General features: G+C 35.0%; 1 protein-coding gene and 1 long non-coding RNA gene across 4 annotated transcripts; both read left to right on the top strand.

Annotated features, from left to right (window-relative positions):
* Nucleotides 1-6408: 6408 nt before the first annotated feature.
* On the top strand, nt 6409-72470 carry LOC140709910 (uncharacterized). Its single transcript, XR_012090691.1, has 3 exons — nt 6409-6600; nt 40516-40712; nt 72395-72470. It is a non-coding gene; the product is annotated as an uncharacterized lncRNA (long non-coding RNA).
* A 5111-nt stretch (nt 72471-77581) lies between these two features.
* Nucleotides 77582-138281, top strand: GABRA1 (gamma-aminobutyric acid type A receptor subunit alpha1). 3 transcript variants are annotated; one of them, XM_073010541.1, is made up of 11 exons: nt 77582-82327; nt 83110-83341; nt 85716-85804; nt 89061-89173; nt 102657-102724; nt 110387-110607; nt 112844-112926; nt 120221-120364; nt 129567-129719; nt 133976-134178; nt 135417-138281. In XM_073010541.1, exons 3-11 carry the CDS (start codon nt 85731-85733, stop codon nt 135726-135728), a joined length of 1371 nt encoding a protein of 456 aa, XP_072866642.1. In that variant the 5' UTR covers nt 77582-82327; nt 83110-83341; nt 85716-85730; the 3' UTR covers nt 135729-138281. The 3 variants fall into 3 exon arrangements, with proteins under 3 accessions (XP_072866642.1, XP_072866643.1, XP_008013409.3); XM_073010542.1 differs by lacking the exon at nt 77582-82327 and having other exon boundaries at nt 82994-83341; XM_008015218.3 differs by lacking the exons at nt 77582-82327; nt 83110-83341 and adding an exon at nt 83486-83542.
* The last annotated feature ends 617 nt before the right edge of the window (nt 138282-138898 follow it).

The following is a 138898-nucleotide window of genomic DNA, read 5'->3' as shown; positions in this document are numbered from 1 at the left end:
AAGCCATTCACGACTTTTTCCTTGTAGATGAATAAATCTCCACGCCAATAGGGGTTTTCCTTAGGACAAAACTTTGATCGAAAGGTGATAGAAACTGAGGCATAGATAATATATAGAGTCAGAAACAGAACTTCCTGGTTCACCTTTTATTAGGACAGATAAAAAATATGTTGATTGTTGATTATGGTATGGGAGGTTCAAGGAAATAAACTAGATTATGGGTCTATCTTGAGGGTCCCCTGAAAGAGGTTTCAACTTCTGATTTTATCAATTTCAGAGTCTGGTCATAGAAACAAGAATGTTAGAATTCCAGGGTAGATTGGGAACACAGGGGCAAAAACCCATGTAATCCAGGTGAGTACTGGAGCAGTTTCCCCCAGCCCACTGTAATACAGAAAAATGTTTCCACAGGTCCACAGAGGATTAGGGTTATAGCCGAGACGTTGATTTAGAAGCAAGTCATGGCACACCCTCTGGTGTTGATACTCACAGAGGAATGGTTGGGCTGACACAGACTGCAACAGAGGCAGTCATGGAAAGATCATGACCCCCCCGACTCTCTGATCATTAAGTGAACCAGGAAAATCTTAAGTCCAAATCTGGTAAAAACTTGGAGATTTATCCCTTAATTAACTGAGATTTCAATTTCTCTATATGGAAAAATGAGAACTCTAACTAGAAATGAAGAAGAGGAGGAAAACAAAGTTACTGTCATCATATTCTTTATATCACACAACGAGTAGCTGAGTTTCCCAGAAAGCTTTTCGTGATGTGTTCTGAAATGTATCCTTTTATATAGTCCTCTTTCATATTGAACCTGGACTGGACTGGTTACTCATTTTAGCCAATGAAATGGGACACAGATGACCCCATCTCAGTTCAAGGTCTGAATCCAAAACAGTCTGAAAGTATCTGCTTTAGTAATCTTGGCAGCCTTGAGCTACTATGTAAGAATTCTGGCTACGCTGCTGGGGGATGACATGCAAGGCATGGGGAGAGCAGAGTCTGTGAGGACACATGGAGGTGGACCAGGAAACCCAGTAGATAGGAAGAATCAAGGCCTCAGACGTATGACCTCAGTGAGGTGTCTCCAGCTGGCTCTTGGTTGTTTGAGTGATTCTTGCTAAGGTTCCAGAGGTGTGAATGAAAAACCTATCTTGTCCTCATCGTCAACACGTGGAATACACTAAGCAGTCTCTGATAAGCCCTGTCTGAAGTTTCAACCCAGGAATCATCAGAATAATGAAATTGTGGTTGTTTTAAGTCAATACACTTTGTGGTAGTTTGTTGCACAGGAATACACACCTAAAGAAACATGTTGATATTAAAACATTGTAATCGAGAAGAGTGGGTGGAATTGATAGTTAATAATATCTTCTCTCCTGTCACCTGTGCTACTGTTGCCTGTGGACCAGTATTAACTGTAAAACAGTATTAAAGCTAAGGATAAAAGTAAGTTTGTCTGTAGGTAATCCGGGCCAAAATACTCAGCAAACACGATTGCAATCTTGCAACCATATTCAGCTGATTGTAGAAAAGCTATCCTTTATGGCTTATTCCTCCAAAGAGTTGATCTGTGTCTCTATGAGGTAAATCATGTTCGCATGCACGCTGCAAAGAAGAGCCTCTCCCTTGGAAGGAGGTTCTGTGATTTTTTTAGTCCTATCTATAATTGGTGACTCTGATATTATAAAGTGATTAAATACTCCAGTGCTTTCATCCCTTTGCCTTTCACTATTTAGTTTTTAAAATTAAATTTTAACTAAAAATTAGTTGTAAAACATCAGTCTTATCTAAAATAATGTAAAATCATGTAACAGATAATTTTTTTATTTGAAATCAAGCTAGAGTTTTTGGCTCCCATAATTTTCCTCTTGCTGCCTTCATGTACCATCACTGGAGTTGGAGACTATCACCTCCAGACATTTATTTTGATAATTTTTCTACATATATGTGAATCCACCAACCACATTCATTACTACTTTGTGCATTTTAAAATGTTGAATAAATAACATTTTATGACGTGTACTCACGCAGATATAGTTTATTTAAGCTTCTGTGTCATATTTCATTGTATTAATAAACCATATTTTGATTTTTTTCAGGCTCCTACTGAGTTATACCTAATATATTTCCACTCTTTCAATATATCAAGCACTGTGTAAATGAACATCTTTGTAACTGTCTAATCTTGCAAGTTCTTTGCTGTTTTTCTACAAGAGACACCATTAAAGTAAAATTGCTCTATCGTGGGTAAATTTATTCCAAATTGTTTTTACCAAATGTCTTTTGAAAGAGGTTGTATCAATTTGCCAATAATATATTGGACAAATTTATTAGTAAGGTATAAGATAAACTTTCCCCCCAATATTCTATCCAAATTTAAGGTTTCAGGTACATTATTTTGTCAAACTGATGTATACAATTTTTCTTTAAATTGTCACTTTTAAAATTACTAATGTGGTTTGACATAATTTCATATTCATTTGTTGTTTAAGGTCAATTGTATGTTTCATATAATGTACCTATTTTTCTATTGAATTATCTTTTTGATTTGTAGTTATTCTTATTTCTGAGTTCAAATTCTTTTCAGTTTAATGATTTGCAAATATCAGTCTCAGTATGTGGATTGAATTTTCAATTTCTTTTGACATACAGACATTTTATTTTATGGTTTATGATTTTAATCTCTTATTTACAAATTGTTTCCTATACTGAGAGCATAATAATTTGCTCTTGTGTTTCTCAAAAGTAATATTTAAATAAACTCTCAAGCACAGTGATGTTATTAATCCATCCATAAATGGTCATTGTATTTGGTGGGAAATACAAATCTAGTTTTATCTTTTTGTTCTTTATGGTTTGCAATTTTTCTGCATAACTTTTTGCACGCTTTATCCTCTCTGTACATGTCTTTAATGTACCCCTATGCCAAGTAACTAAATGTGTGTTTGTGTATGTGTGTGTCTGTCTGTCCTAGATCCTACTGGTCTACCTTCTTGTCATTGCACTAATAGTACATTGTTTAAGAAAAAATAATATTTTATGATAAAAACTAGTATATAGTAGGACAATTCCCCATTGTTTTCTTCTTCCAAATAATCTTGGTTTTTAGCGTGTCTACTTTTGTTTTGTGTTTTGTTTGTTTGTGAGACGGAGACTTGCTCTGTTGCCCAGGCTGGAGTGCAGAGGCACAATCTCAGCACACTGCAACCTCCACCTCCCAGGTTCAAGAAATTCAATTATCTTGCCTCAGCCTCCCAAGTTCCTGGGTTTACAGGTGCCTGCCATCATACCCGGCTAATTTTTGTAGTTTTAGTAGAAATTGGATTTTGCCACGTTGGCCAGATTGGTCTCAAACTCCTGACCTCAAGTGATCTACCTGCCTCAGCCTCCCAAAGTTCTGGGATACAGATGTGAGCCACTGCACCTGGCCATGTCTAATTTTTTTTGACAAAATCTTTGAGATTGTATTTGAAATACATTTAGGGATTAATTGATGAAGAGTAACAAATTTAAGATTCAGGATCCTTCTTTCCATGAACACATTTCCCAATTTGCTTATATCTACTTTTATTCATATAAATAAAGTTATATAATTTTCTTAAAAATAATTTTGTGCATACTTTGTAAGATGTATCCTGTATGGGTATCTTATATATTTGTGCTATCTGAAAGAATACATTTTGAAACTTAATTATTTAATTTCTTCATTACTTTTATAGGAACCAAATTTATTTTTGTATCTGTGTCTTGCATACAGTGATTTTACTTGAATCTCTATTTGTTTTGCTTTTTTGTCTATAACTTCTGTTGACTTCATTTGTAGAAAATCATATCATCTCTTACTAATGACGGTTTCATTTTTAAATATTTAAATTTTATGCACATATGGATTTGCTTTCATTGACTTTTCTTTCCAGTTTTCATCCATTCTGGATCATCAAAACCATTATCTCTTTTAATATTGGCTTTAGTTTATTGTCTCCGTTTTCTCTTTTTAGAAGTCTTATTGACATATGTTGCGATATTTTATTTGTGTTTCAAAACATGTTATATTTTTTCCGTGATTTTTTTTACTATGACTTTTTTATTCATTAGTATTTCTTCCATATATAATATAACTTAATCTAGAGATTTCTTTTTTTTTTGAGAGTATTCACTTATTTATCCATTTACATATACATTAAATATCTTTACTGTCCACAGAGTGTAAGGCATTGGAGATATATATTCTGCTCTAATGGAAATTATAGACGCTATAATTCTTTTTGTTGCTAAGTCTTTGCCCATAATTGCAATGATTTCCTTAAGAATATTTTGGACACGTATTTCTTGGTTGAAAAGTCTGAAACATGCTAACAGTATAATAGCATTGCCAAATATTTATGTTGAGAGTTTATGTTAATTTGTATTCAATAGCTAACTTAAAGAACAAGGACTCTCTACCACTAAAATGTGTGTATTGCGTGTATGTGTGTGTGCGTGTACAAGCACGTATAGTCAGCCTTTTTTACTTTTCTTCTAAATATTCTTAAGCATTTTCTATACTTTTTTATTAGAGTACAGAAAAAAATCAATATTTAAATCAATATTTAATCAATCACTCTGGCTACTTCCTGGCAGTTTATATAAGTTTATTGGCAAAAATGTGACTGCTGGATTTCCTTGAGGGAGGGTTCCATTAATCCATGCTATTTCTTTGATTCTCCACAGCAAAAGTAATTTGCACTTGATAAGAATCTACAACTTTGTTGTAAGTCATAAGAGTTATTTCATTGATTTACTGGATTGAGACAAATCAAAATGAGAATCTAGGATTAATTCATTTGAAATGTATTGCCTGGCCATTATTTCAATTTAAAATAATTTAATATTAAAAGTTTGACATTTCTAAGTAAGTAAAATTCAGCCTCGTTTAAAAATGTTGTCAAGGCCAGGCGTGGTGACTCACGCCTGTAATCCCAGCACTTTGGGAAGCCAAGAGGGGGCAGATCACGAGGTCAGGAGATCGAGACCATTCTGGCTAACACCGTGAAACCCCGTCTCTACGAAAAATACAAAAAAAAAAAAAAAAAATTAGCGGGCGCTGTAGTCCCAGCTACTCGGGAGGCTGAGGCAGGAGAATGGCGTGAACCTGGGAGGCAGAGCTTACAGTGAGCCGAGAATGCACCACTGCACTCCAGCCTGGGCGACAGAGCAAGACTCTGCTCAAAAAAAAAAAAAAAAATGTTGTCAAGTGGCTATTCCTTAAAATTCCACCTGAACGACTAAGGTATTACATCATGAGGATATGGGTTGTTTAAACAAGGGCTGAGAAAAAATACGTATATTTATTAGAATACATATCTCTTGAAACACATGTTTAATATTTCTATACATTTTTATTTAAAGAATAAATTAAAAATACTTCTCATGGTTTTAGGACAGAATAAGACCACACTAGCTGCTCTATAAAATCTATAAATTCCATATTAGTGGATTCCAGCTGGATAAACTGCGGGGCATCTCTATTCCCCAATGTTTCCAAGCTTGATAAAGTGACATTGGAAAGGAGTTGGCATTAGCTTGTTTGGGGCCACCTGTAAATAGTACATTTGACATTCCACAGATACCTTTATTTAAGCTGGATTAAATCAGAATTCCAGTGGAAGCAGTAATGCCAGAAAATTGTGTGAATGACTATGTATAGGATTGAGCTTTTTCTTAGGAAGATGAAGTTTTTTCATTGTCAGATATCTTGAGAACATGTCAGTCATGTGGCAGAAAAATGAAGAGTCAGGAGGAAAGCTTCATGTTGTAGTGAGATAAAACTTCCTCTTCTCTATGGGTATGAGCCAAATTATGCTTCAAAGCATGGAGATTCCTACAGTATTTCCCATGGCAGGAGTAGGGGTTGAGCTTCCCCTGGGGATGTGCTTCCCCTGGGGATTGCTTGGAGCAATGCAGAGAAACAGCCCAGGTAGAGATCCTGGGGAGAAACTGAAACTTCATCTATGTGTTAAGCTTTCATGACATTATCTCAAGCTTTAAGTTAATTATCATAAGAAAGAAGAGCCTGGACTCTTCCACAATGTAGTGGATGGAAGCAAAGGGCTTCCTCCATGCTGGGGTTGAAGTAGGAAAGTGGAATGGGGGTATTTTTCACTGAGTTTATGAAGGTGGATAGTGGGATGGTCACTAAATGCTGCAGATCTTTATGTGGGACTTTGCAACAGCAGCAACAGTTTGGGAGTAGAACCAGGATATCATAGTGAATGACCTGCTCCTGAAGGCAAGTGAGTATCAACCCTGGACGTCTCAGAAATAGTATACAATTACAAGGAGAAGAATTTTAGCCTTTAAGCAAATGAGAAGTGGTGGTATGAAACTGTGTATTTCATGAGATTTTTCTGCACTGGACTTTTCTCCATACTGACTTACTTTTTATGTAGAGCAAAGTCTGGGCTAGCATTTACCAGTCTCATTTCTGAGTTTCCTGTAAGCTCCATCTTCTCTACAGAATCTTCACACCACACCCTCCCAGTCTACACCTGCTATTTCTTTCCTTCCCGCAGCTCATAACAGCTCTGCAAGTGTGAGAGGCATCTTAACACACTGGTAAGTGGCAGAAATTCCAAGGTTGGGAATGGGGAGGAGGGAAGAAAAAATGAAGAAAGGGAGGGAGGAGATAATCACATAGATTAGCCTTACTTACTAAAAATAAGATGTGTGATACTCTGAAAAGTAGAGAATTTAGCTGAATCCAAATTTCTAAATGGAATGTGTCTCTCCAGGACATGAGATTTTGTAAAAGAAATGAATAACAAATATCAAAGATTTCGGACTCCATGGGTCCATTTTACATCAAATCCACACTATACAGAAAAATTAAGCATCTATCCTGACATGAAGAGACAAGCAGGATAGTCTATTTTAATTCAAAAAGCAAGTACTTAAGCTTTTAGTAAGAAATGCATCATGTTTCTGCCCTTTGTTCCTCACCTGCCACTTTTTGAAGAAATTCTGCTCTAGTGTTGGGTGTTGTGTTAAACTGTTACACACTGAAGTGTGATGCTGCATGAATTATATTGAGTAGTAGGGCAAGAACAGAGCTACACTTTTGTTGCTTGGTGTGGAAGGATGCTATTTCTTTAAGTCATTACATTACGAAGGACTTTATAATGTATTTACACATATATTACACACTTTGTAATATACGTAACATATTTACATGGATTCTACATAAAATTAAATTCAAGAAAAAGGCAAATTCAATGGGCATGTGAATAACATAACCACAGTTGGGGTTTTTGCTTCCAAATGAATTGAATATTTCCACTCTTAAGTGAGAAACTGTTGTGTTCATTGTCCCTTCCCCCTTACAGTAGTGGTCTCTTGTGGATCTCAGAGTGAGCTGAAAAAGACAAAGGCAAAAGCAAGTTTTTGGGAACTTGGACAAATGTTTTGTTATCATGAAGTTAATGTGTTCAGAAGTAAGCATGGTGCTATTTCAAGTTTATCTTATAGGGATATATTTAACCCAGGTTTACAAGAATCTTCCAGAAAATGCTTCACCACAGGAAATAGCACGAAGGGTAATTGTGGATTATGATTTTTCTGAGTCACATATACCTTAGACTATTCGAGAAAGAGAGCATCTTGAGATGTTTGCATCTCAGCATCTTACTATTTTAGATTCCAAGTTGTCTAACTTTGGAGCTACGGGGAGAATCTGGGTCCCTATCAGAACTATAAAATCTTAGAATCAAAAGAGACATGCAAAATTAGTACAGGTGTTCCAAAGTAACTGGCTAAACTAGTGGCTTTAAAATATTTTTCAGCGTGATACATTATTAAAATGCATTTTATATGACAACCCAGTATACACTTACATATACGTATGTATATTTCCCTTTGCTATGTCTGCTGCAATCATGTTTCTTTCATTTCTATTCTATTTTGTTTAAAATTGCTTCTGATCAATTAAGTTGCTACAATGTCAACTTGTGTATCTCAATATACTGTTTGGAGAACACTTAGGTTTACTAATGAAAAAAAAACACAATAGGTTATTTCATGTATGTGGGTGTGTGTGAAATATAAAGGTGCTCTGCCTTGCATGCACAATGTAGACTACTTTAATATTAAACTTCTATAGGCATCTCAGAATAATGACAGGTGACTTCAACCAGTTTCTCTGATAACAAGCCCCGAGCTTGGTCACAAAGATGGCAAGGAAAAAGTTTACCCTTCAAGAAAGGGTGGCTGAAGAGTGATTGGAAAGGACATTTGAAAAAAATCAAATCAAAACAAAACAAAAAACCTGTACCCATGGAATTAATGAGAGTTTCCTAGAGAAATGGAGGGGAAACTTACCCTGCACATATTGACCAAGGTCAGGAAGGTCAGGAATCCTGGATAGTGAAGAGACTATGCATTGTAAAAAGCCAGCTCTAAGGATGGAAAAAGGAAATAAGATAGAGAAAGAGAAGAAAAAAGACCGTCTTTCAGGGAATTTTAGTGGTGAAGAGATACAAATGAAATGAATAAACAAACTACGTTACTAACGTGGAAGAGATGAGTTCAGAGCAGTAGACAGGAAGCATAGTTAGATGAGGCTTTTTAGGGAATAGTAAAAGAAAAAAAAATGAGGTTTTCCTCTTATTGAAGAAAAAAGTAAGTGAAAATGTACTTTTAACTAAGTTAAGACAAGTATTCTCTGAGATAAGTAAGTTTTAAAATAATGGTTTCACTTTTTTTTTCTTTTTCTTTTTCTTTTTTCTGATTGAGAGACTACTGCATAGTTCCTGAGAAAGTAATATACAAGATATTTTGGGCTCCATAACTAAAAATTAACAGTGACAAATTCAAATGTGTTCAGGTTAGAGAATCTAAAATAGTGAAAACTCTAGAATGAATACTCTATTAAGAACACCAAAGGATCTGAATGTATTCACCTTAAAGAAATGAATGCTCCAGGGAGAAGAAGTCTCTCTCCCCAGGTATAAAGTTTTTGTATAGAAAAGGCCAACACATTTTTGTGGTTTGAAACAGGCACATACAAATCAAAGAAGGACGTCATACTTCGTGGTGATGGGAATCAAAGTTGTTGATACCATCTCCAACTCTGGGACTCTGACTCTAAGTTTTGGTGAAGAAAACTTGGAAGATTCAAAACCAATATAAATTTTGCCTTTCTCGTGAAATTATCTCCTTAAGGTTTGCTCCGTTAAGGGAGACAAAAATGTCCAGGATATCTTAGAACGATAATCCATTTATACAGGAATTTTCAAAGAAATTTCAGCTTTCATGCCAACACAAATGGATTGGTACTGTCCTCCTGTACTATACTGACATATTTCATAAGGCTTGCTTGCATTGTCAGTCATGAGTATAGTAAAAGGAAGAGAAGTTTTTAAACTTGATTTTTTTTTTTTTGGTCCCTTCTCTATCTCCTAATTTTGAGACATTAGAAGCAATACATTTATCTTCTAAAGCAAACATGACAGAAATAAAACACGCTTTACTATTTAATTACATTTTTCATAGTATTTTGTAGCTACTCAAACAAAGTATGTCAAAAATTTTGAAAATCTAAATTTGGACTTAACCCATGAATCAAAAAGAAAAGAGCTTTAAGTCAGGAGGCCTAAGACTGAGCTTGACTACAAACCATACATTGATGCTGGCTCGTTGTTGAATACTCTGGTTTACTATAACTACTGTAAAGTTATTTTTATTTTCATATTATTGACCACCCAAAATGATGTATTTTAGTAACTCAAAATAATAGAAAAGGGAAATGAACCTTAAAGAAGTATTTTTAATTTACCACCTGTTGTTTTTTAAGCCACGCCACTTCCTCTTTCTTAGTTTTATTGAGGTATAACTGATAAATAAAATTGTATATGTTCAAACTATACAACGTGATGTTTTTATACAGGTATACACTGCAAAATGATTGCCACAATCACGCTAATTAACACATCTATCAACTTACATACTTACCTTTTTTGTGATGAGAATACTGAAAATCTATTCACTTGGCAAACTTCAAGTATATTTTTATTAAGTAGAGGCGCCATGTAATACATTAGGTCTCCAGAATTTATTCATCTTATAATTGCAAGTTTGTTCCCCTTGACCAGCATCACTATATTTTCCATGTCTCCAGCCTCTGGAGCCTCTCTCTTCATGCCTAAGATACAGTATTGTGCTAAGTTGGATTTCTTTGCAAATCCCATGAGTTGTTCCGGATTTTTAGTAATTTAAATAGTAGCCTAGACGTAATCCATTTGTTTGCCAAATAGTTCATACTAAGATCTGAGAAACACAAAAGGAAAACTGCGTTCAGAGTATTCTGGTAAATGCAGTTAAGTATTTTGGGGATAGCCTTAGGGAAAGAAACCTGCCCTCTGCCTGGCATAAATTATAAGTAATTAGTAGAAAAGAATTTTTTTTTAATTTGAAAATGATAGACTAATAAACACATGATGCCTATAATTGTAAATAGTTTTTCTTTTTTTAAAAAGTGTGATTTCAAGTAAAGTTGATTAATAATGGACTCTTAAATCATATGCCTTTTATTTAGGTTGATCTTGAGAGAGGCTCATTTGCATCATAACTGTTTTAGGCAGGGTAAAGAGGCAAAATTTCCAAGTGCATACTATGTACTATTAGGAGGATGCCTGAATATACTTTTAAAAGAGACTTTTAGTTAATAAGTGAACTCTAATTTAAGAGAACCAGTTAGTAAATTTCTGATTAATTATAGTAAAATGTGTAGGAATCATGAATTATTGACTTTTCTCTGAACATTCATATTTTAGGAAACTCAAACACCATGTGAGAAAATACTATTGTAATATGTTTGTAATTAGTTTAGTTTTATATCCAGGTAGCAAATTCCATGAGGGCACAAACCTGTTTATCATATTCATCATTTAATCTTTTGGGTCTAGGAAAGAACATAATAGATTTTAAAAAGTTGCCTATAGAGTAAGTGTATGAATGGCCCTGATAGAATGTAAAGCAAACAACCGAAAGAAACGATTCCTATGTTGGCAATACCCCAAACATCTTCTAGAACCCAGGCAATACCAGCCAATAGTCTTTAATTTTAAGTTTATTGAAAATGAACACTAGCAAATTCTTAATTTTTAAAGATAGCGTTAACTACAGCATCCCTAGGCTTTTTTTTTTTTTTTCTTTTTGGCGGAGTTTCATTCTTGTCACCCAGGCTGGAGTGCAGTGGTGTAATCTTGACTTACTGCAACCTCGGCCTCCCAAGTTCAAGTGATTCTCCTACATAAGCCTCCCAAGTAGCTGGGATTACAGGCGCCGACTACCAAGTCCAGCTAAGTTTTTGTATTTTTAGTAGAGATGGGGTTTTGCCCTGTTGGGCAGGCTGATCTCGAACTCCTGACCTCAGGTGATCCCCCTGCCTTGGCTTCCCAAAGTGTTGGGATTACAGGCGTAAGCCACCACACCCGGCCAGCTATACTTTTTGTGCTATAAATATAAGCATAACTTAATAGATATATTTTCTAATGGATCAAAGGAATGGTTTAAGATCTCTGATTTTGAATTAGTCATATCCAGCTTCAAATACTCATTTATCTCTGTAAAATACCCACTTTTGTAGTGTTGGCCAAATTACGTAATATCTGTAACCTCCATTCTCTCATCTGTAAAATGGAAATAAGAGTATTTACCTCATAGAATAGTTGAGAATGTAAAATAAAACTATTATGCTATATATATTTTTACATATATATATAGCATACACACACACAGTGATTAGAAAATGGGTGTTGATAAACAATAGATAGTAGCTGTGATTCATGTGATAAGAAAATTCAATTTACTAACAGATTGTATAACCAGGTTTATTTAAATAATTAATTTTTTTTTCTATACTGGTATGCAGTTTTTAAGAACTTGGTTTGGTTTTTTAAAAAGTAAGTGGATTTTCTATTGAATTGAATTATTTGGAATTTTGTAATACAGACTTTCCTAATTTAGCCACAAAAAAATCATACATATATAAAAAGGGGTCTGGTGTCCACAGCAAATTGAATTTGAAATGTTAGATGCTATAAAGGATTTAGAAACAGTGATTTATTAAATCTGAAATTATGATGTCAATTGGAAAATATAAATTCATGTATAAATCACAATATACACGTTTTTGGGAACATGAATAACTACTTTAGGGTAAGAAGCCTTAAGGTTTTTTGAGTAGATACAGCCTCAGTTTCCTTACTTTTAGGTGAAGATAACAATAACTGTGGGGTCGTCTTCTTTCTATCTCTTTCTTCCCCACTCAGTGAATAGACATGTACACGTAAAAAAGCAGATATAAATAGAGTTTGACATAGCAATTGTACAGTACTTGGCACATTACTGACAATGAAAATAATGAGTTTGATTATAATGCTCATCATAAATGTGTTTAGCCAGTTAACACTAAAAAAAGTGTCAGAGTCCAGAAAAAAACACTGTTGTAAATACAATAAGGAAGCAACCACTACATTGAGAAATATCCTTGATTATATTAATTTACCTTCAGAGGCTCATTTTAACTTTAAGATTACAAGATCAGTTTCTCTGCAAAGTTAAACTGAAAAATATGACAGCCTACCTTGGCTTCTCAAAGTGCTGAGATTATAGGCATGAGCCACTATGCCCAGCCTCTAGTTTGATTTCTTAATATAAATGAACACATAAGAAATTAAGCTTATTCTGTAGCAAGTTTCCTGAAAGTGGAAGTCTGAGGTAATAAAACCTGAAGAAACCTTTTGCCTTTTCCTATCCTGAGAAATACATTAGATGTTGTGAATCATTTTTGGAGAGATAGAGTCTCAGTCTGGAATTTGCTGGTAATGTACTAACACCTGGGTTTTTTTCCAATCGAAAAACTTTGACTTGAATTACACTTCACGGTTTATTGCCTTGTCACAGTGGGACCCATGACAGGTGGGACCTTAGTAGACTTAGGCGTATGAATTAATCTAGTTTGTGGCTTTGAGCAGAGGAAGAAAATTGAAGCACACCTCCAATAACTGATGACATCCATTATGTGTCTGCTGACATTTTGAGACTGATGCTGGGCATGGAGGAATTACAATGACACCATTTTCTTTCATCATTCAACTACGAAAAATATCTACTGACGTCCCTTAGTGCAATAAACTTTTGTTTTCCTCTATAATATGCTGTTGCATATTATATGATGCATGCTAACAGCATAAAAAATTCAATTTTTATGAACTCCTTCGGAAAACTGCAAAGGCAATTGAGGCTTTTGAAATGGTGAAGAGTTTCTTTGTCAAGCAAAGTTTTGACTGTAAGAAAAGTGTTTGCCATCTGTGATCTTGACAACAAATTTGGTTTGCTACTCTTGGACAAGAAACTCTTCTGTCATTGTAACCTGTGGGTATCAATGGATATAAAGGATACTGCCATCAATCCTCAATTATTTTCCACTGGCTTAAAAGTCACCAATTATATATTGGCAAATACACTGCCATATATTTTTATATATGGCAAATGTATATATATTATATATATATATATATGTGGAAGAGGTATGGCTTCATAGTTCATAGCAATAAATCTTAGGGAATTTGAATGAAATTCAGGCATCAGCTTCACTTTCTGGAGAAGAAACATGTCCAGATTGCAAAATAGTTTGACAATGAGAAATTCATCAATTACTCAGATTGTTTAGTGAATAACTTGAGCCATAAAAATAAAATAAATTTTATTGTATGGTGCAAGGTCATCCAGTCAGTCACCTCAAGTGCTACCTAAGCAGGTGGCTACCTCACCTATCTGCCATTTAACAATGGAGTATTGATGCCAACTGATAATGGATTTTCCTGTGTTGTAGGAGGTGCTTCTTAGTAGCAAACACAGCTGATTTCTCTGCAGTTAAAAACAAGCACATTAGAGTAGTGTTAAACTTATCTGAAGGTTAATTATTCTTAGGTGACTTGAAAGTTGATTTGTGATTTCTCTTCCTTTACTGCATCTCAGAGTATTAATGACTTGAAACTTGCTAAAGATGATCTGGTAAGCAAATGAAATACTCCAGTTCAAATTCCCTCAATGTGTGCTGTAGAATCTTGTTGTTCATTAATGCATGTATATCAATGTCAAGCAACAAAACTTTTGACAATTTTTATTTTGTTTGCTAACTTTGTGAACTATGATATTATTACTGTTGTCATCAAAACAGAGAAGTTCAAATCAAATAGATGTAAAAAAGGAAATACATTAATTATTTCCAGGGGAAACCTACACGTCAAAATTTAACTTCGTCTTTAAAGCAAACAATATTGACTAATAAAAAATACGCATACTTTCTAGCAGAATTGAGGCTTCATTTTCATTTCGCTTTCCCCATTTAGGTTTACAAAAATAAGACAAGTAGAGGTCCTGATTTTTGTTAAGAAAAAATTCATTCCATGTGAAGGAAATTAATTTCCAGCTCCATAAAATAAATTGTACATGTATGTTTGCTGTGCTTAGAAAACTTTTGTTTTATTCTTTACCAAATTAATTATTTTATGTAGATTTTAAATAAATTGTTCATTTCTAAAGAAGAAAGTGTTTTCCAACTGTCCTGATACAGACAAATTTGCCTATTCTACATTCTCACATGACCACATACCAGACCCCCTTATAGCAGTTATCATATGTGCTAGTTTACATATTGTTGTGATTTCATTAAGCTAACATCTCTTCCATTGGCCTACACCTTCCAGGAGAGCAGGAAATCTGCATGTTTTCTCAAAAAATTTATTTTATTTCATTTTATTTTTTCTTGAAGCAAGGTCTCATTCCGTTACCTAGGCTGGAGTGCAGTGGAGTGATCACAGTTCACTGCAGCCTAAAACTCCCTGACTCAAGCAGTCTTCCACCTCAGTTCCCTGTGTAGCTGGGACTATCGGTGTGTGTCACTATGCCTGGCTAATTTTTTTCTAGTAAAGTCTCACTATATTGTTCAGGCTTGTCTTGAACTCCTGGGCTTAAGTTATCCTGCCTCCTTGGCCTCCCAAAGTGTTGGGATTACAGGCCTGAGCCGCTATGCCCGGCCTGTCTTTCTTTACCATTGTCTTCCCAGCCCCTAGAGAGGGCCTGCACATAGTAGGAAGTTGTTAAATGTTTATTAGACAGTGAAGACTTACCAAATTGAAAGATCCTTAAACCCGAAGGAAGAGAGCCATAGTTCTATGGTGAAGAAGACCTCCTAGCTGCTAGACAATTGATTTGCTCTGGTTCTATAGATTTTTAGAAAAAGAAAAAGAGAGGTAGAGAAACAATCAGGAGAACTGCAAATCATTTTCGAACTAGATAATTTTGTTAAGCCCTTCAAATCAGATCCATTAAAATATTCTTATACTATTTATATTATTTATTGTTTTACTATTATATACACACACAAATTTATATATAATAGATGTGATATATATATTTTATTGTTCTACATAAATTTAAAGACACACATTGTCTTCAGTGCATCATTATTTTACATGTATATTCCAAGCACCCTATGAAATAGTTACATGATTAACCTGATGTGTTCATGTCTGTGACCTGCTCTTCACATGTTTCCATTTCAGTGACTCCTAAGAGACATGTCAGTTTTCTAGGTATTTACCAGGGGTCACCAAAGTTAGAAAGCGTTTCTCTAGTCAATAGAAAAATATTCATCTTTTCTCTAAGGTACGAAGAGTAAAAACTTGTTATCTGAGCTTGTTGGCATGAATAGTTTACTAAGATATAAACAAATACTGAGCAACAATTTTTTAAAAATTTTTTCTTAAACTAAAAGTATGAAACCACTAATAAATAAAATGCCAATCTGGAAAACATCACTATCAACTACTTACTTTGGTAATTTGGCTCATAAATATATGATTTTTACCATATTACAAACAGTAAGTAATTGTGTCAGCTATGCTTTCACAGTATGTTCAAGATGTTCATTTGTTGGGGGAACTGCAATGAATCAGATAGGACCTGGAACATACCACAATGAGCAATGGCACCCTGTACCTTGCATAAGAGACCACGCAACCTGTTTAATCTGAATGTTAAAGTAACTGCCACCTTCATAAACACCCACTTCACCCTGATTTGACTTAAACACAGATCTTATTAAGAGCAACCTCAGATCATTGCTAACTCTTATAGAGGCTTAACCATGCAAGTGCAGTGCTGAGATGAGGAATTCAAGTGACATTTAAGGTCTACTTAATTCCTAATAACAGAAAATACACCTCAAGGAGAAAGCCTGGAGATAGAAGAAGAAATAATTATTTCTCTCTGCTCACAGGTCATCGTAGTCGATTCACTATTACTTTCGATAGTTTCAACAGCATGGAATTCTCAGCTTGTGATTCTAGATGATTGTTCTCGTCAAGTTGAGTATACATAGTAAGTCTGAGAAGCCATTCAGGCCCCAGTCTCTAATGGCAGAACATATCTTTGATTAGGCATAGCAAAGAGTATGATGGTTTTAATGAACCCATCTATACTAGCCTTACAAGCTCCTATTTTTAATACATTTCCATTTATTTAATAAATTTGCCATTCAAAATCAATAGAAAAATGTGGTAAGATCTTAAAATCTACATATATTTGCAGATGTATGGATGAATATATAATTCAGTGCATTTTTTTGCATTTACTTTATGAAATACTATCTGGCCCGCTAATCTTAATTTGAAATACATATTGTGATTTTACTAAAAATTGTAAGACCTATAGTAGGATTAATGAGAATAATGGTAACAACAACAAGAGGTGTCTTTAATAGGCACTTAGTATGTTTATTTTAATATGTTTTCTAATTTTATTTAATTGCATTGTCATTAAAATAATATGATGTGTAGATATTATTATTATAATTATTATTCCTTCAAGTAGACGATGTGCTGAAACCCTAAAATTTCAGAGAATTACATAGTTTATTGTACTCATCCAACATGAGTGTTCTTCACCAGTCTTCCATTTTGTGTGCCTATTTTGTGTGTCCTTAGCTTATTCTGTATTTATTCAATGGACAGGGACAGGAAATGGGTAGAGGACTTTGGAGCAGCATTTTATGGTATAAGCCTCAAAGTGGTCACCGTAACTTCTATCCATAATCTATTTAGCCAGAAGAGAGTCATGTGGCCATTTCTTACTGCAATTATAGAAGGAGACAAGTGAAACGTTTTTTGGTGAACACATGATAGTATCTTCCAGATTCATATTTATTAGTGAACAAAATAATAATCAGAGAATCACATCATATTCCCAGACCAAACAAGCAATCGGGACTTGTATTAGTCCGTTTTCATGCTGCTGATAATGACATACCTGAGACTGGGTAATTTATACAGGAAAAAGAGTTTATTGGACTAACAGTTCCACGTGGCTGAGGAAGCCTCACAATCATGGTGGAAGGCAAGGAGGAGCAAGTCACAGCTTACATGGATGGCAGCAGGCAAAAACAGAGAGCTTGTGCAAGGAAATTCCGCCTTATGAAGCCATCAAATCTTGTGAAACTTATTCACTATCATGAGAACAGCACAGGAAAGACCTGCCCCCATGATTCAATTACCTCCCACTGAGTCCCTCCCACAACACATGGGAATTCAAGATGAGATTTGTCTGGGACACACCTGAGCCATATCAGGATTCTAGGTGTCATTTAAAGTTAGGTGTGACATTTCTAGCTTTGATGAAATAGCTAGAGCTAGACATGATGTCCCATAATGGAAAATGAAAAAGTAGATAAAATATCAGAATCAAGTGCTTTCAGACATTGATCAACATGCTGCATAAGACTGTAGGGTCTGAAAAGAGAGAAAAAAAAATGAAGCAAACCCTATAATTACCCTTGCTTTCTGGAGGTACTCTCTGAATCACAGTAAAAGAATAGGAAAACCAAGCAAAAAATAGCAAATTATTAAATTTAGTAGATAGAAATTGGAGTTTGATAAGCCTGAGGCAGCTGATACTAGTGATCAGAGGAACAGAGAAGATGGAGCTATGCAGAGAAAAATCATAGATCTACTCAAGGATCCTTGAGTGAAACTCTCCAGTATGGGGGGGAAAAAAAGATGGGAGCTGTCAATGAAAACAATAATTTAAGTTTGAAACAGCCACAGAAGGAAAGCTTTGTTAAACCCTTTGGCCCTTAAGGAAAGACCACAGATTATCATGCCTTTTGACCAGGACTAAGCTATCCCTAAAGCGGAGGCTGTAAGAGATCTACCACAACAAGACATAAACCAAGTTTCAAAAGGATCCAGATGTCCCGCAAATAACTCAAGTGCCAGCAAGAATAACGAACAAAATACAGCTCTCTCAAATTGTCTAGCATGTCCTATAAAATTGTTATGTCAAGAAGCAGGAGAAATATGAGCTAGCTATTGCTACATATAAAGGATATATATATATGCACACACATATATGTGTATGTGTGTGTATATAAATATATATGTATGTGTACATATATATAGCAATGTATGGAAATGAAGGAAAAGTTGAACAGAATGAAGAGATGAGTAGAAGTTATAAAGTAGAACTGAATGGAATTTCTGAAGCTGAAACATTCAATACTATAAGTGTTAAATTCACTGAATTTGATTAAAAGTAGTTTGGAGACTTCAGACAGAAGAACTGAGAATTTGATGAATCTATATTGAATCTATACAAATTGAGACAGAAAAAAATGGAGATTGATCATACATTTGTTAACATCAAGGCAACTGTGAACTTGACAGAACTTGAAAAGTCCTTATGTGCAAAAAAAGAAAGAAAGAATTTCATAATAAGCTCAAATGTAGTTTCAGTCCACAAATTTTCTTTTCCATTTTGTTATTTAAAGGTTCTTTTGTATACACCGTATATGATACAAATGAGTTATATATCATAACGTGAAGAATAGTAATTTGAGGGGTAATAGTAATTTGAGAGTAATAGTAATAGTAATTTGAGTAATTTGTGTGTAATAGACAATATTCTCAATTCATAAATGTTTTAAGATGATTGTGGAGGCATTGCTAATTTTCTTCTTCTAATTGCCTAACCACAAATGACACTTCCATCCATATAGTCAGTTGCCCAATCATCAGAGTCATCCTTGACTTACTGCTTTAGTTCCCTGTCTTCTTTAACAATTCCATGACCAAGTTTGTGGATACTGTCCCTTAAATTCTGTCTCTACAAACTACACTGTCTGGGCTTCCTTCAAAATCGTTCAAGTTGGTCTTCCTGATTTAGGCTTGTGCTTCTAAAATCTATTCCTCACGATGTTGATAGACGTGGTCTTTGTAAACACTTTTGATCATGTAAACCTCACTTAAATGCATTCATTGTCTCCCCATTAATCCAAATAAAAAGTATTTGTTTTATTTTTGCCATAGTTTGTAATGTCCTGTATAATCTAGCCCCTAATTACCTCTTCAGCATCATCTCCTGCAAATTTTCTCCTTTCACTTAAAAAAAAAAAAAAAAAAAAAAAGAGAGATTACATTGCTAGTGAGTCACAATCAGAAAGCTTATTGCTGTAATACTTTAGGATAAAATCAATCAGATTCTAAGATTCTCTCTGCTTCTAGTTTATACGAGTAAGAATTTATACAAAGAGCTGAAAATCTAACAATATTATGTTTAAAATTGATTTTCTAATAGTGGTGTTTGTACAGTAAAACACGAACAAAAAGGGTGATGCAGTGGCTTATGCTTATAATCTTAGCACTTTGGAAGTTCAAAGTGGGACAATTGCTTGAGGACAGGAATTCCAGACTAGCCTGGACAATATAGTGAGATCCCTGACTCTACAAAAATATATAAAAATTAGCTGGGCGTGGTGGCTCATGCCAGTGCTCCCAGCTACTCGGGAGGCTGAGGCAGGAGCATTGCTTGGGCCCAGGAGGTCCAGGCTGCAGTGAGTTGAGTTCATGCCACTGCACTACATCCTGGGTGACAGAGCAAGACTCTGTCTCAAAAATAAAAAAATGAAAATAACATGCATCATGTTACCTAACAGAATTATTATGTCTCTACTTGTATCTGTTTGATGTGTTTTCATCTATTTAACATTATGGATCTTGTTTTCTGGTTACAAGTGTAAAGAACTCTGAGAAAGTTCTGCGATGGTTACCTAAAATTGTAATGTGTTTTGTAATCAAGTTTGGGATATTTGTAAATATCTTCTGAATTGAAATTTTAGAGAATTCCTCCTGTTCAAGGATATGTTTTCAGCTTAAAATGAGATTTTTTTTTTAATTTATAAAAGATCTATAATTACTGCTGTGAAGTTTAGAAGGATCTAATTTTTTGTTTGTTTTGGGAGAGTTAAATCTTATATTTTAATCTTTTCTTCCACTATCAGATCATAGAATGACCTGTGAGTCAAAATGTTAGAGACAGATAAAATACTGACTAACATACAAATAAATCTGCAATGGCAAAGCAGACATATTCTGCTTATGTTAGCTTTTAATATAAAGGTTATCACTTTGCTTTAATATTCATTGACATATACTATTTTACATTTGTATAATAATTTAGTTTTGAGAAATTTGCATATTTTCTATATCCAGAGACATGATAAAACCACTTTGTATGTCAATAAATAAATCTTTCAAAATATGATATAATTGATTTTAGTGTCTCTTTTCCAACCTCAAAATTAGCTCATCTGTATAGAGGATGTTGAAAGAAAAATTTTGTTACAATTGTTACTTAACTCTTAGTCTTCCCATGAAAACATACAAGACAATTTTTGAGAGCAGAGTTCTTGTCTTCCATTGTATTTGTAAGACCCAGCATATGTGAGATGCTAACAAACACTTGTTGAAGTCATAAATCAGAATAAATGCATCTGTATTTTATGTTTATTTGATAATTGTGGATGTTTGGTATGTAAAATGTTGTATCCTAGGCACTGGGACAGATACAACTGTATAAGGGATATAAGGGTGCGTTAAACAAATTCTCTGCTTTCCAATTTAATTAGAATGGTGGCATGTATGAAAATTAGGTCTTTATCTCTGAATGGGTTCTTTCATTTGTCATTTAAACTTGTATAAACTATAGCATTGGCTTCTCAAATCTCTCTAGTTCTGATACTGCTTTATTTGTACCACTTCTGTAGTATTTGTCATTTTTTATTCTGTATTAGAAATATTTACAAGACCTTTATTCTCCACTAGACTGCAAAAAAAATAAAAAAATAAAAAAATAAGGTGAGATCCATGTTGATTGACAATCAATACTTTCAAAGTCCTTAGCAAAAGGAAGAAGTTCAGAATATATTTCTTACATTTATGAATGATAAAATTACTCTGTCAGGCAGTATATAATGAATGTGTATGAGTGATCCAATATGATTTAGAGAAGGCATATATCACTTACAATTGGAAATATTTCTTTATTCAATACGCATTTACTTATTGTCACTATGTGTCAACTGTTGGGTGCTGATCATATAGAAGTGAATAAGATTGATATATTCTCTGACCTTGTGGAAATAAATATTACTTATTTAATAATTTGAAAAACAAATGTGAATAAATATGATGAAGAAATCACAGGGATTATGAGTAAAGTCTGTTGTGATACAGGAAGTGAAGGAGTAAGGGTCTATCAGGGTATTCCTTCACAGGGAAGAAAAGAGTGGAAATTCTCAGGAATTAAAGGTATATGTGTGAAGGTAGAGACTGAAGGGGCTGGATCACGGGCCAAATATAGCAAAGTGATGAAATCAGAAAAATGTGGGGTGTGCTTGGCAGCCCTTAAGTAGATCATGAATAAGAAATAATTCTAATGAGATCAAGAAGGTCAAACTCTAGAGGGGGCATCAAATGTTCTAAATCTTAGCTTTATCCTGCAGTAGGGCAGGAATTGGAAGAACTGGGCAGTGGGGAGTGGGTACTGGTAACACAAGCAAATGTTGATGAAAACAGTCAAACTGTAAAATATTTCAAGAGATTTATTCTGTGCCAAATATGAGTGACTAGTGGCCTGTGACACAATTTTAGGAGATGCTGAGAACATGTGCTCAAGGTGGTCAGGTCAGAAATGTGGTCGAGACAGCAGGAGGGGGTATTGCTTCCAGGTCAGATGCAGATTCAAACATTTTCTGATTGGCAGTTGGTTGAAAGAGTTTATCTAAAGACCTACAATCAGTAGAAGGGAACATCTAAGTTAAGATAAGGGGCTGTGAAGACCAAAATTCTTATCATGCAGAGAGAGCCTCCAGGTAGCAGGCTACAGAGAGACTAGGTTGTAAATGTGTCTTATCAGACTGAATGAGTCTGTTCTATCAGCCTTAAAGTCTCTGGGTAATATTAATGCTAGTCAGCTGTGCCTGAATTCCAATAGGACAATGGTATAATGAGGCAGGTCCAACCACAACTTCCAATTATGGCCTGAACTAGTTTTTCAGGTTAACTTTGGAATGCCCTTCGCCAATGGGAGGGTCCATCAGTAGGTTGGGGACTTAGAATTTTATTTTGAGTTCATTGAAAGAAGCATATGTGTTGGTTACAGAAGGGATGTGGGATGGAGCAAAGGAAGAAGAAAGGAGGACACAGAATAGGAAAATCGAGAATTAGAGATATGTGTTCAAGGACTGCAATTGTCCAGTAGTAAGCCTGAACCAAGGTGAGGAGGACTTTGGAATGACTGTCTTTAAGTGGTAAAAACTCTATAGCTCTTCTTCATAAGAGCTCTGTAAGGCAAGAACTCTGTAAAGGTAAGAACTCTATAGATCTCTTCTTAAGGTCAGATTTCTGAAGCCCTAAAATGATAAGTGCTCCTTTGGTATCTCATAATTAAGCCCCAATTTTGAGAAATTATTGTAGGAGTTTTACATTATGTATATTAAAAAAATCATAAAGTCTAATAAAGCTCTCATCAGTTTTACACCAAATATCTTCTGAAACTCATAGAAATGAAAAAGGTGGAAAAAGTTAAAGGCCAAAGGCAGTTGAAAAAACAAACTATTATTAAAATAGAGGATGGCCAGGCATGGTGGCTCACCTGTGTGATCCTAGCATTTTGGGAGGCAAAGGCGGGCAGATCACTTGAGGTCAGGAGTTCGAGATGAACCTGGCCAACATGGTGAAACCTTGTCTCTACTAAAAATACAAAAAAAAAAAAGGAAAAAAGAAAAAAGAAAAATTAGCAGGAGCAGGTAATCCCAGCTACTTGGAATGCTGAGGCAGGAGAATTGCTTGAACCCGGGAGGCAGAGGTTGCAGTGAGCCAAGATTGTGCCACTGCAATCCAGCCTGGGCAAGAGAGTGAGATTCTGTCTCAAAATAAAATAAAGAAATAAAATAGAGGAAGTTCAAGCATCCTGGTCATCTTGAGATTCCCAATTTTAGTGCTTAAAAGGAACATGCACAAACGTTCATCCAGAGCTACATATATTTTAACCACTATTGCCCTTTCATACATAAAAATGCTCATACACTTGGACAAATCTTCCTATCAATTTTCTTCTTGTTGACCTGGACAAAATGTAAGCCAATTTTTTCACTTGAGCAATAAGGAAGATTTTATTTCTATAGTTCTCTAAAGCAGTGAAAACAAACATGTAGAAAAAGTTTATTACTACTATGAGAAATACAATCTGTCTCTTAGTAAACAAAAGAAGATGTCACTTATCTTAAAAATATTCAGTCGAAAATTAAATTTTGACTAATTTACTGTTCCATGAACAGCGCTACTTTTGTAGCGATTTCTCCTGGAAGATCCATGAGTCTCTGAAAGTGTTATTCAAGTTTTCCCTAGAGTCTAAAGAAAATAATTTGCTAATGGACTTTCGTTTGATCTGTTTTCAAAAGCAAAGAAGGGCACAAATGATTACCATCTGAATGTGAGATATAAGAGAACTTCCTTTAAAAAATGATGCTCTCATAATACAAACAAAAGTCATGATAAATGTTTTTGTCAAATCCATAAAAGAAATAATAGAGAGGACACTACTTTCCCTCATGAAGGATGTACAGGGATGAGGAATATGCCTTGGCAGATCATTTGTACATTACTTTTGGATATGGGACTAGCTCACCCTTTTTAGTATAGAGTTGTAAACAACTGAAGAGGCTTCAACATTTTGATCAATACTTAGTTCTGCTCTTGCAACTTCCATGTTTTTTAAATGTATGGCTTTAGGCTTGTGTTACCTGAAATAAACTGATCCCATGATGGAATTAGGTTTGAGATAATATTTTTAAAAATACATTTTTGGAAAAATATTTTTAGAGTAAAAAATAAAATTTACAAGGATACATAGAAGTATAATGTAGAAGTTTTCTTTTGTTTTTAGCACCCTCAGTTTTACTCACCAGACTTAACTGCTATTAACAGTTTCTTATTGAATAAAATATGAAACATAGAAGAAATTAATTACTGAGATTACATAAAATAACACTACACATATGCAAATTATTTTGTGATTTACTAATAACTTTTATATACTTTTAAGATCTTCATACAACTTGTATGAAGGGGAAACAAATTTAGAAAGAAAAGTGGCAAATTACATCACTTAGCTAATGATTGGGGGTAGAATTTTGATATACATCTGCTGTCTTTAAGACTACTATCCAATACAAGTGGACATGCTTATGCAATCTGCAGAGGATATCACTATGCAGTGGAAGAAAACAAGACAATAAAGATACCTAAAATCCAGTTGGTAAATGAAATTAATTTTAGAAAAGCAATCTTATGGTAGCATAGTACATAAACATCATTACACAATGTGAGGAAATGGCAATATAAGAAACAGGAAAGTCGAAGAATCTTTCCTATGCTGTTAAACTAAGCACTAAACAAATGAACGATCAATCTCAAGTTAATATTGGACTCTTGCCCTCAGAATAAGAAATGGTTCATTGCAACTGATAATCCATTTCCAAACATTATACATTATATTAGATATGCCTGGAATTTCTACTTCAGAGTTTTCAACAGTAACACCGTGGAATACAGATTTCAGAAGATGCAAAAAACAAAACAAAACAAAACAAAACAACAAAACAAAAAAAACCCAAAAAACAAAAAACAAACAAAAAAACAGGATTACACAGACTTAGGATAAGCAGTATACCATATTTTTTGTCCCATCCCTTTGGATATCACAATAGACACAACGATATTAAAAGCTCAGTGGATTTTTACAGAAAAGAAACCTATTTAATATTGTTTATACTAGGTTTTCTCAAACTTATTTGACCCTTCGTCCCATTATTGAATTTACACTATTAAGTTCCCTGGACAATATTTTAGGAAATGCATCTTCTTATATGTAGAAAAATTGGGACTGCAAGTGTAGCAAGTCAGTTAATAGAGTAAAGGACACTGTCCATCACATGTCATTTTGTACTTTGTTCTTGTTCTTGATTTTGTAGACAAAGGCAAAGAAATCTGTGAACACTTTGTTGAGAACTCTCACAATTAATTCTAAACACTAACATACTCCAGAAAACTTGATCTGGGGAAGACATTTTTAACCTTTTATTGTACGTACTGTTTGACTTATTTCAATCAACATGGATACAATCAATCAATTAAATAATGAATCAACACACATTTTCTCTGTTTACGATTCATTCTGCAGGACTGACGTGAAATCTGACTCAAGAGAGTTGCAATTTAATTGAGAGGGCTAGGGCATGGATACACTGGCAAATTATAAAACTATGAAATGTTAAATATACATTATGAGAAATGTCACAAGCACGAATGATTAATTACTGAGAGTGTTATGCTGTAAGTTCGGAAGCAGTGAGATCACAGTGGGCTGGTTGTGACCTGGGCTGGTGATGAGGTTTCTGAGATTCATATATGCTAAAGCATATATTTATGGCTAAGTTCAGGCACAGTTTGAAAAATGGCAAAATGCTAAAAAGCAGACAAGTATACTTATAAATTTGCATTTTTGAATTAGAAAAGACATTTACTGGTAAAAAAAAAGAAAAAGAAGCTAGGAAATTGGTCAATCTGCAGAACTTCAATAAGATGGCTTTGAATGAAAACAATGAAACAAATGGAATGAGGGACTAAAACACGTGTATTAATTAGTTGAGCACATTACTCAATCACAGTTCATCATCTTTGCCCTCTTTTAAAGGAAGAGATGCACAAATAGGTATCCATTGAGATGGGGCTGAGAGTTAGGAAAGGAATGGAAATTTCCCAGTGAGGCAATTCTAAGTTTTGGCTCAAGGATTGTAAGTAAAATTAGACATCAGAAATTCATACAGAGATATTTCTCTGAATCTATAAGTCAGGAATTAATTTGGATAACAAAACTGCTTAGAAAACATAAGGAATGTAACTAGATGGAATAAATCTAACAATGCAGGATTTGCTATATTGTTTATATGTGGAAGTTTATTTGGGCTTATAATCTCAAATATATAGGTATTATTGCTTTAATGAAATCTGTATTTTCACAAATATGAATATAGGCCACACAGATTACTTTCCCCAGAATTTTAAAGCATAAAGGAAATTACATCTAATTGAGTCAACCATCTTTTCCTTCATGTAACTTATGAGAGCACTAGGCAGAAATAACTTGATGTATACAATGAGTTCTCCCAGTTCTGCCTCCTACATTATTTTGACAATACTGTAATCAAAAAAATAGACATTAAGCCCCAGAATAGTGCATTTAAATAAATATTAATTTTTAAAACATAAGTTTATATATATATATGTTTTTCTTATATATATGCATGTAAGTTTGCTCAAAGAAGCATGCTGAAATGCAGTTTACAATCAGGAAACATGATCTGAAAACTGTTAGTTAAAAGCTGAACTACTTAAATGCTCCTCTTTTACTGAATCCCAAACCATATCACAGTTCAAGACATTTTAACAGAACAATTAAAAATGCTAATACAATAATAATTTGCCAAACCTAACCATGATCTAAACCGTGTCAAATCTATTCTGAACCAAAATCATCCACAGTGAGTCAGTAGCTCTAATTCCCTTGCTCAGTTCAGACTACTCTGAGCTGTGTTATTTCCAGTCATGAGAATGAGCCAGACTCATCAAGGAACCAGCAACTCATTGAAATAAAAGGACTTAAATTAAGCAGTTGGATGATCTGCTTTTTGCTTCTTCTGAGAAAGCTGATGACATGTCTCACATATTCATTTGTTCATTTAAAAATATTTGTTGAACACCTACTATATGCTGTGTACTGAACAGGGCACTGGGAAATAAAGGGGAAAAGTTGACAGTGATGTTGTGCTTGTGGAACATGCTAGTTTAGTGGAAGAAAGTAGACACTAAGCAAATATTTTCCCCAAAATTAGGGCATTTGATTGTGACATGCATGCAGAAAAAGAAACAAAAGTACTTATAAGAATAATGATACAGGGGTCTCCTAAGCAAATGTTACCGTTAGAAACTGGAAGCTGAATCCAAAAGCAATAGTCTCTTAAACTAAATTTGGCTGGTGAGCGAGTAAAATTTTTTTGAATGTGTAAGTGATGCAAATCTATGCAGATACTTTATATCCTGACTCTTCACACCCCTTTTCATATAATTTCTGTATTGGGCTCATTGCAGTTAAAATAATGTTTATACTATAGAGAATGGCTTACAACTGCACGAGCTATGGAAGGATGAGAAGATCTAGAGCCAAATTTTTGTCTTGGCAGCTTTACAAGCCTGTAATTTTTCAGATTGTTTAAAAATGTGATTATTATATTTATTTTAGCACATCTATTATTTTAATCTGACATCTCTGGGTCATATTTAAGTTAACTCTGACTTAAAGCATATGACAGTGTTTAATTCTTGTCTAGTTAATTTTACCTCTTAGTTTGACTAGTGGAGATCAAACTATGTATTACGAGAACATAGCAGTATTATCATGTTTAGAGAAAAAATATCATTGGAAACTAAGAAAAGCATAAACCTGAGCATCATTCCATGCTGGAAAAATATAGTAAATTTGAAATCATTTATCATCTCTGAGTTACGGATTTGAAGAATTTAAAATTGTGTATAATTTAATATATTAAAAACATATGGGTATAGATGCATTTCACTTGCATCTATTTTGCATTTATTTATGTTTCCATTCTTCAGAGTACCTTTCTCTTTGTATTTGTTTCTTGAATGGCAGGCCGTTTTTCATTACACCTTGCTTTGTAAGACTTGCAAAAAAATTAAAAAAAAAAAAGGAAAAGTAAAACTCCCACACTTCACGAATATAAAGGGATGTAATTTGTGAGGTTATAAATGGCATCTTTCTACTGTAATAAAATAAGCAAAGAATAAATAAAACAGAATTAAACTGAAGCTCGTTAGTGAGATATGAAACAACACAAAAAGGGACTCAAAGGATTTAATAGCAAATCTTCAAAGAGCATTCTTTTGTGTAATAAATGTTTGACTAAGGAGGAAAACCTGCTCAAAATGCCCTTCAGCATCCCAGGATTTCCACTGCAGGTAGGTGGGGGAGAACCATGTTTTCCACATAGGTAGTAGCGGCTTCCTTGTTTCTATTTGAATTCAAAAAAGGGAAATTGGGAAGCATTGCACTAAAGTCTAATTCTAACATAATTTATTTTTAGTTCTGTCAATGACTTAGAAAGTTACTTAACTTTCCAAACCTCAGTTGTCACATCCGTGAGTGGGTACTACAACAGTCTACTGCAGGAAGTGATTGTGAAGAATTTTTTGAAATGCAGCATGTAAAGTGCATTATTGCACAGTGCAGCATACAGTAAGCTATCTATTATGAGGAACATTAAAACAAAGAAATTGTATGCTAAACACAAAAGAAGTAGGAAATACAGATACAGTGATTAAATAGAAGTCAAGAGAAGAGGGGACTGTAAACATAGTAGCATTTGATATATTTTTGTGGTTTCAACACATAAAGAAAGGAACCATATTTAATAGTCTTTTGAAGTCATATTTTATTTTCAGAAGCTATGTAATCCAGAATCTATCCCTCAACCCCCAGCACCACCCCAAGTTTTATATTATGCTCTCAATTTAAAAATGTGCTTTGTTGTAAAAGAACATCTTATTGGTTAAAAAATTCGCATGGGTATTACTAGTGACTACCAGGTGCTAGAAATAATGAAGAGGGTTTGAAAGCATCTAATTTGGGATTGAGATGATTCTGCAATAGTTTCTTAGTAACTGTATAATATCCTGTGGTGGAACTTTATATTGTAATTGATATTTGAGGAAAACTCAGACATTCTGGGGCTAAACAATGATTTATTATGTTAAATATGTTTGAGAGTTTTAGTTCTAAACATTTTAATGCATTGGACAAATTATCATTGCCTAACCCTGTTCTGTCTGTCAGTTAGGTAAACCGGTAGTCATCAATTGGATGATAAGGTGCAAATGAATTGTTCTGTTCGCCCTGAACATAAATGCAGCTGACTCTCCTTAGTGACAGAGTATAAATAGATCATGTTATATAAGGCACATTGAGCTTTTTTTAACCTTTCAAAAGAATTAGCATTGCACATAGCATTACTATTTAGGAATTTCCTCCACATAGAACATGGTGTTTAAAAGTCTACTCCTACTGACACCCATCAAAACCAAGAGAGCAAACAGAGATTGAGAATCTGTATTTTGAGGAGTCTTTGTAGGTGAACATAGATTTATGTAGTCATAGGCACAGATACCTTGCCCAACACTGTAAATTGGAAGCTGGTTAAGTGAAATTTCTATTTAAGAGAGAGACTAGCACAAACTATTTCCTTAGTTGCCTGTCAGGTGGCTATTTTTACTGACTTAGTAAAAAGACAGATGGCTATTTTTACTGACTTAGGAAATAGAGTAGTACACAGTACAGTCCTTAAATTTCATACCTACTTTGAAAGTCCTAACTGCATTGTTATACGTTTCTAGTAGTAGTGACAGCCAAGAGATATAAATCTGTTTAATATGCAGAGGGAAGACCGCAGCCTACTGAAGATGCAATGCTTTAGAAATTCATGATTCATCCGGAAATTCATGATTCATAGTTATACTAGTGGTTCTCCATAATTTGCCCCAATGAGCATTTCTGTGTCTAAAAAGACACTGTGAAGATCCAGGAGAGTGTAATCCTCTTTTATCCGATGCCAATCAACATGATAATGACAAGACCAAGCTTCTTGAAGAAGACAGAAGCTTTACACGAATCTTGCGGTATCTTTGGCAAGTGGGGACCATATTGGGCACTTACGGATCTGGGCAGTTTTCCCTGCAGACAGAGATGCAGTGTTCCCCTGATCTATGTGTACTTTGTGTGAGCCAGGTTGCTATCTCACCCACATGAAAGAACATCTGTTCATTTCCCTACATCTATGGTATCTTTCTATCAATCTCTCTCACCATTGCATGTGACAAGTGTGTATTAGCTGGAAACTTTGGTGGAATCCAGATATTATATTCTGTTCCTATCATTGTACTGCCTTGGCAACACCACTGACATGAGAGACAAGTGGTAATTGTGGATTCAGAAATATTGGAAACTGGAAGAGTTATGCTTTCTCACCTGGAGCACATTTTAATAATACTTGGAAATGTCTGGACATATTTTAACTTCATATTTGTTCTGCCAGAAAATAAATTGAATAGTCCTTTAGGAATTATAAGGCCAAAGTGAGGGAAAATCAACCAGAGTACTGAGTGAATCTCATTTTATTATAGAATCTGGGACTGACTGGCCATATAATTAGGTAACTAATTAGGAAAAATAATTAACATCTTAAGACTCTCAGTTCATCATCTGTACATTGGAGACTATATTTCTCTGGAACATTTTTTAGAGAATTTTTAATTTCTAAGAAAATGTATATCAAATAGTCATTTGAAGATTATAAAATACCATCTTGTAAAAAATAGTTAGCAACAATTATTTGTATATAAATTAAGAATAAATGGCCAAGAAAGAAGTTAATTACATTAGAGTCTGAAATTATTTGATAATTAACCAACTGCAAGTGCATGTATTTGTGTATGACAAAATGACATATGAGGATAAAATATAATTGGAATATGTTGATTTGTTTATTAATACTTTTAACTGAACTTATCCTGAGTAAAAACATGATAAGAAAGTAACTGTTTATTGATTACCACAGGGTTAAATTTGTCAATTCCATGACTCTTTCTTTTCCTGAAGACCTTGGAATAAAATAGGAAAAAAATGGGTTAAAGTTTAGGAATAAAGTGACATACTTTTGAGCTGATGAAAGAAAATATCATTATAGAGATGAAAATCCAAAACAACAGAAAAATAAATTAATGGCCAAACCATTCAGTTCCTTTTGAACAGTCTGTTTTAATGGCAATTGCAAAACATTAACCTGAGAAAAAAGGAATTAGTGAAGCGAAGGTGATTAGATAAAGGTGCTTTAACTAGTCATTTTTCAGCTGCCACAAGATATAGCAGTTCACCAATTCATCCAGTCTTTTTCCTTGCTTTCGACTAGTTTTCAACATAAAGTCTTTTATCTGTGGATATAAGTTAGAGTCGCAAAATTCAGAGAAGGCTGGGGTTTCAGTAGAATAAATGTTTGGATTCATTCTCGCATCTCTACGGATGATGGCAATGAGGTCTAGAATTGTTCTATGCTTTACCTTAGGCAAGTCTCCTGACAATGGGTGTTCCTTTTCCAATACACTATGCTGAAAAGTTTTGGAACTTCTTAATAAAATACTTATCTATGAACTCTCTGGTGGGTTCACCAGTGATTTTGCTAGAAATTAAGATATGACAATGTAGTTTTCTAAGGAAATAGCAAAAGGGTATACTATTGAAAAAACCTTTTTTCTAATACTTCTAGTTTTTTACATTTAAACACAAAGCAATACATCTCTACTAAGTGTTCAGAAAGAAGTATATTGAATAAAAAGTAAAGAGCTCTCTTATTTTATCCCAATCCCACTTTTTCCACATTTTCTTTCTTTCTTCGAGTGTATTCTTCCAATCTTCCTTTAATACATAGATGTGCCCATACATATATATCCAGATACAAATCCTCAGAAAGACTTTGGCTACAACAAGCTAAATATATTAAAGAAACCAACTTGTGCACTAAGAAAATTCATCAGCTCATTTTATCTAAAAGTTTAGATAAAAGTAGGCTTCAGGGATAAACTAATTCAATGCCTTGGGCAACGTCTCCTGGTGATTTTCTGTTAAGCTCTGCCTCCCCTGTGAATTGAGCTATTAATGGGATGGCTTCAGCAGTTCTGTGTCTTACATTCCCATAGAGTGACATCCTGAGAAAGAGAGGTTGCTTTAATAAACTGTACCAGAAGGGAAAGAACTTTCCTAGAAGGTCCCCAAGAAACTTCTTTTTATAACACATAGGCCTATACTGGGGCACTTTCCTGAACCAATCACTGTCAAGGAAGATGGGTTTGGAGAATTTTGGGTGAGACTACTTTCTACGGAGGCATGTGATACATGAAGAAATGTGAATTCCTCAAGACAATTTGGATGATCAAGAAGGGGAAAGAAAGGTATGGATGATAAGTGGACAATTTATCATGTTCACTACACACATACAAATAAATAGTTCTTTCTCTTTTCCTGTGTCTCTCTCTATATATATAAACATAATAACATATCTTGAACTCCTTTTGTGCCATTCATTGTATACAGCTCTACCTTACTGTTTTTAATTGCTTTATAGAAGGCTATAGTTCAAATATACCACAGTATCTAACCAATCTCCTAGAGATGTGAGTCACTTTTTATATTTGTCAAGCCTTTCTCTTAAATTTGAAGGAGGCTTGAGTTAAAAACTTTTCAAAATTTGGAGGATGCTCAAGTAAAAATTTTTAAAATGACCCTCATTGCAATGCTAAAACCAAATTAAAAATACAATCCTAGGTTATCTACATCTTATAAACATTTATATGAAACTACTGTAGGGGACAGCAATGTGTGCCTGGTCCTGTGAGCTTAAAATATATACTGTAAACAGTAGTTGGTAAAGTTTCAGACACTATATTTCTCTGGTTCTCATGTAAAGCAAAATGAAAATTCATTAGCAGTGAAGAAAAGGAAAATGAGTGTGGCAAAATGCTTTTTTCAAAAAGCATAAAGATCCAGTTGAAGCCAGTCATAGCAGCACACACCTGCAGTCCTAGCTATTTGGGAGACTGAGGTAGGAGCATCCCTTGAGGCCAGTCCAGCCTGAGCAGCAAAGTGAGACCTTGCCTCTGAAAAAGAAGAAAAAGATCCAATTGAGACAGAATTTCTTCCTAGGAATTCATTTTAGATAAAATATTATGAAACCAACTTTGAACTAATTAAATATCTAACTTTCCCAACTAAGTGAACAACATTTAATTTATCCTTTATCTAATGTCAATGCCTGGAATTTACTTCTCTTCAGTGGACTGTAAGTCTCATGTGATCAAGGACAATGACTGTCTTATCAATTATTATATCCCCAGAGCCTAGTTTGGCCTGTGTTTGGCCCTGGAAAACAGTAGTACCTCAATGAATATGTATTGACTGAATAAATAAATGAATGAAATCAAGAACAGTAAAGAATAGTATTGACCTTGAATTTTACTGGGGGTGACAGAATAAAAGTAGTTGTATTTCAAGATCAAATCCTAAGTGCTATAAGGAAGGGCAAAGGTCCTATGTGACAAGTGAAATTAATAACAGTTAAAAATTAATAAGTTAAAATTAATAGAAATAAGGACTCACTGAATGTTTAAATGATCATACTCCTATATCCTGCCTATATGAACTATTACAGTCTTATTTTAGGGTTGTTTTGTTGCAAGGAATAGTGAAACACTCAAGTAATCTCAAATCAATAGGAGGAGAGAATTTACTATAATGAGAGGTGTATTTCATGGGGATTGAGGTACACAGACCACTACTCAGCTGGGAATCATAGAAACAGAGCCAGTTCTCTCTCTACTCATGCCCAATCATCTTCTCTCACACTGACACATTACTAATTCTGCTTCTTCATGCTCTGAATAAATCATGGCTAGAGATTCCTTCTCCCTCCTTGTGTTCTTTTGCCTCTTTCTTTATCAATTTATTTGAGAAATGGTCTCACTCTGTCACCGAGGTTGGAGTGCAGTGTTGTGATCTTGGCTCACTGTGGAGTCTGCCTCCTGAGTTCAAGCAATTCTCCTGCCTCAACCTCCCAAGTAGTTGGGGTTACAGGCATGCACCACCAAGCCCGGCTAATGTTTGTATTTTCAGTGGAGACAGGGTTCCGCCATGTTGCTCAAGTTGGTCTTGAACTCCTGAACTCAAGCGATCCACCCGCTTCGGCCTCCCAAAATTCTGGGATTACAGGCGTGAGCCACTACACCTGACTGCCTCTTTTTAAAATATAGTAATTGTACTTTGTTCCAAAGTTTCACTGATTAACACCTTTAATATCCTATTTTAAAAATGCAAACTAAAATATCTTTTTTCACTAAGCTTCTATTTTCTGTTCAAACAGTAAGTAGCCAGCCACCCTCTGTAGGCTACATCTAGGGCAATGTATGGCTCAGAGTCATGTAACATACTAATCTTTCAGCAGGGTTGTAAACTGACAGCCTTTCTGAGGAGTTCGTGGGAAAGTGAACAGGCACAAAATAGATACAGAGCAAACATTTCCTTATTGGCTATTTTTTGAAACTATAAAATCAATATATGTTTATCTTTATATTTCATTATATATACTTGTATATTTTCTTCCAGTCTGATTTTATTTACATAATTCCAATAGCATATAAAAATTTTAAAAATGGATGTAGGTTCACACTTTGCTTATTTTTATAGATATCTCTTTTTCTGGTTGCTTATTTGTATTACTCCCTTAGAAAACATCAGTTTAAATGACTGTATAATGGTCTCTCTTATGAATGCATCACATCTTTATATACTTACCTGCAGATCTCCTACCATCAGACTTGAAGACACAGTAACAAAGTAGTAAATATATTTTTCCCTGAATATTTCTATGCACTCTCATTAGATTCTTAGGATAGATACCTAGAAATAATTTTTTGAATAAACCGTCGTGAACTTTTTAAAGACCATCAAAATATATTGTCAAATTGCTTTTATAAAAGTTTGTATTTACTTTTGGTAAAAGTGAAAGATGCTATTATTTCATCTTCAATAATTATCCCTAGCATGAGGCTAACGACCTTATCTAGTAACTAGACTGTTTCTATAAAGTATGAAGAAGGAATTTCTAAATAATAGAAAAGGCATTGATAGTGCTTGGAATACTGAAATCTATTCATTGAGAATGTACTTCTTATTTTGAAGTTGCTTTCAAGTTTACTTTTATAATTTGCAACTTATGTAGGCTAGCCACTAATCAAAATGGTCTTAAAATTTGTATCATGAAATGTTAGACCCCAGACCATCAATACAACCCTAATAGTTTTAATTAATTTATTTATTTGTTTATATTTTTCAGTCTCAGATATTAAATATGCACGCTAATCCTAGGCTGTGCTAAGGTAGTGGGGATGCAAATACGAATAAAATGTTTTTCCACAACTCCAAATTACAAGATAAGAAATAGACAGGAAAACAACCTATTGCATTGCAAAAAGTGACATAAAAGAAGAATACTTGCAGAGCTATGGGTGTTGAAAGGAAGAAATGAGTAATCGCCATGAGAGACAAGCAAGAGCGTCTGCCTAGAGAAATGACATTTCTCTCAGTATTAATACAGAAACTCTTATTTGAAAACAAACAGTAACTGAGTAAGCCCGTGGCTGGAGAAAAGAAAGAAGAGATAGATTTGGCCAGATAGTAAAGTGTCTCTATGTCAAATAGCTTGGAATTTATTGTGAGAGAAAGAACAAGACACCGAAGGCAGAGGCAAATTAGAGGTTGTTGGAACTATCCAGGGAAAGATGAAGAGGTACTGATAATGCTGAGTCCCTGGAAAGCAATGAAGAGACTTGGTGATATTCAGGAGATAAAATCAATGATGCTTATCGACCAATTAGATGTGGTTGCTAGAGAATGCAGAGCTGAGTCTTTTTCAATGGGTTTATTAGTAGATGGTGAATCTGTGAACATAATACAGAGCCAGCTGGGGGCAGTTTGAACTGTATTACGTTTTCAGTGATCAAAAGATATGGTGTGTGTATGAATTTGGAACTTTTGTGGGGAAGTTGAAACTGGTGAAAAAAATTTTAGAGTCAATGTGAAAAGCAAATCACCTAATGTTTGACAGATCAGTAGGATGACTATAGTTTACAATAATCTATCATAAATTTTGAAATAGGTAGAAGAGAATAGTTTGAGTGTTTCTAGCATACAGAAAAGGCGTATTTAAGGTAATGATATCTAAATAATACTGATTTGATACTTATGAGTTCTATGAATAAATTAAATTATCACATGTACTCCCAAAATATGTACATATGTTTAAATTTAAAAAAAAGTAGATAAGAAATTTGAGAGTCAAAAGCAAATACATAGAATATAAATCATATTCAAAAATATCAACTAGGGAGAGTATAAAAGGAAAGAATATAATATATGAAATGGAACACTAACAAGAATAAATGTCTTAAAATTATATAGGACAAAAGAGCTACTAAAGGGACAGAATCAATGTTTCTAAAATATTAGTGCAGTGTCACTAAGGAAGAGAATTAGTGTTTCAGAAGCTCAAAAATAGGAAATGATCAACTTTGTCAAACATTGCAGAGAGAGCAAGTCAAATGAGAGTTAAGCTTTGCACAGGGCAGTGTCACAGCCAATGAAGTTTATCCAAAGTGCAATTATTACTAATTAAAAAATTTTCCAATGCCCCACCATGACATCTTGAAATATACTCAGCATTGACAATTTTTTTTTTCACTTGGAGAATGAAAAATAAAACATCATGACTAAAATTGCCCCAGGTTTGTAATTATGGACCCTTGCTGACCTGAGCCATTTACATTAGCTTTTGAGGAGGAATAAGTCAGATTGTACTAGATGAACTAGAGAATAGTGATAATTAGATAGTGGAAATATAGACTACTGTCTCAAGAATTTGATGATGAGATGAAGACTACAGTAGATGTAAGAAACTTCATTGTGGACTGAAAATATAAATGGAGAATGCGTCTGAGGGTGAAGAGTTTGAGGATAGAGGAAGTAAGTTAAATAGTGAGGAGAAATAGATGAGTCTGACAACTCAGTGCTTTAACCCAAGATGACAAAGTCTGAATTTTTATTCAAAATAGCCGTTGTGTTTTTAAAATTACATAGAGTTAAGATTTAGTAGTTTTATATAGTATTTCTGGTGGAAGGAACGAATTTTCTTTCTGACCAGTTCAAGCATACAAACCCCTGCAACTTGCCACCGTAGTCAACATGCCCAGAGCATTTGGTGAATTTTTTTTTTTTTTTTCTGAGACAGAATCTTGCTCTATTGCCCAAGTTGGAGTGCACTGGCGTGATCTCAGCTCACTGCAACCTCCACCTCCCAGGTTCAAGCAATTCTCCTGCCTCAGCCTCCACCTCCCAGGTTCAAGCAATTCTCCTGCCTCAGCCTCCTGAGTAGCTGGGACTACAGGCACACACCTCCATGCCTAGCTAATTTTTGTATTTTTATTAGAGGTGGGGTTTCACCATATTGGCCAGACTGGTCTCGAACTCCTGACCTCGTGATCTGCCTGTCTCAGCCTCCCCAAGTGCTGGGATTACAGGTGTGAGCCACTGCGGCCTGCCCCATTTGTTGAATCTTATCTATGTATACTTTGTACATTTCAAATGCCATGAGTGTGGCCAAGAATAAAATGTAGAAAAGCATAACATTCCGCTGGATAAAAAATTATCCTAGTACATCATGCCTCCTGGAGACCTATTAGGACATAAAATCTGTGAGTGGAGAAATTCTGTCTTCTTCAATACTTGTCTCCAGAACCTAGCACAATTTCTGGTACATGCTGGACATAATAAAGTGGATTGAGTAAGTGACTTTTGGGAGCACTAGATTGGAGACCTTAGATCCATAGAAAATGGAGTCATTCATTTGCATATTTTAACAGGGAACAGAAGAAGAAATGAAAAGATAAAAGTCTAATAGTTGGTCTCTAAAAGCAAATTAGCACTGGAGAAAAGATAACAAGCGTTAAAGAGAGGAGAAGTGAAGCAGGCATGGAGGCCTTTATATTGTAATCATTCACCTGTTTCCTCTGCTTTTCGATGTCTGCTTCCTATGTAGTTTTCTCTAATCATAAATCTATTACCCCTTTCTTTTTCTCCCCTCACTTTTCTTCTTTCCGTCTTTGCTAGTGAAATTTTAGCTTTTAATTTCATAAAGTAACCGCCTGCTGGCTGATATTCTTCTGTGTGTTAGATAAAGAACAACTGGTGTCGTTTTTTCCAAATTATAACTTATGTCCTGCTCCACACTGTTTTCAGGAACAAGTCTAAAATCCTTTAGTTTCTTAAGCGCATGCTTAATTGGCCATATCTATTTCCCCAGTATTAGTCTATGTCTCTTTTCTCTCTTCCTTATCATGTTTTTCAATTGTTCTCCTTTTCCTTATTAGAGTCTTTGTACCAGCCATGCCTGAAATGCTTTGTTCAATCCACTTTCCTTCTTACAATTAACTGCTACCGACCATGTAGACCATGGCTGTTTCCCTAATTGTAAAACTTCACTCCAGGCTGTGCTCTTCGTAACAAATCTTATTATACATATGTTAATTAACTGTCTGTTTTTTCTTGTGTAATATCATTTGCTCCTATAGAATATAAACTTCACAATGTCAAGGATTTGCTGATTTGTTTATCTCTATTTTCTCATTGTCTGATATAGTGCCCAAACATAATGGGCACTTAATAAATAGTTGTTGGAAAAATAAATAAATGGGCTGAGTGTGGTGGCTCATACCTGTAATCCCAATGCTTTGGAAGGTAAAGGTGGGTAGACTGCTTGAGCCCAGGAGTTTGAATGCACCTGGGCAACATGGCGAAACCCCGTCCCTATAAAAAAATACAAAAAATTAGTTTGGCGTGGTGGCACGTGCCTGTAGTTCCAGTTACTCAGGAGGCTGATGTGGGAGGATCGCCTGAACCCAGGAAATCAAGGCTGCAGTGAGCCAAGATTGGGCCTCTGCACTGCAACCTGGGCAACAGAGTGAGACCCTGTCTCGATAGATAGATAGATAGATAGATAGATAGATAGATAGATAGATAGATAGATGGATGCATAGTTACATACGTTCATACATACATATATTCATACATACATAGACGTTGGGGAAAAACTATGAGCCACTAACAATTCGTATAACTTTAAGCGAGTCTCAAGGAAAGGTATTTGGGATTATAGTTCAGAGACGATCCAGTGTAAGGTTGATTGTCAATATTGTGGTGAGAAAGTGGAAAAGTTGAACTTTTGATTAACTGAATCCTAACTACCTAAAATTCGTAATATTTTCAAGTAAATGATTGCTTCATGTTCAATGTTAATTGAAGAACAAATTCCGATTTTTAAAATATTGGTAATCACCTTTACTTATGTTGCACAATTGCAGGTTTTGTCCAGGTATCAGCATATAATCTATTATAAATTCTCAGAATTAAATATTTTACAAATTTACCATTTCAATACTAGATAATGATTATTTCTTTCTTTGATGACTGAAAGTTTCAATCAGCTGCTGAGCTATCAATCTGGATGCCAGAAATTACAAACCATGTTGTACTGAAAGTCAGGAAAATGGACTGAGTTTCATTTTCAATAATAAGAGATGGGATCATGCAGAGGATGCTTTTTAGTAAATTTTAATGATCCAGAAATTCATTGTTTCTAAAGATCCTATTCCACCACATTTTTTTTTTATTATTATACTTTAAGTTCTAGGGTACATGTGCATAACGTGCAGGTTTGTTACATATGTATACTTGTGCCATGTTGCTGTGCTGCACCTATCAACTCGTCAGCACCCATCAACTAGTCATTTACATCAGGTATAACTCCCAATGCAATCCCTCCCCCCTCCCCCCACCCCCCTCCCCATGATAGGCCCCGGTGTGTGATGTCCCCCTTCCCGAGTCCAAGTGATCTTATTGTTCAGTTCCCACCTATGAGTGAGAACATGCGGTGTTTGGTTTTCTGTTCTTGTGATAGTTTGCTAAGAATGATGGTTTCCAGCTGCATCCAACACAGAAGACCGGTGATTTCTGCATTTTCAACTGAGGTACTGGGTTCATTTTTTTAATTTTGATAATGTGTATATAACATAAAATTTACTATTTTATCCCTCAATTTTAAGATTTAATAGAGACAATGTAATAGTAAACACTGTTTAGCTTTTGTTCTCCAAGTCTATTTCTTCTATTTACTGCACTCACTGTTATACTCTGTTTCTCAGTGGTTCTATTATTTTGATTTGACCATATGGCTGGGTTGTAGCTCCTTGGATGTGGATTGTGAGTCAAAGCTGATATGCACCCCTTCCATACCTGCTCCATAAAATCCTTCCATTGTGAATTCTTTCATGCCTTTTCCTCATCTAGTGGTTGACTGAGCAGACTCCAGAGAATAACAGACACAAAAGCTGAAAAGATGATGGTTTCCTGAATGACCATTTGGATGGTGATCAGCCACACTGGACCACTTTCGATCACTTAGTACGGAGTGAAATTTGCAATCTGGATGCTTAGCAGTTACAGAAACGGCATTACCCTAACAAATACAACTTTCCACAGCAGATGTAAGTATAAACTAATAGCTTTTCCAGGTATTGGACTAGTGAAACATATGGTGGGTACTTTTCCTTTCATTTGTTTTCTCTTAATTGACCAACATCTGGAATTTGGCAACAATTGGGAAGACTGCTCTACATTACCAGTGGCAGAAATCCTAGCTAGTATATGGTGTCCACCTTTTTGGAGTTGGCACAATTCTACATAGGATGTCAAAGGAAGACCTGAGTTTACATCAGAGTATAATGATGGTAGCTACGACAAAAAGGTGGTGGCATTTATTTCTGCTGAAAATATCTGAAGTGCCTGCTGCACCTTTTCCAAATGGAATGCTCCACTTAGAGTAATTTGCACATATATCCAATCCCAAATTGCTGCAATTCCTTACCTTGCTGAGCTCCATTCCTTACTATTTAGGGAAAAGGGTCTCAGCATAGACTTGCCATGTCACTGTTGGCTCTCTTTTCATCCCATCAGGAAGGTAAGAGGGAAGTACAGGATTGCTGTGACTGGGGAGAACCTGAGCCTTAGCTAAAGAGGATAGAGTAGAAAGTGTTCCTTGTGAGAGAGAGGGAGGAAGTTACTGCCTCTGCTCTGAATCACTATATTTGGGTGGTTCTGATAGTGAACTCTGCAATAGAAAATATAACTAAATTGTCTCTTCTAAAACAGTTAAAACAATACTATTAAGAGGATCTGGGGGTTGGGGAGATATCTAAGTTAGAGAATCTTACTTAGAATGATTTTTTTTTTTTTTTTTTTTTTTTGTAAAACAGCCAAAATTACCAAGGTGTGATTATCATACTCCCTTTGCTTAAATTAATTTAGTGGCTCCCCATTAGGAAAAATATCCAAATTCTTGAAGAGGCCTGCAGGGGTCTGAATAATCTTGCCCCTGCTGACTTCTGTAGATTTGTCTCAGGACAGTTTCCCTTTCTCTGTCTTTATTTCAGATGATTCCTTTCAGTTCTCCAAGACCAGGCTCACTTGTATCACATGACATTTGTACCTGCTGTTCCTACTACATGGTATATTTTCCTTGGACCACAGTTTTTAGTTAACTAAATACCATCCCTGAAAACCCTACTGAGATAGTGCTACCTCAGGCTTTCTTGACTCCCAGGTCAGGTCAGGGACCCCTTTCATATGTCTATTATGGAGCATACCGTTTTATTTGCTCAAAATATGACCTGCTTCTGGGGCTCATTCTGGTAGGACACCTCTCTGGTGTCTTTTCCTGTAGATGAAATATATTTCCTACTCCATTGTTGGCCAATTTTACCTTTAGCCTTGCTTTGTACAATAAAATGCTAGTGGAAGTGATGATGTCATATACATAAACCTTTAAGGGTGGGATAGCTAAGGTAGGAGATGCTCTTTTAGCCTGGATCCAGCAAGAAAAAGACATGGAGCAGAATTGCAGCTGGACCCACACAGGACGTTAACATGAGCAATAAATAAATAAGCCTGTATTATTATAAGCCACGAAAATATTACATATGTTTGTTAATTCAGCATACTGTAGTAAAAGCTGACTAATGCAGTGTCATAGCATGTTTTTTTTTTTTCTTTTTTGAAATGCAAGGAAAGATGACATGATACTATTTGATAGCTCTAAAGTTCAAGTTCCTATAGTCAATGTCTGCTCTGCCACGTGGGACTTTGCGTTCTGAGACCACGTTATTCAATCTCCCATAGCCTCAATTACTTTACTTGTAAGATTGGTATAATAATATAGAATACTTTCATAGGTTGATGGTAAGGGTTAAAGGAGTTAATACTGTTCAAGTGTTTATACCAGTTTCTGGCACAGAACAAGTCCTCAGTAAATGTTAATTATTAGTATTCATACGACTCATCAAAATTTTCAACCATATATTTTCTGTGATTATTTGATTAATGTCTGTTTCTGCCACTAGACTGGTAGGATTCTCAGAGTAGAAACTTCACTTGCTTTGTCATTTGTACAGTGAATAAAGAAAATGATTGAAAGAGTAAATAAAAGAAGGTAAAAGCCCAAAGCTATCATCAGTTATGGTAGTTAGAGTAACTCAAAATAAATACTATTAAAATTTTAAATTACTTATAGGAGGAGTAATATTTCAGGTAATACTAGCCTTATGCATCAAATTTTATAAAATATAGACTTAAGTAAAAACCAGACTTCTGGTTGAACTCTGCAGGATGCAAGTTCCTATACTGGTTTGCACTGCTGGCCTAGTGTCAATAGCATTGCTGTTTCACAAGGGTCAATGGTGCAAATCCAAAAAGGTAATCATTTGTCAAGATATTTTATATCCTTCTTGAAATCTTTTTATTATAAACTTTTATTTCAGATAAAAGGGATACAGGTGTTGTTGTTTTTTTTTTTTTTTTAACCTGGGTATATTGCACTCAGGTAGTGAGCATAGTACCCAATAGGTCTTTTTTTCACCCTTGCCGCTCTCCCTTCCTGCCTCTAATAGACCACAGTGTCTATTGTTCTCATGTTTATGTCTGTGCATGCTCAATGTTGTGCTACTGTAAGTTAGAACATGTAGTAGTTGTTTTTCCTGTTCCTGTGGTAATTCTCTTAGGATTATGGCCTCCAGCTCCATTCATGTTGCTGCAAAAGACATGATTTCATTCTATTTTTATGGATGCATAGTATTCCATGGAGTATATGCATCACATTTTCTTTATCCAATCCATCACTGGTGGGCCCCTAGGTTGATTCCATGTGTTTGCCATTGTGAATAGCATGGCAATGAACAAATGAATGCACATGTCTCTTTGATATAATAATCTATTTTGCTTTGAATATATACCCAGTAGTAGGATTGCTGGTGGGATGGTAGCTCTGTTGTTAGTTCTTTGAAAAATCTCCACATTGCTTTCCACAGTGGCTGAACTAACTTACGTTCGTACCAACAAATGTGTCCCTTTTCTCCACAGCCTCACCAGTATCTGCTGTTCTTTGAGATTTTAGTCATAGCCATTTTGACTAGTGTGAGATGGTATCTCATAGTGGTTTTGAAAATATTAATAATTAAACATCTAATTCTTGAAATTCATGGTGGATAAAACCAATCCTAATATCATATAACACTTGTTCTCAAATTCTCCCATTGCAATAGTCAGTCTCTCACAGAGGACTTTTTTTTTGGTATAAAATATAAGCCATAGTGTTTCAAATCATCTTCCATGATTACAAATCAATGCCCATCCTATCTCTGATAACACATCTCTATTTTTCTAGCTGTTGTGCTTCCCAGTTTAGCATCGTGTAATGGGCAACGCCCTCTCTCAGAGGCTAGAAATTCAAGAATTAGATTGCATAGCATAGCATACATGTCTGGACTGGTAAATTAGTTGAGCATGTCCTCAGGCATAGACAAGTAACCTGGGAAGACTCACTGAGAATGGCACAAGCATTAGATGAGATTAGAGCTGGCAGCAGAGACGTCTTGGTGTTGAGGGACATGTGTGATATACTGTACTAACATTCACCAGAGACAACATTAATACTAGAACCTGGGTAGGGATTGATGTTGAAAGTAGGACTCAAGAAAGTGGTTTCAACTATGTCCAGATAAATCACCTACATTCCCAAATGGTTTTACTTCTACATGGCACTATTTGGAAACACTTATGAAGAGGCATGTTCTTGAAATTAGAAAACTGGGGAGAGTCTCAGTGGTAGAAATAAAGTATATCATGTTTCATTATGAGACAAATAACCATAATAAACACATAAAAGTCATATGTATTTTTTTCTTTTCAAAAATATTGTGTAAATTTATGAGGAACAGGTGTAATTTTGTTGAATGCATAGATACAAAATGATAATGTCTCAACCTTTAGGGTATTCAACACTCAAATAACATACATTGTACAAATAACGTAATTTCTCATCATCTACCCCCCTCCTACCCCCTCATCCTTTCAAGTATCCATTGTCTGACGTTACACTCTCTATGTTCATGTGTACACAATATTTAGTTCCCATCTATGTAAGAAATTGCAGTATTTCTCTTTCTGTGTGTGATTTGTTTCACTTAAGATAATGACTTCCAGCTCGATTTTATTGTTTTATGGCTGAACAGTATTTCATTGTGTGTGTGTGTGTGTGTGCGCGCGCGCGCGTGCACGCGTGTGTGTGTATATATATATTTTTTTCTTTATCCAATCACTTGTTTATGGAAGTTTAGGTTAATTGCATTACTTTTCTATTGTGAATAGTCTGAAATACACACATGTGTAAAGGTATATTTTGATACAATGATTTATTTTCCTTTGGGTAAATACCCATTAGTGGATTGTTGGATCAAAGGGTAGTTCTTTTAGTTCTTTGAGAAATCTTCATACTGTTTTCCATAAATGTTGTACTACTTTACATTCCAAACAACGGTGTGTAAGATTTCTCCATTCTCTGCATCCTCGCCCGATCTGTTTTTGTTTTCATTTTTTTCTTTAATAAGGGACATCTGACTGGGGTAAGATGATATCTCATTATGATTTTAATTAAGTCATGTTTATTTTTGATCTTGTTTTTATTCATTTCCTTTGCCAAGTGAATGCGTTCTCACTTTCCAAGCGTAGAAATTGGAGATACCTATAAATGATGAAATACAGGCACTTTGATTTTCAATTGATGCTATATTAGAGTATGGCTTCCATCGATTATTCTTTCCGGATTTGGCAAAACTATTCCAGTGTGAAGGTGTGAGGATAGGAAGGAATAGGTAAGATAGGAAGCATAGGTAGTAGAAAAATGCTGGTAATTTTTCAAATAATTAATTAAACAATAATGTACAATAACTAGTTGGTCACCAACTGTGCATTTTTATAGTTACCCAAAAGTAGATGTTAGTTTATGTTCTTAAATGCATATAATTTATTTTTTGAAGTCAAGAATATCCAAGAAAAGGTTAAATCACTAAATAAAATTATTCACAATAATAAAATTAGATTCATACAATAATAGAAGAAAGTCATGTGATTATGAAAATATTACTCCCTAATAAACTCCCAGTATTTGAAAGGCACTTGATTTTTTTTTTTTTTTTTTTGAAATAGAGTCTTTCTCTGTTGCCAGGCTGAGTAGTGCAGTGGTGCAATCTCGGCTCACTACAACCTCCACCTCCCAGGTTCGAGCGATTCTTCTGCGTCAGCCTCCCTAGTAGCTGGGATTACAGGCACGCGCCACCTCACCCAGCTATTTTTTTGTATTTTCAGTAGAGACAGGGTTTCATCATGTTGGCCAGGATGCACTTCATCTCCTGACCTCATGATCCACCCACCTCGGCCTCCCGAAGTGTTGGGATTACAGGCGTGAGCCACCATGCCTGGCCAAGACTTAATTTTTTAACATATCAGCCTTCATATTATTTAAGAATCATTCTTTCATTTTTACTTTCATATCTCTCCTTCATTCTCTTTTGTCACGAAGGTGATATGATTAATCATGACAAAACTACCTAAATGAAAATATGTCTATTTTATAATTGTTTTGCCAGAGATAATGGAAAGGCTATATGGAAGTACTTTGTTTAAAAAATTAATAATCAAACTTATTTCTGTTTTAAAATACAGTCATGGAGATAGCTTGGGTAAAAAGCAGAAGCATTTTATAATAATAAATGTTAATAATTGATTTAAACAAAGGAAGTTTAGAGGTGTGATAAGCTTTAGAATCTAAATTCGATGCCAGGCAACACCTATTAATACAAACTTGACTTCCATAGAAAAACTGAGAGTTTTGTTCTCCCCCTAAATAGGTGTTTGCTGTATTACATTTTCATCTCTCTAAAGAAAACTTTGATATCTTGGATACATTATGCAAGCCTCTGGCACTCCTGTGTTTTGTAGGATGCCTCCTCTAAAGTGTTTGGATTGCATTAGGCTGTGCTGATTGTGGGCATGCTTCGTCTGGGCAGAATACCAAAGGGACAAAAGCACATTCCTGAGCCTTCAACATAAAGCACTCCATCCATGCAGCCCTGGCACCGGAGGGTGAAATATCAATTATTACAAACATATTCTGGGCACTTTAGAGACATTACTCATTCTTCTATGTGTAATGGGAATTTATGTTTTCAGGATAAGAGAGGGAGTTGGCAGGTGCAATGGGAAGCATTGCAGTAAAATTTTTCTCTACAAAGGGAGATGTTGTCTGTTGAGAGCACATGCAAAACCTCTGGCATTACTTAATCTATTTCTCTTGGGGTGGGGAAGCCAGTTTACATTTTCCAGTGAACCATATCCATTGACGATTGCTTTGATTTCATTGTACAGGAGGCTTAACAAACAGCCAACGGATTTATGTTTTAGTGGAATACACGACATAACCTTCAGCAGAAAAGCTCCTTCAGAAAGAAACTATGTGCTTAGACTGCCAAGTGCATTTAAATGTTGCAAACAGTCTAAGAAAACAGGACATCTGTGTGCCATGTTCACCAGGCTGCGTGTCCTTTGAATTATGCCCTTGGCGATGAGTGTATGCACAGTAGCCCATGCTTCTTGACCTCAACTCCTCGTGTATCTCTCTGATTGATGTCATAGAGGCTGGAAAGAAACTATGTAATAGTAAAATTTTCCTGTTCCCCTTTGAGGGATTTATGCATTTAAGAGATGCTCCTATTTAACCCACACATTTTGTTCTCTGTTGAGGGCAAAAGCAAAGCAATGATGTGGATAACACAACATGTCATTTCAAAATATCTTTGTCTTTAATTGGAAAATTAAAATTGTGAACTACCTAATTTTGGAAAATAAAGAAGAGTATAAAGAATTACCTCAAAAAGTTACCCATAATTCCACTGCTGGAGATAACATTTTGCTTTATTTCCTTTATGTATCTGTTTGTATCTGTTGGTACATTCCCATGTATCTGTTCCTATCCAGATACATACGTATTTACAAAGACATACCACATTATATCACGGTTCTTCACTTATCCTTATATGTTGGACATTTTCTCTTGTTAACATAAGTTGTTGTAAAGTTTAATTTTAAATATTTTTAAACTATTATATCATATGGTTGGCCCAAATGTATTTATCCATGTCTTTCCTAAGAGATTCTGATATCCTCATTCCTTTTTTGAGCTGTCTGTGATACAAAGCATACGAAACAGCATGCGATTGAGAAATAAATTGTGTTGCTTTTTTCCCCTCAAGTTTGTTTATTTTTAAAATTGACATATAAAATTGTATGTAGTTACATGAACAACATGATGTTTTGAAGTATACATACAGTGTGGAATGATGAAATCTAGCTAATTAGCATATGTATTATCTCACACAGTTAATCACTTTTATGGTGAGAACACTTCACATCTATTCTCCTAACATTTTTCAATAATACAATATATTGGTATTAACTATAGTCACCATGCCATACAATAGACTTCTTGAACTTTTTCCTCCTGTCTTACTGTAAATATGTGATTTTGTGTTGCTTTTGTCCAGAGAGTTGGCTTTTGTTAAGAGTCTAAGGTAGAAAATATAACAGGTGGTGAAGCTAGCTTGCCTCATAGCTGGCTAGAATAAAGCTTCTACGCTGCAAACTTCTCCTGAAACTGTTCCCTAATATCCAAGAAATTTTAATTCCAACTTTGAGCTTTGACCTCTTTAAACCATGTAAGTCCTTAGAAGAGATACTATTTGAAGCACTTCTTCATCGTTTCATTGTGAATGACTTTTCAAAGGGTAAATTTCAATGCTTACCTGAAGAATCAGAGTCTGAAGGGACTAAGGGAAAAGTAGAGGGGGATGCAGTCCAAAATTACCAAGAAAGGGGGTTTCCCTGAGAGGGTGTAAGGAGGCTCTATATCTCATCGTAACAGAACAGGGTGATCTGGGAACCTGGAGCCTCTTTAGGGATATTTACTAACTTAGATTAGACATATATAGTTCATTCTTTACCAGATGTTATAACGAAAAGAGACAGGAGTGAACAAAAACCTAGGTTTGTTCATTTTATAGACAGCATAACAACTGCCAAGGCAAGGACTTGGCTAAGTTATCTTGACAACTCAGACTTAATGGATTTTTTGCTTGCTTGTATTATAGGGATAACATCACAACAGTCTGCCTTATTTTTCAAGCAGAGATACTACATTTGGAACAGCGTCAAGAAAAAATACAGAATCAAATCTGATGTCTGTGGTTGGATTCTATGTAGGTCAAATACCATGAGATTTTATTTTATGCATATGAATGGAGGGAGTTTTAAAACAAAAAACCTGTTGGTCCTATTCAAATTTACAAGGCTTTGTCTCCAACCTAGGTTCTGTGGGCTTAATTCCAGCTTTGTTGCTTAACTGATGGGTGTAGTTAGAAAGTAAATGTTCTATGTTCCTGTGGCATTCCAATACAACATTTGGAGACATAGGGATATATATGTCATTCATATTTGTGTAACGTGTGAGAATCTTGAGAAATATTTTTTTAATTCCTTATTTGAAAAAATCTGAGTCTCTCATTCCTCAATGTGTATTAGAACATTGCCCATGCTGTTCCTTCTACCTGGAACACCCCTCAAACCTCAATGGAAATTTCTCTCTTCCTTCCTTCCTTCCTTCCTTCCTTCCTTCCTTCCTTCCTTCCTTCCTTCCTTCCTTCCTTCCTCCTTCCTTCCTTTCTTTCCTTCTTCCTTCCTTCCCTCCTTCCTTCCTTCCTTCCTTCTTTCCTTCCTTCCTTCCTTCCTCTTTCTTTCTTTTTCTTTTTTTTTTTTACAGTCTTGCTCTGTCACTCAGGCTGATACGGTACACTGGCAATTTTGGCTCACTGGAACCTCTGCTTCCCGGGTTCAAGCAGTTCTGCACCTCAGCTTCCCCAGTAGGGATTACAGGCGCCTGTCACCACGACTGGCTAATTTTTTGCATTTTTGGTACAGACAGTGTTTCCACATGTTGGCCAGGTTGATCTTGAACTACGGACTTCAAGTTATCTGCCTGCCTCTGCCTCCCAAAGTGCTGGAACTGCAGGCGTGAGCCACCACGCCAAGCCCCCCACAGGACTTCCTCACTTACCTCAAGATGTTGCTCAGATGTCATCTTCTCGGGAAGGACTTAGATGTGATCACTTTATTTAAAATCTCACCTCATTATCTGCAGTTTCTATCCCCACATCTGGCTTTATTTTTCTTTCTAGCACTTAACACTTTACAACGTGGAATATAATTTTTATATCATTTGTTTGATTGCCTTCCACTAGGATGAAAGCTCGTTGAGGGCAGAGATTTGGGGCTGCTGTTTCACTGGTACTAACTAGCACCTAGAGCACTGCCTTACACATAGTAGGAATATATAGACATATGTTGAGTGAATGCTATTAGTGCAAGAGTTTTTTTTTTTATCAGTAGATAAATTCAGCTATATACAGCTTAGATTTATTTTAGAAAACTACCATGATCAAGGACTCTAATAGCAGCAACAACCCGGAATACCTGTCTGAATACTTACAATATTCTATTTCCAGATTTAGGCAATTATTTTAAAATTAAGTTGGCTGCATTAATTTTAAACTGAACAATTTATCATTGATTTGGGTATCAGCTCCCATAATCTCAAAATTTCATTTTTGCAAGATGTGTTTTAGCTTAAAGGATATTCTTCTTTCAAAATGTTTTCTCAGTAACAGGAAATTTTTTTACACTTTAAAAGACTACAAAGGAAATTACAATAGAGTATTACCCTGTTTCAATCAGTCTTTCACCAAAAACATCCAAAACAGGAAAGAGAAAATCAAACAACGGTAAATGACATTCTGAGAAAAACAACAGCATTGCTGTTTCAGATTTCATGACTTTCTTTTCTTTCTTTCTTTTATTCTTTCTTTCTTTCTTTTATTCTTTCTTTCTTTCTTTTTCTTTCTTTCTTTCCTTCCTTCCTTCTTTCTTTCTTTTTCTTTCTTTCCCTTCCTTCCTTCCTTCCTTCCTTCCTTCCTTCCTTCCTTCCTTCCTTCCTTCCTTCCTTCCCTCCTTCCTTTCTCTCTCTCTCTCTTTCTCTCTTTCTTTCTTTCTTTCTTTCTTTCTTTCTTTCTTTCTTTCTTTCTTTCTTTCTTTCTTTCTTTCTTTCTTTCTTTCTTTCCCTTTCTCTCTTTTCTTTTCTTTTTCTTTTTGTTTTCTTTTCTTTTCTTTTTCCTTTTCTTTCTCACCCTCCCATCTGTGTTTAACTGCATGCATTTACTGGAAGAGGGCACAAATTCATAAAACTTGTTTTCAAAAACACATTATTTCAGCAATCAAACCTGATGCATGAGTTTGTTAGCCACTTTAAATTTTAGTAGGAATTAATTGCCACATAAAAGATTATGCATTTCACTTATCACTCAATTATTTATTCATCACGTACATATGTACTTATTGAGTGAAAGCCCACTATGCAGAAAACATTTTGCTAGTCTTTGTGTTATCTTCAAGATAAATAGAAGAATCTTTTTATCCTCCAGCAACTTACGCTCTATGGTAGAAAACCACTTGAAAATTCAGGCTGTGTGTGACTGTACTTAGCCAGCTTCCCACAGGGATCTTTCATAGTGTTGCTCTCTCCATGGTAATTCATGAAACTGTGCCTACAGTACACAGTCTCTGTGGTCCTAAGTAGCTGCTGTGAAGCAAACAACTTGCTAAACAAGGCAGGCAACCATACGTGCTATTACAGAGGTATTATCAGTGTGCTGTGGGAGTAATTAATTCTGACTTAAAGTTTGGAGGGTGGGAAAGGGTGGCAAGAGCTAAAATTGATGTAATGCGATTTAAAGTCAGGAAGGTTGTTTGGTTTAAGTGAACTGTTAGGGCTATTAGACGTAAGAGATAGAAAATATTTATAGATCATTTCTAGTTCAATAGAATTATTGATCAGGAAACTGAAGTTCAGAGGGAGGAAGTGTCATTCCCTAAGTTATAGGAATAGTTAAATGCAGTTCAGAATTCTGACATCATTTACTACCAACTGTTTACTATTAGATATTATTTTCAATTCAGAATTTAGCTTTCCTTTTTTTCAATAAAACTCATCTTTTTTAAAAGAATCTCTTGATTACTAACATGGTCTTGGTCAAACATAAGGAAATTGTAAGGTGAAGTGTGTGTAGTGTGAAAAAACTTTTAGATAAAATAATATTTAAAATTCACTTCAGGGAAAAATTATTAAAAAGAAAATTCTGTGCAGGTTTTCTTAACTATATGAACTTAACATTATAATTTTGTATTTTTTTCTTCTCATGCTTAAAAATTAATTTAACCATAGCAGAAATAGCAAGTGATAGCAATAACAAAGGGGATTATTTGAGTTATTTAGATATTGTAATAATACATTTTAAAATTTAAAAAATCCTTTAAGTCTGCTGTGACAAAAAGAATTAGAGCTGGAAAAGTTGTCCTCAAGAAATATTAGCACATATATTAGGAAGCGTCAATTTGGTTCAGTTGCTGAATTCATCCCACCCGCTTCCTCCCCACATGGTGACTTTCTTGGGAAAAATTATTTCGTTTAAAACTAGTTAAAACTGGAAAAATATATACATCCATAATACGAAACAGCATTTAAGTCATCTTTTCACTTAAAAAAAATCCAAGTTCTGAAACCTTCAGGTAAATAGTCATTGACTCTTGGGTTGACCTTTAGCTATGTCTGTAGGCATGGAGAACACTCATATTCTCTAGGAACACACACTTGTAGGGTAAAATTTCATCAGCTCAATACAAATAATATACATGAATGTTGTATATCCATTTTTTTTTTTTTTAGTGTTGAAATAAATTACAAACCTCACTCATTCACTCATTCAGCAGACATTTTTGAGCACCTACACTGACAGTAGGCCCAGAATATGCAGTGGTGTACATGTAGGTGGGTTCTTAACTGTAATGTACTTGCATCCTTCCTTCATTTTCATCCACGTGTCTTAAATTCAGCTTCAGACCTTTAATAGTAACCAACGTCTGTATTGCAAAATTGTATTTTCTTTTCCTATTTTTTTTTCTCATGTAGGAATCAAGTGTGACATACGGAGCCATAGAATTACAAATTATGTGAATAATGGCTCTTCTTTTGAGATTATCACTGACTCTAAACAAGAAAATTTTCATTCCTAATCTCAGCAATACACAGCAGGCAATGCTGCAGATAAAGGGAGCAACCAGGTTTGTGTTTTGCTTATTTATTTTTCACTGAATCTAAGCAATTTCATATTATTTTAGCGCTTTGTCTACATATATCTTGCCCCATCTACAATATTACAGGCTTATAGAAAAGAAGACAATGTTTTATACCCAGTAATTTGTATCTGCCCTGGCATGCAGTTGGACTTTATCTGTGAAACTGAATTGAAAATACCATTTGAAAGAAAAGTTAAATGGAAACACTTTTTAATCAAATAAATTCATATACTTGAAAAATTATCAATCCGTCATTCAAATGATAGTCACTAACATGTTTGAAAGACTGCAGTTCTAATAGTGTGCTGAAAATTCAGAGACATTATAAAAATATTAATTAAATAAAATATATTGTCAAATTGCTACAAACCGGAAATCTAATTTCATCTAGTTTATGAGATATCGGATTAACTTCAGAGCCAGATTAGCACATTGTTTACTAAACCTTTTCTGTATTTCCAAAAGGACTCATTATTTTAAGGCATTTATGAAAAGGAAAAGAGATTATTTGTGTGAATAGTTATTTATTTTCCTATTGACAACAAAACTAAAGACAGAAAATATTAATGTCAGACATAGTTGAAAAGTGAGATTATCATTACATTTTCCTCCCATATTTTAGGATTGTAAACTTTTCACTGTTTGAGGTTTTGAGTATATGTTGTATCTATCATTCGAAAAAGCAACCGTGACTTAAAAACAGGCAAAACAACAACAAAATTAAAATAAGTGATTTCTTATAAGATTCCTTGGCATATTGTTTACTTACATATAACTTAGAGTTATTTATAAATAGTCTGAGAATACCATGTAAAAATACCATGCAAAATGCAAAATTTAATGAAACGACTGTTAAATAAGACTTTTAATGGCTTAAGAGTACAACTGAAAAGATGTCAGTGATTTATTATAACTTTGAGTTTTATGGAACACTGAAGTACCCTATGATCTTATTCCAGGTTTCAAAGTTCCTAAATTTTAATCTAGGAGAGATATAGGAAGCATAAGCAATAATTCAGCAGATGGCACTCATGCCCTTAGGTCTAGAATCAAACCCAATCTAAAGATGTTGGTTTCACACCTAAGTATAGAAATAGCACTTAGATATCTGTAGAAACCATTTATCATAATAGCAGAATGGGCAGCAGGTGTATTTGCAGTGGGGTGGTAGAGTGGGATGAGCAAGCTAATATGATTCTCAGTAAAGAACCGATACAGTTAAATCTGTAAGTAACCCTGAGTCTAAGAGTGTTCCATACCACTATCATTGGCTTTTCTGCAAAGTCAGTAATTATCATTTTTGGAGAAACTTGTGGTTTAAAACTTTTAAAAATATGTTCATACTTTCAGAGTCACACTTAGTCTTCTTTCTCCTGAGATATTTGACAAATACCCATTAAGGAAAAGCCATGTGAAATGATGTTGAAAGGTGTTTCATGGAGGGCAAACATGTTTCCCTTTTTTTATATACTTGCTTTGGTGTAGAGTGCAATATGGGACAGAATCCCAATAATGCTTCTTTTTCATCATCAATCCTATGATACTAACTCAATTTCCCATCAAGTATATGAAAACTATAGAATGACCCTGTGGGATAAAAATCAGAATTAAGACTATTTTTAAAATGCATGTCTTGTCTTGCTAAAGCACAGTGCTTTCCTTTACCTTTCATAAATTGCATAAAGCTTCGAATTATTTGTTCAGAATCACAAAAATGTAAAGTTTTCCTATTCAGTGTGTCATAGTAAAACTGCTAATACACATAATTTGCCAATAGATTATGTTCTAAAAACAAACCAATAATGGTAAACTTTCAAAGTAAGTAAGCTTAGGAAAAGTAAATTTGATTTCTGTATCTTAATGCCAGACAAATTTATTGAATGTTAATGGAATAGTTTCAGAAACAAGAGTTAAAAGCTGCACCTGTATTCCAACAAAATATCAATAGCTTTCATTCAAAATTTAAGTCGTCTAAATGTTTTGACTACACAACACCCAATACATTGGACAGACTGCAGGTCATATTCAAGATTCATTTTGAAGAATAAGATGCATACTGTATCCTCCTCACTCAAGGAAAGAATAAATAGAGTCTAAAGGGTATCTATATAACTCACAATAGTGTTTCAGAGACTCACTTTGTCTGAGATCCTCCTCGACTGAAGAGATCCATATTTCTAACATTCAGAGATTGCCGCATGAATCTCAAAAGTAGTTGATCCATGACTTACGGAATATGTTATCAAGTACAAGGAAGGCATTATAACATGAGGGTCAAGAGCACATACTCAAGTTCCTTAAACTCCTTGTTCTGCCACATAATAACTATTTGATCTTGGACAAGTTGCTTATCCACTGTGCCTCCATTTCCTTAGCTGTTACGTGGAAACATTAATAGTACGTACCTCAGAGTAATGATATAAGAATTAAAGTTACTACTTATAAAGTTTCTAAAATACTGTCTATACATATAGATTGTTACATTAAATATGTTAAATAAAATACACTGGGAAAATGTTTGCATTGTAGCTTCCTCTCTAAGGTCATAATGCATAAATATATTAAAAGCTCCAGTCAAAAATAAACGAAGATGTGTCTTGGTAACAAATAACTCCAAAATATCAACAGCTTACAACAACAAACATTTAATTTTTACTCATGTATTATGTAGGATGGTTTCAAATATTGGTTCTGACACTTACCAGCAATGCGACCTTGGGCAATTGACTTAAGTTTCTGCACATCAGGGTCCACATCCATACAATGAGAACAATAATAGTGCCAATGTACCAGAGGGTAGCTGTGAGGAATAGATATATTAGCATATGCAATATGCTAAACACAATAACTGGGAGATGGTAAGCATACTCTACATGTTAACTTTATGATTTAAATTCTTTTTCTATCTTAAAAACGAGGAAACTAATTTTCAAACGATGAGGTGATTTAAACAAAGGTAACCCAGCTATCAAATCAAATGATGAATCAGAAACTCTCCGTAAGGTTGAACTAAATTAAATCCCCTTTGTACTGTTTTGCTTTCCATTAATTACTGGGAAATTCTAATTGTTATAAATACCTATGATAGTGCTATTGAGAAATGTGATCAAGAATTTATAAAGAAATAACTTTTTCCTAGCGTGTTATATTTCGGTGAGACATAGAACTTGCCACATTTATATGCAAAGAGACAGAATGTGAGAGAATATGAGATGGCAAAAAGTAACAATACTGGTCACCACCATTGTGATTTTATGTATTTCCCAGTTCTCATTACTGTCCCAGAGTAGAATAGGAGATGTGAACAGTAGGGAAGGAAACATTTATCGAGTACTTATTAGGCTTCTTGCACTATGCTGCACCACACCCTACACCTCACTTACTTCCCAGAACAGCAACCACATAAAATAGGTTTCAGGGTCTACAAATGTTATCCTGGATCATGGCAATATTATTCCTAGGCTGATACTTTTTGATGTTCTTTCCGTCACTAATTTCAGCTTGCACAATAGCATAAAGTGGAAAATACTATTTTCCACTTTGCTAATGTCCCATTTTCTAAGAAAGATCTCTCTTGATCAAACTATGGAAAAGAAGCTTCATCCTAGTCATATCACTCATCATTCCTTGAAATTGTAATGTACGTCGACAATCTGCATCCATCAACATTAATCAAAGCATCATAAATGCAGGGGAATTGTCTGTCTTGTTCACCGCTTAATCCCCAGTGTCTAGGATAGTGCCTGAATAAATGAATTCATCTGGGAATGTAAAATAGAATGAATGAGGCTAAGAGATTAAAGAAATTTATCCAAGCATTCACAGCTTGTGTGTTGTACATCTGGAATTTGCACTACAGATTTGAGTCCAAACCCGGTGGGCATCCCATTGTGCCAACTGTTTCTACCTTGCTTCAGCAGTTAGTCTCACGGTGGCCATGGAGAGCAGAACAATGTGGTATTAGGGTAAACCATATGGAATGCTTTTCTGAATTCAGTGACAGTAAGTCTATTGTGTGAAGTATACAAAAGAGCTACCCTGCTAACGGGAAGGATATTTTGTTATAGAAGAATCAGTAAGTTCAAAGGCCCATATGTCAGTGGAGAACACAGGTTATTCTAGAAACTGACAAAAGGCCAAAATGTTTGGAAATTAGTGAGTGACATGGGGAGGGTTTGAAATGAGATTGGAGAAGTAAGCAATGTATAGATTGTATATAGCCCTGTAGGTCATGCAAAGAAATTCAAATTTTATTCTACCTGCAATAGAGATTTACTGGAGATTGCTAAGTAGAAGAACTATATAATCTGATTTGAGTTTTTGCAAAGTCACTTTGGCCACCATGCAGAGAATGGACTAGGAATGGATAAAATCTAAGTACAATAAATACATACACACATACACCTTCACACCCTATATGCTGCCCTTGAGAAATGTGTCAAATGGGCGAAGAGATTATTTTGCACAGGTCCAGAAACATAGTGACAGTGAAGTTTCTATCCAGATGATAGCATCCCAAACCTATGAACAGTAGAATATATTGTCTCCCCCCATCACTGTTCAGATGCCTGCCCTCTGAAGTAGCAAAAATGATCTCACAAAAAATGGGATCCTAACTTATTGATAGCAACTATAAACCAAATATAATTTTATGTGCAAAATAGTCATTGTATAACAACAACCTATAAATTTCCTATTATCCAAAAGCATTTTATTCTCTATACTATCCAGTTGCTCATACTTTCTTTCATTTTCTTTTTTATGACCATATGATTCTTCCATCCAAAACTCCTCACCAGCTCTCCATTTTCTGTTATTTTCTAGAATGAAATTCAAACATTTGAATTTCCTCTTGATCTGATCCCCATAACCTTCTCCATTTTTGACTTTATCAGCAGTCCCTACTCATCTCTCTTTCTTTCTTTTCTCTTTCTCTCTCTCTCTGTCTTGTGTGCAAGCGCACGCGCGTGCACGCGCGCACACACACACACTGTACTGAGGCAGTAGTGAATATATTATCACATTCTATTATTTTTCCCATGGTGTAGTATCTTTTGAGAATTTTCATTTTTAAAATATTTGGTCTGACAAGCTTCTTTTCAACCTTCAAAGTCTTCCTCAGAAAGCTATCCATGGTACTTCCTTAATGGGAGGCAGATATACTTTAAAAATATTCTATACTCCCTGTGCATGGTTATATCAATTTATTATTATTGAATTATTATTTATTTATTACTAGAATTAGTTTTCTGTTGAGGGACTGCATTTCATTTGATTTATGTTTAATGGGTATAATGTCATTGCACTCAAGATTGTTTAGTCATTCAACAAATATATTCCAGGTTAAATTATACCTTTCATATATACAGATATTCCAAATATCTAACATGTGTGCAGAAATAAAGCAGATTATGTATAAACAGTAGAACCAAGATAACTATTATTAGCCCTTTGTCAATTCCCAGTTACCAAAATGTATTGCAACTTCATAAAACAAAAGAAAATATAAATCCTCAGTGGAACTGAAAATATTCTTAGAAGTTTTAATATTTGTGTTTGTGGTTTTGGAAATCTACATATCTGGCATATATATTATAATGTAAAAAATAAAATGAAGTCAACTAAAAAGTTTTATTATTTAAAAAAATAAAACTTGTAAAGAATGTGTTAATGTATTGTGGATATCACCCTCTTTATTGTTCTCATTTAAGCACTTCAAAAATGATGTTTCCATTGGGGGCCACCACCACAATTTATAAGGATTTTGGTCTTTATTCATTTATTCAATACGCTACTGAACTTTGAAATTTAAAAAAACTGTGAGATGGAACAAAACAATGCACTATTTATTATTTGAGAAAGCAGTAACTATAAGATGGCTGTCAGTTCTGGCAAATGAGATCACACTTGTGAAGGTATATGGAATAGGTTTTTTAAAGTCTCTATTCATAATTTTGGTAATATGCAATACTTCCTGAACTCAGGACCACAGAAATGTGGAAATAGAATATGCATGCAATAAAGAAGAGGCCTCAGTGAATATGTTTTTGTTGTTGTTGTTGTTGAATATTATCATTTCTTTCTCAGAATCCTTTGCTTTCTTTCACAAGGACACTGGAATATCTGCAAATAACATACATGAAAATAGTGTTCTAATGAATTAATTACTTCAGGAAAAGGAGCACAGACTTCAGCATAGTTATGTGAATTCCACTACAGAGCAGATATTTGTGGGAAGTGTCCTTGTTTGACTTGTTCTCCTCTGTAAACACTGTATCTGAAACAGTGGAGCAAGCCAGGGAGAATCTCGGCATTTGTTGGACTAATCAATGATACATTGAGTATGCAACTTAAATCTAAACGAAAATGATAGTATTGCTTTCAATGGTTACCACATTTGTTGCATTTTCCAATCTGTTTTTTTCTCTGAAAATATATAGACATATATTTCATTTTTTGTGAACTTTTCTTTTCTTTTTTTTTTTTTTTTTTGAGAGGGAGTCTTGCTCTGTCGCCCGGGCTGGAGTGCAATGGCCGAATCTCAGCTCACTGCAAGCTCCGCCTCCCAGGTTTACGCCATTCTCCTGCCTCAGCCTCCCGAGTAGCTGGGACTACAGGCGCCTGCCACCTCGCCCGGCTAGATTTTTGTATTTTTTAGTAGAGACGGGGTTTCACCGTGTTAGCCAGGATGGTCTCGATCTCCTGACCTCGTGATCCGCCCGTCTCGGCCTCCCAAAGTGCTGGGATTACAGGCTTGAGCCACGGCGCCCGGCCTGTGAACTTTTCATGAATAAAATGTAGACACATTGTTCCCTCACCCCAAACAGTACAGTATGTATGTTCCACAAATAACACTTTCTTCAATAACTATCCTATAACCCTCCAGATCAGAAAATAAAAATTGGTACAAAATTACCATTTGAACCTAAGTTCCCATTCAAATTTTGTCAACAGATTTAATAATGAGAGCTTTATCTTGTTGGTTTTGGCTCTATCCAGAAAAGCAAGTTACATTAATTAATTGTTGCAACAGATTCTTTCATCCTGAATGAGCTCCTCAGTGTCTTTCTGTCTTACGTGTCATTGACAAGTTTAAAGGGGACATGCCCTACATTCTGGAGGATGACCCTCAACGTGGATCCATCTAATGCTTCTTCATGTCCTGACTAAGGTCATGCATTTTTGGCAGGAGTGAGTTCCACGGAAATGATGTGGCATATTTCTTGATGCGTCATCTCAGAAGACACATGATATAGACCAATCCTTCCCCTGGAGATTTTAACTTTAACCACTTGGAGACACAGGGTCTACTGAGTTCTTACACCTTACAATCACCATTTTTCCATTTGAATTATTAGTATATTGTAGGGCAGTATTTCACAATCATGCCATAAATTTATTCCTCAGCAAATCACCACTAAATGGCTTTCATATCCACTGACAGTACCTGCTTTAACCAACCATTATCTCTGATGGCTGCCAAGTAGCAATTCTCTTATTCCCATTATTCCTTTAAAATCCATTGGCATTCCATTGTAAATAGAAATTATATCTCTACATTTGTTTATTTTCATATATATAATAGACTAAATATAATATGTAATTCTAATAACTCATTTATGATGGCAGTATAAAGTGATGAGCTTCTATTTTATTCATTAGGGTTGCAATACATTGTTGCCATTATTTCTTTTAATGCCCAAATCATCCCATTCAAACTGGCTTCTATATACTTTTGACATGTCCCCAACATTCACTGAACATTGCCTTAATGTCAGGTGCAATAGAATGTGCAATCATGCTTTTCGTGCCGTTGTCCTGGAATCAGTCATTTCTCCAAGAAGCTCCGGCTCCTTTTAGTGAGGACAACATTTAGAGACTAAGATTATGACCCTTGACATGCTCATTGTTATAGGGGTATCTTTGCTTCTAGGCCCTTTCAGTGGACAGAGCTTGGATATATATGTATATGAATGCATATACAACTATAAATGTTTGTTGAATATGTATATTATAAAATCATGAGTCCATAGTGAAACCTCCAATTTCAATCCAATACCTCATGCTTATTTTCATTATTATATTTTCTTTGTCTATTAATAACTTCTTTTGCTTTTAGAGGTTCCATTTTATTCTAAATGCAGTTACTTACTTGCTCAGTATAACCAAAATGGAACTGTGAAGGCCTCCTTTCTGTCTTTGCCCATCTCCTCCCAGCACTCCCACTGTTGGTCACCCAGCTTCTGGTCAGCTTATCTATATGGATCTCTAACCCTCCCTAATTGCCCTGCATCCCTGGTCACCATCAATCCCACCAGCCCACACCTCAACGTAGCTCTCCCACCTTCCTGTCTGTCACCACCTCACATTCTAGTTTCCATGTGTTCTCCTCCACATGCTAAAGATTAAAAAAAAAAAAAAAAAAAAAAAAACTGGTAAACATGTTTTAACAGTATTTTTGTTTATTGATGATTACTTCACAAAAGATTCATTAAAGATAGTCCATACTGTGCCTTCTTAGAATACCAACCAAAAAATAAAGAAGAAAAGAAGAAGGAAAAATTCTAGCTCTTTTTTTTTATTTTTGGGTCACATTATTTGAGTCATCTAAAAAAAAAAAATTCTACAGCTGTGCCTAAGACTTTATCTCTTTGCAGTTCTAGCCTCAGAATACTAATTAAATTTAAAAAGTGTTTATTGTAGTATTCAAGAAATCTGTCAATTGTAGTACCTGGTATTAGAGTTAAAATGTTGTGATATAAATGTTAGTTATATAAGCACTTGTAAGCTGCTTTTTTGAGAGTATTCATATAAAATTTTATGAGTTTTAAAGAAATAAAATACCAAGTGACCACATGTATTATATGCAAGGCATAGTCCTTACTTAGGGCAGATTTACTGCCCCCCTTCAACAAGAGAACATTGAGACAAATGTATAAAATAGTTTTCTAAAGTCTCGGAAGTGTCCACCTCTTACAATTTCAGTACATACTGCTTCTGACTCTAACATGAAATATATACCTAGAGATTATCTTCTCTTTTCTTCAAAAAATAAATAGTATTGTGATGATATTCAGATAAAATGTTTTTATCCATAAATAACAGAACATGCCATTCAAAGAGGGTCTGAGGAAATGTATTACCTCATACAACAGGAAACCCAGTGCCAATAACGGTGAAGACACTAAGATTTTACTCTACTAGATCAGTTTTTTTGTTGATTTTAACTGAACACTGATTCAGACAATGCCCTTACATGAAGTTGGTTGCATTATGGGAGAGAAACTCGAAGCTTAGAAAACAAGTCTTTAATGGACAGTAATCTTGCCTAAAGTTTTTTTTTTTTGGAAGTAAACATTATCTTTACCACACTGAACAGTAAACAAAGCAGCCGTTGGGTCCAGAATGAGACACTATCTGTATTTTTCAAACTCTTTTGTTATACAAACATCCTTGAAAAAAGAAAAAGATCAGAATCAAAAGCAGTAAGTGCCTTTGCCTGTAAGATTCAAAGATATTCAAGATACCTACAGAAAATTGGACACAAGCTTCAGCTTGATTTTAGAGTTCATATAGCAAATCAGCAATATTATCATGAACCCAGATGCTCAGTCCTTTTGTCCTGTGTTCTCCTTAGGATATTGGCAGTTGTTACTTATGTTTGCAAGATATGTTCATCAGTTTCTTGGTACCATATTGGCATATGCCCATTGTAAGTGAAAAAGAAGGATGTTCCTACTATTTCATGTTTCTTGTGGGTAAAGCCACATAGATAGATTTTCCTGCATGTCTCTCTTCAGTATTGAATCATACATTCATTCCTAATCCCCGGGTACCGAAGGGTGTGAGACCGATCCCAATTGTCAGCCTCCATTTTCTTTTCTGAACCATTTGCAAGCCAATATCCAGATAAATTGAGGTCCTATGGCAAAAAAAAAAAAAAAAAAAAAAAAAGTAGGCAGATGAGGCAACCAACTGAGGTTTTCAGGCTCATGGATTCCAGAAATGTTGCTACTTCTATGCTCTATAAATTTTAAAAATTTCTTTTGCAGCATAGCAGTAGAAAATGGCCTTTCTTTTCCATATAGATGGATAGGAATATGAGCAATTACAGAAACGTTATATTTTGGGCAAACCATAACTAGGGAGCTAGGTGGAGCATGCAGCCTCATCCTAGGGACTAATAATTTAAGATTCTTCTTCCATTTACAAGGTTTTAATTCTAGATGTTTCCCTCATTTTTACCCTGAAGACAAGTGACATTGTATATTAGCATTACTATCTCTTTAAGGAACCTTTCTCAAGCTTCTGTTCTAAAGTGCTACTTCTTATTTATATCTTTAAAAAATATGAGTAGGACTGCTCCTTTTTATATTCCTTTGTGAGCTTATCATTATCTTCTTCATCAAGAAGTCATCTCTTGAATTACCGGAGAGCCAATTAGTATGATTCTGAGAGCAACTTATGTTTGAATGGCCTCTAAAAATGTGTGTTATGGAAGGAAAGTGAAAAATATCCGTTTGATTAATTTAATCACTAAAGGTGAAACTTCTTTTTCTTAAAAAGTCAATACTTTCCCTCCAGTAGACTGGCTTTTCTTTTTCTCTAAGCTAAACTTTTATATCCAAGAGTTCTGAAACACATACCCTGCTGTGATATAATGGGATCTTACGGAAATGGGTTACTAAGTATTTCTAGAAACCTAAAGAAGATTCTTTAATCTTTTAACCAGTAAAATCTTAGCAGAATATAATAAAGGCCTTTTTTACTACTTGAAAAAAAATGTGTGCTCATGTCTCTCTTCCTTAAGAGAAGTAACTACCTAAATTCTTCTATCTGGTTTAAAAATTCTGGTTTGAATTATGTTACATTTAGTTACTAAACAGAGGACTTTTTAGTCTTTGATCTTGGACACTGGTTCAAATGTTTCTTTTGCTGTTTTTTTGTTAGAACTCTTTTCAAAATCATGGCCAGAGATAAAAGACTACACAATGGGTATCACATACACTGCTTGAGTGATGAGTGCACCAAAATCTCAGAAATCACCACTAAAGAACTTATTCATGTAACCAAACACCACTTGCTACCCCAAAAGCTATTCAAATAATAATAAAAAAAAACTAAACAATTTTTTTAAATCATAATTTTACTTTCTACAAAAAAAAAAAAAAAAATCAGAAAGTGTGTCCTGGTTCACATGGTCACCTATTGACCTTGCAGAAGGGAGAAAAATGGAATCCTAAAATAGGTCTTTCTCCTAGAATAAGTTGCCTTAGAGTACATCACCTAGTAAATTTTGAAGTAGGGTTCAGAAAGCCCTACTTATCTTCTCTTACTGTGTGACACTGAAAAAGTTACTTGACTTCTCTGGTATTTTTGTTTCCTCATCTGTGAAGCATAGGCATTACATTTAATGCTCTTTAAAAATCATCATTCCATACACTGATTTATTTCAGAATCTGTGATATTTTTATGATTTGCATTACTTTTATAAACTGGTAGTCAGTATGTTTCCTAGACATGAGAGAATGCCTTTAATTCTCAAAAAAATTTGTTTTGTGATGTTTTAATGATTCAGTTCCACGATTTTTATTCCAGTGTTTTTATCTCCATATGTGCAAAACAAAGACTGAGCTTCCTGACCCATCTTCCTAACAAATAAGCTATCTATTTCTGCCTCTTTTCTTACTGATCCTATTGCTGTTTTGAAAATAACAAGTTGAATTTAATTGGAGTAAAATTAAATTTATATTCAGTAATGTTCTTTTCTGTTGAATCTGCTCTCTAAGAGACCATCAGAACTTTGAATAGAATAATAATAGTAGTAATATGCACCACTAGCCTCTACAAATTCTCTTTGGAAACAAGTTGAAGTACAAATAAAAATAAGAAAAAAATATTTTTCTATAAGCAGCTTATTTTAGAATAATATATTTCTAAATACCCATTTGTTATTTTCTAATTAAAATATGTATTTATTAAGCTCACCAGGTAAGCAAAACCATCACTCGATTTTTCCCTCCAGTCTGTTTACTCAGTGTCTGCCATGGTCAGATGAAGACGGTGATGCTTTCTGCCAAAAATTCTTGTGAGTGGTGGTTCTTGGATATATTATTTAGCATGAAATGAGGCATTTCATGGGCTTGAAAGAAAACAATATTCCTAGAGAAATAATTTCAGAGACAAGAGTCTTTCTAAAAAAATATAGATGGTGGTCAAAACCACATGGTTGTACTTGAATACGAATTCCTTCTACGCTGACTGATTTCTCTCAGAAATTTACTTGGCAGAATAGAGGTGATGAGAATTGTAGCCAGGATATAAATGATAGCAACAACCACCCTTACAATGAAAAAGACAGTTTACCTCCAACCATCCCAACAGGAAGACCCTGATAAAATCTAATTCCCCAGCTTGGAACCACACTCAGAAGTATTTTACAGCGCTTCTTAAAAGATTGCAAAGTAAATGTTCCACAGTGAAGATGGGGGATTGTTCAAATGCTCACAGTCTCCTCGGAATTTAGTGTGGTAGGAAGTTGGGCCAGGAGCTAATGAAGAGAGATATGGACTATTAAAAAAAAAATTAGACATGCTAAAGGATCCTAAGGCTGTTATTGTTTCCCCAAAAATGATTACTTCCTTTGAAATCAAGGCTATGCAGATTTTCACTGATGCGTAACCACTGGCACTTTAGTGTAAATGGTACTACTTTGATGGAAATGACCTTGGCTTCAGTCCCAATGCCCGAGTGGCCATATTGATAAATGTTACTGTGTACTGTCCCTAACCAGCTACTAAATGCTAGGAAGAGTGGGCCCTGGGAAAATGCCAACTTCTTGACTACGTAGAATAGACTATGATCTTGGCCCGATGCGGTGGCTCATGCCTGTAATCCCAGCACTTTGGGAGGCCGAGGCGGGTGGATCACGAGGTCACGAGATTGAGACTATCCTGGTCAACATGGTGAAACCCTGTCGCTACTAAAAATACAAAAATGAGCCAGGCATGGTGGCGAGAACCTATACTCCCAGCTACTCAGGAGACTGACGCAGGAGAATCGCTGGAACCTGGGAGGCGGATGTTGCAATGAGCCGAGATCGCGCCACTGCACTCCAACCTGTGTGACAGAGCGAGACCTCATCTATAAAAAAGAATAGATTATGCTCTTATCCTGAGGTACTAAGAGGTCTGCAAAGTGGCAGAGAAACAAAAACTGTCTTCAGCATGGAAGCTGCTGTTAGTGGGAAGATCCGATTAAATGAAAGAAGTGTCGGCATCTTTGTGCACGTATATAAGGGTTGTTCTTAAATAAAATCGGAAAATGGGAGAGTATTTTAAAATTTTTAATTCATGGAAATTATTTCCTCAAATAATGGGCTTTCTTTTGGTATAACAATGAATGTTCTTAATTTCCTTTGATATTGGATATGTTCATGGAATGGGCATTGTTGCATGAATAAACAACAGAAATTTTTTATTAATCGGTCAGAGAAGTTACTGCTGTAGTAGTTTGGGATTTCTTATATTTGTTTATTGAATCCCACAGACAACGTCCCTTATCCATCCTCCATGTTGATGCCGGGAGGTCATTCAAGAACACAAATATAATCCTGTTTATCTTTGCCTACAACTGCTTAATAATACCATGTTGCCTAGCATACAGTGCCTGTGTTCCTTAGATTGCTATAAAAAGCCTTTCACAATTTGGCCTTTGACTACCTCTCTAAATATGTAACTCTGTCCCGGGACAACATATCCACCCGCGAGACAAATTCACTTCTGTTCTCCAGCTGTATGAAGCATGCAGAAGTTCTTGGGAAACATGATATTTATATCTCTTTTCCTTTATTACACTTTCAACCTGTATTATATTTCCATTTTTCCCTCTATTTAAGAAACTTCTATTCACCCCTCAAAACTTAATTGAGCATCTTCTGAAAAGCCTTCCATAACATAGTCAGAATCAATCACTCTTCATCTTCCCACATCCTCAGCATCTAGGGCAATCTCTAGCACATGACAACTTCTTAATAGTTATTTTATTTATGTAGGTGTTATTTATGACCACACTTTTCAGGATTTTTAATCATCAAATGTAACTGCAAAACCTTTAAGAAAAACGTGGAATATGCAAATGTATCTGGAATTATGTCCCATTACTGTTAAGTAGCAGAGACCTGGCTACAATGGCTTAAACCATTACTGTTTTATTTTCCTACCAAACATCTAATGAAGATGTCAGTACACCAGGGCTCATATGGTAGCATCACAAAGTAAAATAAAGCTTCATTTATAAGTTTTGTTATGCTAATTTGTGGATTTTATCCTGAAAACAACCCAATGTCACAAAACTCTGGGCTGATGGAGTTCCATCATTACACAGAATTTCCAAACAGAAAAATAAAACAGGGAAGTGGCAAAATGGACGCCCCTCCAAGCTCACTTACAACGGTTTTACAGGACTTTTCTCATAGTAGAATCCAAAATTAGACTTACATTTCATTGGCTTCCCCAGTATAGGCTGAGAAATACAGTATAGGCTGAGAAATAGTATAAGATTGTAATCCTTCCCCAACTAACTAAATGGGGTTCTGTTACTAAGAAAGAATACCAATTCTTATAATAAATAAATAAATTTTGCTAGATGTTTTTCAAACTATGACAACTTATTTTCATAAAATGTTACTATCTAGAAACGTGCATTCTTTGTAACACAGTTATGGAAACACTTGTTTAGCCAATCTCTTTTAGTTATATTTTCCCAGTGTAACAACATGTCAACATGTTGGTTGGCAAACCAACAACAAATTGGTTTCCAATTACCCAAGAAGTAAATTTCAGATCCCTGTGTATTTGATATTCTATTAGATCAAAGCCTACTTTTTCAGATAATTTTATGTGTTCCCTTTGATTTTGTGCATTTATGAAACATTTCCTTTGGGATAATAATAACAATCCTTTTTTCTTTGAAGATATTTTCCAGACACTCATCCTTTTCCTTCCAAAAGACAAAAGTCTAGAAGCACCTGGAATAAAGCATGGGTCAGCTATATCCTCATGCTACATGATTGATTTAGGCACTTCTACCCATCATGTTGTGTAGACATGATACATCTGTTGTCTGACGGCACCCACTAAAAGAAAAAAGAAATGTTATGTGCTGTATTTCAGCCAACGTATAGAGCGACACTTTTCAAACAATGCAGATAAAAACCATCAATCATTTTGTCCCGTGACTGAACCTAACAATCTTTGAAATACTACAATTCTCTATCAACTGATGACAAAGCCGTCTGCTTCGTAAGTGAAGGAACATCTGTAGCAAAAAGATGCTTCATTACAATATGGGCTGCATATTGCACAAATATCCTGGTTCAGGAGCTGGGTAATTCCAAGGTTCAACTCTTGGCCCCGGCATTGGCTAGCTGGGAAATCCCAAGCAAAGGACTTCTCTTCTGTGAGCATGCATTTCTGTCTCTGAAAGGAGCACCACAGCATTTTTCTGAGCACCTTTGAAGTTTAGAAAAAGTGTGTAAAGCATTGAGCTCAGTTCTTGGAGGATGAGTCTCTCAATATTTTGTTGGGTTTTTTTGTTTGTTTGTTTTTCTTCTTGTCTTCTGCCTCCTCCTTCTGTTTTTCCTTATATTTCTATTTTATTTTATTAGTATCAGAAGTATCTATGTTTTAGTAGTAATAAGAACAGTGTTATTAGTTATAATAATATTTAGTTCTATTTCAAAAGTTTCTAAGTACAGGTATTTTTTTCTCATTCTGTTCTAGAAATCCATACACCTGTATTTGCCAGTGCAAATGTATTCCTTACTTTCACAATACTCATGGCATCAATAAACTTTAAGACTTTTAAAAATAATGAGGAAAGTGAACCAATTCATAAAGTTAAAGAGAAAGCAGCTACCCCATTTGATTACCTTATTGTGGTCTATAATTTTCAGTATGATTTTGTGCCGGTACAAATGGCTAAATTCATTAAGTATCCATTTTTTTCTCACCCATTATATCCCAGCCATACTGCTTTTCTTTCTCTTTCTGGAAAAGAAAACCAAACGTATTCAATCCTAAGGTCTTTTCTATTGCTGTTTTGTCTTTTACTCTCTTTCCTTTCCTCTTCCCCCTCTTTCTTCTTTTCCCCTCCCTCTCCCTTCTTTTCACTCCCTCTCCTTTTCCTTGTCATCTGATATGTCATTTCCCAAATATTCTACGTTGAAGACCTTATACCAAATGTTATCACTTCATAAAGCCTTTCCTTGACTATTATAAATAAAGAAGTGTTAGCTTATTTCACTATCCTTTTTATTTAGCTTCATAGTATATATAACCATCTGGAATTTATACAAACACACACACACATTCACATATTTGTTCCTGTTTCTGCTCAGTACCAAGAGAAGACGGAAATTGCCAGTCATAGTCAGAACTGTATTCCTGGTAACTGGAATAATATCTGTCACAGAGAGGGTGCTCACTATATGAATAAATGAGGTAACACTAAGTGTGTCTTTGTTAAACAGGAAGAAATGAATTCTCAGGCTATTTTTTACTTTTCCCTTATTGAGTTATTTTATCTTCTTATCACTTTATCTTTCTACATTGTATCAAGAACTATGCAATGTCTAATACTTTACCCCACTTGCAAGCTAACACTTTCTCTTCCTGAGGTTTCATAACTGCTGGAAGAAGATGTAAGACTTCTGGATCAGAGACAAAGGGCTTTATTATTCATGGGACAGCAAACAGCATGACATCATGTTTATATCAGTGACCTTTACCCCAATTCCCACAGGGCAACATGAAGAGGGTCAAATGACATCTACAGATGAAATTGGGTGCTTTACAGGAGAAAAATCCTCAATTTAGGAAACCCACCTCTTTTACTATGAGAAGTAAGCATACCTGCCCCTTGCAGAGAGAAACACTGTCTCTGTCTTCCATGGCTATGAAAAGAGCAAATCTGGTCTTTCTTCAGGAGAGAGACACTACCTCTATCTTCCAAGGCTGTTTATTACAGAGAAAGACTTGAAAAGGTAATCTGGAATAAAGGTAGGCAAAGTCTATGTTCACAGGATGTGCAGAAATGCAAGATACACACAGAGAATTGTCTCCCAATAAGTCCCTCTAATTTTTACACTTCAGCCCAGAATCTATTTTGCACTTCAAGATTCAATCTTCTGTATGACTTTTAAAAACCATCTGTTTTCTCTGAATACTCCTGGCCCTCATGGAACTAACAGTCTTATACTACTAAGAAAACCCAGATTCTGCATCTCCAAAAACATATTCCCAGCCCCACCCCATCCTAGTGATCATAGCCTCATAAATAGTTTAAGTGCTGCAACTGTTTCTCAGGCTGATATCCTAAGTAAAGCAGACAGGAGATAGTCAAGTAATACTTCCCGATGAGAAAGGAAGCCTGGTTAACCTTTGAAGCATTTACAAATATTAAACCCAGCAGGAGAAATTAAAACATGATTGCAGTCAGAAAAATCCTCTCATGTGAATAATTATTTATGGTACGGAATACTGTGCAGCCATAAAAAAGGATGAGTTCGTGTCCTTTGCAGGGACATGGATGCAGCTGGAAACCATCATTCTCAGCAAACTATCGCAAGAACAGAAAACCAAACACCGCATGTTCTCACTCATAGGTGGGAATTGAACAATGAGATCACTTGGACACAGGAAGGGGAGAATCACACACCAGGGCCTATTGTGGGGAGCGGGGAGAGGGGAGGGATAGCATTAGGAGATATACCTAATGTAAATGACGAGTTAATGGGTGCAGCACAGCAACATGACACATGTATACATATGTAACAAACTTTCACGTTGTGCACATGCACCCTAGAACTTAAAGTATAATAATAAAAAATAATAATAATAATCAAAATGGTCCTAATCAGCATGGCTTCAATACTTTGGAGGTAGAAATGTGCTTCTCTTAGTTTGGAATGCAGTCACAATTTATAGTTAGAGTCAGGACTCAAGAAGGGAAGTTGTATTTCACTAGATACCTAAGCACTACTACTTGACCTATCAAGTATTTGAAATTGTTCAGTAAAAACTTTTTACTTTATCCATAATGAAGGTGTGAACTGATATATAGGGAAAAATGTTCTTGTTTAATTTCTGCAGTAATAGACCTAATAATTAGTACTGAAAGAAGAAATAGAGAAAGAAAGTTACACATAATTCACAAACTGCAACATTAGCATATTATGTTTATGTACATAGAGATTCAGGTAGCCTGGTAGTAATCGTGTATTCTAACTGCGTCTCCAGTAATGGCACCTACAGTGATACTTTCCTCGAATTACTGATTTCTAACCTTAAGATAAATACAAAGTATTAACTTCAATCTATAAATTTAGAAACTGAGTCTCAGAGAGGTTTTTAATTATAATTTAAAAGAATATACATTATCAGTTAAGGTCTAAAATGTTTTATGGAATATTTATCGTGTGCCAGAAACTGTGCTAAGCACTTTAGCTAAGTTATATAATTTAGACCTCATAAGAAAACATTTGAGATGGCTATTATACCTGCTTTTCAGGTGAAACATCAGATATTAGTTGGTTAAGTATTTGTCTCAGCTCAATACTTAGCTGAGCCACATTTGCCTGAAACTGGCCTGTTATAACACCACCCAGACTTTTCTTTCATTGTGTTTGTGTTGAATGAAAATCTCTCTGCCAACTTTCTGCCCACCCAAGCCTGAAAATTTAGCCCCTATCTCCATCATCTGCCCTCATTTGATCTCAAGAGATGTAGAAAAAGTGTCCACTTTACTGTACCATACTACAGGGCTATCAAGTTAATCTTCACTACCTACTCTTCTGAAGGGCAAGCATATTTAAGCTGAGTGAGAAACAAGATATGCTAACTTTATCCACTGGGGTTCAACAGGAAAATGAAATGATCAAAGTTCTAAACTTAGAAGCATTTCAATAAAATCTTGAAAAAACATTATTGATGACTTAAATTGATTTTTGTTCATTAGACAGAAACCTATACTGTCAACTCATAGAATATATTAATGGATGTCCAAAATGTACATTCATACACAGAAAAATTGTTTATTTCTTTTTAGAATGATATAAAGAAGAGATACTTTTTTCTTGACCACGAAGTTAACCATTTATGTCTCCAGAAACACTGAATGGATTTGGTGCATTATGTAAGGGTGAGAACAAAGGAACTTGAGACATTTAAATTTATTCTCCAGTTTAAAAGTTACTCTCCTTGCTGAGGCTATGTGAGACAAAATATTTGCAAATGAGAGAAAGAGCATCCTTGATGGAATTTTGGAGCTGTTTACTTACATAACTGTTGTACAAAACTATAGAGCCAAATGTAAACATCCTTCGACACAGGTGATAAGAGGGGTTCACTTAACAATGAGGCTATGAGAATTACACAACTAGTGAAGAGTTCCAAAATGTAGAGACAGAGAAGTAGAAAAAGTACTCTGGTTTCCATAAATATGCTACTAACGTACTCAAACATATGTTCTGTATGGTATGTAGAAACACAAAACGATTTCTCCCTGAAACAACAACAAGAAAAGAAGCAGAAGCAGGAGAAGACAAAGATGAAGATGAAAGAGGAGGAGGAGGAGGAGGAGGAGGAGGAGGAGGAGGAGGAGGAGGAGGAGGAGTAAGTCTCCATACAGGTAACATTGCAAAAGTGAATTGGTATTTATGATGTGCATTAGACACTTTTTCTTACTCAAACATATCTCTTTAGTTGACTGACAGTTTCCATCTCCAATCATTTGTTGTTGAATTGGCAGTAGACCTCTAAGCATGTTATTTGGAAAAATGTCTAAGATTCTGAACTACCTTATTTTTGAAGAGAAGTGTTACTCTTGGGTGACTATATAATTAGGAAGACAAAGAAAGTGAGTATGAGTTTCTAGCACTGTGCTTCCACTTCCTTCTCAACTTCTAGAAGTGAATGAAATCGCAACAATTTTGAGAACCCAGCTCTTCTTGGGTGATAATTATAACAAACCTGTCTTTGTAAACCTAGAGTTCAGACTTTGGAATTTTAAGCGAACTCTAGGTGGCATTGATTTATGTCTTCTATATCTAGGAATCTAAATGTCATTATTTTCTTTTTCTTTTGTTACTATTTCCTGAAAAATTTTCACTCTCTCTCTCTATATATATATATACTCACAAAAAATCATACCATATGTAAAGCATAAAATGGAAAGAGATAATTCCTGTCAATAGTTTTATGTATATGAAATGCATATCATTGCATATGCATTTTAGACCTATACTTTAGCTTGTATATTCTATATATTTTGTAAAATAGGAATAATACTATTTAGGTCTTTGCTCATTGAATCAGCTATACAATGATAATATCTTTTTGTGTCAGTGGATAAAGATATACCTCATTATTTAAATGTTCATATAATTTCATGATGTGAACATACCAAAATTTTTTCAACTATTTTCCTATTCTCAGACATTTATTATGTCTCTAATTTTAAAGGCACTTGCATTAGTCCTACACTAAACTTCCATATGCTTATACCCTGCACACTTGCATTCAGATATCTGTAGAATGGATTTCTAGAACTAGGATACTGATTTAAAATTTGTATACAATATATTGATAATTTGATAGCCACTAACAGATTGACCTTTTTATTACCAACAACTCAAATAAATACTGAATAGTATCACTTTTTAAAAAGTTTTCATTAGTCTGATAACTGTGACATCAAGTTGTTTTAGTCTGCGTTTCTATGATCGCAATTGCAATTGAGTATCTCCTCTCATGTTTATTGGCCACTGGTGAAATCTCCTTGTTGGCCTATTATTTTGTCCTGTGTTCTCATTTTTATGCACATTGCTTGATTTTTTCAAATTGATTTCATTAATGCATAGGATATTTGTAGGTTCCTTCTTTCACCAGTAAATCATTTTTATTTCTAGTTGGGGGTGTGAATTTAATTTTAATGTGTTTGTTTACTTGTATTTTTGTTTTATTTTATTATAATGTCTATAATCCTGTTCCATGCATTAAATAAAAAATTACACTGCTTTGGAAAACTTCCTTTTCATATACAATTTCTTGATTATGTATGGGTCTTTTCCTGAGTTCTTCATTGTAATTATAGCTGTACAAGTCTTTCTGTGCCAGAATTATTGAGTTTTATTTACTATAGCTTCATGTATATTTTTATATCCGGTAAAAATTCTATGCCTTGATTTGATGGTTTTGCTCACATTAACTCCTTCAGAGAACTTCTGGATTGATTTAACTAGTTCTAAAAATAATCTGATTAGATTATTTAGTGTCTTTTTAAAGATTTTGTATACAATAAATCTTGGAAACTCCAAGGTCGTGTACACATGTATAGGTATGAATTCTTCAAATGGGCAGGAAAAAGTTTACCTGAATTGGCATGTCCTTTTAATATAGTGTGCCGCTCAATGAAGAAATCTCAAATTTGGATTTAGATTTGGAAACTAGATAAAAACAATGATGAGTACAAACGACAGTTACTGAGGCGTCTTCAAATAAAACTGTGATTAAGAAATAACTACTTATATTTTCTAGGAGTCATGTTTATTAAACTGTTATGTAAAATTTTAGTTTTCCTTGACATCTGACATGCTGAACACTGAGAACTATATTTATGTTTTATGTCTGCAGTAACATACTTTAATAGAAGAGCAACCTTAGAGTAAAAATTATCTTTCAAAAGGGAATAATGAGAACAGAATTTGTGACTACAATTTCAAATTTTACAACCACATTCTCTGTCTGTACTCATGAATTGTTGTAGAGGAGTTACTGTAAAGTTTATAAAAATTTTATACTAAAATGTTCTCTTTTTCCCTCTATATTTTCCTGGTACTTCACAAGCTCTTATCAAGGGAGATATTAGTTCATCTTTTTTTTTTTTTTAATTTTCTTTTGTTTTTATATACTTTTCAGAGCAAATTACATGTTGATTTTAGGAAACATAAGAAATGGCCCCATCTTGTAATGTTTGTTTGTTTGTTTTTGGAATTAATGGGGCCTTCCATGAGCATATATGTGGGAAGCAGATGCCCTTCTATCTGAAAACAGGGCTTGTATTTGAGCCCTCTTTAAGACTTTGACAAAGGCTTTCTGAAGCTTGACTAACCTTCCCCAACCATGTTCCTCCAAAGCCACGGGGCAATTCTACTGAATTCGTTGACTTGTTTGGGAGCCTGACAAAAATTTCTCCAGGCACTGAAATCATAATTTAAACATATGGCTGTCAGACTGACTTAGGACTGTTCAATCTGTGAAATAGCTAGTTTTCCTAGAGGTATCAAGTCTCCCAAGGTCATACAAAAAGTAACTATAGTGTTTTAACATAGTTCACAGAGGTAATAATGAAGGATAAGAACAGAACATCATTCTAGTTCTTAATTTTCAGTCACTCTTTCTAAGTTTTGACTTTATTTCACTTTGATAGTTTAGAAAAAGTATAAACAAACTTTTAACTAAAACTGGTCTATATAGAAATTTTGTTTTCAGTGCAATCATAGTTGATTTTTGTGTTTACTTTGAATTTAAGAACATTGATATGATTCACTTGATACATAATAGAGTGAACTTGCCTGCTAGAATATTCTAAAAAATAAATAAAACAAAAAATATGGTATAAAAATGAGCCTCTATGATAGCATTCCCTGATTCTTTCTTTGTCTAGTAAAAGTTGCTTTTCATTTCAGAATTTACTGAATCCAAACTACATGACTTCTTTTTCAGTATTCCTTTCTGATGTTTTGTAAATTGTTTTTTGCTTCAGCAATACCTATTCCAGTTGTTAATAAACATGTAAAACATGATAAACATAGGTTAGTTTCCTTTAGTTTCTTAGTCATTGTTTTTCATTCAATTGGTTTTGCATTCTATTTTATTTGATTTGAATTTTAAAACTTCCTTTCCTTCCTTCCTTCCTTTCTGCCTGCCTGCCTTCCTTCCTTCCTTCCTTCCTTCCTCCCTCCCTCCCTCCTTCCTTTCTTTCTCTCTCTTTCTTTCTTTCTCTTTCTTTCTTTCTCTCTCTTTCTTTCTTTCTTTCTCTTTCTTTCTTTCTTTCTTTCTTTCTTTCTTTCTTTCTTTCTTTCTTTCTTTCTTTCTCTCTCTCTCTCTCTCTCTCTCTCTCTTTCTTTCTTTCTTTCTTTCTTTCTTTCTTTCTTTCTTTCTTTCTTTCTTTCTTTCTTTCTTTCTTTCTTTCTTTCTTTCTTTCTTTCTTTCTTTCTTTCTTCTTTCTTTCTTTTCCAGCAACAACTGTTTATTTTCCAGCAAGAACTGTTGCTTGCTTCTTTCTTTCCCTTCCTTCCCTCCCTCCCTCCCTCCCTCCCTCCCTTCCGTCCTTCCTTCCTTCCTTCCTTCCTTCCTTCCTTCCTTCCTTCCTTCCTTCCTTCCTTCCTTCTCTTTTTCTTTTCTTTTCCACGCCCGGCTAATTTTTTTTGTATTTTTTTTAGTAGACACGCGGTTTCACCGTGTTAGCCAGGATTCTCTTGATCTCCTGCCCTGGTGATCCTCCCGTCTCGGCCTCCCAAAGTGCTGGGATTACAGGCCTGAGCCACCGCGCCCGGCCTTTTTTTTTTTTTTTTTTTTTTTTTTTTCCTTTTCTTTTTTTTGAGACAGAGTCTTTCTTGCTCAGTCACTCAGGCTGGAGTGAAGTGACGCAATCTCAGCTCACTGCAGCCTCCATCCCCAGGTTCAAGAGATTCTCCTGCTTCAGTTTCCTGAGTGGCTGGGTAGCATGTGCCACCATGCCTGGCTAATTTTTGTATTTTTGTAGAGATGAGTTTTCACCATGTTGGTCAGGCTGGTCTTGAACATCTGTTTATTCATCCAGAGCATGCTTTCTGGGCCAAATCTCAAGTTATCATAGGGCTCAGTCCACATTTCTGAGATTTGTATGAGCTTATCATTGATATATAATTACTCAAACGTGAATATTACTTGTTTTTAAAACTCTCGATTTCTCCTTACCCAAGCAGACACTTTCTCTCTCTCTCTCTCTGTGTCAAGGTTTATTTAGGTCAAAAAACAGAGAGAGAGATAGGAGAGAGGTAAAGATATCAGTATCAATTTAGAAGTATAGATACCAATATTGATATAAAGATATAGATATTGATAACTAGTAGAGTGTTTATATAGCTATAGACAAATAGATATCTATATCCATATTTGCATATCTATATCTCTCCCTGTGTATACATAGACAGAGATAAGGGAGAGACTATGAAATTTTCTCTACAGAGAAATTTTGGTGAATGTTATTATAAGCAAAATTGGAAATGGGTTAGGTTAAGAGAGATGCTTTTGTGTAATTGTAAATTATAGTAAAAATATAATTACAACAATTTTCTACATTTAACACAGGGGCACTAGTTATGTCTGGAGATATTTATGTACAGCCATAGTAAAAATACATCTATATCCGCAAATTTGTTTTCATTTCATTCCACAAAACACAATTATTATAAACATCAAGAATTGTGAGCTATTGAACAGATGGTGCATTAGTGTCTTAATTCTTGATCTTTATTCTAGTAAATCCTTTGGTTTCATATCCTTTCCACAAATCCTATGGCCATTCAGGGCATGATGAATGATTTTTTAAATGCTGCTTTAATGTTGATGTCATTTTTTGTGTTTTATGATTTCAAACAAATATGTAAATGCAACTGTCTAGTAGGATAATGAGACCACATTAAACTCTTCAAATATTTAAACTAGACATATCCTAACATGCCAGCAGGTTGTGAGTAAGTTGAATGCAGTTTCTAGCTACAAACATGCCTAATGGTTTTCATTATTTTTGATATATAATCTCTCCAAGTTGATTCTCTCACTTACATCTATGTTTCTTTCTGCAAATAGACAATCGTTGTTACTGATCGAATATGTATTCATTCTGTTTACTTTAACAGAGAAAAACGTAAGTAAACATACATTCTTATAGTTTAAAAGGAGTTTACACATAGACTATGTGTGTACATATATTTATGCCTTTAATTTTACCAAAGAAAACACATAAACATCCTGAATGCCTGACTTTAGCTACATATTTTTTTTAATTGCATGTTTCCTCAATCAAGTTATATGGGATACAGTATTTTAAAGTATTTAATCTAGAGAGTTGTGACAGCATTTTAATAAATTATATGTATTTTCTTACATCCTTCCTGACTTACATTAGTCATCATGTTACCAATTTTGTTTGGAGAGTCAAAAAATTCTTCCTCAAGGATTTAAAAAATAATTTATATATTATTTGAACTTTTAAAATAAATAAGTGTTTCTAATCATCAGCTTATTATCATTTTTCCTAACTCTGAATAAATCTGCATTTACCTTCTTGGGTTGATGGGTTAGACATCTGTGAAAAGAAAAGTCTTTGAAAGAAAATGGGTGAATCTGGGTTACATTTGAGTTGCTGATAAACTGAAAACTGCCAAAAGAGGAAAATTGGATAGTGCCCTACTTACATAACTGTTAAATAGACTCTGATTCTCACATACATATTTTTATTCCTGATGAGTATTTGTTGCATCTTATGGAAAAATAATGTAAATGTATCTTTTGGGGAGCCTGTGGTTGACTGTACTAGCTGTGCTTTGAGCATTCGCTGTGGTTGGCTATGTCCTGTATTATATTCTCTTCAAATATTCCTGGTTTAACGTGTATGTAAAATACTCTATGCCCAAGGACCACGCAGTGAAAATTTCCCTCACTCAACACCTTAAAAATAAAAACATGGGCCTAGGATTAAGTTGGCACAGGAACTAGTTTTTCCCACAACCTGTCTAAGTGATACTTTTATTTCAATGGTATGAAAAATGCTGACAATATTGTCAGTATTATTAGTTATTTAAACATGCTGTAGATAATGCACTAAAATGCAGAGCAAATAAAATTTTATGGTGAGAAAAAAAGAGAGAGGAAAATTGGCATTCATTAGATGTCTATTAGGTGTCACACAAGAGGGCTATCTGATTCACATTTGTTTTCCCATGTAATGCCACCACCAGCTTATAAGATATCATTACTTCCTTTGAAAAATTCAGCAATGTGCTCATGGCCTTACGGTTCTGAAACATCTGTGACTTCAGGTATATGTTCATGCATAATCATTTACCATGCCATGCTAACCTGGGTTCTACTTCTGTAAAGATCAGGTGAAAAATTACATAAGCTTTGTGATCTGTCAAAGTGGTTGGGGCAAATAATCTCTAAGTTTCATTGGACGGCCAAACACTTATGACTCAAATATAAATAAATGTTGTTTTTGCTATATTCACCGTGTTTCTCAGTATGCTGAAATACTAAACGAGACTTCCAGCCTGGGAAAAATAATTTGTCTAAATCACCCAGATGACAAAGATGTTTAGATTAATGAACAATAAAATAACATATTACTTAAACCACATTTATTTTCTTTAACTCCTACTGAGCTATTATTTCAATATCATTTACAAAAGAAGAGACATCTCTCTGGATATGCTAGTATAGTCAATTAAACATGGTGGTCTGTATTATATACAGAGGAATTAGAAAAGTGGGACTACCTAAATGAGTATAATGGAATATTCCATATAAATATTCATATATGTAATGCATAATGTTAAAACACACTTTCTGTGTATATATCTGAGCCATTCAAATACATTTTAAAAGATCTATTTGGTCTGAGTTTCATCTAAAGTTAATTTGGTATTTTATTATTTTTACTTACTTATTTGCCTTCACTCTACATTATTTTGTAAATGATAAAAAGACACACTGAATAAATGAGAACACTCTTGCTATTTTTTTCTCATTTGGTTCACATTTAGTTAAAGAGGGTAAAAACATTTCTCTGTTGAATAGAATCATCACCACTTCATCAATTAGGTCAGGGCTTCCTGCCATTTAAAATTGACAGGAAAAGCAAAATGTGCCAGACTGCAGCACTGGAGATAGAGTTATTAGGAATTCCTAGCATCCCTGGTTCTAGATTTGACCTCAAATTCTTTCTGCCAAGACTTTGTAACTATTAGGAGGGTCTTGGCCACTGGCCTCATGAGACAAAAGAAAAGTAGTTTAAATCTCTGAAATACTAAAGTAAGCCTGATTCTATGTTCCAGTAGGATGTATTGGATCATCGAAATAAAACTCTTGCCATGAATAAATAATAATAAATATTAAGAGATGATTTTCATGTGACTGATATAAAGATGGTCAAGCATGGATATAAAATGAATGAAAAAGATTTTACTATGAGCTCAGTCTCACAGTAAGGAAACAGAGTAATGTAGAAGTGTGGTTAAGAGAATGGGCTTTGAAGTCAGAGCATTTGGTTTTGCATTTTAGTGTGGATACTCACTAGCTCTGTGACCTTAGCCAAGTCTTTTGATCTCTCTAGTCTACAATTTACTGAATGATTTGTGTAACAGAAATATTAAGACCGTCTCTCATAGAGACTCATTTTGAGAATCAAACTGAATTATTATGAAAATTACTTTGCACATTACTTGGCACCAAACAAACACTCTAAGAATATTAAACACCATGGTTGTTATCATTTTTAAAAACTGACATCATTATATGCACACATAGTTTGAAGTGGTTCATTCTGGCTGAAACAAAACACAAGAATATCAAAAATTATATAAAATATTTAATATAAAAACACAATATAAAGTAAGTATTTTCTTGTCATTAATTTATTATATTTTATGGTAGTATGTGCATATATTAAAGACATCTCAGATGGAACACAGTAAACACATCCATAATTAGAGTATTAATTGATGTTTTGGAGTACTAAAATATCAATATTTTTAGACACAATTTATGAAAAGTATAGATGTCTCAAAGCAAATTACATGTATGTGTATGTATACATATGTGCATATATATATTACAAGCTGATATTCATAGAGAATCATCCAGTAAAATCTATCTTGTGAGTATTGTATTTTAAAGAGAGAGTCATAGTATAGGTATTTCCATTTCCATATACACACTATAGCCCCCAAGTTATTTAATATTTATTTCTTTAAATGTATGAAAATGCTGTGCAATTGTATCCTGTTTCATAATCACATAAAAAATTTTAATCTGAAGCAGAATGTAATTGGAATTGCTCTGAGACTATTGTTCACATGATGAAGCTTGAGTGACTTTGTTTGCAAAACCAAAATCAGCAGAGTGATTTGGTTGTATTGCATTAGATAAAGGATACAGTTATTTTCGATTGACAGAAGACCATAAAAGGACCTGCAACAGTTTAGACAGGAGAACACTAAAAACTGTTTATTTTCATTAAAACAAGACAAAATTGTGAAATTGCATTGTAGATGATGTGAAAGAATCATGTTTTCTAATTGTTAACTTAGGATTTCATTATTAATCATAAATCTCATTAAATTCACTTTTTTTCTCAAAACTACTCAACAAATTAATTAATCAATGGATAAGTAAATAAAAATTGGTTAATGACACATAGGGAAGCCGTGGTGTTTCTCCAGTGAATATCTTTAAGCACACATCGGCATTTATTATATGTGAACCTAGCAGGCAATTAACTACTGCCCAGAAACAGGGGTATCTTAACACAATCTTCAAATCTCTCTTCCAAAATTTACCTCTAAAATCACTTCCCAGTTGACACTTGACCACAAAACTCAGAAGGTAACCAAGCCCAACGCCTAATGTGGTCTTCAATTTTATATTCCTTATTATTGCAATCACCTTATTTAAGTTTTAATCATTAAGCTGATTGTATTGCTGCACAAGGTCAAGAAGCACTTGTAGAATCATAAACCCCAAAGCGGTTATGGACTGGCTACTCAGGTTTTTTCTTCACTTGCTCAGGCTCCACCCCATCTGAAACGTCTTCTTTGCTAGGAGCTCACTAGGAGAAAATGACCAGTGAGCTTACCAAAGCTCAGACCTTATCCACCAGGAACATCGCGTGGGGCACGTCACCTTTTCAGCACCTCCAGCCATAACTGGACGCAAGTGCTGAAGGGACAGCTCCCAGTGATATAGGGTTTACTAAGCGCTCCCAGGAAGGCAGCACCCATCCCCTCTCTGCTACAAACAGCCATTCACAAAATCTGAGGAGGAAAACACAGTCATCCCTGATTCCTTGGAAATTTAGTTAGACTGATGTTGAAACACACCCCCCTTTCCTAGTGTATAATTATTTGTGGGTGGAGAGCTACCAGGGAGGGTAATAGAAGAGGCCAGAGACGGGGGAAAAAAAGTAGACGAGGATTTCGTCCTGACTTCTAAAAATTCCCCCTCTCCCTCTCCCATTTTCCTAATCCGAGAATGATGGAGCTCGAGGCAAAGGAATGATTCCGGAAATGGAGATATGACTCTCAAGCCTACAAATGATCAGGATGATTTATTAGTTAAATATTCTTCGTCCAGGAACCCAGCACAATTCAGAGGTAACAGCGCCTGCGTTTTCTCCATGATAACACAGACAAACAGTTGCTTAAAAAGGTAAAAACCCGGTTCCGGAGGGTGTTCTTGCTGTCCTCTAAGCTACAGAAGAACGTGGGGTGGAAAGCGCTCCCAACCCGAGAAAGTGCGAAAGACTCTCTAAACCCAGTAGCCAATTTCCTACCTGCCAGAGCTCTTTCCTACCAACCGTCACCATTCGTGACTCTGCAAGACACGGGGACTTAGACATATGTGTGGGAGTGTGTGTGTGTGAGGGAGAGAGGCGAGACGAGTGCTCTCTCCACACGTGTAACCCTGCATCTCCCTGTTTCAGAGCTTGCGTTCATTCATATGCAGGCAGTGGTTTAATATTTGATCAAAGGTAGAATAGTTGCACTGAAGAGTTGTATTTTTAATGGGCTCACCTTAAAATCGGGTGTTCATAAATTGCAAGTGTGGAAAGACTCTAAGTGCAGTCCGTATGTCTCTCACCCTTTCTACCCTTCCCTCCCGCATTGCCGCTCCCCCCAAAAAAGAGAAGCTTGCAGCAGACTGTAGAAGGATTTGAGCCTGCAGCTAGAGAGAAGGGGATTAGGGCCAGAGTGGTGCAAGTTAAATTGTGCTGCATATAAAAAATGGGCGGATTGGTCTCCAGATCCAGAGGCTGGTACCACCTTCCTTTCTAAAATAAAATCTCTCTGGCATGAAGTCACCGCCTATTTCACATCCGGTTTGCCCTGGGACGTATTACTACTGTCTTGGTAAAGAGAAATCTTTTGTTGTATAGCTGCAGATTGGATATTGGGAAGCAAATTTGGGTGTGAAATCTTCAGCAAAGGAGCACGCAGAGTCCATGATGGCTCAGACCAAGTGAGTGAGAGGCAGAGCGAGGACGCCCCTCTGCTCCGGCGCGCCCGGACTCGGACTCGCAGACTCGCGCTGGTTCCAGTCTCTCCACGATTCTCTCCCAGACTTTTTTCCCCGGTCTTAAGAGATCCTGTGTCCAGAAGGGGCCCTAGGTAAGTGCGACTTTGGACCACGATACACAGACAGAGCTTTGAACGTGGCTTTTCCTAGCTAGAGAGATAGGAATGTTATAGTCGGGGGGGCGGGGGGGGGGGAACGGGGGGGAGATGGGAGAGAGAGGGAGAGAGAGAGAAGAGGGAGAGCGAGCGAGCGAGCAAGGGAGCGAGCAGGACAGGAGCCTGATCCCACAGCAGGTAGAAACAACGAAATGTTTTTCTTTCAGGGTGAAACCGCAGCAATATAAGAGCATTATTTTTCCGCTGTCTCTTCTTTTCTTCTCCTCTTTCTTAAGCATATTTGAATGTATTCCGCAGGGTGGGTGGTGGCATGTTGTTTTGGGCTGTTATTATTTATTTATTTAGGTATTTATTTATTTTTGCAAGGGGGAGCTGGGATAAGTTGGGGAGGGGCGTTGGGGGCCATCATCTAAAGTTAAGACGCTGGGACAGAAAACCTGTCTCACTGTTCCGTCATCCTAGGGAAGGCACTCTCTTGTCCTGGCTGCAACATCGCCTGTTTTCCTCTTTCCAGTGGACGCTGGTGAAATGTCCTCTGGTGTAGGGGTCTCTCCCATTCTGAGCAGGAAAACTCAACTTAGTCTTTGATATGGGTGGCATGGGATGGTAACGTTTGGAGTGTGTGTCTGGGGGAGGGGGAGGATGAAGGTAGAAAGTGGTAAGACTGCAGCTTAGCCTTTCTTTTAAACTATTATGTTTGTATTTGCAAGAAACTTTCTTAACAACTGAAGTACCACGATAGATTTGTTTTTCTCTTTTAAAAATGTCAGAAGAGGGCAAAAAGCGATGGTGCCTTGTCAAAGGATTTTGCTGTGGTTTGTTTACCCATTCAGATATTCAATCTTTTTATAAAGATCAACAAAAATTAATAGGGCTAAGAGAAGTTGTTTTTCCCTCTTAACAAATGATAAATATTAGTAAAAGGGTAAATTAAAATTTTGCAATTTAGATGTAGTATTTTAACATAATATTTATCCAAGATTTCTTGTCATAGTCAACTAATCTGTTTCAAAACCAGTCACTAAATTACTAAATTAAGTAAAAGCTATGATGAGGCTCAGAGTTCTTATCTCTAGACCATTTCGCTCTAAACATATTATGTTTCATTGCTTACATGCCTGTTTGTAATGGTTTTTAGTGATTTAAATGATTCCCGAGAGTGCAGAAAGCATTTTGTAGATGTATTTAAAAGCATATCACATTAAGCTATAGAAGGTTTAGTGAAAAAGAGGCTGTAAAAGATTACAATCTATTAATCACTTACCCTAAAAAGATGTATAGATTAAATACTTTTAACATTCCTTATATTATGACTGGAATTAATTCCAGCACATTAAAATGTTACCATAGCTGCTCCTTATTCAGGTAGTGCATTGAATTTCGAAAACTGATTCCACACAGAGACTATATACATTTTTAATTCTGTAAGCTTTCTGTAGTCCTCCAGTTCTCCAACATTCCACTACCAAGTCTAAATTCAACAATCAGATGGTGATTGATTGCACTTTACCTAAGAGGTAAAAAAGATCCCTTTATTCATGCACAGCAAAGCACTCCAGCTTCCATCTGTTTGAGATGAAACGTTTGCTAGCAGCAACCTGGCAGAATCTGAGAGGGCTTGAAGGATATGTGTGGGCCTGTTTGTGTGCATTTGTGTGTGTGGTTTGTATGTGAGAGAGATCAGCACATGGCTTGACTATAAAGTGTGTCCTTTAGCTCCACAGAAACATTAGGGAGCATATTTAACAAAGCAGTCACAGGCACAGAATAAAAGCACGACTCCGGCATTCAACAGTGTGTTTCCTATGTTTTTAAATAGAAAGAAATACAGTTGCTTCTGAAATCAAGGTACCTGCAGAATTCAAAGAGGAATTCAGCCATCACAACATGTTAACCTATCCCATCCAATCCCTAAATATGTTCTTCCTGTTAGAGACACCAGCTTAACAATTTTAATGCACAGTTCACTGTGGAAACTCAAATCATAAAGGTCCAAATTTTCAGATGATAAACAACAAGAAGAGAACAAACCAGACTATATTATAAATATAAAATCCAGAGATAAACAACTCACAGTTTTTATGTTGAGCAGTACTGTCACCTGAAAGCGTTTCAACTTGTATTCTTTTACAGGAGAATAAGGACACTGATATGTTTCTGAATGGAGAAATGGAAGGGAAAGTGGAGAATGGATGGTCCAGGTTTCCATTGCTTCCAATGAGGTGTCATATCCCAGTGAGGTCATTTCCTGACTTCAAAGCATTCATCTAAACTGCCTCAGTCAGCCCTGGTGGTTATAACCTGATGTTTCTTGCTACAGACATTGATATCTACTTATTCTACTTTTCAGCTGCTCCAGCCCGCGATGAGGAAAAGTCCAGGTCTGTCTGACTATCTTTGGGCCTGGATCCTCCTTCTCAGCACGTTGACTGGAAGAAGGTGGGGACACTTTTTTAAAAATCTGCATGAAAATTTCTGTAACTTTTCATTTATTTTATCAGGGGGAGGAAAATTGTCCTCAAATGAATTTATGACTAAGGGAATTCAGAAAACTTAACTGCAATAATTTCCAGCTAAGAATAAAGAAGAGCAGTATGAAAAAAAATCAGTATATTTGCATGTTAGTTAGAATACACTTAGCAAGTCATTGTTAAGACATGTATTAATTCAACATTTAAGTCTTACATTGAACTTTTCGCTGTTCAGCTGGAACTGAACAAAACATGTGGTTTCCTAATTCTTAGAAAAAGTTACCCCAATTAGTGGTTGCATACTATGTAAGCTGATTTTTTAACAAGAAAATTTCTAGCCTATTGTAAAGACCATGCAATAACTTTTGTATTTATAGAAATGGAAAGTTTTAAATAATATCTTTAATTTGAAAATCATGTCTCTATAAAAGCATGTGCATATCATATTTTGAAATCATTATCTATAACAAATAAAGGTGGACTATATGAGACAAATATTTAAGAACTTCAGTAAAATCAAATTTCTCTATTTAAAAAAACAATTACTAATTGTTTATAAAGCTTAACCATAGTCAAAATACGTTCTAATGATCCAGTCAAGCATGTTAAATTAATATAGTAGAAACTATTTACATGACTAAGTATTACAGATTTTTCTTTATCTGCTTTTGTATTTCTTGTGCAGCCTATTTCTGTGGTCCCCAAGAAAGTCAGATATATCATAAAAACATGAGTTTATTCAAAATGTAATGGCAAGTGAACTCTTAAGAGTTAAGATAGGGAGATGGAATAGTCTGGAAAGACATATGAATTTAGGAAGATTTATTTTAATTCAGAAGTTATCTGTTGTTGTTTTTTGCTATTGTGTATGGTAAACACTGACAGACAGGCATTATTATCAGATATCCTTAATGTGAGAAGTTAAATGTCTTTACTGCTTTTGAAAAATTATATGAAGTGTTACTATTGCAATGACCTGTAGATGGAGTTAGTGCACAGTGTTTTATTATATAGTGGTTCATATAGAATCAAAATCAGGTACTGTAACTGGCATTTCTCTTCAAAATATATATTCAGCTTAGGAAACACTACATTGGCATGGGTGTTTAATACCAAATGAATAAGCATCTTATTCGTAGGGTTTTTCTCTGGCAATTATAACTTGACATAGTAAGTTAGAAGTAAAGATGAAGTGTCATTAAAAAATCACGTAAAAGAAAGATTTCTATTCCAGTTAGGAAAGCAGAACTGGTGTTGGGGAAAAGGCAGTGGTCTCTTTGGGCATCTGTATTCCAACGCAAACAATTGGTGAAAATATTTGTAAGATAAAATCAGGAAGAAAAGCATTTTCTGAGTTTTATATAAGCTGTAAAATCTTAGAGGGTGTAGATAAAGGTAATAAGCACTCTATATTGTAAGAATTGTTTTAATAATCTAAGTTTATTTCATCATGCTACCCCATTTCATCTTTTCTTTCTTCTTATTGTATTGCTTTCTTTCTCAGAGTTCCCGATCAGGGCCTCCTCACAACTTAGGGTGTTCTAGCATTTCTTTTCCATTTATCAAGATGACCTTCCAGTATCCTTGAAAGATGCAGGCATGGCAGTTGATTTTGTGACAATAAGTTTTTATAAATAATTGCATTCATAAAACTATTTTTGCCTTACTGCTGTCATCTGCCAGTGAGACCTACTGGAAGACATTTAGCTTGTTGAAAATTTGGTTTAAAAAGCAGCAAGATGTTTAATTTTGCCATAAGAGAGTAAGCCCTCAATCTGCATGGCATCAATGTTGAAATTAGGAGAATGAAAAATTGTTTCAAAGAGGCACATTACATATATCCAATATTATGGATAGCCTTTAGTTTTAGTAACTTTATCAAATTAAAAGTTTATCAGAATAATAGCCATTGCATTTTGCCGATACAAAATTAATTACCTGCAAAACAGTGTGTGGTTTTGAAATGATATTTTGATCGTATATCTTGCTGCTGTCAAATAAGTGAATTCTAGTTTCAAATGTTACTATTTTTCTTATATTTATCAGTAATATCAACACATAGGAGTGAAGCACAAGGCATATTAAGTAGAAAATACAAAAGTGATAGATTTGTGGCAGTTTCTTAGTTTACACCCTGTATTCATTTTGCTTTTGTACTCAAGGTCAGAACTATGATTGAAATATATCAGTAAACGTGATCCATCCTAAGATAGAAAACACTTCTCTCAAAGGATTTTGGAGTTGTCATGCTAATCATCACATAAAATATGATTCAAGGAGCATAGATAGCAATGTGATTGATGTAGGAAATACACAATTTTTGAACTGAGGTCACTATGTGGTTGAAACACAAAGACTAATAATGGTAAGGGATACAAGCTGCATCTTCAACTAGTAACGTTTAAATATAAGTAATTATCCCAATAGAGAAGAAGGAAAATAAAGTTTCAGACTAGAATTTGAAGAAAGTTAGGTAATAGGTCAAGTTTTGCTCACAAATAGGTGTGCCTTCTTAAACAAAACACTAAAACTGTACTACAGCTTAGTCAACTGTGAATTAAGACTATTGAACTTGATCTTTCTAAAGGTTCTGTTTATATCTAAGACTAGAAATAATGAAAATTAATTAGCTGTGTGAACAGACAAATTTTAATCATTGGGTTATGAATCTTAAGAGGAATGGAAATTTGCACACTGATGTAAAATATAATTATCCTAAGAAATACGTTTTATCTAAATCTCTTAAAAGAACATGAAGAAAACCCCACCAAAACACAAACTTATATGAAGTGAATGAAGGAAGGGATGTTGGTAGGTTAAAACTTAGGCTTTTGCAACATGTTAAATTAAAAAAAAAAATCAGTTATTTTGGTAACTCTTTTTAATTTGTAAAGAAGTTTCCTATTTTTTTTTCATGCGCATTAGCATTCTTGCTTGCTCAGAGAAGACATGCATTGTAACGTAATATACATGATAATTCAAAAAGTAAACAGACAGAAGTCATTTCTCATAATTTTCCTTTCACATTTAAAAAATGAAAATTAAAAATATAATTAAATGCCCAGAGTTTAAAAATAACATTCTTTTTCACCTTGTGAAAAAATAATTTTCAAGTTAAGGTTCAGTTGAAAGCAAGGTAGAAAAACTGAGAAAGGATTTATTTGGAAAGAGGTTTTAGTAGAAATATATACTTTAGCTATTGCTTCTCTTTATGTTTTTTTCAGCTATGGACAGCCATCATTACAAGATGAACTTAAAGACAATACCACTGTCTTCACCAGGATTTTGGACAGACTCCTAGATGGTTATGACAATCGCCTGAGACCAGGATTGGGAGGTAGGTTGCATTATTGTATTTTTGTTTTAGAGAACAATATGAAATCTTTACTATTACAGCCTTACTTTACCTCTAAATGGTCAAATAATAAAAATGGTAACATGTAATTTAATGATGAATCTATTTTTAATAGATCACTCTATGTTAATTCAAGTTACTATGTAGTTTCCTATCCATATGTAGTAAAAAGCAGACACGGACTTCTAATAATGACACGAAGGAGATGCTACATTTATGTGATAAGCACAGTACTTTCTATAAACGATTTTCTCATATAGGTAAAAACTAGGATAATATTCTATCTTCCAGCACAAAGACTGCAGCTACCTCACCTGGCACTGCTATGTCTGCATTTAATTCCAGCAGGGTATCTTTGATTCTGTTGGTTCAAACATTTATTTTGGAATATTACATATTTATCCACTATTATGTGTTAAATTGCCACCACCTCTAGGCTAATAAGGGAATGAGATAGATGGTAGCATTGTAGTTTAACTGTGCATTTGAACTTATACCCTAATTTTCTTAATACAATTTTATTTTTCCTGGTATATCAATTACTCTGTTATATTGATACATTTCTGCTTAGGAAGAAGACAGCACTTAATAACACAATATGTGTAACAATAAGAATAAATAGTTCTAGGAATTGCACACATTTGAATAACACTTGAATAAGATAATTAAACTATCTTATTTGGTTAAACAAAGACTAATGAAGCCAAATCAAGATATTGATCTCAGAGTAAAGCAAGTGAACCAAAGAAATAAATTATCATTCAAAGTCACACAGTAAACCAAGGTTAGAATCCATGATTCCCAGAACCTTTCCTAAAGCATTTGTAGTAACTATTTAATAGCAATATTTAAATAGTGATTAAATGGCAGTATTAAGAAAGCCACTTCTTCTTCATTTAGATAGCACAGATAAGCAAAGAATAAAAAGCTTACAAATTCAAACAATGGTTTTTCAACTAAATGGTTGCATGGATTTACAGTTACTTTTAAAAAAATATTTTGCATAGTGTAATGACATGGAGGTACATTATGGGTCTATTTTGAAGCTGTCAAATGTCATTTGTGTCTCAGAGGTTTAAGGGAAACTGCCTTGTCAAAGACAAAATCCAAATATATGTCAAAGGTCTTACCAGGTGTCCTTTTTAATCAATTTCAAACACTCATTTTAGGACATACTATACAAATTTCCTCAGGTTTAGGCTCCACCAAGTTTATATTCAGGTTTTAGAAAAAATTCTTTAAGTCAAAATAGAGTGATCACAAAATGGGGAGCCTAATTGTGTATATGGTATGTTAAAATACTGCTTGTGTACATTTAAACATCTCAATTGTCTTCAAAAGTTTTTTTATTCATAAAAGTTGCAATCAATTACAAAACTAGCTAGATGAGGAATGTATGTAAATAAGAAATAGCCAGGCTAGTGATATAAATTTTACATAGCAAGACTTTTGAAAATACTGGTTGGAGGCCGGGCGCGGTGGCTCAAGCCTGTAATCCCAGTACTTTGGGAGGCCGAGACGGGCGGATCACGAGGTCAGAAGGTTGAGACCATCCTGGCTAACACAGTGAAACCCCATCTCTGCTAAAAAAAAAAAAAAAAAAAAAAAAAAAAATGCAAAAAACTAGCCGGGCGAGGTGACGGGCACCTGTAGTCCCAGAGGCAGGAGAATGGCGTAAATCCGGGAGGCGGAGCTTGCAGTGAGCTGAGATCCGGCCACTGCACTCCAGCCTGGAAGACAGAGTGAGACTCCGTCTCAAAAAAAAAAAAAAAAGGAAATACTGGTTGGAATGTATCTGATGACTTTACCTAATCTCCTTCCTGCCCTGTGCTATCATTCCCTAAAACATCAGCAAAATTTCACAACACATTTAAAACATTTCTCTTCATCCTGGTTTAGAAAATTCTATTTAATATTTTGACACGTAAATATGAGTATTATCTGACAGATTTGTGCATCATCTTCAATTTATTAAATAATTTTACACACAAACTGTTAAAATATTAGCCATGTGGTTTTATTATTGTTCAGAGTACACGTAGCAAGTTGTGACTGTTCATTTCCTTTTAATTGTATGTAATAACTCTTTAATAAATGTATACATTAACCCATTCATCAAATAAATTTTAGGAGAAATTATTTTGACTAATCCTCATATACATTCCTAGACCGTGGAGAGCCTTAGACCTTGAAGATATAAAGATTAGACTGAGAGTACTTTGAAAAGCTAATTTTCAATACTGGTGATACTGGTAGATTTGCTTACAGGAATAACTACATTAATTCCTATTGTCAATTGCTATTTTTGTAGAATCTACTTTTATCATCTAGTTTATCCCAGAAAATAACAAAAATAGATATGTATTTAAAGAACAAAATAGTAGTTGTCCAAGTATAGACAAGCTGTCTTCCTTAGAGTGAAATGAGCCTAATTGCTATAATAATTCCAGGACTTGAGGAAATTAACAGTGGATGTGCTTTAATCTTTACTAAAGATGATTTTTCTGATATTTCTGATCCCTGGTAACAGTGACTTCTGAGAGTATGACAGAAATTAAAACAAAAAAGTAGTTCAAATATTTTCTCTATTTTTACTCTAAACATCCTACTGGAATTTAGTACACTTAAATGTGATGGATTTGAGATTTAGGAAAAAACTTTGATACTGACTAAACTTTTTAAAATATTTTTTGGGGGAAATTTTTTTAATCCTGAAGGAATAAAATAGCACATGTTTATTGCTTATATCTACAGAGTCATGAACATTTTAAAGTAGATTTTGAGAAGGTATCTGTCATTAGAGAACTATAGTTTAAAATACTAAGTATAGTTTTAGGACATTTTGAAAAACATAACCAGCTATAGACTTAGAGAAACGTGATAACGCCATGATTGTTGGCTGCTGTTAAGTTGACATTATCGTGGCTTTCTTTTTAAATTTTTGCAAATTTGAAGGACTTAATTTTATTTATTTACCATAAATTTTTGGTACTTTAAGTATGACATGCATCCCAGTAGATCCCAATTGCAAAACAGACCCTCTCTTTTTATTTTTTATTTTTTTTCAGGAGCCATTTGCCTCCAGATGAAAAGACTATATAAAGGAAATGCATGAGATTATCATTTGCTCATAAGGGAGTAAAAGTTTTCTTTTAGTAATTTTATGATCACAGCTAGGATGATTTCCTCTTGCAAGATAAAGGTGCCCACTATCTTCTTTATTATGACAAAAGTCTTTTTATAAAAGTAACAACATTATGCAAAAAGCAGGGATTTTTGCTTCTGAATGTCCCCAGGAAATAGAAAAATGTGATAAGCTGAGACTTGAGACCAGTACAAGAAACTCCTGTATTTGTAACTTCATCATGACCTGTTTTTGAGAAACACACACTGCATCAGAAGGTATAGCACTGTTCTTAGTAGACATAAACCTTGGGCTCAGTAACTAGAAAACAAAATATATAACTTGGTTAGTCTAGATGATAGGAATCAGTTTGCAAGTATTATAAAACTATTTTAAAAGGCTGCCTTTTCAGAGATAAGGGCAATCATGAGGAACTGCAAACAAAAGGACGACTAATAAAGAGAGGTCTCTAGGAAGGGATTTTTGAAGGTAGGAGAGCTACAGAAGATTAGAATACGTGGAATTCTAAAAATTTAATATGGTCTATTTGGGATAGTAAAGAGAAAAATAAGTCAACTATGTTCGTAATTTAAGTACAATGTCAACAAAGAAACTTTTAAATAGACTTGAGTTAAAATAATCAGTATCCAGAAAAAACAAATAAAAATTATCAGTAATTGCTGAATGCATTCTTGTCTATCATCTCTTTCTTTGTTGGTAAGGTGTAGGGGGCTGCTACATTCTTGCAATGAGAAGCTGAGCAATGTTTTTGGAAGAACTCTTACCTAAAGCATGGTCAGTGTAGAAGAATAAAATAAGGAAAAAAGGATAAAAGTCAGAAAAAATGGGAAGATAAGAAAGAAAAAGGTTAAAAAAAAAACGAAAGCAAAAGAGGATAGAAAATAGAGAACAGAAGGGAGTGAGAGGAATCGAGGAAGTGAAGGAGAGCAACACAGAGGAAATTAAAAAGGAGAGGAATTAATCTCATGAGCCTGGGGAGACTCAAGTGTCCCTTGATCAGTTTATATGGCTCTTTTAGTTTTAAATCAGGATGAAACCAAAATTTTCCAAGGAAATTCATTTTCCCAGGTTTTCTCCTCTTTGCCTATATTGTAATATATGAAGTAAGCCTGAATGTTCTCCAGCTTCCTAAAAAGTTAAATAATGCTCCTGCTGAACTGCACCCCTCTGTGTGAAATTTCAGTCACTTTCATACTGGCTTCCCCTGCACTTTGGGCGTGGGACAAAAATAATCCATAAACAGAGATACGAAGCTGAATTTTGAAGGAAGATAATCAGGCTTTTATGGGTACTTAATACTCCTCCAGTGATATGTTTCTCCTCCCTTTTACTCCACCATATAGACAGGCTACACTTTATTTATGATAAGCCAAAATCCCAGGTGAGCCACACTGATACACAGTTTATCACCGAGAGGCCATGCCACCAAGCTAAAGGTTTTTTCTTCTGTACACATGCTCATTTTCACGCATCTTACTTACAAAAAACATATTATTCTATAAACACATTCATTTCACTTCTTGGAAAACAAATTAGGGCAGATACTTCTTTAACTAGAACACAAACATGATATAGCTGAAGCAATGAGGTCTTAAGTGAGTCACATTTTGAAAGAATTTCAGAAGAAAGAACTTTTCATCCTCCTTCTCCCTGTTAATAGTAGTTACTGGAAATATTATTATACTATCTGAATCAGTCTTCAACTTAATATCAGTGTATAATATCTTGGATGATAAATGCCTCTCAAAAGTTTTGTCCTCAAACCGTGTGAAGACAGCAAAGGAAACAGAGATGGTTGTGTATTCCTAAAACAACAAACCCTGAGAGAAGAGTGGAGAGGCAGATGGTAGGGAAGTAAGGTTGTAGATAGAGAATGGACTACCTTTATCCCTGCTACACATTTAACAGATATTTAGTTAACATTTTCTTTTCTCTGTAAATGCTGTAGATTTGGATTTTTTGGTTTGGGGGGTTTTGTTTTGTTTTCATTTATAGGTTTTTTTTTTTGACAGCATCAATTAGAAGAGCGTTAGTAACTGGAGCTGTCTCTGAATGTATTTTAACAGTAACGTATTATTTTACAAATCATTTATGTCTCAAAGCAGACATTTCCTTACCATCATATTTTTTCCTAATCTTGAATTATTTATGCCAATATAAATCCTTTAAGACTAACCTTTAGCCTAATTGTTGCAAGAGATCTCAGCTTTAAGATGTAAGAATTCCCAACTCCCTAATGCAAGGCAGCTGGGTTGGAAATTCCCTACAGTTGGCAAAATGCTGTTGGCTTCTTAGGGAATTGGCTTGGGCCTTGGGTTCCATTTCCTTATGTAAAAATAAGAAAAAATGGAAAACTAAGAGTGCTCTAAAAAGAACAATTTATTTTTTTGTGTAACTTTGTAAAGTTTAGGTGACTCGAGGATAGGGAAAGCAGCACAGTTTAATTCTTTTAAAATTCAACTTTGACCTCTCTCGGGATGATAAGATGTCTGATATTCATGTGATTTTTTATATATATATATATATTCCTTATAACATTGAGATCAGAGAGAAACATTTTGTTCATGTTTAACTAATGTTAAAATACCTGTTTTGTATTTATATTAAAAAAACAAAATTTCAAAAAATAGGACAAAATAATTTCTGTCACAATGTGATAGCATTAGATAAAATAGTCTAAATTACTGACAATTTCCAAATAAAATTAAAAGATGGTTAGGTTTATCCAATCTCCTGTTGTTGTTTTTGTTGTGTTTACTATACCAGAGAATAGCCTTTAGTATTATGTTTTGAAATTCTACTCTGGAATCCTTCCTTTTGAATTTGCTGTCGTTTTCTCTGTTGCTTTTAATGCAAGGTGTGGAGCAGATGTTCAGACTTGGGCAAAATGCAATACATTTCCACAGAAACACTGTATCTAGACATTTCATAATTCAGCTAAATTATAGAGAAAAGGTAGTTACCAAAACCCCAAGAGGAATTGTTAAAATGAACAGAGAATACCTTTTAACATTTACTGACGGAGGTCTACTGTCAGCTCATGAAGCCAGCTTGTCTGATGAATTTAACCTAGATACCCAAAGGAATGTTCTAGCATGTTTAGAAAACTTGCTACTTTCATCTTTTCTGTGGTATCTAAACCATGTACCTGATCAGTGCCAATATTCTCCTGAGATAAAATGAAACTACTGTGATGTTTTTCTTTCTGTGCCTGCCTTATTTCACTTAGCATAATCACCTCCAGTTGCATCCATGTCGCATGTTCTCACTCATTTGTGGAAATTAAAAATCAAAGCAATTAAACACATGGACATAGAGAGTAGAAGGACAGTTATCAGGCAGGGTAGGATAATGGGGGGAGGGCGATGGGGGATGGTGAACGGGTACAAAAGGAAATACAAAAACATAGGAAGAATGGCTAAGACCTAGTATTTAATAGCACAACAGGGTGACTATAGTCAGTAACAATGTAACTGGACATTTAAAAATAACTAAAAGAGTATAATTGTATTGTTTTTAACATGAAGAATGAATGCTTGAGGGGATGGATACCCTGTTTTCTATGATGTGATTATGATGCATTGCATGCTTGTATCAAAACATCTCATGTACCACATAGCTATATACACCTATTAGGTATCCACAAAAGTTAAAAATGAAAACATTTACAAAAAAGTAACCACTGCAACAATGTCCAAGTTATAATATGTACAGTATTAGTAACCAGCTATGGTTTATTTTTTGTGCAACTACTCTTGACCTTTTTATACAGCTTCCATTTCCCATGTTGATTCCAGAACCAATGTGGGATTTTAAAAAAATGCAGTCTATAGATCATTGCTTTTTTTTTTCCCCCTGGCAGAATCAGATTTCTATACTTGAAAAATAGTGTAGTGTTCCTGAGATGAGAATCTCATTTGCTATATATCACAGACTGCCATTTTTGGAAACCTTAAGAGAAAGCAAGGCCCTAAGTATTTGCGTATTTCTGTAAGATTGTTAATAGTATTATTCTCTTATTACTAAAATGCTACCCTGTGAATGTGAAATAGGATGCCTGAGAGTTATCACAGTTTGCACAATTTTGATCAAGACTTATACTGATTACACATTGCATGCTTGTATCCAAACATCTCAGGTACTCTGTAAATGCATACACCTACTATGTTCTCACAACAATTAAAAATTATAAAAATTAAAAAAGGACTTCTACTGATCAGAAGAAACCCATTTCTCCAACAGCTCAATCTTCTCTGAAGGTTAGCCCTCTCTCGATAGAAACTGCTCAAATTACAGCATATGGAGAGAATTTATCAGTGGAAATAAGATAAATAGCTCCTGCAATAATATTGACCTTTCTTCCTAGGACACGCTTGCATCATCTGAGTTCTTAGAATCCCAGAACACCAAAGAATCAGGGATTGGTCAAACACCTTGAAACTTGGGTGTCTACCCCCATATCCAGACTTAGTAGCTGAATACAGTCAAAATTAAGTAACTCTACATATCATCTAAGGGATAGTTTCCAGTTTTTCTAAGGCATTAATTGAATAGAGAAGAAGGACAGGGGACAAAAATGTTGCTCCAATCAAGCAGGTCACCAGGGAGCTGGAACATTGCCTTATCCAGGAATATACATTGATGTTTATGTAGGAGCTGAGGATATTTTCAATTTCCAAACAGGACCATTTTAAGGTAGGGTTTTGAGATACATTTTATTATAACGACTAATGTTAGTCCATTTAGTCTCCATGTAGTGCCTACCTCTGTGAATCAATAGACACAAAGCAGCTTAAATATGGCAATAGACCTCTTTCATCAGTTATGAACCCACAGAACTGGGTCTAGTTGAATATTACTCTGAGTTCCTCAGCAGACAGCATTTCCAGGGAAAATATGGCCAATACCATATTAAATAAATGGTTATGATAGCATTACGAACAAAAACCACCTACAATTCTTTCTTATTCATTCCCTCCTCCATTTTTTATTACAGTCACTCATGCAATTCACTATTCACACAGCATCAACTATCTTCTTAGACTGTAAGTAACATCATTTCATTACATTTCATTACTCAAAGGCTTCCTACTGCATCAAAATAAAGGTCAACTGCTAGCTGAAATGCTCAGGGATCTTGAGATATGGTCCCACTTACCTCTAGATTGTCATCTTGTACCATGATCATCAGCATCACCAGGATCCAGATATGCTGCACTTTCTGTTTCTTAAACATAACACATTTAGCACATTTATTTTCACCTCAGATCCTTTGCCTCCTTTTTAAAATTTTTTTTCCTCTCCCTGGATCGTACTAAATTTTTCCCATCTTTAAAGTCTCATTTCAAGTTTTATCTCTTCAAATGACATTTTTTTCAGAACATTTATAATCTGAATTTAATTAGCAGAATGTGTGCATATGTGTTTTTGCATAATTCTGTAGGTACTTACATCTCTATATATCCCCTAATCGACCTAAAATATGTTTTTCCTAAAATAAGTATGTGGTTTGCTGCAGAGGAACAGAAACATTTACAGTTTTACTCATCATTGTATTACTGTTACCCAGAAGAGTGCCTAAGTGGCACATAGAAAATGTTTAATAAACATTTATTGACTAAATTAATGTACCCAACAGATGCCTCTCAAAGTGTTGTGGCACCACAATGTTATTTGAACATCACTCCAATGCTGTGTAGTCATTTGAGCAGGTATTATTTATTCATTCAAAATGTAAGAATAGAGACTCAGAGAGATTAAAGGCTTGTATCTAAAATCACGCAGTTTGTTCTCGAGAAAAATCAGAGTTTAAATCTGAGTATTTAGATGCTTAATCTATTGTGCTTACTACTTATTTGACTACTCTGATTTTCTCATTGCTGCTTCGAGTACTAATCTCATCTTTTTGAATTATCGCTTTAAAACATATGTTATTTCAAATCTTATCAGCAAGATACCAACATTGTGGAAAATTCCCAGGAAAAACAGATTAACTGTTGTCTGGGAGTTAGGAATTGTAGTATAGTATTTGTATATATGTTTATACATATACAGTTTGTATATTTGTGAGGGTGTGGTTTGAGAAAAATCATTAAGTTTATATTTGAATAAAAAGTGGATGTGTTAAACCATTCTTGAATTGCTATAGAGAAATAACTGAGACTGGGGTAATTTATAAAGAAAACAGTTTTTATTGGCTCACTATTCTGCAGGCTATACAAGCATGACACTGGCATCTGCTTGGCTTTTGATGAGGGCCTCAGGAAGTTCCAATCATGGCAGAAGGTGAAAGGGGAGCAAATATATCACGAGGCAAAAGCAGAAGTGAAAGAGAGAGAGAGAGAGAGAGGGAGAGGGAGAGGGAAAGGGCGGGGGGGGAGAGACAGAGAGAGAGAGAGAGAGAGAGAGAGAGAGAGAGAGACTTTTAAATGACTAGATCTCATGTGAACTCAGAGAGAGAGAGCTCACTTATCACCAAGGAGATGGCCCAAGCCATTCATGGGGATCCATCCCCAAAATCCAAACACCTCCCACCAGGCCCCAGCTCCAAAATTGGGGATTACAGGTCAGCATGAGATGTGAGCAGGGACAAATATCCAAACCGTGTCAGTGGACTTATGTGGATGGTGGCATTCCAGGGAATTTTACTTGTTTTCACATCTTTCTGAGTTTTTTAAACTTATATTTTGAAGTTATTTTTTTTTTTAACAACACAAAGTATTATATTGTTATATATGCCTCAAGCTTTTGAAATATCTTAGAGTAGCAGTGACAAATAATTTGGGGAAACATGGGTAAACAAGATTGACCATATTTATTTAAGACATGATTCCTCAGAGACATTAGGATGTTAATGTTTGCAACAGTGTTAATTAGCAGAGTTTTCCAGCCACAGAAGCTTCCCCCCACTGCCCCCCTGTCCCCACTGGACACTTGCTAAGAGCTGATGACAAATCAAATGAAAGAGAACTTCTTGGGTATGTGGCAAAGGAGATATACTAGAGGCGAACATAGGAGGAGTGGTTGCTCCCCTTTTAAAATTATTCTAATCCCCCAAGTTCCAGATAATATGCAGAATACAGTACTCGCTGCTTCTTCCTCTTCTTATGCCTTCACTCCTCCTTCCATTTAGCAGTTGGTCACTGCAATCTCCCAGAGGCATCTTTCAGTTTTGAGACTTACAAACTTTGCAACCTAAAGCCTAGGGATTGAGAGTATGGTTGGAGTAGAAAAATAATAATTAGAGAGTAAGAAATCAGGAACTCTTTAAGGATACATGCATGGTTAGAGTTCATGGTGAGTAGCGTCTTTCAAGAGACGCATGTGGGGACTCCCAGTCAGGGAACTTGTTTTGTACTATTGGAATGGTAAGTATTGGGAAATCTCAGAGCCAAGTGTCTAGCAGAAAACAAGATAAAGTACCTGAAGATGATGAACTGGTATGGTAAATAAGTTTAGGAGAAAGGCTAAACAAAATATTAAAGAAACAGACTCTCAAAATGTGGTTATAATCATGTATGTGAATTTATTTCTATTTTTGCCATATCTTTAAATGGCACAGTAACAATTATGCATGGCAACATGGATGTAAACTTAACTATATTTTGTGCTGTATTTTATTGGTATAATAATCTTTATAAACATGCTTTTGAGCCTTAACTAGTTTACTTCAGTATGGTTACCTACTAACAATCTTAAAATAACAGAGAGAGATGGCCCATATATTTGCCAAGTGGTCACCTTACCCCTTGAGGGCTTTTTATCATGCTAAATAATGCAGATTGGCGGCTCCTAGGCTCCTAACACCTTTGGTAAGTCAATTTTGTAAAGCTAGGGACTTCGTGGAATTACCTTAAAGTGTAGAAATTATGCTCCTCCCACACTCAAGAATTACATAATAGTGATAAAGGACTCCAGGAGAGCTGACCTTGGCTACAGAGTACGTGCAAGTGTGCAGACCAGGATTGGCAGGTATTCCCTAAATGAACATGCATCTCAAAAATAAAAATAATTAAAACATTTTTGACTCCATATATGTTACTAAGTTTCATAAAATACGCATGGTAGATCTTACACTTTGTTTTATGAAGAGAACCAAAGTTGAACCTTGGAAACAAAGAGAAGTTGAGTCAGCAAATCAGGACAAAAAAATATGTAATAGGAATATCTGACCATACCAAGATTTATGTAAAAAGATAATTTAGATTTTAATTCTCCTTGGTCACCCAGTCTGGAAACACCTAATTGCAAGAAGTTTATCTATAAAAAATAAGAAATAAAATTACTTAAATAAGGTGCATAAAGAATCTAGGGTGAAAATATGACTGAGGGTCTGTCATCTTTCTTTTTGTACTTTCTTTTGATAATAAAGGTATATTTTATTATATCACAGAAAATCCAACTGATGGTGCGTTTATTTGATCCAGAAAGGAAAATATTGAAAAAAAAAAGCAGAGAAAAGAGTGAGCTCATTTACTATGATAAATACAAGCTTTTGTGAACAGATAGCATAGATTTTGTTTATTACTATTTTTCATTGAAGAACAGTCCTGACTTCTAATACAGTACAAGCTCTTGATGAAGTCTTAAGAAATAACAGATGTTTTAACTAAGAAAAAGAAATAATCTAGTAAAAAGTATATGTGTAAAGAATGTGTGTAATAGAGAGAACATATAGTGGAAAAATGATGCTAGAACGAATGAGAATAGGGACATCAGAAGAGAAGTATGGTTAAGGCAGCAGAAACAGTGCTGACAACTGTGCATCTCACACTACCCAAAGTTGATGCAGCGTGTTAAAGCTACGGTTGGAAGAGAGTTCTAAAACCACTACTCTTTATTTTCATTGTCATAAGCTATGTTCTCATTTTGAACTTTTAAAAGGGGAAACTGCAGATAATTCCTACATCAAGAGACTCATTTAAGCGGTTTAAAGTCAATTAATTTTTTTGTGCAAAAAATATTGTATTGGTTATTGAAGGGAACATCTCTGATTCAAAAATTCTTTTTAGCTGACTTACACATTATGTGTAGTGTATAATATGATCTTCTTGGGATAAATTTATACTGACAGTCTTAACTCGTCACAAGTAAATTGCTAAGGGAAAAAAGCCAGCTCTTGATTTCTAAAGGAAATCATCATTTTATAAATTCAAATGAACTTATAAAAGGTGAATCACCTTTTTTATGTTACATGACAGAGATACAAATACCCTGGCATGTAAATATTTGTACATGGCTAGAAAGATCCGCCAGGTGTTTGTGCTACTTTTGGAAAATATATAGTGTACTTTAGCAAGCCTTATTAACTCTTCAAGGACTCAAGAGTATGTTTTATAAGTGTTTGCTTTCTGGCACTAAATCATAACTGAGTTATCCAAGTTATTCCCTGGGAAAAATATAAATTAAAAATAATTTTAAAAGTAAATAAAATAAAATAAAAATAAATTTAAAAAATAAAAAAATAAATGAACTGTTAAAGATATTTGACTGCATTTTGCAGAGCTAAAGATGAAAATTATAAAGTCATATTTTTCGTTTTCACCCCTCAACAAATTGTTTCTTTTCTGAAAGCATTGTTTCTCTATTTCTTGGAGAATGGCAGTATTTCTCTGGAAATATCTGTGTTGAGTTGTCATAGTACTAGAGTTAATATGCTTTATTGGTTAATATATGTGCCATCAGAGGACAATATAATAAAACCACATGGAATGTGAAACACAATATATTAAGTGAACTTTTTCTGTGCCATAATATGTTCTTCTCATCCTGAAAATTGAAGAGACTTACACAGTATGTCATATTTTCCCCAAGAAAAATATGGATAACTCAGTTATGATTTAGTGCAAGAAAACAAGCATTTATATAACACACTCTTGAGTCCTTAAAGAGTTAATAAGGCTTGCTAAAGTATACTATATTTCCCAAGAGTAGCCTAAATACCTGGAGGATCTGTCTAGCCATGTAAAAATACTTAAGCTTAAGCTATACCAATATGCTAATGTATTTTCATTATAATGTGAAGCAGTTTAGTATCATTTAGTCAAGTATGTCCACTCTTGAAGAATTCATTAGGCAGCAGCTGAGTTTTCCATAAAGTCTGCCTCCCAAAGTGGTATATTTAGGCTTCATTCTCCATAGAAAATATTAACTGTGAAATTTTATGTGTAAGCAGTAAATTATCAGGACTACACAGTGGACCAATTTTAGAAACAGCTAATCAAAGCCAATAAATTTCCCATTTGGGTGTGAGTATGTGGTGGTGATATTTAATAAGGACTGTTGATAGACACTCACTCTCCCAATTTCCTGCTTCACCAGAGCGTGTAACCGAAGTGAAGACTGATATCTTCGTCACCAGTTTTGGACCCGTTTCAGACCATGATATGGTAAGTGGACGCTGTATCTTTGGTTTTCTTGGAGAATTTTTAAAATTTAATTTTTCAAATAAAAATATAAACTAAGTTTTTAGGGAGCAACCTGAAAAGTCTTGGCTAGACCTTTGTGTCTTTCTCTGTGTAATATGTAACATGTAATAAAATATTAATACAATAGAAAAATACCCATTTGCTTCCCAGATCAGACCTATTTCCATGATTTTCAACCACTGCAGTCATCTTTTAAAAAAAATATCTAAAATGATTGCTTTGCCTTGGTTAATACCCTGCAAGCCATGCAGTATGAGTTACGTTTCATTTTAGTCAGTAGGCCATGTTGATTCAAGGATGCTGTTTTCAGGTAACCAGAACTGTTATGGAATGGCCGTGAACATTATGATTTCTAAATTATTTTTGGCTACTAAAAACCAAAAGGAAACCAGTGTAAAAGTTGACCAGAATTAGACAAAAATATTTAAAACACACCACTAGGAAACATTCTGCTTCACTGCAAAAAGCATTCGTTAAATTAGTGTCCAGAGTGGAAATATAATGAATCTATACTTGCTCTTTTTTTCCAGTACAAAGAAATTAACATGAATTTCTCTTCTGTCTGATGGGAGTTATAGAGCTGTACAGAAATTGTATAATATTACTGAGCTAATAACAGCCAAGGTTCTATATAAGCAAAACATCATAAAGTGGTCATGGAGACATACCATTATGAATATTTCCAAGATATATTAAGTGAATACTAGTTTTTAAATGCCTCATGTTAGCACCAGTTTACTGAAAAAGTATTTTGATTTCAACATAGCTCACAGTGGGTCAGAATAAAACTTACAGAAAATATGAATGGCAGAGTAAAAGCCCTCACAAGTTCTGAGGTAAACAAACAAACAAACAAACAAGAACTATATTTAATCTGGTGTTTTTGCAATTGTATTTACCCAAGGCCTGTTTTGTCATTTGACCCCTGTTTATGTTCTGTAGAACTAATATTCTGTGAAGTGAACTTTGGGAAATTCTGGCCCAGAGGATAATTAGATATTTTAGATTTTAAGACAAGCTTTGAAATACGCCAACTGGACAAAGAAAAACAGGTGGTGTATATAAGCAGCAACAGAGTGGTAACTAAGAATGCAGGTTTCCGAACCAGATTGCCTGAGTTTATGATGCCAGCTACTTCACACAGAAGGGTATATCCTTAGGGAAATTACTTAATGTCTCTCTGGATCAGTTTCTTCATGTATAAGGTGAGATTAATAACACCACTTAACAAATTTTAGCCATTACTAATATGCAAGAAATATAATATGAAAGTCAATCATACTTGTGAATTTATGCATCTTACAATTCATTTGGAATTATGATCAGTCTGTAGACCACTTTATTGAAATAACCTGTGATACAATGTATTTTACTAAATTGACAACTTTCTGAAGACCCATTGTATTTCTCTCATGTTGCAACTCAGTCTTCCCACACTATTCTCTCATGGTACTTTTATGATTAAAAATATTTGTTAGGTACCAGTCGTGTTTAAGGTCAAATACAAACTGTTCTGCCTGTATTCCATAGAATCCATAAATGATTTTGCCACTTTCTGTCACTTGTTCCCAATATTAACTATTTGTTTTAGTCCTGCTTTCTGCTAGGCAGTATAGTGTCGGCGCTGGCAGGGCTGGCTCTGGGACTCAAGCTGGTTGAATTCAAATCCACCATCAGCAGCAGCATGACACTGAACAAATTGCTTAAGCTTCTAAGGCTCAAAGTCTTTCAAATGTGTATATTATTATAGTTGTCCATTCCTGCAACATTTTTATAAGTTTTAAATGAAATGTGCAAATAAAGTGTCTACAATGGTGCTCAATAAATCAGAGCTATTATATTATTTTTACCTCTGAGCTCCTTATCGTGCCATGCAGAACTCATGGAAATTTCTTCTTCTCTCTACCCATCTAAATCCTATACTTCCACCCAAATCAAGACCCAAATACTTGATGAAATCATTTTCATTAGTCCAATAACAAATTGACTTTCCATTTTTGTATTCTAATTACATGAATTGACTATAAAATACCTTTTAGCTTTCGGCCACATGTATAACACTACTTTGTAAACTTATTTCTCTTATTTATAAATAAATATCTTATTTTCTTAAATTGTTGCCTAGAATGTAAAGACAGATGTGTTTCATATCTTTCACAGTATTAGTTCATTGTTATTTTAAAGTAAATGTTAAATTACTATTTTTTTGGTGATAGGTTTAGAAGCCTATAATATTGAAAAAAATTGAGGTCTTGTGGTACCTAATAAATTATACCCTGTTTCCTCTCTGAGTTCTGAAAATAGAGATATAAGACACTAGAGTAGGAGGCATAGGGAATGAAAATATCATATATATATTACTAATAATGATGGTATTACATAATGTGACATATCTGTAGACAAGTGGGTTTGCCGAGAGTAGGCACCAGAATCAACCAGATTAACCCACCCAGTCAAGGCAGTGTTAACTTTCTTTTGCTGGGGTGTGGATTATACATGTAAAACTTCCAGCACGGGACAGCACAGCAGAATTTTTCACTCTTATAGGCAGCCAGTAGCCAAATGGAAAAGACAAGAGAAAAGGACTGAAATGGATAAAATTGATGTATTTTTCCAAATTAACCTATCAGATTAAATTCCCTTTCTTCCTTCTTTTCCCCAGTGGAAGAGTGTGAGGGAATTGGGAGCATGCAGAAGTTTTTTTTTTCCTCATTGATGAAAACATCAAGAGAGGGCATGGAACATTCAAAACATCATGCACTGATGGCAATCCTCATCTTACTACTTATAATAACATAAATTTTGCTTAATGGCCATTCTATCTCAGTCTCTGGCACCTGGCATGGTGTGTCACAGAGTCAATGTCCAGTAGGAGTTGTTATAGGACAATGCCCAAATGAAGCCACAGGCGATCAAAAGCTTTTCTCTTTTCTTAAAAAAATAGGTGGCATGCCTTTGAGTTATTGCTTCAGATTAATTGTGATTTAATAAACCAGTGCTGCAGTTTTTGAATCTTAGAATAGGCTTTTTGATACACCTTCAAACTTGTGATTATAATCTACATTTTATATATCACATTTGGTCAAATGTCAGATAGGAATAAGGAACAGAGTGTCCAACCAACAATATTCCCTATTGCCTTAAACCTCTGAACAAGACAGTGTTTCAATTGCTCTGTTAAAAATCAAATTAGCCATGGGTCTGCCACTGGTTTGCTAGTAGCTGGTAGAAATTGTACCTGACCACCTTGCTTTAGAAGATTAATCATTTAAATTATATTATGGGAGAATTGTGTACAAGAAGCAGCAGCATGTTTTAGAAGAAATCAAAATCAGAAGGCAGAAAGACAAAGCTGTTTTTCAAAATGGGAAAAGTTTTATAGTTTTTAAAGTGAGTACTAATAAATTAATCTATATTAATAACATAGCAAGATTTAATGCTATTGAATGCTTACAATACATTAGGCACCATGCTAAATGCTTTCTAGATAATCTTTCATCTAATCCTCATCAAACCTTTTAGCTAAGTATTATTCTTATCTACATTTCCCAGAGAAGGAAAGTGACCTGCTAGCTAAGTGTAGCAACTTGAACCCAGGCTATTTAGCCCCAGAGACTCCATAGCTCCCAAGGCATCTGACTTCATCTAGAATAGAAAACAAAATTAGGACAACTCTCTAACTTTATTTTAAAAACCATTAATTGGCAATCAAACAGAACATTCCCAGGGCACTAGGTTCTGACAGAAATATCGAGGCAGTACAATCATAGAGCCTTGTTTTCCATAGTGCTTAAAACGTATTAAGTCAAAGTACACACAGATGGTAATAAATGGCACAGGCAGGAACACTTCAATACAATATTTATTTAGGGACATAGCGGATGTTTTGTCCCGGATCTTCAGACTAAGACTCACATTCTCCAGGGACCTACTCTATTGAACAGAGCAACTCAGACTCTTCACTTGAGTGGTACGGACTAGAGCCTGGAAACTTGAGCAAATTATTTAAGAGAGCTTCTCCTTTGTCCAGCCTCTCTTCCACGGAGTCCCCTCTTTTGCATTTTGTTTTTACTTAACTTGGTTTCGACCACCTTCTTACTTTCCTTAGATTTCCTTCCCTACAATCCTTCTAAAGAAATAGCACATTTTCATGACCAGCTACATACAAACCTAATATAAATTTGTGTTGATAAAATAATAAAATGGGAGACAGATAATAATTTCTAACTTTTACTAAGAGCTTCCTATGTTCTAGGCACTGTTAAAAGATGTTCTCACAAGTATCAACTCACTTCTCACAATCGCAGAGTGAATTATCCCACTTTATAGATTAAGAAACTGGGGCCTTAGCGAGAGTAAAATAATTACCTAAGGCCACTCAGTGGGTAGGTTCAGAACTTACATCCATAGTCATTATGCTATAGTTCTGCTGCTCTCCTCCCTGTTTTTCCCAACTTCCTTAAGAAGGGGCTTTGGCCAGGTGCAGCGACTCATGCCTATAATCCCAGGTCTTTGGGAGGCTGAGGCGGGAGGATCACCTGAGGTCAGGAGTTCAAGATCAGCCTGACCAACACTGCGAAACCCCATTTCTACTAAAAATACAAAATTAACTGGTCCTGGTGGCGCGTGCCTGTAAATCCCAGCTACTCGGGAGGCTGAGGCAGGAGAATAGCTTGAAGTCAGGAGGTGGATGTAGAAGTGAGCTATGATCACATCACTGCAGTCCAGCCTGGGCAACAAAGAGTGAAGCTCCTTTGGGGGGGGGGGGAGAGAGAGAGAGAGAGAGAGAGAGAGAGAGAGAGAGAGAGAGAGAAGAAGAAGAAGAAGAAGAAGAAGAAGAAGAAGAAGGAGGAGGAGGAGGAGGAGGAGGAGGAAGGAAGGAAGGAAGGAAGGAAGGGAGGGAGGGAGGGAGTGGGGGAGGGGAAGGAAGGGAGGAAGGAGGAAAGGAAGGGAGGAAGGAAGGGAGGAAGGAAGGGGAAGGAAGGAAGAAAGGAAGGAAGGAAGGAAGGGAGGAAGGAGGAAAAGAAAGGAGGAAGGAAGGAAGGAAGGGAGGAAGGAAGGGGAAGGAAGGAAGGAAGGAAGGAAGGAAGGAAGGAAGGAAGGAAGGAAGGAAGGAAGGAAAGAAGGAAGGAAAGAAAGGAAGGAAAAAAAAGAAAGAAAAGGAAAAAAAAAAGAAAAAAAGGAAAAGAGGGGGGCTTTGGCCAATCTTCATCCAGATACCCACTCTTGGTCTAATGAACCGTGCCCCAGGGGGCAAGGTCATCTTATAGAGCTAGCTTCTGGGAACTACCTGCTGCTACCACGACAATCACACAGGGAGAGTTCTCAGAAATGGAAGACCAAATATTTACACTCTTGGTTAGGCAGAAACAAATTTTCATCAACTGCTTTTATTTCACTTTGTATTTCAACTTCTAACACTGCAGAAAATGGAAATGAAGATTACCCAGTGAGTGCTGCTCGTGTGTGTGTGTGTGTGTGTGTGTGTGTGTGTGTGTGAATGGTACAGTATTAGAAGGAAGAATGTTCTAAACGAATTTGGGGATTCCATTGTCTGTCATTAGCACAGATAAATAAAGCTGGTGGTAAACATAATAAACATGAGAACATCAGGATTTTGGCAGATTTTGACATAATTTTTTGAAACTATTGCCTGTGGGATACATCTTGTCAAAGATTTGGTAGTACATCTAATTTTAGTTTATATTTAACATGTATTTTATTTTTAAAAAATCTCTTTGGGGCAAGCAAATAAATGAACCAAAGTTTAGATTCATGGGAATGTGGTCACCTTAGGCATCCTTGGAACTTTGATTTGCAAGTGGCCATTCATTCCTTCTACTGTTCACCAATCTAAAGTCATTCAGTTGGATAGAAACTAGAGCTTATACTGCTAAGCCCTGAGTAACAGAACATTTCATCATATATTATATCCCCACCTCACAAGCTTCTCTCTCATCTGGAGAGGAAAAGCTGCACACCCTGAGGTAGATTCATCCACCCAGTTTTCCTGACAGGCATTGGCACATTGTGTCACTTGCTGATATCATCCACAGTCTCCCCTCCCATGGAAAATACTATTCTATGCCTGTCGTACACCATCGTGAGTTTTTCTTACAGTGCCCAAGCCTAAACAGTCTCTCCTTTGTTGAATTTACCAGGTGCTTAAGAAATGTTTGTTGGTTAGTAAATTCCCTTCATGTATTTATCACAGTGCCTTTCATCTGACACTTTCAAACACAAAATCCTAACCAACAAACAAGGTAACGTGTCTTGTCTACAAAGAAAGTCTGGCACCATATTACACTTCCTTGTTTCTGTCTCAGGAAGCAATTAGTACTATATCTGGTGCTTTATAATACATTTAATAATAGTTGTTAATTACTTGATCAGTAAGGACTCAGTAATGCCAAACAAGTGCCAGAGAACGCACCTTCATTCAACATTCACCCAGCATTGCTTAAGCCCTTGGAAGGAGACATGTATTTAAGTTCATACACAAAACTCCCAAACACAAACATTGTTTTTTTTTGTAGGTCCTAATGACGATATGTATAAGATTTAAAAAACAACTGCTTTGTGATGTAACAGGGCTTAGAGGATTAGGAAAATGTAGCGTGATGTTTTCAAGTTAGTTCACTTTCTGGTTTGGAGTATACTAAGATTAATGGAGAATGTAGCAATCTCTACTTCAAACCATTGAGCTCCAAATTTAGTGCCAGGGTGGCAAGTACTGCAAGAAAAATGGCTATTACCCTTTTCAATTTTAGGAGCTGGTAAGTCACATTGCCTGTTTTCAGATTAGCAGATGTTTATCTCTGGGTATTGCCATAAGAAATGCTGTGTTTATTCAAATTAATAGATTCCCTGGCTATGAATGATGATGAGCTTCAAACATTTTTCATGTGGCTTATACACATGTACAATCACAAACACACACTCTCACACTGACACACTCTGCATTCTTATTTTTTGTTCTTTTTCTTTTTGAAAAGGATCCAAGTTACCAATAGAAGCAGTTTCTTTGTTTTCATAATCTTCTTTAATGTGTAGGATAATTGAAAGTCTATGTACATTATCTGTGAAAAAAAAAGTTTATTTAGCAAAAGAAAAAAAAAAAGATGGAATTTTTACACCCGTATTGGAATCACAGTTTACTTGGGTGTGGGCATGAGGTTTTCAGAGAAATGAGAGGGCCCCCAAAACACTAAGCTTTACCTTTATGGCTGGAATTGTCTAACTTAAACATTTTTTTCTATGCATAATACCCTCTAACATGAGTTTGTTTTAAAATTGTGATATATTCTATTTCTTCTAGTGCTGCTGTGATAGGGTGGAGGTGGGGTGTTACTTTCCTTTTACATATCTGAGCCAATAATTGGAAAAATTTTTCTGACCAAAAAATATGTCAGGCATTTTAGATTTTTTTTTTTAAATCATTACACCAACCAGTGATTCTCTTGACATCAACATGTACATGCTATCACACGTTTACTTCTAAAAACATCACCTAGCTAACATTTTACTTCCAAAGTTGCAAAAATTATGCACTGTCTGTGTTGGATATTTGCATTGCAAAATACAGCACAAGTGAACTCTTCGTCATTTTCCAAAATTACCTAGGAATATACAATAGATGTATTTTTCCGTCAAAGCTGGAAGGATGAAAGGTTAAAATTTAAAGGGCCCATGACAGTCCTCCGGTTAAATAACCTAATGGCAAGTAAAATCTGGACTCCGGACACTTTTTTTCACAATGGAAAGAAGTCAGTGGCCCACAACATGACCATGCCCAACAAACTCCTGCGGATCACAGAGGATGGCACCTTGCTGTACACCATGAGGTAAGGATGACTGCACTGTCATTCATGAATGTTTCTGTACTTCATTCCCTTCCACTTGTAAGCAATCATCAGGCTGATGAGCCATGGTGGAATATTTGCGTCCTTGTTTTTCAGCTTTAACAATGTTAAAAATCTCTCCAACCTGCTCTAATTCCCTCAATAGAGGATGAAGTATTATTTATGCAAATATTTATTTGCTTACATCTAGTTTTATTCTTAAATAACTTTCTGTAACTAGGTGGTTCAATATAAGGAACTTCCTCTCTCTATTATAAAACTCATATATTCCTGCATTCCAGGAAGATCTAGATTACATTTCTAGAAGCTGTCTAATGATTTACATCTGAAAACATTCCTACTAAAAATGAAGTAATAAAAAACAGAAAATATGGAAAGTTACAAAATTCATAAAACACAGATTCATGTAGATATAGGTATTTGAAGAAGTATTTGAATTCACAATGGCTTTGATAGCTAGATGAGACTATAGATACTATTAATTTTGCTCAAACTAAAGACTACACATACATTTCTGTTTTATGAACATTTCCCCCTCTTTAAGATTGCTGTAAAGCCCAGCATCTATTAAGTGTTCAATAGCTTATGATTGAGTGAAGGAAACATGAATCAAATAAAGTTTTGAATATTATATAGAAAAAAAGAGATATTTAAAAGTATTTCTCATTTATGAAAAATTAAGAATTATCTGGAACTCATTCTTGAGAGCAGCAGTAGTTTATTCCCAGATGACTTGTTAGATACGAGTTTTTTACATTTGGTCAACACTTAGTAATTCAGATTTTTCAATTATTTCTTTGGTACAAAAAGATAATAAAGGCAAAATGCTAAATTTAGTGGATTGTATGAAAGTACAGTAATATTTTATCTTTGGAGAAAGCTGCCAGAATGCCTAGCTTTTCAAACACAAACATCCAAAAGAAAAGAAAAGAAAAGAAAAGAAAAGAAAAGAAAAGAAAAGAAAAGAAAAAATGCTTCAAGAGACACTTTAGATATTGAGCCAACGAATGGAAATCTAATAGGACTTAAAAAAAAATCTAAAAGATAGAAATAGAGGACCAATGAGCACATGTGTTGATAACTTTCTAGATTATCTAAGCAGGACCTACTGGTATTTGAAATTTGAAATATTCTCCCCCGATGAAACACCCTACACTTGGCTTTGAGCCTAAATCCAGTATTCATTCTTCTTTTATGGCAATTTTCTGAGGAGAGACTTGCATATCCCAAGTAGTTTATTGATTAATGGTTTCTGATGTATGCAATGTTCTTCATCTGTATCTTTCATCACCTAAAATTTTCCTTTGCTAATGTGTATTTACTTTCTTTAATAATTTAAGAATGCAATTTAATCATTAATTTAATTTAATCATTAATCATTAATTACACTTTGTATATTTGGCTATAAATCTATCTTATTACATTTCTTGAGCTACTTAATATAGGTAAATATACTTGCTAAAAATCATATGAAGGGCATGAATATACATTTCCTTACAATTCTACAAACTGAAAGCAAATATATTTCAGTGAACTTCTTAGAAATCCAAAAAAACAAAACAAAACAAGAATAGATTTCACATTCACAGAACATCCCAGAGACTAGAGAGAAGCACAACAGAGTCCTAGCTTCAATTAGATGGTGGGTTTGTAAAGAAAACCAAATGGTTTGCAAGTAGTGAGATCATATATGGAGACGTTGTATTAATCTTAATCTCACAAAGCCTGAGGACACATCCCCCTTCAACTTTTCTTTCCTTCTTTTATGCATTTGGTGCTATTTTAGGGAAAGAAACAGAGAGAGATGCACTTAGGAGAAATTCTCTTTTCTTCTGTGCTATCCATGTCTTCCTCTCAACCAAAGATAAATTAGTATTTACGCAAGTGTTTATATGCTTACTTATAGTGTTATTCTCAAACAATTTGCTGTAGTTGAGTGGATTAGTTAACGGTTGTTTTGGAAAATATTAACAAGGCTTGCCCATTGTACAGTATCAGGAGTTGCCTTTTTCTTAAAGCAAACAAACAAAAGGATAGAATCCACTCATTATTGTAAATATGTATTTTTAGATCATTTGATTATTAACAGCTCAGCATAACCCTACAATTTATGCCTGCTTTGTTAATATATTTGCTACAGTTAATAGCATTCCACTTGTACTTATCAAGAAGTATCTAATCTATACGGCTCTTAGTTGTATTCTATGTTTCCCTTAAGGTTGACAGTGAGAGCTGAATGTCCAATGCATTTGGAGGACTTCCCTATGGATGCCCATGCTTGCCCACTAAAATTTGGAAGCTGTGAGTAAATTTATGTGGATTTTTCTTGATTGTGAGTCATTAAGCACGAGAGATCTCTAGCTATATCTGTGAGAAAAGCACATAGATAAGAGAATCAAGAAAATTTAAACAGCAATATACTGCATGGGCTTTCCATAAGTAGCGCTCTGTGACTTCACTTTTTAATGTTGCTTCGAGAGAGGTTATTCTTTATCTACTGAACTAGAAAACATGGATTAAACTAGTTATTGAAATAATTCTATTTATGCTGAAGTTGTATTTATAGAAAAAGAAGTGAAGTATGGATGCTTTTACCTCATGGATAGTATTTTACTCTCTATTAATGGAGATCATTGTGTCTATTTTATATCTTTACTGACACTTGTTTGATCTTAAAAATAATTAAATTTGTTTACCAGATTAAACTGTTGGTAGATGGCAAAGGACAGTAAGTGTTTCTTAATAAGAAAGCCTACGCTAAACTGATGTTGCAAAAAACACAAATACCCTAATCATAGTCTTAGAAAATTAGCTGATATGTCTGTGTATGTCATGGCATTAATGTATGTATATATATATATTAGTGCTCTTGAAAGTATCCTGGATAAATGCCCTTCATAATAACTTCCTGGGTTTCAGCTGTTTGAAAATATTCAGAAACACCTTGTAGGAGCCAAGAGAAAAATGACTGTGAGAGTCAGGTTCCCCGGTCTTTTCTTTACCCCTCTGCTTTCGACTGGTTTACATACATGGAATGAGTGGGAATAATGTATTCTTGGTTTCCTGCAGGGGAGTTATGTACAAGGACTGAGTCAACTCCTGGACTACCTAACCGATTTTCTGTTCTCACTAGACAGGCAGTCTAAATGACTATTTTGGTGAAGATATGATTCATAGAAGAATAACAGTGGTAGTGTAGGAAGACAGAAAGTAAAGAAAATAGCAAAAGGCCTTCGGGTTCCTAGCAGCATCAGTCCTGGAGAGAGAATTTTATTTATAAATTCCATTTTGTACTGAAACTCAAAGATAAACTACTTCAAAAACTCTAGCTTAAACAGGCATTTGGTGGTAACTCCCTTCTCCCTGCTCTTTTTTTCCCCAATTTAACATACATTATTTAACATGAACTATTATGTTTTCTCCTGAATAACGGACCCACTTGTAATAATGATAATATGTACTATATGTTACTTACATGTCATAGAGTATATTAAATATTTGCACATTTATAAGTTCATCTAAATCACAACATAACCTTACAGTTAGGAAGATCATATGCCATAGTTTGCCTGGGACAGTACTGGTTTAAGCCTAATATACTGGCATAATTTTTTTAAGAGGCAAGGTCTTGCTCTATTGCCATGGCTGGAGTGCGGTGGCACATCATGATTCACTACAGGCTTGACCTCCTGGGCTCAGGCAATCCTTCTGCTTTAGGCTCCTGAGTACCTAGGATACAGACATGTGCCACCATGCCTGGCTGGTTTGTAACCTTTTTGTATGGTTGTTGTATAGACAGCGTCTAGCTATGTTGCCCCATCTGTCTCATACTCCTGGTCTCAAGTAAACCTTCCACCGTGGCCTCCCTAATTTCTGGGATTACAGGCATAGCCACAGTGTCCAGCCTGGTATAAATACTCATACTTCCCCCTTTTATCTTAAAAAAGTCCTAATTTGGAAAATGAACTGCATATTTTTAATGTTCATTCAGGAATGTTTTCAGCAGTGAGAATAACTGAAAAAGGAGAGTTTATCATTTTATATAAGATATGTGAAAGTGAATGTTGATAGATTTCTGATTGGTTCAGCATCCTAACAAGGCCACTGTCTTCAGATGTCTTTAGATTTTCCTTCTCATCACAAGGTGACTGCTGTAACTCCAGCCATTGCAACTCTGTTCATGATAGAAGGTAATAGTTGGTAAAAATGAAAGGAGTAGTGCCTATGTAAGAAAAGATAGAAACTTTCCCTAAAATCCTAATAGAAATCTACCTACATCTCATTAATCAAATGTCTCACATTGCCACTGATATTTGCAAAGAAGACTGGAAGTAAATATTTTTAATTGGACACATTGTCAACCTGAAGAATATTGGAGGTATTTTAAGAAGAGGTAAATGTATAGTGAGTAGAAAACAGTGTGTCATATAAGAAAATTGAAGCTAAACAAAATAAGTAAGCAAGTAAGCTGGTTTCCACCTCAGAGCCATGTGCTCTTTTCTTTGCCTGGATTACTCTTCCATTGGTTCTTAGTATGGCTGACTTCTCTCTCTCCACACATGTCGGCATAAATGTCATCTCCCTGATGACCTTATCGAAATTTGCTTACAGTCTCACCAGTCTTGTTGATTGCAATGCACATTTATTTTATACCATTTATCACAGCAATAATCATTCCTTTTATATATTGTTTAACTTTTTATTGTCTGGAGACTATAACGTCATGAGAGAAGGACATATTTTGTTCAGCTTTTCCTAGCAGAAAGGCAAATACACTGTAGGTTCTCAGTAAATATTCATTGAATGGATAAAGGTTACAAGACTCAGGCTTTAAATGCCCCTTCACTGTTTTGTTTTTTTGTTTGTTTGTTTGTTTTTTTTTTTTTTTTTTTTTTTTTTTTTTTTTTTTGAGACGGAGTCTCGCTCTGTCGCCCAGGCTGGAGGGCAGTGGCCGGATCTCAGCTCACTGCAAGCTCCGCCTCCCGGGTTCACGCCATTCTCCTGCCTCAGCCTCCCAAGTAGCTGGGACTACAGGCGCCCGCCACCACACCTGGCTAATTTTTTGTATTTTTTAGTAGAGACGGGGTTTCACTGTGTTAGCCAGGATGGTCACCCTCTCCTGACCTCGTGATCTGCCCGTCTCGGCCTCCCAAAGTGCTGGGATTACAGGCTTGAACCACCGCGCCCGGCCTGCCCCTTCACTGTTTAAGCTTCAGAAAAGAGAGATGAAGACCTGTGGAGAATGAAACAGAGCAGACTAGACATCGAAGTGCAGGCTTTGATAGTCATGCTTAGTGGAAGGGAACACCATGGCTGGTCACCACTGCCTGGCGTTGGCATGAGAATAGGAAGGGGCAGTCCATTTGTTGTCCAGTCATTTCTCTGACCTGACCTAATTGGCATATTTCAAAGGTGAAGAAACTGAGGCAAGAGTGGGCTAAAAATATTTGACTCATTTTTTTGAAGTAAACGTCTTGCCGAAATATTAGAGACAATAATAGACAAGAGGAGTTTTCAATAATTTAGTGGAACAGTCTGTAATAAATGTTTATGAGTGTTCTGAAGCAACCTCATCCATATAGTGATAAAATCTAAAGCTGAGAAGCAGTTTTTCTTACCATTCTCTATTAGATTCTGATTGTTAAGGCTAACTTAAACTTTCTACTGGTTATGGATAAAGCTGTCTTTATAAAGCCGGCTAACCCGAGGACAGTGCGCGTGATACAACTGTGATCGTTTCCCTGCTTTTGAGAAATATACCAAATAAGGCTTTGTTTCCAAAAGAAGAGATTTGGGTTACAGATTCTGACATAAAGACCTAGGCAAAAGGTGAATCTAGTAAGGCCTTAATATATGATTGTTTTTTTGACCAGTTATCTGAAACAGTGCATTGTAAACACGGAGAAAGGAATGAGTCAAAATTTAAATGAATTCTGAACAATTTACAACTTTAGAAATCATTTTTTTTCATGTGGTTCATACAAATGGAAACACAGAGACTCATAAAAGCAAAATGATAGTGTCAATTAGCAGCTCTCCTGATACCCAGTAATATGCGTTCCCAGTGTTTTACCACCACAGAGTTCTTTCATAACACCAATCAAAACTTTGTTGTCTTTTTCATTTTATTAATTAATGTTTTTGAGATAGGGTCTCTCTCTGTTGCCCAGGCTGGAGTGCAGTGGCACAATCATGGCTCACTGGTGGCTCAACCTCTTGGGCTCAAGTGATCCTCATACCTCAGCCTCCTGAATAGCTGGGACTACAGGCACAGGCCACCACACCTGGTTAATTTTTAAATAAATTTTTGTAGAGACAGAATTTTGCCATTTTGCCCATACTGGTCTTGAACCTCTGGGCTCTATAGATCTGCCCATGTGAGCCTTAAAAAATGCTGTCACTGCAGAAATAAGCCACCATGCCCGGCCACCTTGTGGTCTTATTTTTAAAACTGTTTTGGGGGCAATATAATTTATTTGAAATTGTAACTTAAAATTTTTGGCTAAGTAACTGAAGACTCTTTTTAACCTCACTTTTCTTATGCTGATGTCTCCAGTTGAGTACATTTTCATAGGAACTACTTTCTGGTTACTAAAATTTAAGGAAACAATAGGATGTATCATCTTTTCTAAAGCCTTAAGTATATCTGTATTCTCCATCTTAAAATACCAACTTGCATCATGTGAATCTACCCTTCATTTTGGAAGGTTCTCATGGAGAGACAGAGATAATGAGTCATCTGCACCTTCACAATGATGTCATGCTTGTATTAGATGGCCTACACATTTTCATATGCAATGGTGCTTCTATGAAATTGCAAGAAATGAGACACCAAAATTATATAAAATGAAAGGCAATGGTAACACATTTTTCCCCCTCTACAACTATATTAGCGGCTCAGTAACAACACATGACAGAGGATAGAAAGATAGGGTGCAGACACTGTTGCTAATGGCAGTGCAATATAAACGCAAGGGTTTTAGTTTGCTGTGAAATGACACAAGATCTAGAATTGGTTTCATCAATAATTGCATGACCACCAAGTATCTTGCTTGGCTTATGAGAATATATCTAATATACAGTTTTGCCTAGAAGAATACTTACAAAACACAATAAAGTCAAATGAATGATATCCTAAGTCTTTATCTTGGTTTTCCCAGTTATTAGTAATGTCGCCTTAAACAAATCATTTTTTTTGCCTCAGTTTACCATCTGTAAAATGCAATTAAACTCTATGACTTTTGAGGCATTTGCAAATTGAACATTCAATCATTCCATATTACCATAAACTCATTATGTCTTCTTAGGTAAGACACTTCCATTAAAAAACAATTATTTATCATATTAAAAAATTACTGAATGTGGTTATCTACAAATTGTAAGCAATACAGTCCTTCTCAAACTACTGTGCTCTCCCTGCTTCTAAGAGATTTGTAAATCACATTTTACAGCCCTCCTAATAGACGCAGTACTCCTACTATACACAATGCTGAAACGCTTTCATTTTTAAGACTATGAGGATAACCACAATTAAAAAGGAAAAGCAAAAATAAATTCAAATTATTCATGTCGTACTTTTACATGTCCCATGAACCACTAAATTAAGTTTTAGTTCATTCTCTTAAACTTATGGAAAATTTTGTTTTTAAAAACCATCTGATTATAAATTGATGCAGAAATGATGTTGGAACTGGCAGGCTACCCTTGTAAAATCGCGGAACACTGGCTACATTTTTCTGCATCACTCACCTCAGCGAAAAGTAATCATGTTAGAAGCTTTGTTTTTGGGACTGAGAAGCATGGCTCACATCTTTTTTCAGGAAGCTTTATTTTCATGTAAAAAAGCAACCACAGTTTTACACCCCATAATATTTTATCTAGAGAAAAAGTGTATTGGACAGAACACAAAAGCCTGGTTATTTAAGTGGGGATTGGGTCAAACAGAGGTGCATTCTGACTTTTATGAGCCATAGGCACTTGTGCCTTTGGAGGCCATTCCTCCAGGAAGAAAATTAAAATTATTTCACGACTGAGTTGCTACAAAAATGAATATAATCCAGATTATATTATATTCACTTTATCTTTGGATTTCAAAATAAATTAAAATATTTTTGTGGCCTCCTAAAAGTATTGAGGGCCTTGGACCCTGTGCCTAATGGAGAAGTTGGCTGTTGGCCAACGAGTCAAGCTCTTATCATAGGCCAACATTTACTATGATGCCTCCTCCTCAAAAACACTAGAAACAGCTTGCTTTTTCTAATGTGATATTTTCATAAGTTTTAAACCTCATTCTGTATCTAAATAGAAGAAAGTACGTACTATCATTCCAACGAAATGGGTGTTATAGGACTAGAAATCAGAGAAGGTATGGAATTCCTTCTTCTCTTTCTCTCTCACTCTATACAATCTCTCCCTCCAAACTGTGTAAATTATCTATCAGAATTATGACCTAACCTCTCATTAGGAGATGGCCAAGTTCAAAGTGACATGGCAAATAAAAATGATTGATAAGAAGAGCTATAGAATGTAACTCACCATCATGGAAAATATCTATAAGAAGGATAATCAATAGAAAAGAGGAGAGTAAACTGAGACTTGCTAATGTACATGCAGCAAAATATCCAGTGATTTTTACATTTATCATGACCTTTGCATTTATCATGACCTTTTCCTGGCTTAACAATAATTTGGACCAAAGCTACTGCCTCTAACCTCGTTTCATCTCTCATATGCTTCACTCTAGTCAGACTGGTCTTCCTCAAACTAGTCAAGCTTTTATCTGCAATAGAAGAAAACACTTGTGAGGCTGAGACAGGAAGACTGCTTGAACCTGGGAAGTGGAAATTGCAGTGAGTCAAGATGATGCCACTGCACTCCAGCCTGGGTGACAAGAGTGAAACTCCATCAAAAAAAAAAAAAAAAAAAAAAAAAAAAGGAGAAGGAGAAGGAAGGGGAGTGGAAGGGGGAGAGGGAGTGGAAGGGGGAGTGGGAGTGGGAGAGGGAGAGGGAGAAGGAGAAGGAGAAGGAGAAGGAGAAGGAGAAGGAGAAGGAGAAGGAGAAGGAGAAGCTTGTTAGTTTGTCTGTTGGGCAAACTCTTCCCCAAGATTTTCACGTGTATCTGCCCTATATTTGTATAATGTCACCTCCTCTGAGACGACTGTGTCTGAGCCCCTTACCTTACTTAGGATAAGTCTCCATCCCTTCATTCTCTATCCTTTCACTTGGTTGTGTATGACTCTATCACACTTATCTCTACTTGAAATTGCATATGCTTGTATGTTTTTGTCCCCACTGCTACAAATGCATATTCCATAAGATAAAGAACTTTTGTTCTTATGTTCACTACTGTATCCCCAGCACAAAATTTTGTCCTTGGCAGATCTTTATAACCATTTACTGGAAGAGTGAATAAATGACATAAAAAAAATCTGAAAATGTGTTTTAGTTTTCGTAAATTAAGGGATGTGAGCCCTTCTTTCCTAGCCTGCCCTCTGGAACTATGATATAGCAAATATGAAGCTGATAAAAGGTACTAACTAAATAAGAGAATTGAAGTGGTAAAATATATGGGTCATTTTCTACTGTTTCCTTTTAGATGCTTATACAAGAGCAGAAGTTGTTTATGAATGGACCAGAGAGCCAGCACGCTCAGTGGTTGTAGCAGAAGATGGATCACGTCTAAACCAGTATGATCTTCTTGGACAAACAGTAGACTCTGGAATTGTCCAGTCAAGTACAGGTAAGTATGATTTTGTTACTTCAGATATGCAGGAAGAAGCAGAAAAATATTTTGTGAGAACTCAATGAGTCATTCAGTAACACAAGTCTAGGAGAGAAAACATTTCACTAAATTGGGCATCCATTGAGCTGGGAACTAATGTAAACACGGTAAACCTGTGACCTTGGACATGTCATTTAATGCCTCTTGACCGCTGTTTCTGTTTGTTTGTTTGCAAATTGAGAAATTGGTTATATGTGATTACTGTAGCACAGCAAGTAGCTATGTGAACTCTTAGAGATGAACATCTGGGTTAAATCCTTACTCCTTGATCTTGTCAGTTGTTTGTAGCCCTCTTGCAGGGTGGTTGGAAGAAATACATTAAATTCATAGAGAGCACTTATCACAATTCCTGACACATAAACAGCTTTTCATAAATAACTATTTGTATAGTCTAGGCTCCACTTATTACCATTAGTTAATGAATTTTGCCAAATTTGTAGTGGTGATTATTACACGTAGGACATCAAAAAGCCAATCCTTCTACAATTTCATTTGTATCTCTAACCAAGAATCTTCCACAGCTAAAGCCAACAGAGTCATAACCACATTATTGATCACTCTATGTGGGAATTAAAAGTAGATGGCATGCCATCCTTTTTAGTGTAGTAACTGATTTACTAATTCTATACTCAAAACTAGACCAGACACTATGGAAAAGCTGGACTCACATCTTTAATGTTGTTTCAAACAATGAGATAAAAGTTTTGTTATTCAAGTATCCATTTTGTGCTATCTGAAATGTGATCATTAGACCAGATAATTGTAAATAAAAGCTGGACTCAAACAATTAGATATATGTCCCACAAAGCCTATTGTTTACTGAAAACTTTAACAAGGGTCAACAATTACTTTTTCAAAATTATGTCTTTCAAAATTTAAGTTTATTTTATTCACTGTTATTTGTGATTTCTAAGGAAACATGATGTAGTAATAAATAAGAGGAGTGGTGCTAAAAAACTTCTTCCTCTGATTTCAGGCTTTATATTTAGAGTCTCACAAGCATAACACATTCAAATAATAGGTCAACCTCTCTTACTGTGATTATTAGATAAGTTCAGATTAATAGGATCTGTCTTTTCCTTGTTTTAAAGCCCCCATTGCTAGCCTAGAAACTTAAATGTTTATGTCTTTTATTTTTTAAAAAATGGAGGCTATTTTTCTTTTTTTCTTATTTCAAATCCAAGTGACATAGTGGAAAGGTCATAGGTTTTATAGTGAGGAAGATGTGAACTCAAGTCCTGGTCCTGTCGCTTAGAAACCTTGTGACTTTGGGCAAGTTATTTGTTCATTTGGAAACTCTAGTATTGCCTAACTAATGACAGTCCTGTATTTTGTATTAAAGATGAAATAATATAAAATATTGCAGAGTGTTATATAGTAGGTACTCAAAATGGTAAGTAAGAGCTGTTGCTGTAGTCCTGAAATATCCCAAAACATGAAAAATGCTCAAGATTTTTCCTTCTTACAACATACTATGTTGGAAAAGATACGAAAATAAGCTGTGTTCTGTGTTTACTTTTTAAAACTTGAATGTCATTATAAGCTGGATATAATGGCAGTCACTGCAGACTAAATGATAGATAAGCTCAGATCTTGCTGTCATGGAACTTGAGGTCTAAGGGAAATTGAACACATAAACTATAATTATCAAAATTGGTAGTTTAAGTGCTGTGATTAGCGTGTTTTGTGTGTGTGTGTGTGTGTGATGGAAGAGACCACATCTGTCTTCTGTATCCCTATTATTTTCTGTAGTAGTTGAGACATAGGAGGCATTGAACAAATATTTTGAATTAATGAATAAAAAGTGAATCCAGCCTAAGATGATCTAGGAAGGATTGTTGCAGGGGTTGACTTTTCATTTTGTTAGTTGGAATATATTGGGGGGTAAATAATCACTCTCTAGGATCCAGGCAGATCACATAATGCACACATAACTTTTCCTCAAGGAACTCCCCATCTATTTTTGTTAGAAAGGAAGTTGGAGAATGTTGGGAAACAATTCAAATGCAGTAGTATGTAAGCCATAGTGCAAATATGTATGAAGTCTCAAAGGTTGCTTAGAGGAGGAAATATTCCTACTCTAGTTTTAGTTTTAACAACCTTAGTCATGTTACTATAGCCCTCTTTATGCCTGAGATCCCATGTGTTCAAAATTAGAGGCTTAGTCAAAATAATGGAGGCCTTCCTCACCTTTGGCTTTCAAAGGATTCAACCTATCTACATTCTGGATACTCAGAAAAAAAATATGCAGTCATTCAATAGAATGAGAGACAGTGGCCCAACCCATTGCCACCTATGAGGGTAGACCTCTTGGTTGGGTCCATTAGAAGTAACCATTCTGTGCTAGAGCAGTAAGTTCACCTACATAAAATAAAAGCTTTTTCCTGTCACCACATAGTGAGTATTGGTAGGTAAGAAGAATAATGAGCAAATTCTCAAATGGAAGCTCAGTTTGATATATGTTTCAACTCCACAATAACACACTGTATTACACTTCCTCTGGGACCACTTTAGCTCACCAAGAATCCACCTTGATAGATTTCAGTAGAAAGAAACAGAGACCTTTGTGTAAGGTCTGCAGTGCTGTATTTTACGTCTCTTTGTGGAGCCCTGAAAACATTAAAATAAATGACCTTGAGTACCATTACCTCCCTGTTTCTGCCAGAAGACTGGAGAATGATGGTGAGAGAGAACACACACATTGAGAATGACTAAATAAAAGGCATCTTCTTCTACTTTAAAATTATCCCTGGAGAGAGAATCATTGAATCCCCTTGGGAGTTTATAAAGTGCTGTCCTATTTGCCTGCCACCAACACATGTGAAAACAAACACACAATCCTACTGACCTCTTTGAGGTCAAAATATTTTCTAAATCACTTCATTAACAAAAGAGGGAAAAAGATGGAAATCCTAGCACAATATTTGAATTTCTAGTTCAGTACAAATACATTAGAGGTACAATTTCTTCCTTGGATTCTGCCATTAAATTTAGGAAAAGAATATTTAGTTAGAGCCTCAGTTTTAAGTGCCGTTACTCACCTGGCAGAAAAATACTATTTGACAGAGTATATGGCAGAGAAATAAGCAAACGGGAAAGATGATCCAGTTGGTTTTCAAATCCAATGTATCTTTATTATTCATTTGTTTGTCCATGTATTCCTTAAATTGCTTGTTCATTTACTGTGTCTGACACGGTGACTGGGCTTGAAGAAGAGAGATGAAAGGCACAAATCCCCTGCCCTTCAGAAGCTCTTAGTTGAGTGAGATAAATAGCTAACATGCATTGGCATTGTTCTATTCTTCATATCCAATACTCACAAAAATCCTAGAATTTAGGTAGTATTATTATCCCCATTTTACAGATGGGATATATGGGGGCCCAGAGAAGTTTAAACATTATTCCAAGGTCACACAGCTGGGAAGTGGCAGAACTAGGATTTGAACCTGGGTTGTCGACCTGCAGGGTATGTACTCTCAACTACATGTCATACCAACAACAGGCATCAGAGACACATAAGATGTGGAAGCATATTTATTAAGAGTATCAACCCTGAAGTTATACTACAAAGATTTCAATGCTGGTTTTGCAACTTCTTTGCTGTGTGACTTTTGACAAGTATTTTAATTTTTCTTTTTTTTTTTTTTTTTGTATGTATCTTTTTCATGAGCTATTGTGAGATGGAAATAAGGAAATGTATGTAAACTGCCTAGAAGAGTATCTGGTTTGTAAAATGTATGCACTAAGTGTCCGATATTACTATTAATGATAAGAGTAGGGCTGGGTGCAGTAACTCATGCCTGTAATCTCAGCACTTTGGGAGGCTGAGACAGGCAGATCAGATCACTTGAGCCCAGGTGTTCCAAACCAACCTGGGCAACATGGAGAAATCCCATCTCTACAAAAAATTGAAAAATTATCTGGCTATGGTGTTGCATGTCTGTAGTCCCAGACACTTGGGAAGCTAAGGTGTGAGGATCACATGAACCCAGGGAGGTAGAAGCTGCACTGAGCCGAGATTGCACCACTGCACTCCAACGTGGGTAACAGAGTGAGACTCTGTCTCAAAATAATAATAAAGCTAGTATAAGGGAACTACGTGATGGCATAAAGAAGAGGTCATTTCTACTTGATGTGTTGAGGGTGGCATAACCCCTTGCTTCTTTCCACCCTCACCACATTATCTTTTCTAAGTAATTGTTTAAGGAGAGCCCATGCAAAAATTACTACAGTGACTTAAGGACATGAAATATAACTTATAAAGAAAAATAAAATAATTCAATTGGGCGTGAAGCATAATATCAGTGTCCAGAAAACAATAATAAGGTAATGCCATGCAATGTTTTAAAAACACACAATGATGACTGCAAGTTCTCCATATTTACCTAAATAAATTTGATTATAAGAAAATTTGGTAAGTTTGGTGAAAAAGAAAGTTTCTTCTGAATGACTATTGTTAATCCTTAAAAGAGATGACTAAGAAACATTGTAGGATTCTCTTTTTTGGACACAGAGTCTTCTATGCATGAGTTGATGTGATGATGATCCTGAAGGATCAATATAATAAGAAAAACAACGGTCTTCTTTGACTAAGGAGTAACAATGGTGATCAGCATTCATCCAAAGAGCCAAGGAGCTTCCATTTATAAAGACTAATACATGGTGTCCAGAGAAATAATTTTAACTAGAGAATGCAAGTTCTGGGGCAGGGGGAAAGGACTTCTGTGGTCATTTGGTCAAATCATTTATATTTCAAATTGAGGACATGGCCCCAGCAAGGCTAAATGATCTAGAGCTATGATCAGTGTCCCCTTATCTCTATTTAGAATCTCTGAAGCAATTAAAAAACATAACTACCACTTTCGCAATAATATTCTTGATAGAAAAATCATTTTTCAATATTAGTATCCATAGAAAACATCAAGTTTAGAATACTTGCAAGGAAAATGACAGCTTCACAAAGAATCAGTGTTCAATACAATTTTGTTGAATGACCAAGTTGGTTGATTCTCTGAGCTAGAGAGAGAATACATGTCTGTGTTTTTAATCTTCATGCTGTAAGTCTCCATAGAAATCAAATTTTTAAAAAGTACTTTCACTCATATTATGTAATTTTATCCTCACATCATCCTAGGAGACAGTTAAGTTAAATACTATTAATTGGACAAATCAGGAAACTGAAGCCAAATGAACCCACACAAGGTATTTACCTTCAAGTAACTAATATATGAGAAAGCAAAGATTGAAATCCAGGTCTAAACAAACCTTTAATGCTGTTTTGGAAAATGATATTAGTTTCCTTTCTTCCACTCTCCTTAATTTTGTATTGCAATATATCAGAACTATTGTCACATCTAATTTAAAAGCTCCCTTCAGGGTTAAATAAACTGCAAGGATATTTGAATTACAATTATCCTAGATTGTTGAATTAGAGGAAAATAATTTGACATGCTTTGTGCATAAGCACTTTGTCTAGACATATTATTTCAATCCAATTTAGGTGACTGGGATTTTTGTTTTTGTTGTGTTTTTCTTTCATTTTAAAGTTATTACGTGATTCTGATATTGCTCCCCTTTTCTTCCTTATTTGAAAGTTTTGTGCCAACACTCTTAAAATTGTACTTAATTTAGGAAAAGGTTTCAAGACATTGGAATATCTTCTATTTCTCCTGTAATCTGTTAGGGAAAAAGTTGTTTATAAAACAAATATAATGTCAAATAATAGCTCTTCAGATCTCAAAAAATTATATTCTCTTCAGGATCTTTGCAAAAATGTCATGTTGAGAACAACAAAAGATAATGGAATGTATACACACCCTCATTTTTCTGATATTATATAAAGATGAATTTTTTTTCTTTGAGCTGGTGACATTTTGCAGGCTGCAATGGAATGAATTGTTAGGAATAATAATGCGTGCCCCTGAGATGGTGAAGTGTAGCATGGGTATGTCCACACAGGACTATATTTCAGTAGTGTTTTGGAAAAATTGTTTGTCTACATTTTTCTAAAATCTGGATCACTTCTTTCTTTTCAAATGACCTTAAAGGTATCACTAGAGGAACACACAGAAAATAATAAGAAATTAATCTGGTAACGTTCCATTTGTCCTTTAAAAGAAAGATGTTTGTGCATTTTGTTTTGATTGAGTGACTGTAAGCCTCAGTGCATCCATTTTCACTATAGGCAGGTATTAAATACTGAGGATATGGCTGGTCATGCTACATAACCAAATAACTATTATTCTCTTTAATTAGCTTTTAGTTTGGTGGGAGGGGTATATGTAGTTAAATAATTAAAATGCAAAGTATGAGATATTGTTAATATAAACAAGAGTTGTAAAGTTGAACACAGTAAGTGTGCAGTAAAGGGCAGGTACTATTATCAATAACAATTAATAATGAAATCAGGCATAAGTACATAGATAACTTCCTGCTAGAGAAAGCAGGATGTGTTATTCTACCAACACTTCTACGAATTCTGATTGAGGAGAAATGTGAAGAAAACGGAGAAACAAGCTAAATTTTTTTTTTTTTAACATTTTAACGTGGTTACATAGTATCATCTTAATTAGAGCCATTATTTTTTTTATCCCAATATTGTGCTTTTGACTATTTTGTAAACAAGAAAACTAAGGATAAGAGAGTTTAAGTGAGTTACCAAAAGCAACGCAACAGGAAAATAGCAGGTCTGGGTTTTGAAGTCAAATTCATTTGCTTCCAAAAACGAATACATTTTCTTCTATAGGACAATAATTTCTATTCCACTGAGGACCTGGTACTTGGGCTGGAACCAGCCTATAGATGAGCAAAATATGCAGCTGCAGAAGATAAGTAGAGTTTTGTAGGACAATATATTGAGATGTTGAAGTGTTTGAAGAGACAAAGGAATTCAGTGCATATTAGAGCTATGCTATGCATAGTCTTAAACACAGATTAGAAAGTTTGCTTTTTACTTTGTAAAACTGGAATCAGTTTATACTGTCACACAAGAGAGGGGCAACTGTTTACTACTGGCCTCTAGTGTGTAGAACCCAGGAATGCTGCTAAACATTCTACAATGAATAGGGAAGCCACCTTCAATAAATGATTTTCTGTTCAAAATCATCAATAGTGCTGAGGTTGAGAAAGCCTAATGTTGCTAGTTGGACTCCATTAAGATATTTTAAGTTAAAAAAAAAAAAAAGAGTGGCAGAATCACACATGTGAAAGATCACTCTACATCAAAATTTAGGAAAAATTGGTGTTAGGATGTGACTAGAGCCAAACAAGAAACAAAGAAGGCACGAAGGACTGGAGGCAAACAAGACACAGTCTACAAGGGAAATAAGCACAGTGACCATGAGGTCAGAAGAGATAAAAGCAGTGATAATGCCCAGGAGAAACTGAAATTGTGGTGATCAGCTGACTCCTTCCTCTCTCTTTCCATAGCACTATCTAACATCCAGTGATTAATTCCTGGTTTGTAGCTTGAGTGAACTGACCAATGATAGTGCCACTAGTTAAGAAAGGATCTCAGTGAAGAAGCAGCATTGCTGCATGCTGGTCATTCTTTTGTGGAAAAAGTTAGCTATGGTTAGCTATTTTGGACAAATCTAATTGGTGGTGTCAATGAAAACCAGCATCTGTGGGATGAGATATTGTCTAGTCTAGATTTGGGAATACAGAATAACTGTTAGTTATTTTGAAGATGTGGTCACTTACAGATGTAAATTTTGTAGCCATCTGCACGTCTAGATAAAGATGACACTAGAAGCAGGGGTGAGAGGAAGAATTCCTTGTTACAGACAAGAGAAAGTAAGGAAGAGAGTTGAGGGCAAAATTATACCTCATTTTCTTCAGAAATCCCTATTTTTAGTTTGAAGAAAAATGAAAAGAGTGGCCCAACAGATATAAATAATTTGATAAATAATTTTTATTGAAATAATCAATGAGTGCACAAAATAGATTAAAAATGAGATATAAAATGAAAATAGAAATCAAGAGTGTACTATCAATAAGGCCAGGACAGGCATTTCTTAAAGCTGTGAAGAAGGTGTGTAGCCAGCTCCAGCTCCAAGACTGAGAAAAGGGCTTTAATTATAAAGATTAACAGGTTCTGAACAGTGGTAGTCACTTGATAGGGGCTGAGGTCAGAGGCACATAGGCTGAGAAAAATGTTAGGTCAAGTAGGGAGAAGTTTGGAGAAGAAAGGAAGGAGAAAGGTGAGTTCTAAAGAGAATGGTGCTTTCTTAGCCATAACACATCTGTTTTTCTCCTATCCATCCACAGATAATTAACCCTATGTTCTGAGTGAATAAGGCTAAACAATTCTAAGATTTTTAACTGAGAAACTGTAAAGCAAAAAGAGAAACAATAAGACCCTCCTGCAATTCGGGTTGTGTGGCTACTGCTTTATACCTCTAACTGAAGTCAGAATTTGGAGTATTTAAGGACCTTGGAGAGCGCCTGACTAGACCACTGTTTCCCACATCAGTCTAGGAACTGGGACAAACTCAAAAGCTGGTTATAAATATACAGATTTTCCTGGCCATTCAAATAACGGTTTGTAAATCTAGTTGGGATTTGAAGAACTGCGTTCTTCAAAAGTTTCCCAGATGATCCTGGAAAATAAATTCTGAGAAACAAAAGGTTCTAGCCCACTCTCTTTATTTTGTAGATCAGACCATGCTAAATTACTCATCTGATGTCAAAGAGATACTTAATGCAGTTCTGGAGCTAAAATTAAACTGTCCTGACATACACACAAAAGCTTCTTCAGTAGGTATTGTGGATCTGCTCTGTAATGGACACACTGGAGATCTGATCTGTTTCTGATCCATTGGTCTACGTCACAGGGTTTAGCATTTTGCCTTCTCCGTCAGTTTAAGGATTGGAAAGCCAGTCCTTAAATATAAACTCAAGTTTGTTCCTTCAATATGTGATGTATTTGAATTAAGAGGTAAGAATATCTTTAAAGACTCTGGCACCTCAGAGTCATTTTACTGTGTGTTAAGTATGTTTCTTTTATTTTCCGGATAAAAACTTTTTTCTCCAAGAACTGGATGTCACATGGAGAAAGGATGTGTCTAACTCTCAGACGTTTGGTACTCATAGTAAATCTCAGAGATTACTTTTTTCCAAGGTCAAATTGCTCATCTTTCGTGTCTGTTTTACTTCTCAGGAGAATATGTTGTTATGACCACTCATTTCCACTTGAAGAGAAAGATTGGCTACTTTGTTATTCAAACATACCTGCCATGCATAATGACAGTGATTCTCTCACAAGTGTCCTTCTGGCTCAACAGAGAGTCTGTACCAGCAAGAACTGTCTTTGGTAAGTGCCGATCAAGATACATACCCAAGGAAAGGTATGGAGGAGAAGTTATGTCATATCTGTGATGTTGCAAAGAGAAATTAAAAAAAAATTATACATTCAAATATGAAGTTCATACAACAGAAAGGTTCAAGAAATTGCCACTGTCATTATGGTATGTGGTTTTTTTAAAAAAAACCTTAATTCAACTAGCATGCTGTTTTAGTATTTATGAATAGATGGTATTAATGAACATTTGATTTGATATTTTGAGATAAAAATGACATGAATCAGGCACAAAATGCATAATATTAAAAATACATAAATAAAAACTTAATATTTAAATAATATATTTAGGATGTATAACATGAGTCACTGAGTTGTTCGAGAAGCTTAGAAGATATCAGCAGAACTACTTATTTACGTTAATAAAAAGCAGGGTTTCTTTAAGTAGGGAGAGCTAATTAATGACCATTGTATCAGTATGGGAATATGTCACTTTACCTGATGTGTGCACTTCTGTAGAGTTACATGCATTCATTTTTTCTATTATGACATTTTTAATGACCTACATGCTTCAAGTTAAGAAATATAATTGAGTATTGTTTAAAGGGTAAACAACCTTTTACTAATATGAAAACTTATTTCCTTATGTATTATTTTAGAGTGTGCATTTGATATGAAAAGGTATTTCCTGCCTATATCCCAGTATACTATCTCAACTGTATTTTACAGGCTGATAAAAATGAAAGATTCCAATACAATATCTTCTAGACCCAGAATGCAGTAGTGAACTGAACACAAACCACCACTCTCCTTACAAAAATTGCATTCTGAAGCTTAAAATTGAGTAATCACAAAATCAAATGCTTTTATACTAGGCACTATTCTATACGATTAGCCTATATTACTTAACCATAAAACAAATTCTATCTGCCATTATTCTTTCCGGTTTTAAAAGTGAAATCTAAGAAACAACAGATTAAGTAATCTGCCCATAGTTAGGAGCTATTAGATGGAGCCAGGACTAGGACCCTAGCATTTAGCTCTGGAGTGTGTTCGCCTAATAACAATGCTGTATCATCACCTCTGAGCTATCCTGCTGCAATGAAAATAATTGAAATGGGAGTATTGTGGTTAACTTCATTTGGAAATCACAACTACATATTTATTGGTTAAAGGTGCAATTATCAAGGTTCATTCCACAAATATCAACTAGGCACCTGCTGTTTTTAAGAGCTATGCTAAAGGATAAAAGCCTTAAGAAGCTTATAGTCTAAACTGAGGATTATTCACCTGAAGAAATTCCTGTGATATCATCTTTCAATAATATGTAGTGTATGAAATATCAGTAATCTCAGAAAAAAAAAAACAGGACTCTGCTACAAGTACCAGAAACGTGTATTTTCTTCTGAACTTGGCAATATGCTTCTAGATTGGCAAACACCAAGTCATTGCTCTGACAATAGCCTAAGCATATAGCTAAATTAATATTCAGAATAATTGCAGCTGCAGAACAAAAGAACAGTTCATTGCATACTCATTCTTTCCCATTACCACGTGTCAATATGAACTAGCAATGAAGTCGCTGAAGACTAAGTGTTGTTAAGATGCTTATATCTGTGTGAGTCTGCCTTTTTCTCACCAGGAAATTAAAAAAATAAATGCAGGACGTATTTATGTTTTGTTTTATTTTAGTTTTGTAGTGTGAGTACAACACTATATTGAAAAAGATTATTTTAAAAGGTGATATTCCCCTTCCCACACCAACAAATTCTACTCTTTTGATTCGAAAATTATTTACAGCATTTCAGATGGTGTAGGTCAGAAAATATTGCTATTCACTTTTTCAGCAATCTTATACCTCAACAGACTCATGGCCTTTGATGAACATAACTATATGTTTGTAAACTTAGTTGTGACAAGTATTTTTGTGTTTCAAGTTTTATGTTTCTAATATTTTAAGTTCACTAGAGTCACGAATACAATTTTCTAGACTTTTCACCTTTTAACATTTATTTTGTACATGTTTCTATGCTTTTTAGTTTGAACTCAGCACATTTTTTTTCCTGAGCTCTGTGAGATGCCTAGAAGGATCATGTGGATTTAAAAAGAATAAAAGAACCAACCAAACAAAAGTTGTACTTGTTAGTATAACCATTTATTAAAAGACATCCAGAATGAAACAAGGTTGCAGTCTATCTTACGCCTTAAAAGACCATATTCTTGGTTTTCCATGCTGTCTCTCATTTGGAGGCAATGTGGTCACTTAATTTTGCTGCCAAATACATCCAAGTTTGAGATTCAGTCTCACCACCTACCAGCTGTATGGCATTGGCAAATTTGCTTCCTCTTAAGGAGCTTCAGTTGTCTGTTAAATGAAAGTACAAGGAAAGTAAAGTAATGCTGTTTTTTTTTTTTTAAAGTGAGACAAATAAAATAAAATATATACATTGTCAGGTTCGGTACTTGGAACTTAAAAGCTGTTCAACAAATCTATGTTCTTTCTCTTTTCCTATAACAGGAATTGTATTATCCTATGGCACAAATTGTATCTTTATGTTAATCTTCTTAACTGCTCTTAATTTATGGACACATTTGGTTTAAAAATACCCATTCCCACATTACTTCTGACAGCTGACTACATAAACCAAATTTATTTTAAAAAATTGAATTTATTGTAGTAGAGATTTATCAAAAAAGACTAAAGTTGTCAATTATAATAGTCATTAGTTTTGCCCTTATTATCAGGCTAAGTGCTAAACACTTCATTGCATTACCTTACTTAATATTCATAATAGCCCTCCGAGTTAAACTTATTAAATCAACTTACAAGAAAAAAAAATTGATAAACCCCAGAAGCTCAGGATTTTAAGGCAATTTTCTCAAGGTCATTCAGCAGTTACAGAACAGGGATTTGAAACTCAGTTGCCCTGAATTTTAATTACCCTAATATTTGCTAAAGTTAATATTGACATGTAAATTCAGGAGCCCGAATTTACATGTCATTGCATTTAATCCTCATGATAGTCTTTTGAGTGAGTGAGCAAAAATGTCCTTCTCCTAGAATTTCAACAATGGTATAGACACTGGAGAGAATGAAAGACAAGTCATCCCTTTTACAGATATGGGGACAGAGATTCCTACAAGTTAAATCACTTAGCAGAGGTCATAGAGCTAAGTGGTAGGGCTGAGACTAGTCACTGGAAGAGGTTAGAATTATTTCTAAAATATGTGGCCTGGTCCACCCTGAATGGGTAACTGTGAACTGTTTTTTAAACATTTTCAAATTGTTTAAAGGGAACCTGACAGCATTATACTTTTGTACTGAGTATAGTGCATTACATAGAGTAGGTTGACAGTATTTGGTAAGTGAACGTTAGAGGGTATCATCTTTCTCATACTAGCTTATATAATTGTGTAAGTAAATCAAAATGGGCTAACTTGAAAACTTCTTTGAATAGAGGACATTTTAATCACTAGGGGTGGATGTGCAGAGTAAGAAAGACGAGGCAGCCTTATCAGAAAGAAAAAAAGATTGTAACATTTGAACAATTGTGTTCAAATGTTGGTACTGCTACTTCTTAGCTGTGTATTCTCTAGCAAGTTACATAAACTGTATTATTATATATATGTGTGTATATATATGTGAGTGTGTGTATATGTGTATGTATATGAGACACACATGTCTCTATCTATATATGTCGGATTTAGGAATTTCTTTAAAAGTGTAGCTATTTTTGAATCAGGAAAGATAGCGTAAAACCATGAGCCAAAAATGTGGCAATTATCCCCAAATTGTTCAATTATCTATAAATTTTCAAAAAGTTACTGGCATCCTGTTTTATATATTTAGGGTACATAGAACATTAAACAGAGCTGAGTATCCAGAAGTTGCTTGTGGATCACAGGCAGTGAAGATCTGTGATTTCTATATCAAGAACTAGGTTCAGTGAGGAATATTATTTCTTGTCTTACCCAGGACACCCAGGTTCAAAGTGCTAATTTAAAGAACTTGCTGTCTTCTTAACAGCACCTCAATAGCAGAGAATTTTATTCCTACAAGATATCTTCCTCAGTGCTGCCATTCCATGAATCACAGACCACACTGGAGTTAAATTAAGACTTGTCAATTCCAAACCAAAATAAGATGATCTAGAAACCAAATTCTGTCATGATACTATTGATTTCCTTTTGTTCAAGTAGGCTGTCCTATCATGGTGAAATTTCATAGTATGAACTGGCATCACGTATGGTTTACTTTTTCCCCCTTACAGGAGTAACAACTGTGCTCACCATGACAACGCTAAGCATCAGTGCCAGAAACTCCCTCCCGAAGGTGGCTTATGCAACAGCTATGGATTGGTTTATTGCAGTGTGCTATGCCTTTGTGTTCTCAGCTCTGATTGAGTTTGCCACAGTAAACTATTTCACCAAGAGAGGTTATGCATGGGATGGCAAAAGTGTGGTTCCAGAAAAGGTAAATGCTTTAATAGTCACTGTAGTACATCACTATTATGTCTCTTTAAACCTATGAAATGGTATGTTTCGGTCTGTGGTCTTGGATGGAGTATGCAGAATAATAAGGATTCTTTTTTTCTTATGTCATAAACAATTAAGTGGCATGACAACTTTGTTACTGCTAAAGGGAGAGGTCATTCAGGTGAATAGATGTATAAAGTGGAGGAGATAAAGGAGAGACAGGCGAACATTTCTGGTCAAATATGCTTTCCTGTGGTTTCTCTTGATTTGAGAACAGTTTTGATAAACCTAATATTAGGAGCAAATAAACTTACTCAAATCCTTTATTTACCAACTGCATTATAATTTTGTAACTTGAAAGTTATATTCTTTTGGTTATTTTCTGAGCCTAATCATTTGGTCATAAATGTATAACCATAATGACTCAATTAAACTAAGTTTGCCACATGAACCATCCCTAGTTCTCTGCAAAGTCAAGGGCAGGCACATTTTCTCTTTCCAAAATAGACATACGCTTTAGGGATCATAACACACAGAAATTACCAAGAAATGCCTCATGGTAGAAAATGTTCAAGTTGAGAATACTGCTGCTTCCCTCAGTTAGAACCTATTACACAGTATGGATTTTATGTCACAGCTTGGGAGGATAACTCTATTTGTGGGGTTTGAAGAACAAGCATGTCAAAATGCAAGTAAACTTTGGGATGCTGTGATGAAGAGCAAAGACAGAGACAAAGAGATTTTAAGATGTTTAGAAATAATCTAGAAGGAGTCACTTGACAGCAGCTTTTCTGAAACTTGGTTCTACCGAATATTAGTGTCTTAAGATACTCCCTGAAAATTCAGTTCTATGTTGATGCCCTCTTGAATATTGCTACATACTGTATTTTCTGGTCACAACATATTAAAGGGGCTTAGAAGTTCTATAGTAAATAAATTGTTTTAACTGTGTTTATCCCATAGTTACACAAATGCATTAGATAAGAAAATCTTCTGTAGTGGTAACATTGACCATATTTGATAAAATCTAAGGTGCTGCACTTCTTGATGACAAAAGGCTATTAAATACTGTCTGCATTTTGAATTTATTGTAATAAGACAGGCATACATTATGTTTTTAAATTCTTAAATAAGGCACAGATTTAGGTTGCAAAATTAGGGCCACCTTGCTCAGCAACTTACACTTTTGCTTCTCACTGTTTACTAAACAAAATGCATTACTCTTTCTTTTTACAGCCAAAGAAAGTAAAGGATCCTCTTATTAAGAAAAACAACACTTATGCTCCAACAGCAACCAGCTACACCCCTAATTTGGCCAGGGGTGACCCAGGCTTAGCCACCATTGCTAAAAGTGCAACCATAGAACCCAAAGAGGTCAAGCCCGAAACAAAACCACCAGAACCCAAGAAAACCTTTAACAGTGTCAGCAAAATTGACCGACTGTCAAGAATAGCCTTCCCGCTGCTATTTGGAATCTTTAACTTAGTCTACTGGGCTACGTATTTAAACAGAGAGCCTCAGCTAAAAGCCCCCACACCACATCAATAGATCTTTTACTCACATTCTGTTGTTCAGTCCTCTGCACTGGGAATTTATTTATGTTCTCAACGCAGTAATTCCCATCTGCTTTATTGCCTCTGTCTTAAAGAATTTGAAAGTTTCCTTATTTTCATAATTCATTTAAGAACAAGAGACCCCTGTCTGGCAGTCTGGAGCAAAGCAGACTATGCAGCGTGGAGACAGGATTCTGACAGAGCAAGTGAAAGAGCAAAATCATGTCAGAAGGAGACAGAATGAGAGAGAAAAGAGGGGCAAGACGGTTCCAAGATACAAGAAAAAGTAGAAAAAAAAATAACACTTAACTATAACCCCTAGGTCATTTGTAGATATATATTTCCAAATATTCAGAAAAAAAGATACTGTATATGTCAAAAATATTTTTATGTGAAGGTGTTTAAAAGGATAAATTATAAATGTTTCATGAAGAAAAATCTTTAAAAAATCTATGTCTTTATTACACTATGGTGTGCTTATGTTTTTGTTTTGCTTTTTAAACTGATGTATAGCTTTAACATTTTGTTTCCAAAGCTGAAGATCCCCATTATTTCTCTTTGAAAAAAAAATGCCTAACACATTATTTTTGTCATAAAACGCTCTTTTAAAATTCATGGAACTTTCATAGGCAAAGGTGCGGTTGCTCATTGTAGAGCACATTTAGTCCAATGAAGATAAATGCTTTAAGCAGGTTTCTTCACTTTCATCTGAGCTTTTACCGCTAGACTCAAGGAAGAATAATTTTAACAGACATGTATACTCAATAGAAACTAAACTAAAATAATTTTAAAATATTTCCTTTTTCACCCTATTTTCAGATAGCACATGAGCCCAATACTCACTTAATTCTCGTTATGAAGATGTTTTTAGAGGGGCAAAAATATTTTGCAAGCTCTGGAATTGTTGAATGTATTCTTTTATATAACTACATTAAAAGCTTTAGATTGAAATTTATGACTAGCAAACAAAAAATAGAATATATAAAAGATATATGTAAATATACAGCATGAGATTGTACATTTTTTACTTTTTTAAAATTGTGTTCTTAAAATATTGTGTAAGAATCACTGCTCTTAGCTGTTAGAATGTTGTTAAATGCTATGGAAATACATTTAGAACCTGCATTTAAGAACAGAACAGCAAGTAGGAACCACATGGAACTTAAAACATATGGGTATGAAGTCCACTTACGTAGACAAAACTTATAATTTCCAAACTGTTGTCTAGTATACAGTGATCAGTTGCTATCTGTTCAAGTCATGCCATACATTTCCCTATTTTAGGCTATTGTAATATAGAAAGAAAATGGGAAGCATTAGTTGGAACTAGAAAATGAACTGTATATTATGCTATATTTGCTAACACCAACTATTTCAATAAGTGTTGTACCATATGTAGCATTAAATATAAAATACATAAAAGAATGTACAGAAAATAGCTTTTATTGAGTAATATTATTACATTTCATTTATACTGTAGCAATATATTTCTAGGTATACTATGTAAGGGCTTTAAATAAAAGAGGTCCATTAATACTTCCTTATAAAAATTCTAGTCTGTTTCATTACTGCCCAGATGTTTTAGAGATAAATATTTATGCAGAAGGTATTTTTGAAGTCTCCTTTTGTCTGATAGAGTTTAAAAGATATTTAAATTTAGTGTTCAGAATCCACAAGTCACGGTCTAAACACACTTAGAATACTACAGCATAAACCTGTTAGCATTATTGCCAAATAAGACAGTTGGGATCCAAACCCAAGTTTTGAGCAACGTTTTTTCTCAAAAAGCTGCTATCCAATGATATAGGAAAATACACCGTGTTTTCCTAAACACACTTTTCTTTTTGCGTGTGCTTCATTGTTTGATTTGGTCCTGCCTAAATTTCACAAGCTAGGCCAATGAAGGCTGAATCAAAGACATTTCATCCACCAATATCATGTGTAGATATTGTGTATAGAAAATAAAATAAATTACGGCTCTAACTTCTGTGTTGCTGTTTATCTTGTTATTTTTCGGCGTTATCCTAATGTGTTTATTGAGAGCATTTTACCTTCCAGACTTCTCATGGCTAACTTTTGGTCTGTATTTTGCTCCTTAGATGTGAATATTTCTTATTAGTCTGCTTCCTGCTATGCAATGACTGCATTTCTATCATTTCTCAGTTTGTTAGTATATGTGGATACTATTCTACTGTATAAATGATTGCAAAGTTTATCAAAAACAAATTATTCTATGTAGCTTTTCTACAGTGCTTTGCTAAACCATGTAGTACTAGTTAAGTCTTCCTTGAAAATAAAGATACACTCTTATAGGGGACAGTTCCTGTTTACTCCCAGGAAATTTTTTTAAAAGATGACACTGAATGTTTATTGCACTTTAGTGCAGTGAAGTGGCAATAAAACCTAACATGAATCAAAGGTTGTTTATGGCAGATGCATGTGTTGCTTTACGGAGTTTAGCAAAAGCTCTTAATTTTATGTCATACTGTATTCTACTACAATAATAAAGCTAACATTATTCAATAATAAAATGGAATACTTGACTTTCTTTTCATATTTTGAAAGGACTTTTCATTGCTCTGTTTTAATGCATTTTTACATTAGAAGCACCTAAAAGTACCAACTGCTCGCAGGAATCTAGACTACTGGAAAGATACTAAAAAATATTAATAGTATGATCCTAAACTATGATTTAGAAAAATTATTTATAATATAAAAATGAATTAAACACCAGGTTTCTGGTATTACTGGTAGCACTTCGAAATTTATGAAATATAAACATAAGAGAATGAAAATGCTGAAATGATAATGGAATTTGCTCATATGTATTGATAGTATAGGAAATTCATTTTCCATTCTATCCTGAGACACTGATTTAATTGTTTTGAGGTTACATCTGATCATTGTCATTTTATAAGCTGTTCTGGTGACTCTCAGTATGTAGCCAAAGTTGTTACATCATTAATACTTTTCATTTTAACTTAAATTCCTTAAGGTTTCCATAATCAGTCACATCAAGGTAAAGAAATACTTATAATCACACAAAAGACAATAGAAAAATCATTTCAATGATAGGCATAAAACCATAATTGGTTTCTACACACCAGACCACATGAGACAAAATTTCTGTTTTAGATGATGGTCGTGCCAGAACAACATAAATTG

The sequence above is a fragment of the Chlorocebus sabaeus genome, chromosome 23 (genome assembly GCF_047675955.1).
Source record: "Chlorocebus sabaeus isolate Y175 chromosome 23, mChlSab1.0.hap1, whole genome shotgun sequence".
Taxonomy (NCBI): Eukaryota; Metazoa; Chordata; class Mammalia; order Primates; family Cercopithecidae; genus Chlorocebus; species Chlorocebus sabaeus.
This window is presented reverse-complemented; position numbering and strand designations above follow the sequence as displayed.

Bases quoted from the DNA above. Each gene is read 5' to 3' on its own strand.
- GABRA1 (XM_073010541.1), top strand. From the start codon at position 85,731: ATGAGGAAAAGTCCAGGTCTGTCTGACTATCTTTGGGCCTGGATCCTC. The intron at 102,725-110,386 runs GTAAGTGGACGC...AAAATTACCTAG, and splicing joins CCGTTTCAGACCATGATATG to GAATATACAATAGATGTATT. The intron at 120,365-129,566 runs GTAAGTATGATT...TTTACTTCTCAG, and splicing joins AATTGTCCAGTCAAGTACAG to GAGAATATGTTGTTATGACC.